Genomic DNA, 118,874 nt, shown 5'->3' on the forward strand with positions numbered 1-118,874 from the left:
TCTCTTGGTCTGCAAGACGTGTTTGAAATTGTAAAACTGGGTGTTAATCTTTTGACTTAAAACTTTTGTGACTGCAGGAATTCATATTCTTTGGTTCTTTCGGTAAAGTCACGTAGATAGAAAAATAAGAATAAAAATAAAGTGAATAAAATAATAATACTGTAGCCTGGTTCTTAATCGGAGTAAGTGTACTGGCAGTCTATAATGTATACTGTAGCAATGGTTATTAAGCTGGGTGAGTGTACTGGCAGTCTATAATGTAGATAACCTCGGTGAGTGTACTAGCAGTCTATAATGTAGACTGTAGCCTGGTTCTTAACCTCGGTGAGTGTGCTGGCAGTCTATAATGTAGACTGTAGCCTGAAAACAAGCCACGACGTTTCGATCGCAACACAAGCGGTCATCAGGAAAAGGGGGGTTAGCCTCTAAAGGCGAACAGTTTATAAAGGTTTGGAGATGGACGTAGCCCAAGTGTGTCAGCAGCACCAGCAGCATGGGCGGGGCAGCTGATTCCAATGCAGGAGACAACAACGGTACCGGCAGTGGGTCTACACCAAAGGGCCACCAGGCAATCACTGTACCCTGCTCCACACACCACGCTGCTGACGGTGGAAGTTTATTGACAAGAAAACACAAGTCATGACCCAAAGTGGTTGATGACATCTTTCAAATGATTGGTGCCAGTGTCGTTGTTTTCTCCTGCATTGGCATCAGCTGCCCCACCCATGCTGCTGGTGCTGCTGAGACACTTGGGCTACGCCCATCTCGAAACCTTTATATAAACAGTTTGCCTTTAGAGGCTAACCCCCCTTTTCCTGATGACGACCGCTTGTGTTATGAGCGAAACGTCGTGGGTTTATTTATTCATTTTTTCAGGCTACAGTCTACATTATAGACTGCTAGTACACTCACTTAATATAATAGCTAGGCTACAGTCTACATTGTCGCAAGGCCGTAGCCATGGAGTGAACATTGGGGGGACCAAATCTTCCAGGGGGTCTGGGGGTACCCCCCCAGAAAAAATCGAAATTTGAAACTAATTTCCTGCCTAAAATATAAAAAAATTCACTAACACATGAGATGGACTTTTTATTTTATTTTTTACAATAATGTCTAATAGTTTATTATATTATGTTGCTCTGTTTTTTTTAACCTTTTCTTGTTTCATTGTATGTAATGGCAGAGATTAGGGATTCATAAAGTACAACCATAACCACAATCATATAAACAGAAATCTATGCATTGTTATATGAAGACAAGTCCAGATATTGTGGCCAAGGTTTAGCATATTGTTTTTATTTACATAGCATCGCAATTATTAGTTTTTAAAATATTTTTTATAGCAATATATTGGGGGGGACATTTTGAGCATATTTGAATATTGGGGGGGATGTGTCCTCCCCAATATATATTATAATTACGGCCTTGCATTGTAGACTGCCAGTACACTCACTCCGATTATGAACTAGGCAACAGTATTTTTTTCATTTTCTCTTTATTATAAATTTTCTAACTACGTGACCTTACCGAAAGAACCAAAGAATATGGGTATTAATCTGTTTTTAAATTAAACCAAATGTTGAAGTAACTACTCTTGCCTTCACTTTAGCTGATTTGTTTTGTGCACGAACTGATTGTCATCATCATCATTGCATGCCACAGGATAGATGCTGCCGTCCGCACGCGATTGTCTGATCTCACGCAAGCGGCACGTCAGCGCGCAGTAAAGGATACATAATTATCCATTCCCCAGAGCTTTTATGAGATCCCTATTCACCACAAAACGCGCCAAGCGACGCTCGCTCAACCACCCTACCACCAAACTTGCTTCTCGCACCATTCGCACGCAACTGCTCCATGGTAGAGAGAGGTACGTGTTCCTGAAACATTTGCGTCTGCTGGCCAGGTGCATCTCACAATAACATGGACAAAATATAAATGTTTATGACCATTGCTACTCTCGAACAAAATGTCAGCATTGTTAAATCAGGAAAGTCATCCAATTGTTTCAACTGCCGCATCGGGAGATGGAATCGAACCGGCGGCCTCCGTGTGGCAAGCCTAGTGTTACTCCATTGGCATCTGCCCTCGTCTCTCGGCTAAAATGGTAGAACTCCCGTTTGTTACTCTACACGTTTATGTCAATGCAGCAAACCGGAACCATATTTTACCATTTATTTTCATGCAGTTACCAGGTATGCAAAAAGCCCCGGTTTTAACTGTCCTAGTTGTATCAATAGAAGTCCTTGAGCGGTGACGCCTTTCGCCAGCGTTGAGTGAACGGCGCCAGGGGTAACGAGGCCGGATCGTGCGCCTCGACGCTTCCGTCCTCCTGCGCTGTGCCGAGCACAGGAGCGGAGACGCGCGAATACCAGGCACAATGGATGCATCATCCCTCTGGAGCCAATTACACGCAAGTAAAATAACTCAAGGTCGGCAGCGACGGAGATGATGTGGCCACGGACGTATGAAGCGCTTTCATAATTCTGCGTAGCAATGCGCCGAACTGCGAGCTTGATTAAAATAAACGGGATGCCGTTTCCAGAGCAGCGCCGTACGAGCTGCGTGCCCTGGGGCGAACCAATAAAATACATTTGCAGAAGCGCTATGTTCAGCCAAACGGTGTTAATTGTCTATTTCCCCCAAAAGAGCCAAATACGTAAACGTGACGACAACATACTGCTCATGAACTGGACTGGACTATAACATCACAGCGAGGAAGGGTGGGGGGATCTGAAAGGTCATCAAAAAATACATCCACAATAAAGCGTGGCATGATCTCGTGGCCATGGTGAGGACGATTCACTGAGCCACGAGGTAGGGAGGCCACGCTGCAGCTGTGCTCCCTCCACGGGCAGAGTGGGGAGGTGAGGGTGGATCAGAGCTGCCACGGCACGGTGCCCAACTACGAGCTTGAGGCTCCTTCGTTTGCACGCCATGCCTGTGTAGTGTTGTAAGGACGAGCAGACTTCTTTAGGAGGCACACTCTGTTTATTGCATTATTTCCTTATACAACGCTTAACACACACAGAGGGATATTCGGTCCCCTCACCCGATACCCTAGGGAGGTACAGCCTCCGGACTTGGCGGGACTCACACGTCTACCGCTAACCTCCTTGATACCTAAGGAGGTACAACCTCCGGACTTGGCGGGACTCACACGTCTACCGCTATCCTAGTCCTCCGGCTAGGACCTAGGGGAGGCTATCTGACCCACCGCTGGCCCGGTGGGTCCTGACCACTGGGTATGCCGAGCCTTAGCCCTTAGAAAGGCTGAAAGGCTGGTCCAGGGTCCTAGCTAGGCTTCAGCCCAGTCTTCTATCTTCGTGCAGGGAGAGAACTCCCCGAGGTCCGTTGGGTCACCCGTCTTATACCCCTTCGTGGCCGGGTAGAACCAATCATACATTCCCACGTGGAATCGTCTGATTGGTTCGCACCAAACCCTGGCCACGATCCGTTTCACCTCGACTGACCCCAACCGTTGTACCCAGGGGTAATGCTGCACTGCCCTGGTGGCAATGCAGGTTACGCAACAGCGCGTAGTTAACACCTCTACACCTGTACCAAGCCGTTTGTAACGTGTTCCGCGAGCTCCTAAAGCTTTTGTCAAAATCACACGACCCATCGTGGTATTGATCAGCAGGAGCTCACGCCTCTTCACAGCCGTCCCACATCGCACAGGGTGCTGATGGAAATTGTGATCGTTTACGATTTGTGCATTTAATTATAGCTCCCTGATATCATTGTCACTATCATGTAAATCACCTCCAGCCCTTCGGCTTTGTGAAACCTGTAGTGTTTAGTTGCTTATTTATCGCGTGTAAATTATACTCAATCTTGATTTTAAGCTTTCGTGACTGCAGGAATTCATACTCTTTGGTTCTTTCGGTAAAGTCACGTAGATAATTTTTTTTACTAATAAATCACGACGTTTTGATAGCAACACAAGCCATCGTCTTCAGGTGAAAAAAAATATATACAGCAGGCGGACTGCTGAGGAGGAAATGTAGCGAGAGAGCTACTACAACCAAGGGTTATACACGTTTGTGGTGGGCACAACCCAAAGGTAAGTGGGCGGGACTAGGGATGGAATTTGCAAGTAAATGTAAAGCCTCTCTGAGTTGCATTACATTTCTAAGTTTGCTAAGTTTGATATTTTTTTATTTTCTCTCTATCACCTTTTTCCCTCTGTAAATGTCACCCCACCCTCCCGCCCGTTGTGACAGCTCCCCCCTCCTCGCATTAGCCGAGGTCACCAAGCCCTACCCTCTCTGCGGTTACATTCACTTGCAAATTCCATCCCTCGTATATTGTGTAAATTTAATGGTAGTGATTCTTGCACGAAACTATGTCATAAAACGCCTGACTTCATGTCATTGTAGCACTGTATATTACTGACTTTCAATTTGTTAAGATTCACTGCTCTGATACTTTATTCTCTTCTGCTTTCGGTCGCTGAGGTTGAGATAAATTGGAATTCGATACAATATCTGGAAAATCATAGAGAAATGTCTATTTCAGTATAATGTAGTGCTGAAAAAATAAATAAAGACACCATATCCACTTTGTTGCTGCGTATAATTTTTATTAGATTCACATTCAATAAAGAAACGTGAAACTTAAAGCGAATTTGCGAAAAAAATATATTTCCGCTCGACCTTCTGCATGAGTGTAAAAATCCACTCGCTCATGAATATTCATGACGGCGGGGGGGGGGGATGTGGAGTGACGTCACGCGCGTTACACACAAACAGACATTATTGGCTCATTATAATTGTAATCAAGTTTATCTAATTGAATTTTGTAAGTGCCCATCACGCGGGTCGTGCGTTGTGTTCAGCACCAGGTATAGAGCTGTGGGGGCTACCGTCCCCCGCCATCACCGAATTGTCAGGGCCGTTGTCCCCCGACTCTCCCGTTAAATTCGTCCCACTGCCCCCCGGCTGTTCTGTGGGGTCCAGGCTACCAACCCCCAATTCTTCGCCCCCTTGTGCCCCCGACTTTGTGGCTGCCCGCGTAGGCATGTTTCAATTGGTGGCTCGTACGCTTTGCGCTTGCGGCGCGCTACGCGAGATCAGCGGCGTGTTGCGGTGAGCGTGCTCGCGAAGCAAGACTCCGTCCCGCACGGACACAGATGGGTATAGCGCGCCGACGCGTGACTCCGCTCCGGTTTGAAGGGCCGTTTAAACCGCCGCGCATATACGCGCACACCCGGCGCTTAGCTCGCTACCTCGCTATAGACAACCACGCAGGTACGCGACCGCAAAACAGTCGCACAGGTACGCAAGCGCTAAGCACTACCGTAAACAGCCGCGTAGGCACGCGAACACAAAGCACGCTCCACCCTCCTCTTCACACTCACAGAGACCACACGACGCAGTTTATCCCCCCGCTAGCTATTTTATTTACCGTGAGTCACCCGTTGAACTACGCGTGATTGTGTGGGTCAGTGGATACCAGCCTATTCCCCTTGGGATCCTAGACTGAATTTACTCTGCCTATCGCCCTGCTTTCTACCCTCGGTAAAATAGCCCAAGCTTACCTCTCCTCTACTTATGCTTATTCCCACCCTGATGCGCTGGAAGCTGTTGAAGGGCGATGCGGTGGGTCGTCTCCGTAGAGGGTTGAGCCTGGCTGCGCTGAAGCTCGTCACACGGACGACTCGACGGCTGACTTCAATGGACCGCGATGACTGGAAGAACTCTGGTCCTCGCTACCCTAAGCCTCCGCTTTTTATCCACCCTATCGCAACATGCATTCCGTGGTCCTCTCTTTCGTCCACCCGTGCCCTTTGTCCAATCGGAGGCCGAGTTATTTTCGTCCCTTTCACATTCGGGTCTATAATCTTACCTATAACAAAAAGGCATTCAGATGCTTCCGTACCCGTGCCACCCTGTCCAATCGGAGGCCGAGTTATTCTCGTCCCTTTCACATTCGGATCCGTAATCTTACCTATAACAAAAGCGTTCTGCTGTTCCCACACCACGTGCTGCCTTGTCCATTCAGATTTCGTAATGCTCCTGTCGCCATTGTTATTGGGGTCCCTAATTCTACCTATAACAAAGGCATACCGCTGTTCCCACGCCCCGTGCCATGTGTGTGTGATTTCATCCGCGGCGGCTTTACCGCCCCTGCCATAACCATGCCATTATAATATCGGGTCACGGCGCCGCGGTGCGGGCCAGCCTCGGTGGTAGGTCGCCCAATTTCCCGGCCGCAGGAAACCATGAAGCTTGATCCCATTAGGGGCTTCTGGATAAAATCCCGTCAGCCAGGTGACCTTCCCTCCCGGCTCTACGTGGGGTGTGTGTGCGTTCGTGCGGGGGGGGGGGGGGGGGGCGGCGAGGGCGCGCCGCGTCGGCGTTGTCACCCACCGGTGGTGGTGTCACGGCGGTGGGTATGGCCCCCGACGAAGCTGCTCCGCTGCGGCGGCACCACAGAGCCGCCTTCACTGCCAAAGACCACTGTCAAGTCTGGAAAACCATTTGGAAACAATGCACGTGGGAAAGACAGATACCAGCAGTCGGGTTCCACACTGACGAGCAACAAAGCATTTCCTTTGTAGGGTTATCGGAAAGATTTCCTCAGTGTCAAGCATATGCGAGAATTGGTGACGACCAGGTACAATGAAACTTCCAACTAAGACTGCTTGCTGCGAGACTCGAGATAAAGGAGAGGTCCGTGGCCAAATCGAGTGCATGGAACAAATTGTCGTTGACATCGTGTCCACAGCATAGCACACCCAGCTGTGTGAGAAGACTGACACAACAGCCTCCACAGTCACACGGCTAAGACAGCACAAGAGCACATCCAAGGCCGCCAGGGCAAATACACGCGCCCATTCTGGGCGGTGACCACTCCCCCAAAGAACCACTCCCTAACAGAACCACTCCCGAACAGAACCACTCCCCAATAGAACCACTCCCCCACAGAACAACTCCCTAACAGTACCACTCACGAACAGAACCAATCCCTCATAGTACCACTCCCTAACAGAACCACTCCCTCATAGTACCACTCCTTAACAGAACCACTCCCCCACAGAACCATTCCCACACAGAACCACTCCCGCACAGTACCACTTCCTAACAGAACCACTCACGAACAGTACTACTTTCACTCCCTCACTGCAACACCCTGCGCTCGCTGCCATTTACACGGGCGACACTGCGCCGTCATCACAGGAGAGCTCATCGAATGAAATGGACTATCGATGTGGCGACTCACAGTCCCACGTCTCTGGACATTTTGCACATTGCGCACGTGGGCCAAAGTGTTCGTCAGAGAACCCCATCTACCATCGCCATGGTAACCACCCCTGGCAGGTTTCCATGGTAACCACTCGCGGGGGGGGAGGGGGGTCGCCATGACAACGCTCTGCTCGGCTCCCCGGCCTCGCGCGCCTCTCAAGAAATCACGTGACACGTCGCCATGGCGATCAACTCCATCTCACACATCCCGGATCCATGTGCGTGCGAGATGCAGGAGCATGAATCAGCACTCACCATTCACGTATTCCTTACTCCTCACACTTCCTCCACTCACACTCACTTCTCGGTCACTCACCCTTCACTAACTTCTCACTCACCCCTCACTCTCCCCTCACACACTCCTCTCACCTCACTCACCCCTCAATCCTTACGCGTCCCTTACTCCCCCCTCATTCATTCCTCACCATTCACCCTTCACTCATTCCTCACTCACACTCCCTTCACTCATCCCTCATTCACTCATGACTCTCCCCACACCACCGACTTACTGCCCACTTGTATGTATGTTAAACTTCTTTCGCACCGTAAGTAGCCAACCGTGCCAATCGGAGATGTGGGGGACAATAAACTAAACACAAAAAGCAGTTGTAAATAAATGCGTTTTCAACTCGATTATTTAAAAGTGTATAAGCTCCCAGTGGTTTCCTCATATCGGAAGCGCGTTCCAGACGGCCGCAGAAGCGCATCTGAAAGCGTGCGATGCAGTGACCGTCTTTGTTTGATGGTCAGCCAAAGGCTGCTGCGAGGATGACCGGGGTCCGCTTACCCTCACGAACCCCTCACCCATTTCTAACCCGCTCCTCATTCGTCTTTCACGCACCCATTCCTCACTCAACACTCACCCACTCCTCAATCGCTCATCACTCACCGCTCACTCATCAACTCACTCCTCCCTCACTCTTGGCCCCTTTCACGCGTGCAATGTGGGATTAATGATCTCACAAGGGCGGGCGGGCGGGACCCTCACGCACCTAACGGCGTGAGAGCGCAACCGCACACGAAACGAAGCGCATAAACCCCACGGTCTCACCACGCCCTCGTGTGGACAGCCTCGCGCATTGCAGATACAAAATAGTAAACAGATCATCCATATTCTTGGTTCTTTTGGTAAAGTCACGTAAGAAGGGAAACAATAAAATAATAAAAATATAAAACAACAAAATTCTCACGACGTTTCGACTGCAACACAAGCAATCATCATCGTGTGAAAACCACAGCAAGAAAATTTGAAAACAGTGGCGTTTTTTTCTTGTCTCGTACGGGTTCGTGAACATAAGGCAGATCTGAAACACGGAAGGACCAATACCTCGGCCGTGGCTGATCATTGTTTTAACGCTGTGGGCTCACACGAAATTGATTTTGCCAGGACGAAGGTACTCTGCAAACCCACTGGCTATCAGCAAAGATTCGTTCATGAAACCATCCAGATATATAAACAAAAACACAATTTCAACCGAGAAGATGGGTACAAACAGCCATCATTGGAAGGACGTTATTAACCAGCTTAGGTCATAACTGGCTGTGATGTTCCCTTCCTACCTGCCTATGTTAGCAGTTATTTTCGACTCTGAGTTAAATTCACTAACATAGCTACCTTTGCTCGTTTTCCTCGATGTGGCGGTGGCTCTTGCCGAGCTCTCTCCGATATTACATTTACATGCAAATTTCATCTATATCCCCACCTGTTTACCCTTAGGCTACACCCATCTCAAACCTTTATAACTCCCTGCCTTAGCAGCTCTCCCGCCATATATTTTTCCTGCCTCAGCAGCTCTCCCGCTATATTTGTTTTCACCTGATGACGATTGCTTGTGTTGCGATCGAAACGTGATATTGTTATTATTTTCATTATTTTTTCTATCTATGTGGCTTTACCGAAAGACCCAAAGAATATGAATTCCTGCAGTCACGAAAGCTTTAATTCAAGATTTTAAAAGTTAAAGTCAAAAATAGAAATGATGACTGCGTACTCGTAGAGGTGGTGGATCTTGCATCCACAAGCAGACGCTGCCTCCTCACCATGGCTCACTCCCAAGATGCAAAAACAAGTGTTGTTTATATGTCCTATTAGCCACACGACCTAACACACACCAGGCCTCTGGATGAAATATCCGCCACCTCTGCGAATACGCAGTAATAATTTATATAGTTTATTTTTTTTATGACATGTTTTTGGGTATTCTTTATCTGTTTTAACTTCTTTTTTTATCTGCAAATTTTTTACCAAAGTTTTACCACCAAGAACGCATCCTAAATTTAAATCATTAAGTGAATGGTAATATAGGTTTGGATTTACGTTATTTCACCGAACGTCGCGTTTTTAAGGGACGTATTGGGAAACTGCAATGTACACTCATTGTCATTTAAATCCCCCCCTCGCACGTGGCTTTACCGAAAGACGTGAAGGGCTCACAAGTGACGTCATCACATATATCCCACTATTTTTCGATTTAAAGCTTTCGTGACTGCAAGGATTCATCTTCTTTGGTTCTTTCGGTAAAGTCACGTAGAATGAGAATAAAATAATAAAATAAAATAACACAATTAAATTGTCACGACGTTTCGGCCACAACACAAGTGGCCTTCTTCAGGTGAAAGGAACAGACCTGTCGGGACGACAGAGCTTCAATGAACCTTGTTAAGATTCGTAGCGTCTTTTTAAGCTGGTTTAGAGAAGTGAGGCACCTTGACAAAGGGGTTTAAATATAAAACAGGAGAATTTAGCACTGAAATAGCTGAGTGATTAGCTTGTGACTGGTCATAGAAATAGTTATGTTAAAGTCAAAGCTTACACATCCACAGAAGCACCTAGTACAAATCAAACAGGATAAATTAGCATTGAAATAGCTGAGTGATTAGCTTGTGACTGGTCACAGAAATGGCTATGTTAAAGTCAAAGCCTGCACATCCACAGAGGCACCTAGTACAAATCAAACAGGAGAATTTAGCATTGAAATAACTGAGTGATTAGCTTATGACTGGTCATAGAAATAGCTATGTTAAAGTCAAAGCCTAGACATCCACAGAGGCACCTAGTACAAATCAAACAGGAGAATTTAGCATTGAAATAGCTGAGTGATTAGCTATTTAAGGAACGAAACAGGATGACGATGCTTATTTGTAATTACTGACGAAATGTCCTACTCAGATTGTAAATGTTGTGGATTTGCTCTCCAACACACCGATTTGCTGTACTAGTAACGAATTGGTATGTTCTGTTTACGTGTTCAAATCTTACTAATTGGCTGTGTCGGGTGGTGGCGGGTTGAACGAACCATTTATATTGACGCGATCTAACCCAAAAAAAACCTGTATTATGGATAGAGGACTTACTGTACTCTCTCCTGTGAAGACCCTTCCGCCAGCAGTGCCTTGAGCGAGTAATTTCAGGGCTGCGCCTTTACATTTTACAGGAATTATATGGCCGCTCATTGCCTGCTCATTGGCGAGCACGCGACAGTCTGAGGTGCACGCCGCGCAGGAACCACGCAGCAGTCGCGACGAACGCGTTGCTCAACCACGGTTTCCCAGGTCCCCGCCGTCATGCAGAAGGTCCCAGTGATGCAGCCTGGTGCTCGATGTTCCAGCGAGGCCAGCAAAGTCCCACTTGTCGGTATTGAGTCCAGAGTCTGCTGGTGGCGAGGGGATGTGCGTAACGAGGTGTGCCCAGGGCTGCATTTCTCACTCAATATTTTCCGGAACGCTTGTTTGTGTGGCCGGCTGGCTGGCCTGGGGTAGGGATTATCGGCATAATGCGCTATCATTAGACCAGAGTACGATGTCACGGGCTGCGTTATTGTTCCCGATATTCTATTTTTCTACCTACGTGACTTTACCGAAAGAACCAAAGAGTATGGATTCCCGCAGTCACGAAAGCTTCAAATCAAGATCCTCTTATCCTATGAACATCTACAGGACAATAAGAATGAGCGCCAATTACGGATTGTTCCGGCTGAAATGAAGCACTGTGTGCGGGGGGAGGTGCGGGGTGAGGTAAGGGGTGGAGTTCGGGTTACTGCGTGAGATGCGGGGCGCTTTGAGCGCCCAGGTGAGTGGGGGGCGGAGCGACGCGGGGGGCTGGGCTGGCTCGGCGCTCTGGTGTCTCTCGTACTCATCAGCACCTGCCGACGCGAGCGACGTTCGGATCTCTGCATAGACGCGCCATGTCTGCTGTAAACGGCGGCCCCGTGTCGCTCAGCTGCCGCCCAGGTGAGTCCGTGTCTCCCTGCGCGCACCTGCCCCACTTAGCTCAGCGTGGCAGCCGGGACTCCGCGGGGCAGTTTTGTTGTTGTTGTCGTCGTCGTGTGTGGGGATGTGACCAACGCAACGCGAGGGCTTCATGGGGCCTTGCGAGAGACGACCGGAGGACATGGAGCAGCAGACGACCTGAGTGGCGACGCTTCGTGTGCTTGGGCTGATATCTGCCAAGCGGCAATATCCGCACGTGTATCAATTTACCCAGGAAAGACACACTGACTTTTATTTACGAGGGTCCTGTCGTGAGCTGTTTGGTCATTAACAGCTACATTTGTGTGTTTTAGCTGTGGGAGGAAAGCCACGCAGAACAGGGGGAGAACACACAAACTCGACACAGAAAGGTGCTCGAGTCCGGAATTGAACGCAGGTCTTTTTTGATGAGGCACGAGCGTTACCACTGCGCTGCCGCTCGTAGAGAGCCAGATATTTTGAGATAATCTCTAGTGGTGGAGCTCTGGATCACGGAGGAGTCACCGTCTCTTGCTTGGTACCAATGGCCTCTCATTTCTCACGGATTGGCTCTGGAGCGATATGGTCCGCATCCTTGATGTCTCCTGTCTTGATGCTGTACCAGGAGAAGGGACCCGGGGGCTCTTCACGGACACGACCGTGCAGTTCTTTTGCTTATTTACCTCGGCATTGTCACGGCTCGCATCGCACACCCTGCAGCAGCCACACGGACCGGTGGAACCGGTCTGGCCAGGGTTGGTGCGGCCACATTCCCGCGCAGACCACCCCTTGCGGAGCCGCAGTGCGTAACAACCACGGGGTTCTTGGCCTGGAATCTGTGATTCATGGTGGTGGTGGTGACGAGACCGCCAGGATTGTTAACCACGTACGGGTGGTGATGCTGGAGGGGTTGGTGTGCGTGACGTGGCTGTTGTGATTGAGAGGAATGTTTGTGGGGGGCGTAGATTGTTGATGCTCTTTGTGTCCGATACCTTTTGATAAACAATGGGCGAGTTTATAACTGGGGGTTGGGTTTGGAGAAATAATTGAATGGTGATCGCCGGTCACCGGATAAACACATTTTGTACCATCTGCACAATGTGATTGAGCTTCACCATCGTCACAATTATAATGAGAGCCACTGAATCACATAGAGACCCATACTCACACAGACCCACAATCACTGAGAACGATAGACTCACACAGACAATCATATAGAGACCCATAGACTTCCACACAGACCTAGTCTCGCAGCACAGAGACCCACATACTCGTATAAAGACCCAAACTCACACCGGAGCTCACAGACTCACGTAGTGGACAATATAAGTCACAAAATAAAATAAGCAGGCAACGTCTCCTTTTATGTGTGTACATAAAAATAAGACTTTCTTGCACATCCAATCAGTCGCACGGATACTAATTAGGCTATTTAGTTCAGCACAGGCACTACTTTAAGCAAGCCTAACTGCCGATGAGACACTGTCAAAACCTGTTATGTGTGCTTGTCTTGAAACGATGCCGCTGAAATCCTACACTTCCAAAAGGCAGTGCGGCTTATGGGTTGTGTAATCTTTTTTACGTGGAGAGACAGATTTGTCGAGGAAATAAATTGTCTGTTTTTCTATACTGCACAACAATGTGGTGAGTGATGGATTGCAAATCAGTCACAATTAAACGGTAAAGGCACAGCCTTTAAATTTCCTGCTCACGCCACTGCTTACGGAAGGGAATCAATCCACCAAGAGGGAGCTCTAGAGAGTCGTTGGTCTACTGTTCCCTGCCTACTCGACGTGTTGGAAGAGGTGGGCACACCCACACTTTACCCCACGACACGTGGCCTGCCGGTCATCGACTGTCGTGAACCTATTGATAATATTGGGTGGACAAAGGCGGCCGGTGGGATTTCCTAATCTTGCGCCATGTTTTCTACTGCCGCGTTGGGAGATGGAATTTAATCAGCAACCTCTGTGTGGCGACCTCTGTGTGGCGACCTCTGTGTGGCGACCTGTGTGGCGACCTCTGTGTGGCGACCTCTGTGTGGCGACCTGTGTGTGGCGACCTGTGTGTGGCGACCTGTGTGTGGCGACCTCAGTGTGGCGACCTCTGTGTAGCGACCTCTGTGTGGCGACCTGTGTGTGGCGACCTGTGTGTGGCGACCTGTGTGTGGCGACCTCTGTGTGGCGACCTTTGTGTGCCAACCATGACACCACTGTGGCGGCAGGTGGCTTAGTTACAATTAGGTGGCTACTTCATTACCACTCTTTAATTGTTTAGCATGCAGCCTCACTTACCACTTGTAACAAAACGCAACACATTTGTCAATAGCACTGTGTCCTGAGAAGGAAAATGGGTGATGTTTCGGATCATGGCCCTTCGTCAGTACACAGACGAGTGAAATCTACTTTGGTCACTGTCTCATTCACCGGCGGACATTCGTCTCCTTGGCACTCCTACTGCTGTTACTCTCATTGTTTACTGTTCCTGTGAACCTGACTCGTTGATTCCTCTATCCGTGTTGAGGATTCGGCCTGTACCAGACACTGACTGTATTCGTCTCATCCGCACTTTTCAGCCACCACCACACTACAGGTTACAACAACACACCCACTCAACCATCACGCTGCAGGTCAACACACTCAATTGCTTGCTTGCTCGCTCACTCGCCACATTGCAGGTCACTTCTTTCTGCTCATTCCCTCGCACTGCTCGCACTTTAGAATTAGCTCCCTTCATCTCTCCCAATTCAACAAGCGTGTCACACTCATTATCACAACTCAGATTTTGTTGCTGGACGATTGACATTTTGGGCCATTGGATCTGTGCTCAGCGACCGTGTTTGTTTATCATCTTGCCACTGGCTGTGGAATGAGATGGTGGTGGGGTCAGTGGACACTGATGGTGGTGGCCGTGCTGTGCGTCCCACAGGTACCGCTGTGATCGTGTCCTGTCCGGCTGTGGGGCGCCTCGACCTCTGCGCCACAGCGAACGCGACCAACGGCACGGCGGCCACGGCGGCTGCGGGAGACAGCCCCTACAACTTTTACATCGGCCTGGCCCTCGCCGTGGCGTCCAGCATCTTCATAGGGGGCAGCTTCATACTCAAGAAGCGCGGCCTCCTGCAGCTGCAGGCCAAGGGGGTCTCCCGAGCTGGTGATTGCCCAATAGGCACCTCGCCTTCTTCTCCTTTGCCTATCAATCAGCAGACCCCAGGACTCCCTCCCTCCTCTGTCTCTACACGTAAAAATAGTTTTTTTACACATCCCATCAGCCACACCATGCAGTGATTTCATCAGCATTGCTTAAATACAAACACTGGACCGGTTTTGACATTCAGTGTCAAATCAGCAGTCAGGCTCGCTTGAACCAATGCTGGTGACCTGCCAGATGTTTCCAGGCGAGGACACTCGCTCTTGGATATGGTGTGTGCAGATTGAAAAGGCTGGATAATTCACGTTTCATCAAATCTCTATAGATGTCAATTACTGACATTCCCCAGAATGCCACTCATCGTGTAACTCGCCAACCCGCCTCTACTGGACATCTGTGAAAAAAAGCTTCATGGGTCATCGGATTCCTCCAGTCTAAATATTCTGATACGGTTCATGTGTGTCGTGTATGATAGATTGTATTGAACGAGTATGCATATCTAACAGGGTTCTTAACTATAAACATCTGGTGGTTCCCCTGCATTGGTCCAGGTAAGTCTGACGATGTGATAAGACTGAATACTGAAACCGGTTCAGAATTTTGCTTGTATTTGAACCAATGCCGGCAGGGTGAAAGGTAGCGTAGTAACACTCGTGCATCGTAGCAAGAAGTACCTGGGTTCGATTCCTGAATCAGGTTCCTTCCTGTGTGGAGTGTGTATGTTTTCCTTTTCTACATGGGTTTCTGCTGGCTTCTCCAGTTTCCTCCCAAATCTAAAAACTATACAATGTGATTGTTAATGGTCAAACATCCCAAAAACTGAAAAATAACCTGCAAATTGCTTAATCGGATCACACACAGCAGCAACATCGCCCCGACTGCAGAAAACTTGGCAGGACCCTCCTAAAGAGACCCCTGAGGCTTTCCTGGGTACACGAGCGTTGTGATAAAACAATGAACGCAATCCCTTTTGTTCACCAGGTGAAGGCAGCCATGCTTATCTCAAAGAGTGGATTTGGTGGGCCGGCCTCATATCAAGTGAGTACTCGCGATTTTACAGATTACATCGGGTCAGAAACATCCATTGTTCTGTTCTTCTGTGCTCCCGCGTGTATGCTAAGATGTTTAACTGGAACCCACCAGTGGAGTGGCAATGCGAGGGCAGTCGCCTCCTTTTTACTCTTCTATCGCTACGATCATCGACTGTTTTGTTACTAATATTCTCCACGACGCTCATGACTGTTTTGCATGATGTATAGTTTTGCGTTGACCTAAGACCCACGTCTAGCAGAGAGGGTCCTTGACGGTAAACATCTGGCAGTTTACCAGCATTGGTTCAAGCGAGCCTAATTCTGTTGATGACACTTCATGTTGAAACCAGTCCAGAGTTTGTTTGTATTGAACCAATGCTGAAAATCACACTCTAGGGACTGGGGAGCCCATTGGGCTAATGGTCGTGTAGAATGTTGAGCTGTAGACGTGTGAGAACGTTCACCTTCATAGCAGCCCCGTCCTGTTCTGCAGTGGCGCTGGGCGAGGGGGCGAACTTTGCGGCCTACGCATTCGCCCCGGCAGCGCTGGTGACCCCACTCGGAGCGCTCAGCGTCATCATCAGGTGAGACGAGGGAGCCACCATTTCCACAGAGCAGACCCGCACAGGTGGCATAACTAGAATGGGTGAATGCGTGGGTGAGTGATTTGTCCAACGAATTCATTAATTAATCCGTGGGTGAATGTGTGAGTGCGTGGGTGGGTGAGCTACTGAGTGACTTGCCAAGTGAACGAGTGAGCATACCAAACCTGGACACTATTTTCATTCGCCCTAGGTATATCAACACTGCAGCAAACTGTAATCAAGTCCAACATGCTACCGGTTCTCGGTGTGCCACTGTGATGCTGCGGAGGGATGACCGCGTGCGTCCGTGTTGACCTTGTGCATCCGTGTTGACCGTGTGTTGCCCAGTTCGACGCTGTCCTCGTGCTTCCTGGGTGAGCGTCTCAATCTCCTGGGGAAGGTGGGCTGTGCCCTCTGCCTCCTGGGCTCCACTATCATGGTCATTCACGCCCCGGAGGCCCAGGAGGTGTCTTCGCTCTATGAGATGGCTCGGCGTGTGCAGGAGCCAGGTTCGTTCATTTGCCAGTTTCTATCTCACTACGCTTGATACAGTTGAATTTAAGTTCAGCTCGATTGAAGATCCAGCACTCACTGGATTCACTCCAGTCACTTACTTGCTCATTGGTAGTCGGTCAACTCCTTATCACTCTTCTATCGCTATTAATATGACTACTACCATGGTTACTGTTCCAGTGAGCTACACTCGTCAATTCCTCCACCCGTGTTGAGGACTCGGTTTACCAGACTGACTGTTTCATCTCATCCATCACTCTTCAACCACCACACTGCAGATCACAACAACACGGTCGCTCACTCATCCACTTGCTCATGTACATATGAAAGGGTTTTGTCGAGTTCAGATCTACCACAGCTCCAAGTAATTCTAATCTACACACAACCTCGTAACAGGAGTGGCACAGCTCAATGGCTGTTGGTGACCAAAATTATTACGCGTGGCTCCAATTATTGTTTAAAAAATATAGGTCTGTTTCTACTCGGACTGCAGGGTTTGTGGCGTTCGCCGTCGTGGCCGTGGCGGCATCGCTGGTGCTCGTTGTGGTGTTTGTGCCGCGCTGGGGCGACTCAAACGTGCTGGTGTACGTGGGCATCTGCTCGGTGGTCGGCGCCCTCACCGTGGCCTGCGTCAAGGGCCTGGGCATCGCGGTGCGCGAGCTGGTGGCGGGCCGCTGGAGGACCGTGCTGACCGACCCCCTGGCGTACGTGCTGCTCTTCGGCATGGTCGGCTGCCTCGTGGTGCAGCTCAACTACCTGAACCGCTCGCTCGACGTGTTCAGCACGGCGCTCGTCACGCCCGTCTACTACGTGTGCTTCACCAGCGCCGTGCTGCTCTGCTCTGCCGTGCTCTTCCACGAGTGGGAGGGCATGAGTGGGCATGACGCCGCGGGGTTGCTCGCCGGCTTCCTCACCGTCATCGTCGCTATCTTCATCCTGCACGCCTTCCACCACCTGCCCGACGAGGCCACGCGCCTCGGGTCACTGCGCCAACCATCCGGCGGCCCAGCCCGCACGGAGACCCCGCTCCCAACGCTAGACGGAAGCCTGGGCTTCACGTATGGGCATCGTGACGACAACGGCCACCGGGAGGAGAGGCCCGTGGAGCCGCCCTGCATGGGATATGTACGTTTCCCCCGCAGCCACAGCTTCCATTGACTCAAGACAGGGTTAGGTGGTTGACACAAATCTGTGTCGTGAGATCCTCCACCACCCAACTTATCTAAACAAATCGTCATGTGTGCAAGAAATTAACGTGCCAATTATTATTGTTTTGCTTGACACTGCCAACCAGCATTTTCCGGGCATGGTCCAGAAAGCCAGACATTTATAAATGATTAGAATTGGCGCATTCAATGTAGAGTGGTACCTCGGTATACGTCGTTAATTCGTTCCAGAAGGTAGGACTTATACCGAAAATGACGTAAATACCAAACGAATTTTGCCCATAAGAAATAAAGGGAAAGGAAATAATCCGTTCCAGAGTATAATAAATGATATTTTATACGGCATATTATACATTAATGGGGTTGTATAACATAATGTAGACACTACTTATTACTAAAATGCATAAATAAATTTAAATAAATGCATACATAAATTAAAATAAAGTGTAACATCACTTTACCTTGCTGAGAGGAGTTGATAGCCTACGAGGATGGTGGTGAGGAAGGGGAGGAGATGTTATTTTTTGGAAGGAGAGAGTCCCTTTCCATTAACTTCAGGAAGCTGAAATTCTGGGGTTTTTTCTCTCTCTTTTCTATCTTTTTTCTTGACTTGGACCTGGTTGAGGCTCACCAGGTTTGAATTTTACTAAAAACCTGTCCATTGAAGTTTGTTTTTGCCTTCTTCTAAGAATGTTCCTGAAGTGTGACATTGTCTGGTCATTCCACACAATACTGTTAGGCTTGTTAGAGCCGTAACAATATTGTGTACTGTACGCGGTGACTCACCCCGACCCATACAAGTTCTAGCAAGCGCGTCGTATCCCAAGCAAGACGTCGTATCCCGAGACATTTTTTTCTCGTCAAAACACGACATATACCAAATTCGACGTATTCCAAAGCGGTAATCCTGACTTACTGCGTTCTGTATGTAGGCTCTGTTGAGCAATATTTGGTGCTGAAGGGTTTCACAACATAAATCTATTCAGATCATTGTGGTCTAACCCAAAAATCTATTACGAATCATATTGCTAAAACCTGCGTGTTAACTTGTTTCACAACATTTGCAATGTTGGAAAAAACTTATATTTGCGTGTGGGCATGCAGGTAATCCTTACATGAGTTAAGAATTACTTACACAGTGCAATGGTTCGAGTACTGTGCTACGAAACCGGCAACTGAAATTTGATTCCCGCTCACGGCCAACATTGGTGATGAATATATGAACCTCCCCTAAATCAACTTGCCCTTACATTAGTATGCGGTGTGGTGTGTAAACAATAACATTGAAGAGACAAAGGCGGTGGGCCGTGGTGCTAGCCACTCAACCCACTGTGCGCCATGTTGTCCTTAATAGGTGCTCGCTAACAGCACTAGCCTCCACAGTCTGTCAAGGTTACAAGTGGGATATTTGTCTTTGTGCAGGTAAATGGCGGCGCGTCAATTCCGTGCGACACTTACCAGCTGTTCGTCAGCCAGTCCGCCGGGGGGTTCCTGGAGACTCAGGCTGCCAGCTCCTACCCCAGCGCCATCGACGACTGCTGGCCCATCCTCATGGAGTTCCACGACGTGGTCGAAACCACACTGCCGCGGCCAGTGCCAGTAGGATCGCTCATGGGTTCACATGAAGGCTACGCCGAGCCCGACGCCCTCGGCATTCCTGTCACGCGAGTGGAAGTTCCGGCGCGGCTTGGCGATCTGCTGGGCCAGCACGGAACCACGCGGGCCGCGCCAGCGAGGCCTCTGGCCGAACAGGCTGTGGCCTCGGTGGCGTGATGACTGGCGGTCCCCGCCAGGAACAGGGCAACGTGGCGCATGTGACTGACGGCAGGCCGTGGATTGGACGGGTTTATCGAGGCGGGAGATGGAGCATTGAAGTCTGCTTGTGCACAGGTGCCGGGTGGATTGTTGCACGGTGGGATCGTGAGAGGTGGTGGCACCTTGGGGAGGCCTCATCCAGCAGTGGATTGATCATGGCTGACAATAATGATGCTGAAGTCAGGATTCTAAACAAGGTGCCCAGGAAATGTTTAAATACTGTTCTTTTTTACTTATTTTTGAAAGAGAACAATAAAGTTTATCTCGACAAATTAGATGTTATTCTTGTTGTGTGTGGCTGCTACCAGTAGTCACCAGTATTGGTGGTCATTTAGTGCTAAATTGTACGTTGGTTCCACTTTAGAGTTAGTTTGCCATTGAAAGCAACTCTTGTGCCTTGTGGACAGTATGGGAGTTCATTACAATTGATTCTATGAGAAGGCAGCTTTTGCATAGAGATATCTCAAAGTTGCATGAGAATCGACGATGCCTCCTGGAGGCCGAATGCTGCACGAGCTTCATCACCGGCTCATCAACAGGACGGCAGCCCTGCCAATATACTGCTGATGAAGGCCCCTCTGCAAGGCACTAAAGTTTGACTCGAGGAAATATTTTTTTAGGATAATCTTTTTTTACGTTATTCAAGTTTTGTATTCTTCAGTTGTAATTATGGCGCTGTGTTTGTGAACAATTACCGAAGTGAGGAATGTCGGGACGCACGTGTGACCTGGTGCATTAGGCACCGCGCGCGACCCCCTCCAACCGCACGGAGCGTGACACTGGAAGAGCGATGCGGCCGTGCGAGCAAGAGTTCTCGAGCAACTCACGGCTTTTTACACAATAAATATTTATTAACTTGGCGTCTGTCATTACGCGTAGATGGCACCGTCACGATGTTCTCACTCATGCGGGAGTAGACTTGTTGAGTTGTTGTTAAAATGTAAATACAAGTTGTTGACCGCTCAATAAAATGCCCAGAGTTATAATCTTGCACATTCGCTATTTTAATATCTTTTGTCAGTAGCACCGACCTCTGTCCCTTATCCCAACCAACGTCAAATACAATTTACTGCTGCTGCTGTACATTCCACCTGCTGCTGGTGTGGTCATGCATGCCACTTGACACAGTGAAACAACTTAAAGTGTCATGCGTACGATTGTTTAACAGGTCAATTTGTATTATTTTGGCGCATGGGTAAGTTGAAACAATGCTTGCAGCCAAATGTAGCAATTCGATTTACGATGTTTTACTTGAAACTACGACAAGCATCTTCAGAACAAGGTCCAGGAAGTAAATAAAATCCAGGATTTTGAGATTCAAATGAAATGTTGCATATCTAATTATAGCTACATCTGGTTTCAAGAATTGTTATCGGACACACCGGTAGGTGAGCTAACACTAACAATTTGCACGTTAAACACTCGTATGTTGCTCATCAATTTTATTTATTTTGCCGTGTCAGGCGGTGGAAGGTCTTATGACACAAATATGGACATTGTTACGTGGCTCACCCTTAATCTATCGTGAATCTACAACCTGCATGTTAAATGTAAAACATCTAAATGTCACAATGTTCTGTGCACGTGTGGCCTATACACCATGGTGCGTGTGGCTGTGGTTGTCATAGTAACAACTGAGCCATGTCATTAGACCTTTGCCAGTACCAAAATGTAATAATAGGGTTTTTCCCCTTTTTCTGGCAACAAAACTGAAACATTTTTACAAGGATTCATGTCTGCATTAACCACAATACCTGCAGTCAAAATGCAAACAAAAAACATACTATGATAATATATGCATTGTCCTTGAAACTGAGTTGAAACTGAGTTTCAAGGACAATGCATATATTATCATAGCATGTTTTTTGCATTTTGACTTTAGGTATTTGTGGTTAATGCAGACATGAATCCTTGTAAAAAGGTTTCAGTTTTGTTGCCAGAAAAAAAGGGAAAAACCCTATTATTATAAACTGAGCCATGGTTACCACGACACCGCCTGCTTGGTGTTGGTACGATGGGGTTGGGGATTGTGGTGGTGGCCGCCACTTGTGGATTCCTTGTGCGGCTAGCAGGGAGGTGGCGACAGCATCAACCACACACAGCCTGAGCCATTGACTCCACTGCACACCACACATACACACACCATCCACTGCAGTAAGTTTCACACCTTGGGAGCTCTCAGCATGGCTGAAAAGTAATAGTGTAGTTATAAAAGGTAAACCCCCAGTCCTGCGATTGCTTACAGATGTAGTGCGAGTATAGTTAATTGAAGATTGCAATTGGTTGGTAGAAATGGTATATTGCAGTGCCTGGGAGATGGTACACGAGGGTGTAGGCATGGGTGTGCGTGCTTGGTTGTCATTTCTCGTGAATTTTTTTGATAAATTCCAATTTTTTGTTCTGTATGAAACCACTCCCCTGTGGAACCTTTGTGGCGTCCTAGCTTCAAAATAAAGGCAACGTTTCACCCTTACTAAGTGTTGTCACAGGTAAGAGCTCTTACCCGCGCCACTCCTTCCCGTTGTACATGCACGAACGACCCAGCCAACTAAATAACAATGCGTCCGAAAGTCAGACGGGCACAAAGATGGATCCTTACGCAGTGGATGCCTCCCCTGGCACACGGCCTGGTTGAGAGTGTTGAGGAACGTGGAACGGCTGCAGTTGAATCCGGACTCCAACTGTAAGACGCAGCCCAGCCTGTGAACGCGGGGACACGTGGAGAGATGTGGAGAGACGTGGAAACGTGGGGAGACACGCATTTCAGCAAAGGCTTGTGGTGCAAATTCCCGCAGGCTGCCCTGGTTAATACCGAGTGTATTATTACTCCACCACCTTACCAAGGTAAACCTCACTGAGTGAGTCTCATGATTCTGTATCAGGAAGGTTCCGGCAAGTTTTTGCAGAAGGAAGCAATGATTGCTAAGCATAGTCCAATTTAGTTAAATTTTGACTTAACTTTCGTGACTGCAGGAATTCATTCGGTAAAGTCACGTAGATAGAATAAATAACTAATAAATACATAAAAATAATACGAATAAAAAACTACCGTTTCGATCGCAACACAAGCGGTCGTCATCAGAAAAAGGGGGTTAGCTTCTAAAGGCAAACTGTTTATGCAGGTTTAAAATGGGCGTAGCCCAAGTGTCAGCAGCATGGGTGGGGCAGCTAATGTTAATGTAAGTGATGGTAGGAGTGGGCAACAACCTCTAGCAGAAACCTCCACCGTCAAACCGTGAGTTTGTAAAGCGAGGTGCAATGATTACCTGGCAGCCCTTTAATTGGTGGAAACCCACCACCAGCACCGTCGTTGCCCATCACTGACATTAACATTAGCTGCCCCGCCCATGCTGCTGACACTTGGGCTACACCCATTTTAAATCATTATAAACAGTTTACCTTTAAAGGCAAAACCCCCTTTTCCTGATGACGACCGCTTGTGTTGTGATCGAAACCTTGTGTTTTTTATTATTATTTGTATTCACTTTATTATTATTTTTCTATCTACGTGACTCTACCGAAAGAACCAAAGAATATGAATTCCAATTGAGTTATTCTTGGTAAGTTTTCATATTTGGATAATGATGCTGGCACAATGGCCTAAGATTGCAAATTACATTACGGGATCTTTTAATGCCCACTGCAGAGTGCAACGTAGCAAAATGTAACAATTTGTTATGATTCATGTATTGGGGAAGTCAAGTCAGTAATTCCTTCTCAAATGAGCATGAGGCATTGGTGCTCGTCTTCTCCTTACAACCCTGAGCAGGTGGTGGAAATTCCACTATCCTATGGAGGGGGCAAGTCTATCCATAGGACAACCACTGTTCCCCTGAACTGATGGTGGGTTGAGGCAACCTACCCAACCAGGATGTGAACTCGCAACTTTGTGATTGTAAGCCGCTCTTTCTACCGCTCGCTGAGCCATCCAGCAGGATCGCCCCACCTGGGAGTGTTGGGGCCCCCCTTCCAGCACGCAGCGAACTGCAGCCCAACATCCAGCACGCGGAACAGCGCCTCCCTCAGCACCTCCAACTGCATACAGCAGCCACACACGGACACGCGAGCAGACACATAGAATTGGCATACGAGCTACATCACCCAACCAACGCAGCCTCGCCTGTTGGAGGTGCTCACCGATTGGACGGTGTCCAGATCTTTCAAGAATATACCAGCTCCTCACACAATTCAGCCTGGTTAAAACCCAGATGGATTGTAGGCAGGCTAGCCTCGATGTTTCAAATTGGCGCAGATGTTCCTTCAGAGAGGTTCACGTTTTGCAAGAATATAAAAGGGAGGGCATAACTGTGGCCAAGAAGATTCGAAGCTTTGTGTGGAGCAACAAGCCAGGTAGCTACCACACAGTATTACATAGCTGATGAAAAGATAATGCCACTTAACTGATTCAGTGAGACCTCTGCCAAACCGGAGCTGGTCATAAGCATACTACCTAGGTACGGAAACTTCTCCACCCTCTCCACAACTGCCCCATCACTCATGGGGAGTTAAGTTGGTGGAGTGTGCAGGTGCATAGTTTTGGTAGGGCCGATGGTAAGGCCCCACTTCTTAGTTGTGCATGAGCAAGAATTACCAGATCACCAGCATACATCACAGCCTTCTGTTTTATCTGTACCAAATGGAAATTCCTACGGTACAGTCATGAAAATGTTTTCTAACTACTTGGTCATAGAAATGTTAAATAATGTAGCAGGCAGAAGGCATTCCTGTCACACCACAAGGTGAACATGGAATGACTCTGACTCCCAGCCATGCAGCTTTACCCAGGCCTGCCCACCATCATTAAGGTCCTTACTGATTGTGAGTAGAGGATTACGAACCTCAAAAGCAGAGAAAATAACCCAGAGCCCTGGCCCATTCATGGTATAATAGGTCCGGTTCAAATTCCCTACACCTCTGCTGTAGCAGGCGGACAGAGATTATGGCATTCGTGCAGGATCGCCCTGGCCTGAAACCCCATTGGGGTTCTGCAAGCCTTTCCTTAGCGTGCCCGGTAAGGCGAAGTTGAATAATCCTTTCCAGGACCTTTCCTAGCACACTGAGGAGGGGAATGCCCTAGTAGTTGTTACAATTCGTGCGTTTCCCCTTCTTAAATGTGTAGTGTTTATAATGACGAATACACTTCTTATGAGGCACACTCTGTTTATTGTAATACTTCTCTTTACACAGTCCTTAACACACAGAGGGGTATACAGTCCCCTCACCCGATACCGGAAGAGGGCACAGCCTCCGGACTTAGCGTGACCTACACACAGGTCTCTTCCTAACCTAAGGAGGTACAGCCTCCTATCTTGGCAGGACTTATTCACACGTCTACCGCTATCCTAGAGTCCTCCGGCTGGGACCTAGGGGAGGCTATCTGACGCACCGCTGGCCCGGCGGGTCTTGACCACTGGATACGCCGAGCCTTAGCCCTCAGAAGGGCTGGAAGGCTGGGTCCAGGGTCCTGACTATCTTCAGCCTGGGCTTCGGTCTTCGTGTAGGGAGAGAACTCCCCGCGCTCTGCGCGGTCACCCTTCTTATACCCGTTTGTGGCCTGGTGTAACCAATACCACATTCCCACGTGGAACTGTCTGATTGGTTCTTACCAAACTGTGGCTACGATACACTTCACCTCGTCTGACCCCAACCGTTATGTACACAAGAGGTAACGCTGCAATTCCCCTTTGATACCTAGTGGCAATGCAGGTTACCAGACAGTGAGTAGTTAACACCTCTACAAATGTATGTATGTTGAACTTCTTTCGCACTGTATATAGGCAACTAATTGGAGGTGGGGGACTACCAGGGCATCATTCGAATTCTGTGCAACCTGTCCTATGGTCCAGATTGTTGTAATGATGTCTTAGAGAGCAGGAGTGCATATGTGGGATGTGTGTTGAGTGGAGCGTCGTGGTGACGTCACCGCCACTTAGTGGCGAATGGCGGTTGCTGTTGCATGTGGAGTATTGGTGGGTGAGCGTGTGGGTGAGCACGCGGGTAAGCACGCAAGTGAGCTCTCGGGTAAGCATGTGGGTGAGCACGCGGGTGAGCCCTCACTCCCTGGGTGAGAAGGCAGCAGCTGGAGAGCGCCGCCAGGTAGCGTGCGTGCACGTGGATCAGCTGGTCCAGGTCAGCGGCGGCGCCCAGCTCGCTCTCAAACTCGCGCCACGTCCCATGCAGTACCTGCGGACCGATACCGCCGCTCTCACTGCCGCTCTCACCGCACCACCAGCAGTGCGCGTGATTTTCCACCGGCATTCTACCGAGCCGAGCCGGAAACATGCTGTGCTGCACTGGCCTCAAAAGGCATTTAAATCTGGCACAGGGCCAAGCAGGGCCAGGTGTAGGGGTAATGACGAGTGCGTTGCATGCGACGTCAGACCTCGTAACTCGCCCGGTGTCACCGCGCCATCTAGCCGGTACGTGTGAAGTTGGCGGCGAGACTCGGTTTGCGCCGTGGAAAAGCAACCTGTGCATCCTGACCCGCGCCGGTTCGGCACGGTCCCAGCACGGTCTCGGATATAGAAGTTGAAAAGAGGCGCTCGGTGCAGACTAGAGACTTGCGCGGTGCGAGGACGCACCTTGTGCAGGAGGTAGCCGTGCAGGGAGTTGACAAAGTGGAGGATGCGGATGCGGAGCAGATACATGCGGTGAGGAGCCAGACTCTGGTCGCGTCCGGAACTCGCAATCCTGGACGGTGACGGCGCCAAACGACACTGCGACCCGGCGTCCCGCGGCCTCCACGTGCCTCCCTGCACCCTCGCTGCCACGATGCCACCACCACAACTGCCGCTACCACTGCCCTTCTCCGTCACCACACGCTCATGAGAAGCCTGCTGCAGCTGTTGCTTACACTTGGTTTCCTGCAGATCTGTTAACGCAGCACAAAATACAATACAAATTGTGTTACGTGGATTTATTGACTTCAACTGGCATAGACCTGGATTCATGGTGAACTTCTTTCGCACCGTGCGTTGCCAACCGTGCTAATCGGAGGTATAACGTGTTCTGATGTTCAAAGCGATACTTTGCTTGCGTTTTTCTCCATGATCATGACTACGCAAGTACAACGCCTTGCAATGGATGTCTGTTCAATGATGGAACATCAGCACATCGGACATATATGCCAAACAAAAAGGGTGAAGCCGCATGTTCGTGTTTAATGTCTTGATACTGAATAAATGGTCCTACAATTAATCGTAATGGTGTTTTATTATGTTACAGTAACATTCAGCAGTGGAATGTTCGCCAATACTTGGTAAATATCACCTGTAAATTACTCAATTTGGATGCCACAACAGTAAAATCGCCCCCTACTGCAAAAACTTGGCAGGACCCTTCTAAAAAAAGTATTGAGACTCGGCGAGGCGTTCCTGGGTAAACGAGCGCAATGACAGTAATAATAATCACTGAGCCATGAAAAGACACGCGTTGGAAATTACTGAGACATAACGGAGAGCACGTGGATCAGAAAGCACACTCCCTGTTCTCTCCTCGCGACGTGCCTTTGAAGCGCAGCTGCTCCAAGCTGCACTTGGCCCACTTGACTTTGAGTAGGAAGAGGAAGATGTCGTTGTAGAGCGCTTGGTCCTCATTGCTAATCACAATGTCCAGAGGCCACGGGACCTGACAGAGCACACGGTCGCTCAGTTGCTTCCCGGCCTCCCTCACCCTCGATAATAACTTCCAATGAAACTCTGCTGTAAACCACTGCAGTCTACGCGTCTTCAACGGGGGAGGAACAGCAAAACTAAATTATTAATTGCACTTATGGCAAATGCTATGTTGGGCAAACAGAACGAATGATCAGCACGAGACTACAATAACACCAAAGAAATATTAAATACTCAGAACACGTGTGCCAACAAGGACAATTAATTGATTTTGATAATGTTGAAGTTCTGTGCAAAACTAGTTACTACTGGCCAATACTAATTAGATAATCTATCGAAACAGAGAGAAATAAAAAATAATTTAAACCCGTCGGATAGCTACAGACTTAGTGCTGCTTGGAAGCGAATCATAAAATAATACATTGTGTAAATTCATGCCTATACAGGCCACCATACTTCAATAGGGATTACTGTTGGTATGGCTATTTTAGTTCACACAATCGGCAGGAAGTACAAGAACAATGGGCTTGCATAATGTGCGTTTAATGATTCATCCCCCCCCCCCCACTTTGCGCAAGAAGAGCGCACAAGTGTTGTCATCACATCTACGCCTCTATTTAAGGAACGAAACAGGTGGACTTCTCCGCAAAGTTGGCTGTCGCCTGATGAAGCTAGTTGTAATTACTGGCAAAGCGTTGTACTCAGATTGTAAATGTTGTGGCTTAGCTCTCAAACACACCAGTGTGCTGTACGAGTGACGAATTGGCATTTTCTGTTAATGTGACAACCCTTACTAGTTGGCTGTGTCGGGTGGTGGCAGGTTTAACGACACACATATATTGTATTATGGAAAACTAATGGAACTCTCTCCTGAAGCCCTATCGTGGCTAGTAGACCTTGACATTGGTATTCAGCTCCTGAACATATTGCCATACACAAATAAACTCAACAATGATAACGTTATCAAGAGTAAAGACACAAACAGGCACATCCTCACGCAAGACATAGAGCTGCTTCAATACAAAATGCTATTTCAGAGACATTAACACCTGGCGCCAGTCTGATCTTAATAAATCTGAATTACAACTCACTCGCACAATATCTGTAGATGTCGCAGCTCGAGTGTGCTCTACATGAGATTACATCTAATGACGCTTTGCCGTTTGTTATGCTGAGAGATGCTGAGAGATGCGAGGAGGAACCACAGACAAACGGGACGGCGGTGAGGAGCCGGCGCTATCAACAATGGCCCAAACTCTGCAACCCTCTATATAGTAAGATGTTTTTATCCAATTAATGAGTGGTTATAAACGTGGGAGGAAACTGAAGCACCCAGAGAAAACCCACGTATGCTGTGGTGCACAACTCTAGTCAGTCCACACTTGCGGGACCACTTTCTGTTGGTGAGCCTGGGTATGGCTCCTCGACACGCTTGAGAAAGGAGTTTCACGATATTTGTACAATCCACTAACCCTTGCTATCTCCACAGGCATGCGTTACCACTGCCCGGCAGATGTAAATTTCACTCCTGGCTTATGACCAGGGTACCACTTAATTCCCAACTGTATTCCATCTGTATGTGGATCGAGCGTTATCCCCCACACACGCGTGGGTTTTATCCAGGTACTTCAGTTTTCCTCCAATGCATATAAACACTCATGAACGGAGTGGGCCCAACATCCCAATGTAGGAACACACAGCACGGGTAATTATTGGCACCGGTTCTGACTGCCTTCCCAAGCGCTTATCTGCAGATTCCAGTGTAGACCACTGTGCAGACTCTGTACGAACTCCATGCAGCATCACAAACTTGGCATGAATGCTGCTAGATACAAAATAACGTTTATCATTTGTGTGCAGCGTGCGGTGCAACACGCAGCGCAGCGTGTGCGCAGCGTGGATGTGAACCTTGTAGTGTAGCCGCAGCCCGTCGAGCGCGTGCACGAGGCTTCGTTTCTGGAAGCGGCTCTGCTTCCTGACGCTCACGCTTAGCCTGCAGGGCCATACCACCACCAGGGTCACAAGGTCACACAGGGTCACACGCACACTCCCAGCTTCCACATGCATGCGACCGAGTTGGGGAGCGGTGGCGCCGTGGCCAGCATTGCGCTACAAACCCGGCAACCCAAGTTAATTTCCCGCTCACGGCCAATACCAGTGATGATTATCTAAACTGGGCCTCCCCTAGGTCGGCTCAGAATCAAATGAGTACCTGGTGCAATGTGTAAACATCGCCACTAGAGAGACAACGGTGGCCAGGCAAGGTGCTGGCCACCCACCCACCCACTCGTATGCTATACCGGTCTTCATAGGTGCTGTTCGCTAACAGTACCGCCCCTCCGAGCTTTACTCCACACAACTCCACACAAAGATCACCCATATAGGCTGCGTGGCATATGCGCATCTCGTGCCTGCTCGCATGGCATGTGCGGTGCGTGGCGAGTGCGTGCTGCAGCTGTGCAACGAGCACGTCAGGCTGTGTCCACGACGTGGCGTCACAGCAGAAGAGCGCCGTGCAGAAAGCATGCATTGTGTCGCCGGCCTCCATGAGGAAGTAGCTGCGCATGGCCTTCACGTGCGACAGCAGCCTGGGGGCACAATCATCACCAATGAGCTTAAACAACAACTGGCGTGTCGTTAAATGCTCGTACGCGACGTTAAACGCTCATATGCATGATACTGGTAGGAACCTCCTGGTAACACCAGCCCACAGGGGATTATTGTGTCCGTCCGTCCGTCGTGCATCCAAAAATGGGAGGGATGGGGCTGGGTGGAGAGGGGAGGGGCTGGGTGGGGAGGGTGGGGCTGGTTGGGGAGGGGAGGGTGGGGAGGGGCTGGGTGGGAAGGGTGGGGCTGGGTGGGGGGTGGGAGGGGTGGGGCTGGGTGGGGAGGGGCTGGTCACCCCGTGGTGCCCTTATAAAACGTTTAACCTGCTCACGTCGGCTTGTGCCCGCCCTCACAGTCGGGCATATTTGCGGAATACACCACGTGGTGCCGCCGTTGACCCTGGCCATTGACCGAGCAACCCAACGTTCCTACCAGCTCCCTCCGCAGGAATGTGTTTAATTTGTTTGGCTGCGTCACGTGGTGAAGGGTCAGGTGGTGGAGGGACAAAATGTGGCCAGATCGCTCCATGACCTAACCCAAATATAAATTACGAAGCACAATTTTTTTTTAAACAATTGTGGTTATTGACCACAGAAACCAAAGGCCCAAAACGTCAAGCGGCCATTAAATACTTTTACCATCTGCTTCACTGACAGTGTATGTTCAAGATCCCATGATACCATTCAAAGAAGAGTAATCCATTGTGTGTGAGCAGCATGGTCCAAATTTGCCAGGGCAGCTTCCCTGTCTATGGCACCGACCACACCCTTGCTTTGTTCACCAAGGAAAGCCTAGCCGAGTCTCAAGACACTTTTGTAGGAGGGCCCTGCCAAGTTTTTTCCAGTAGGGGCGATGTTGCTGCTGTGTAATCACAATTGAGTAATTTACAAGTAATGTTTCAGCATTGGGATGTTTTGGCCACTACCAGTTACATTGCATGGTTTTAGCTATAGGAGGAAACTGTAAAAGTCAGAAGAAATCCATGCAGAACAGGGGAGAACATAAACACTCAGAAAGGTGCCTGAGTCGAGAATCAAACCCAGGCGAAGCACGAGTGTCACCGCCACATTGCCGTGAGCGCACGACCTGCAGTGCGACTTGAGAGTGGCCATGAGTTGCCCACAGCAGGCACGGTAGCGCTGCTCCACGCGGCCGTACAGGCTGCGCTGCAGCGCCTGTAGGAGAGGCCAGCGGAGACGGGGCGGCTCGTCAGCCTCCTCGGCGCCACCGCGCGCTGTGTTCCCGTTGCATTCGTCCCACGCCGCTGAGGAGCTGCGCTCTACCAGGAACATCCTGCGAGAGACACCGCGGTCACGATTGATCACACGGGGGTCTTCGCAGCCCACGTCACGATTCAATTCACCACAGTGAGTTGAAAGAATAACAATCGGTGAGTTAAATGTTTGTACGCGTGATAATTTCATTTGTTTGACTGTGTTCGACTTCAAGTTGATTTTGTTGAACCAGGTGAGAGAACTCACGAGACCAGGAGGAGTCTCATTTGCAAATGTGACCTGGGTAACACAGAGCAACTGCTCAACCGCAGCTCGGGCTCAACACTCACGCATTCGGCTCGGCCACTCACTGGGAATATTTACTGTTTTAAATTTTTAAACAGCTGCTAAGGAAAGGTCCACATGCCAAAACGTTAAGCAGCCAGCACCAAACAGCTCTGTCAGATTTGCGATCGACTCGAGGGAAGATATTGTAGTAAGAGCTTGGGGGGCACCTGGAAAAGTTTATCTCGAGGAGGGGGTCCCGGTGCTCCGCCTGCATGTGCACTCGGAGGGCCCCGGGGACCTCCTCCCCATCCCCCGGCCCCGTGCCACCACACGCCGGCTCCGTGCCGCACGGGGTGCAGCAGCCATGACGCCCGGGGGCACTCAGGTGAGGCTCCAGGCCCTCGCAGAACTGTGTGTAGAGGCTGCCCCTGTCCCAGCCTGAACGCACGCACACACACAGACAGGTCCCCCATGTAGACGCACACACAGGATGAGAATTCAAAAGAGAAGAATAGAGCCTCGTTTGCAAGAGGAACCTGGGTCACCACAATGACAAAAGGAAAAACTTAGAAACAAGCACAGCACATAAAGCAAAAATAAAGCGGGGCATAAACAACCGCGTTACAGAATTTTGTGCATTATTTATCTCATATATAAAAGTCTCCGCGTGTGCGCGCTTGCGTGAGATTTGGCTCTCAAACGGTGGGGTTCAAGTCCGAAAAAAATTTCCGGCTGGCACGCCCCGAGCCCCCTGCTTGGTATAGGCTATTCCGTTTTCCCAGCCGTCAACTTTAAATTAGTTTAATTATCGATTTAGTGCCATTCTTATTTTAATTATTTACTTACTGCACGAGCTGGACCGTACCAACTGACGCCAATTGCGTGGGGGGGGGGCGGACCCTGCCAAGTGGGGGGGGGGGGGGGGGGGACGACCCTGTCACGTGATGCGCGTTCAGTCGCGCTCACGGCCACACCACGGCACTCTGTCACGTGAGTACTTTGTGCTATAGACTCACTAAATATACTGATATACAGTCACTAAATATACTAATATACAGTCAGCATGTACTCCTGTAGAGTCTATAAATACTGCTATAGAGTCAGCATGTACTACTGTAGAGTCCATAAATACTGCTATACAGTAAGCATGTACTGTACAGTCGATATATACTGCTATAGAGTCAGCATGTACTACTCTACTCATAGCAGGTACCACCACTGTCACTTGCCCTGCTGTAATCATAGCTTACACCACAGTATACATGCACTGCTGCAGGGAAAGCAGGTACCACCACTGTATGCACTGTTGTAATCATACCAGCTACCACAACAGTATGTATGCACTGCTGCAGGGAAAGCAGGTACCACCACAATATGCACTGCTGTAATCATACCAGGTACCAGCACATTCAGTATGCACTGCTGTTGTTAAACCATGTACCACCACAGTATGCACTGCTGTTATCATAGCAGCTACCACCACAGTTAGTGGAGTGAAAAAAGCCACGTTCAGATCACGACCTTTAAGCTGTGTCAGAAGAAACAAAGCGCCTTGACAAAGGAATTAGCAGATAATTTAGCATTGAAATGGCCGAGTGATTAGCTTGTGACTGGTCACAGAAATAGCTATGTTAAAGTTAAAGCATACACATCCGCAGAGGCACCCCTTGACAAAGGAATTAGCATAGAATTTAGCATTGAAATAGCTCTCCTACCAGACAGTCTCATCCCTTCACCTGATGAAGGCCGCTTGTGTTGTGGCCGAAACGTCGTGAGAATATTATTGTGTTATGTTATTTTAGTTTTATCAATTTATTACTTTATTCTCATTCTACGTGACTTTACCGAAAGAACCAAAGAAGATGAATCATTGCAGTCACGAAAGCTTTAAATCGAAATTTAAAAATGAAATAGCTAAGTTAAAGCATACACATCCGCAGAGGCACCCCTTGACAAAGGAATTAGCATAGAATTTAGCATTGAAATAGCTGAGTGATTAGCTTGTAACTGGTCACAGAAATAGCTATGTTTAAAGTCAGAGCATACACATTCACCGAGGCACCTAGTACAAATCAAACAGGAGAATTTAGCATTGAAATAACTAGGCGAATTTAGCATTGAAATAACTGAGTGATTAGCTAGTGACTGGTCACAGAAATGGCTATGTTGAAGTCAAGGTCTACACATCTGAGCTATTCACAGTAACTGGGTATACAATACAATGTATAATGAATACTATATAGTGAACCAATAAAAAAACTAAAATATAAATTACCTTAATGTTATCAATAAACTCTATATTCTCCAATCAGCTAAGCTACCAACAATAAGTCGTTATATATCACAATGCTATATGGCGAAAAAAATGGGTGGATTCTTACCCTCAACTTTAGCAACACGGATAGCTACGGGCCCCGTTCAGACGGACGAGTTCATCCAAGGTCGGAACAGAGGAGGGGGAGAGAGACAGCTGCGAGGGGCTATTATACTCCATGTTGTAAACCATACCATTAACTGTGGTGTGAGAGGTATTAAGAGTCAATGCTGGTGAAAGAGCTGCGGTCTGAAGGTCATCGTAAAATACAATTAATTAAGGACGGAAATGGTTTAAAACATCTTTCCAATGGTTACTAAGCCAGAATTCATCTTCTCGGTTGAAATTGTCTCTGTGCTTGTATATGTGAATGGCCTCATGTCCTACCAGACAGTCTCGTCCCTTCACCTGATGAAGGCCGCTTGTGTTGTGGCCGAAACGTCGTGAGAATATTATTGTGTTATTTTATTTTATCAATTTATTATTTTATTCTCATTCTACGTGACTTTACCGAAAGAACCAAAGAAGATACTCTTTTTTTAATTAAGTTACTTCTTTCACAGTAACAATGCCTGCGTCTAAGTCCATGTGTGTGTGTGTGGGTCGATGTGCATGTCTGCGACCGTGTGTGTGAGTCAATGTGTGTGTGTGTGCGTCGCTCCATGTCAGTCAGTGTAAGTAATAATTTTTCTATGTGTGTGTTTTTTGGTCCATGTGTGCGTGTGAGTCCATGTGTGTGTGTCTGTACGTACGTGTGTGTGTGTGTGTATGCGTACGTCCATGTATGTGCATACGTCCATGTGTCTGTCTCACTCCATGTTTGTGTGCCTCTATGTGCGTGTGTCAGTCCATGTATGTTTGTGTGGGAGTCTATGTGTGTCAGTCGATGTGTGTATGGCAATGTGTCAATTTGTGACAGTCCATGTGTGTGTGCGTCGATATTTATGTGTGTGTGTAAGTTCATTCTCTGTGTGTGTGTCTATATATGTGTGAGTCGATGTGTGGCTGTCAGTCGATGTGTGTGCGTGGGTCCATGTGTGTGTGTAAGTCCATATGTGTGTGTGTGTAGGTCTGTTAAGGCTATGTGGGGGATCTTTGTATCTTTGTGTAGGTCAATGTGTCTGTAAGTCTATGCATGTGTGTGTGTCACTCGATGTGTGTGTGTAAGTCAATGTGTGTGTGTGTGACTTGATATGTGTGTGTGTCAGTCCATGTGCATGTGTGTTCATCGCTGTGTGTGCGTGGCTCCATGTTAGTCAGTGTTAGTCCATTTCGTTGCGTGCCTGTAGGTCCATGTGTGCGTGTTAGTCCATATGTGTGCTTTATTCACTTGCTCAGGGCCTATTATACCATCATTAGGCCTGGGCTCTGGGTTTCTCCTCGTACTTTTCGAGTCCCTGACCCTCTGCTCACGATCCTTAAGGACCTTCATGATGGTGAGCGGCCCCACATCAAACTATGTGACTGTGAATCAGAGCCACTCCCTGTACATCTTGGGGTGCGACAGGGATGTCCACTGCCTCCCATATTCTTTTACATATATTTAGACCACGTACTTCGTTAAGCCTTCAATGCCTCTACCGGAAGAATTCACATCTGGTACAGATACAATGGGAGGCTCATCGATGTCCGGGTGCGGTCAATCGATGGCTCCCTATTGGTCAACCACGTTATGTATGCCGATGATCTGGTAATTAATGCTCACTCAGAAGAGGAGTTGGACGCGCTGCTGCTCAACCTGGAGCTTGCCACGAAGAGGTGGGGCCTTACCATCAGCCCCACCAAAACTAAGCACCTGCCTGGGTATTTTGTAGTATCAGACAATCCACCCCCATAACTCACAATTGGTGATGGGCCAGTTGTGGAGAGTGCAAAGTTTCCCATACCTGCCCAGTGTACTCATGACCGGATCCGGTTTAACACCAGAGGTCTCACTCTGAATCAGTTGAGCGGCATTATCTTTTCATCGGCTGTGTAACACTGTGTTGAAGCTACCTGGTCCCTCGCTCCGCACGAAGCTTCACGTCGTCTCGCTTACGGTCATTCCCTCCCTTCTCTACACTTGCGAAACTCGGACCCCCCTAATGCAACATTTTCGCCGGTTACAAACATTTAGGCTGGCCTGCCTACGATCCATCCTGGGTTTAACCAGACTGGATTGTGTGATGAGCTCACAAATACTTGAAAGATCTGGACACAGTCCCATTGGTGACCTCCTACGCCAGGCAAGGCTGCGTTGGCTGGGCCATGTAGCCTGCATGGCCAGGCAAGGCTGCGTTGGCTGGGCCATGTAGCCTGCATGCCCAGCCACCGCATGCCTAAACACCTTTTGTTCCGCCGGATCGAGGTCTCTAAACGGGCGCGGCACAGGCTAGAGAAGAGATGGAGTGATGTGCTACAGGACGATGTGCAGCTGAGTGGACTTATCGATGACTGCTACCAGCGGTGTCAAGGTCGGTATCTGTGGAGGAGCCTCGTGAAGGACGCTACAGGCCAGTTGGAGGCAGTCGGCCTCCAACAACAACGGACGGCGGAGGAGCGACGCTCACAAGAACGAGCGGTGCACCGTGTGGCTAAAGCACAGCAAGTTAGCAGGGTACAGGGCACAGGTGGTGCATCTGCCAGTCATCTCAGTCGACCTGTGCCATCTGGGTCTGCCCCGTGACCTCCTGCCAGCAGGTGTTCGACACTTCACGTGGCCTCAAGGTGCACATAGCCTGCCACGAGCGTTGTGGTGACATCACTGCCACTTAGTGGCGAATGGCACTTGTTGTTCAGTCTATGTATGTGTGAGTCGATATGTGTGTGTAACTCTATGTTTGAGTCGATTTGTGTGTGTAACTACATGTGTCTCTCAAGTCGATGTCTGTGTGTGTGAGTCCATATGTGTTTGCGTGCATGTAAGTCAGTGGGTTTCTATGTGTATGGGTCCATGTCTGTTTGTAAGTCCATGTGTGTGTCTGCCTTTTTCGCCCGGGCAACGCCGGGTACTAACCGCTTGTCTAAAATAATGCACAAACATAAATATTAAATTCAACAAATTTCCAGTCAATAATTGATTTGGACAACTGACATTTAAAAACCAGTAAAATTAAGTGACATTAAGGCCGGCAAGGCACGCAAGGGGGTGGTAGAGCCAGCACCACGCCTGGCCGCCTTTGTCTCACCAGGTACATATTTCAAAATGAGTCAACCTAGAAGTGGCCCAGACCGTGGCCAGAAATCAAAATAACATTTCTGGGTTAGTAGGGCAATGCGCAAAGATCGAAGGGCATCCTGAGAGGCAACTGTCCCTGTGCAGCACAAGATGGCACAAGGTGACTCAGCAACTGGCTGGCATGTGGGCATTAGCCTGCCAGTAGGAGACGATGATTACTGCTATTTGCAATCCAAATTGTGTAATTTGCAAAATAATTTTTCATATTTGGCACATTTGGATCGTGACACCATCACACAACGACCTACTCGTTTCGAATGATATCACGGGATCTTTAACGGCCGTTTGTGAGTAAAGTAGATGGCACGGAATATTTTACAGTTAATACACCCACTTAAGTAGTACCCAGGGCAGCCTGCCGAATTCGAACTGTGAAGCGATGCAAGCAGAAACATGTTGAACTCAAGGGGGGGGACAACAACTGAGAGATGAATGATAAATCAACGTGGACTACGTGCTTGTTTTTACGCTGATTTCGATTTGCTTCATTGCTGTTTTTACATGATTGCTTGTGTCTTTGTGGTAAACCCAGGTTATCACTCTTGCAAGTGAGACTTCTCTCGAGTTCTCAACCTGGTCACACAAACATCACCTCTAAATTTCAAATCGTGTGAGAAGAGAACACCGCCCCAGTGCTGCGACGTGACGGATGTGCAGGACGCGGGGGACGCGGTGGAAAGCACTGTCGTACCATGTGGGGGCTGAGTCGGGCCCCCCAACCCGGGACCGTGCAGAAGCTGCGTTGACTTCCCGGCCAGGATCAGCTGCTTGAGCACGGGTCTCAGAAACGCTGCCATCGTGGGCTCGTCAAGGGCCTCTGGGCCCCCCGTGGGGGTCCTTCGGACACCCCCAGCAGCGCCGTTCCTCTCGCACACGCAGTACAGCGTGTAGGTGGAGAACCAGAAGTCGCGACGGGCAACGCGCTCCGCGTCGTTCCTGCAGCCAGAGGGCGAGCACGGAATCACGGCGCTGCCCAGCACAGCGCTCCCTCCTCGCCTGCCTTTCGTCATCGTCGTCATCAACGTCATCATCGTCATCGTCGCCATCATCATTATCGTGGAGTAGAAGATAGCAGCTTACACGTGGTTATTCAGAAATCTCTGGTTATTCAGAAATCACGACTAATGCAATCAACAAATAGAAAATTAAAAACCTTCTGGCAGTGTGCAGTGACTGTGGTCACCCAGAACAAACAGTGAAGGATAGAACGACTCACTGCCCAGTTCACAAATGCGAAGGAGGCATCACAGCGATGCACTCCACGACTCCTGATGCAATCATCTGTCGCAATAACTTCATTGTAAAATTACAGTTGCTGCTCTACGTGAACATCAGTCATATGAAGGTGATTATTTTGTTTACGTGCGTTTACCCATGAAGCCTTGGTCTCAAGACTCTGTTTCAGGAGGGTCCTGCGAGCTTTTCGCAGCAGGGGCGACAACTGTATTTGTCGTAGTATCATTTTTCAAACACTGCACCTCTGATTAGCACAGTTGGCTATGTATGGTACAAAAGAATACATACATTGCAAATTTGGATGATGCTATCACAAGTTGGTCTGCTATTAAAAATCACGAGAACAATGCTGCATTTTCTACAGCATCAGTCGTTCAAATTGCATCTCGTTTCAATGTTTTTATTCTATGAGATTGTTTTGTGTTGACCTAGGACCCATATCTAACAGTAGGGCCTTACCTATGGGGGGCGGTGTAGCCAGCACCACGCCCGACCACTTTTATCCCCCAAGTGCTGATGTTTACACACCGCACCGGGTACTCATTTAAGGCTGAATCGGACCTAGGGGAGCCCCAGGACAGGTTCAAATGTTTTTCACTGATGTTTGCTATGAGTGGGAATCAAACTCGGGTTGCTGGGTTTGTGGTGCATGCACTAACCACAAGAACAGCTGCCGTTTTCCACTAAGTGGCAGTGATGTCCGAACGGCACTTGTGCCAGGCTAGGTGCACTCGGAGGGCATCACGTGAAGTGTGGAAGGGACAGACCCAGGTGCTATGGATTAACTGCCTGAGATAATTGGCAGGTGCTCCACCCGTGCTGCTCTTTATGCCTTACACACAAGTGACAGAGGCACCTCTGAATGATGAACTCGCGTGACGGATCGTGAAGTCGTCCCAGCGTGATCCAGTCGTCGATGATTTCAATGTACGGACGCACGGTTTGCAACCACAGCCACAGCAGCAACTGCCCCTGCCACACACACGCACACACACAGGGCCTTTCATCCTTTTCCACTGACATATCTAAGCTGTGCTCGGGCTGTGCCAAGCCAGCATAGCAAAGCGTGAGTTTTCCATTGCATGGAGTAGGTGAGTAAGTGGATGAGTGTGTGAATGAGTCAGTAAATGAGTATGTCAGTGAATTCTTGTGACCTGCAGTGTGGTGGTTGAACAATGTGTGGATGAGTTGACAGTTTTTGGTTGACCGAGTACTCAACTTGGAATCAATGAGTGTAGTTCACGGGAACCGTGCCCATGGCAGTAGCAATATAAGGGTGACAAAGGAGTAACTGACCTCTGTTGAGTAAGTGACTATCGTGAATCGGTGAGTTTTCGGCGTTAGAGGCTGTGGCACGGAATAGAGAAGCCGAAAATATTCATTTCCTCCTAAGACAGATGAGTAACGTTCCACAACAGCTGAAATGAACCGGTTGTGCAAAGTAGATGCACAGATTCATTATGGATAAGAAAAGCAGGGTTGCAGCACAGCGATAACAATTGTGCCTCAGCAAAGGGCCTTGGTTCGATTTCTGACTCGGGTGCCTTTTTGTGTACAGTTTGTATGTTCTCCCCCTGCTCATCAATGGGTTTCGTCCAGGTTCTCTAGCTTCCTTCTCGAGCCAAAAAAAACCCAAACAATATAACTGGTATTGGCCAACCAACATTCCAATGCTGCAAAATTACCTGTAAATAACTTAATTTGGATGACGCACTGCAGCAACGTCACCCGCTACTACAAACACTCAGCAGGACCCTCCAGAAAAAGAGTCTTGAGACTCAGTGAAGCCCTTCTGGGTAAGCAAGTGTAGTAATGATAATAGAAGAATAAGCGCTCAGGACGAGAGACTATTGATGGGGGGGAATCCCAAAGTATGGCAGTGCAAAGTGAGGATGCGCAAGGGAGCGGGCGGGCTCACGGAGGAGTCAGCCGCTTCCCCGAGCGCGTCGCCGGCCAGCACGGCGTGCAGCAGCGTGTTGAGGAGGTGCGAGGCCTTGACGACATGCGGTACGTCGGGCGGCACCTCGCGGACGCCGACGGCGAACGCACGTCGCAGCGCGCGCAGCTCGGCGAAGCGTCCGGCGAGTTCAGCCTGAAGCATCGCCAGCGTCACCGCCCGCTCTAAAAAAAATGGCGAGGTGGTCCATCAGAGGGGACCGGCGACAATGCGGCAGCGCAAGGCGATGCGAGGCGACGTCGCCGTTTGTTCAGCATATACGACCTTAGCCTACGTAGGTCCTATTATCTGTCTCTCCACAAAACAAATAAAAATAATTTTTATACATCCCATCAGCTACACGGCATTCTGGGAGAACATCATTTCAGCAGCATTGGTTCAACATGAGCAAAACTCTGGAGCAATTTCGACATTCAGTGTCTCCTCAGCACCAGTCAGGTTTGCCTTAACCGATGCTGGTGAACAAAATTCAACGATTGCTTTGTATTCAAGTTGAATAAAGTAATGAAAGATGCACATTTTAACTAACGAGAGCATGAGAGTGGAAGGATTCACACAGCCACACTGCACAAGCGGTGACGCCATGGGGTCCGTGGACTCGCCTGGAACATCGCTGCAGAGTTGATGTTCACAGCTACTGGGGTAGAGAACAGATGCTCCGCGAAGTGGGGAGATCTTTAAGATATAAATTAATAATAGTAGTTACACAAGACATTTGGTGTCCATGCCATTCCTACAGCACAAGCCTATCATGAAGGCTGTCTCTGTATATCAGCTGCAAGGAGAGGGCGAAGTCACCATGTGTAATTGAAATTGAGTAATTTGGGGGCAAATTCTGAAATTTACCAAATTTGGATACCACCACACACAACGGGTAACCCTTGTGGATGATGTCATCGGATCTTTAACGTCCACCGTGAAGCAGACAGCGCGGAGTATTTCATGGTTAATAGGAGAGCGCAGTAATAACCAGGGTGGCCTGCCAGAATCGAACTACGAACCCCGCGACGAGCGTTCAACGCGCGATCGCTGGGCCGCATCACGGTCCTGCTGATGCAACCGTGACCGGTGCTGGCTGTCGTGGGATAGTCCGAGCGGGGCATGCGCCTCACCCTGACAGATAGCCCTGCGCTCGACGTCGGCCAGCTGCCGCTTGAACCCCTGCAGATATCGAGCCAGGGCCCAGGCCAGGGCCTGGTAGGTACGGCAGGGTGCTGAGTCCTCCGCGGGACGCTCCCAGCCGAGGGGCCCTCCAGGACCGTGGGGGCCCGGGGTGAGGGGGCCTTGGAGGTGAGCGCCCACCCAGGGACCCACCCAGGGGCCCGCCCGTGGGCCCAGCGGGCGGCTCACGCTCTCCACAAACTTCTGCAGCCGCAGGACAAGTTGCCCGAAGGAGGCAAATTGCTCACAGACAGCTCGTAGACAGCTCTGCCGAAACGACAGACAAATCACCCACAGACGTTCACAGTTATTGTTCCGCTTATTTGCCCAGCAAAGCCTCACCGAGTGTCAACTCTTTTTCATGACGGTCCTGCAAAGGTTTTGGCAGGAGCGGCAATGTTTCTGCTCTGTGCCAACCCTATTGAGTAATTCGCAGGTAATTTGTGCGTATTGGGGATGTTTGGCCAATACCAGTTCCATTGTGTGTGGATTTATCTATGGGAGGAAACGCAGAGGTAACACACACGCAGAAAAGGGGCAGCACGTACAAACTCCACGTAGAAAGGCACCCTATTGGGATTCGAACCCAGAAATGTATTGCTGTGTGGCACATAAATATTATTGTAAATATTACGATTCCATAATATTACGAGTCATAATTTATCTTGGGTTAGGCCACGGAGTGATCTGCCCAACATTTTGTTATCAAACCCTCCACCACCTGACATAGCCAAACAAAACAAAAAATGTTGCATGGTGTATAAGTGTTTAACAACACGCCAATTGATATTGGTTCAGCTCACCAATTAGTTGAAGGAAGTAAAAAATAACATCCTAGTTCATCTTCTTTGGTTCTTTCGGTAAAGTCACGTAGAATGAGAATAAATAATAAAATAACAATAAAATTCTCACGACATTTCAGCCACAACGCAAGCGGCCGTCTTCAGGTGAAAGGAACAGACCTGTCGGGACGACAGAGCTTCAATGAACGATGTTAAGATTCGTAGCGACTTTTAAGCTGGTTGGGAGAAGTGAGGCACCTTGACAAAGGGGTTGACATATCAAATAGCTGAGGGATTAGCTTGTGACTGGTCACAGAAATGGCTATGTTAAAGTCAAAACCTACACATCTACAGAGGCAACTAGTAATTTAGCATTGAAATAGCTAAGGGATTAGCTTGTGCAAATAGCTGTGGGATTAGCTTGTGACTGGTCACAGAAATGGCTATGTCAAAGTCAAAACCTACACATCCACAGAGGCAACTAGTAATTTAGCATTGAAATAGCTAAGGGATTAGCTTATGACTGGTCACAGAAATAGATGTTAAAGTAAAGGCCTACACATCCACAGAGCTTCAATGAACGCTGTTAAGATTCGTAGCGACTTTAAGCTGGTTGGGAGAAGTGAGGCACCTTGACAAAGGGGGTTTACATATCAAATAGCTGAGGGATTAGCTTGTGACTGGTCAAGGAAATGGCTATGTTAAAGTCAAAACCTACACATCCACAGAGGCAACTAGTAATTTAGCATTGAAATAGCTAAGGGATTAGCTTGTGACTGGTCACAGAAATAGATGTTAAAGTCAAAGCCTACACATCCACATATATTGATGTAATTTAGAATTAGGTTTTTCACACCGGTTTACTGTATGACAGTTGAGTTGCAGCCCCCTTTGGCGTCCATGTACGAGGTGCCTCTGTGGATGTGTAGGCTTTGACTTTAATATCTATTTCTGTGACCAGTCACAAGCTAATCCCTTAGCTATTTCAATGCTAAATTACTAGTTGCCTCTGTGGATGTGTAGGTTTTGACTTTAACATAGCCATTTCCGTGACCAGTCACAAGCTAATCCCTCAGCTATTTGATATGCAAACCCCCTTTTGTCAAGGACCTCACTTTTCCCAACCAGCTTAAAGTCGCTACGAATCTTAACAGCGTTCATTGAAGCTCTGTGGATGTGTAGGCCTTTACCTTAACATCTATTTCTGTGACCAGTCACAAGTTAATCCCTTAGCTATTTCAATGCTAAATTACTAGTTGCCTCTGTGGATGTGTAGGTTTTGACTTTAACATAGCCATTTCCGTGACCAATCACAAGCTAATCCCTCAGCTATTTGCACAAGCTAATCCCTTAGCTATTTCAATGCTAAATTACTAGTTGCCTCTGTGGATGTGTAGGTTTTGACTTTAACATAGCCATTTCTGTGACCAGTCACAAGCTAATCCCTCAGCTATTTGATATGTAAACCCCTTTGTCAAGGTGCCTCACTTCTCCCAACCAGTTTAAAAGTCGCTACGAATCTTAACATTGTTCATTGAAGCTCTGTCGTCCCGACAGGTCTGTTCCTTTCACCTGAAGATGGCCGCTTGCGTTGTGGCCGAAACGGCGTGAGAATTTTATTGTTATTTTATTATTTTATTCTCATTCTACGTGACTTTACCAAAAGAACCAAAGAAGATGAATCCTTGCAGTCACGAAAGCTTTAAATCGAAACATCCTAGTTGATGATCTGAAGAAGCATATCTAATTGCAGCTAAATTCGGCCGTGAGAATTGCTCTTCGAATTACCAGTGCACGAGCTGGAACAACTAAATGCTTGTACATGTGACAATTTTATTTGTTTGGCTATGTGAGCTGCTGAAGGGTTCACAAAACATTTGGTATTAACACATTCACAGTGATTAGTTGCTCAGGTAAGCACTGAGACATTGGTACTCATCTACTGCTTACAGCCCTAAGACAGTGGTGGAGATTCCACTATCCTATGGAGGGGGCAAGTCTATCATTGACTTGTGACCTTGCAATTGTGAGCCGCTCGTTCCACCACTGAACCACGCGGCCGGCAGGAGGAGCAGGCGATTAGATGCTGATGGCAAAAGATAAATTCTCACCGGGGTGAGATGTGAGACAGTGATTCCTGGTCTCACCAACACCTTCCCCTCGCAGAGCTGATAGACAAAGAGACATCGAACACCCGACAGCAGCCTACACGCACCAACACCCAGACACACCAACAATCACACACCGTAAATACACCCTAACACATACCAACACATGCAGACTTTAAATATATTGTGCAAAGTGACCTAACAGCACCGACCTGCAGTGACAACATTGAGAGGGAATAGGGGTCTACTCTGCTGGAGAAAAAGCCTGTGTGACTCAAGGCAGCTTGAGTCGGTTTCAGCTCAGCCCTGGCCAGAGCTTAACAAAGGCTTGGGTAGAGCACCTCACATTTTAAAGGCAGCTCAGGTGAACAAATTCAGCAGGTAGCAGGCAGCAGGTAGGCAGTAGGAAACAGGTAGCAGGTAGCAGGCAGCAAGCAGCAGGTAGCAAGCAGCAAGTATCAGGAAGCAGGCAGCAGCCGTCATGCAGCAGGTGGCAGGCAGCAGGTGGCAGGATAAATACACCCAATGCCAGTACCCACGCCTGTGCGAGGCCAGGTGCACTTTGAGGCCACATGAAGGGTGGAAAGGTTCACCGACAGGTCTCTGGACAGACCCAGGTGCCATGGGTTGGCTGACTGAGATGACCGGTAGATGCAGCAGCTATACCCCCTACTGTGCCAATTTGCTGTATTTTAGCTGCCCGGCATACCGCTCGTTGTTGTGAGCATCGCTCCTATGCCCTCCGTTGTTGCTGGAGGGCTAATGCCTCCAACTGCCCAGTAGTGTCCTTCACGAGCCTCCTCCATAGAGGCCGATATTGACACCGCTGGTACCAGTCGTCGGCAAGTCCACGCAGCTCCACATCCTCCCGTACCGCATCAGTCCATCCGGTTTAGCCCCTCTACGCTGCTTGGGCATGCTGTGGCTGGGAATGCGGGCTACATGACCCAGCCAATGCAGACTTGCCTGGCGGAGGACCTCCACTGATGGGAATGTGTCCAGATCTTTCAAGGATTTGTGAGCTCTTCACACAATCCAGCCTGGTTAAACCCAGGATGGATGATAGGCATGCCAGCCTGAATGTTTATAACTGGCGCAGATGTTCCATTAGAGGGGTCCACGTTTCACAAGCATAGAGAAGGGAGGGTATGACTGTGGCCGAGAAGACCCGAAGCTTCGTGCGGAGCGACAGACCAGGTAGTTTCCACACAGCATTGCGCAGCCTATTAAAAGCTAACGCTGCCGGACTGATTCGGAGTGAGACCTCTCCTGTCAAACTGGTGCTGGTCATAAGCACACTACCCAGGTATGGGAAACTCTCCACAACTGCTCTATTACCAATACATGCACACAGATGTGCACCATAAACGCACCCAAACAATTGCACACACCGAAACGTTTGTCTTGATTTATTTAGCACCAAAATAAACCAAATACTGTGTTTAATCTTTAGTTTTATAGTTTTACTAATGTTGTTTAAAAGCACTCGAATTGTTAAGTATAGTCTCATTAAATCAACATAACAGAGAAGTAGACACTTTGCCTGCTTCACAAATCTGTTCTTCCACATATAAAATAAGTGTGTTGTACACATCCCATCAGCCCCACGGCCTTCTGGGAGCTCTTCATTCCAGCAACATTGGGTCAACAAAAACTGGGACCCATATCTAACAGAAAGGGCCCTTGCCTATATACATTTAGGAGTTCACCAGCATTGGTTTGAGCAAGCCTGACTGTGCTGATGAGACAGTAAATGTCAAAACCGGTATTGTTAATGAGCAGCCTCTCACCACAGCGTCTCCCGGACAACTTGAGCCTCGGTGAGCACCACGTGGTCACGCGGGGCAGCCAGGGGCTCCGTGGCGAGCACGTGTCGGTTCCTGCATGTCCGACATGTGACAGTCGGTACACGCAGATGACTTTGACAATCACACGTCCACCTCACTGCCAGAGGCCACCCCCACCAGCACAGATGACGTCCAAAGAGACAGGTGCCCTCCACCACACACTCAAGGGCACCCAAGTGAGGACCACCGCCACCACACAGACACAGATGACCCCACACACACACAAGTGACCCTCACCACCACACATACATACAGGTGATCTCACACACACACACAGGTAACCTCACACACAAACACGGGTGACGTCACACACACAACCCCCCGTGCCCATGCGTGTGAGGGTGGCTGCCACCATATGGAGGCCAGGCTGGCGTTGGGGTGACAGCTGTGCTGGGCACTTCTCCTGGGCGCCGTCCAGTACTGCTGCACAACGCTCTTCTCCAGCCACCGCCGGTCCTCGGATAGAGTTGCTACGCAGCGCACACGCAGCGCACACACAGCGCACGGTCACAAAAACCACTGCATCCACCCATCAACTCACCCACCACCCACTCACGAACCAACCACTCACCAATCCACTGCACACTCCGAAGCCTTGGCTGCGAGGGAGCCTCCTCTGAGGGTGTGACATCCACTTGAATGCCTGAGTCCTCTCTGCTGAATGGCTGCAAATGCAACTCCTTTCCTTCATCTGGGCAGAAGTCCTCACTTTCTGAGAAGTCCTGGACGTACATGCACACACACAACACGAATATAAACACCAACGGACCTGGGCTTCAGGGTGGCACTGTTATAGTACTCGTGTCCCACAGCAAGAAGCACCTGGGTTCAATTCTCAACTCAGGTGCCTTTTTGTGTTTGTACATTCTTCCCCTGTTCTGCATGGGTTTTCCCTGGGTTCTCAGGTTTCCTCCCATATCTAAACACACACACACACAAAGCGGAACTGGTATTGACCAGACATCTCAATGCTGAAAGTTGCCTGCAGGTTGCTCAATTGGGATTACACATGACAACTGTTTCCCAGGAATGCCTCACTGAGTCTCAACTCTCTTTTAGAAGGGTCCTGCCAAGTTGTTTGCAGTCGTGTGCAATGACTGCTGCTGTCTGTAATCGAAACTGAGTAAATTGCAGGTAATTTTTCAGCATTGCGGATGTTTGGCCAATACCGGTTACAATTATGTGTAGGATGTTTTACTTAAAAATATATGACTTTTTAGGCAATTGGAGGTAAAGAAGAAACCTGCATAAACTGATCAATTTTAAACAGTGACATTGGCAGTTGGGAGACGTTAAAATAAATATGAGCAATCAAACACGTGTTGTGCCGCAGGGCGAACAATCAAGGTAGGCAGGAGAACAGAAACAAGCTGTGCTGGCTGTAGTGACGTACGGAACCATGGCCGGTCGGGATGGAAGTCGTCTCCTTCGCAGGCCACCGACTCCCCACCCCACAGACTGCGGCATCAGCTTACCAGCCAGCCAGAGAGAGAGTGGAAAGCCAAGTGGCGCCATTGAGAAAGCAAGAGGGAAAGGAGGAGGAGGAAGCAGCGAGACAAAAGTAAGCACGTGCGTGTGGGTGAGATGTCATGCAGCCCCACTCGGGTAGCCTCATGTCAATGTTTGGCTAGGACCCCTGTCTAACAGAGAGGACCCTTGCCTATAAATAAAAACATCTAGCAGCATACCAGCGAGCCTGATTATGCTGATGAGACACTGAATGTCAAAAATGGTCCAAAGTTTGGGTGTGCTGATGGTGCCAATGGTGCTGAAATTATGCACTCCCATAAGGCTGTATGGCTGATGGGATTGATATATATTTTTATCTGGACATTCTGAGAATAAGCATTTGTGTTCCTGCAGTAGGAATTGTTTTTTTAATCAACATCTGCCGTGGCGAGGAGATGTTATCTCCCTCGCCTGGTACGCAGCTCGTGGGCTCGAACCCAGACCCTGATGATGCCAGTTGTATATTTGGAGTCCGCGTGGTCTCTCTCCCCGTGGTGGTCACACGGATTTTCTCCAGGTCCTCCAGTTTTATCCACCTCCACATGAAGAAAACATGCTATTAGATTATTTGGGTACTACTATAAATTCCCATGTGACGGTATCAGCCCATTCAATCAGCTGTCATGTGTGGCCAAGACGCCACTGCAAAAGAGCTCATAGCTCAGTGGGCTTTACCTGCTAAATAAAATAGGTTTAAAAAAGTTTAACATCTAGTGGTATTATGTTGAACTTTAGGACAGTATACTGCAAGTTTTGATAGACCTTGGCTGACTAGAAATGTCTGCTTTGCTATGTGGAATAGGTGGAAACCCTCAGCCTGATTTGCTGCTGAAAGCCAGGAGCTTACACAACCAGATGGTCTCGAAATAACGCAGCATTATAAAGTGATTTCGTGCTGCTCAAATGAGCAGAGGCATTGGTATCCATCTCCTTTTGACAGCCCTGCGGAGCTAGTGGTGTAAATTCCACATTCCGACGTCGGAGGTGAGTCTTTCTCATAGTACTGCTGATTTCTACACATAGTTGTACTTCTTTAATAAACCCGGAGGGAAGAATGATGAGCCAAGTCATCCCCCTAAACAGGATATGAACTAACAACCTTCGGATTGCTAGTTGCTCACTCTGCCGCTGGCCCACCTGGCTGGGTGTATTCATGTTCAATTTACAAATCAAGTTTTCTAGGTAATTCACTGATGTAAGGCTTCATTGGTGCTCATTAGAAGCCAGATAGTTCTACCTTGGGGGATTCCCACCTGCCCTATTAGAATGGCAAGCCAGGGTTTTATGATACCTAGGAGCGAAGTGGAGGCAGGCAGGGCGGATGCAGGCAGGAGGTGACTGGGGCAGCCCGCGGGAGCAGCCAGGGCAACGAGCAGCGACACCATCGCACAGCGCACTTCCACCTGCCGCGAGCAGCACAGGGGAGAGTTGAGTCGAGGGTGTGCGTGTGACAGCTGTGCATGTGTACTGCCTGTGAGGTCCTGCCACTTCTGGTCGACACGCCCACGCGGGCATGACCTCCGGCTCAGAGCCACGTGGGGCGCTGAGCGTTGAGGCATGCTCACGCGGAGCTCCGAGATTCAAATTTCAATCAAAGTGATCCTTCGTCATAACCTGAATTTAGTAAAGTTGAATTAGCATCTATTTGCGAAATTTGTGCCCCTGCTTATGTTAAGGAGCTGAGCGAGGCGTGCCGTCTCTCATCAAATGGGGTCGTAGGCAAAAGGGAGTCACTGCATTTCAACGCCCGGCTCCTGGATCTTTGTGCGCAGTGTGGTGGGCAAGTGGGAGCAGAACACAATGCAGAGTAACAAGCTGCTAAGTTTAATAACCGACCCTGTGGTCCCAGCAAGATCACGGCAACAGGACACGACATGAGAAGCCAGATCAAATGTACCAAGCAGTGACTTAGGCCTGCCTGCTGCCATGCTGTTTGAACGTTTGCACGTACCAATCAGTGCATTTATTACTAAAATCCCTCTGGAATAAATTACCAGTCCCTGGCTTTCATAATCACCAATTGATTCTGAAAATTACTACAGTATCCATGTATTGGTTACTATTTAACTTGAGGACGAAAGACGCAGTTTCAAGCAAAACATCACGTATGTAATTTGTGGCTGTGAGAATTCTGCAACTCAATGCTGAAATAATAACAATTGAGGCATCACTAAACGCTGGTACGCATGACAATTGTTAGGCTCTGCTGAGTGATGGAGGGTTTCGAGATAAAAAAAATTGGCCAGATTACTATCATGTTGCCTCCCCCAAATGTAAATCATGAATCATCATATGGCTGTTCAAACCTACGTGTGAAGTGTGATATTGGGTTTGTGGTGTGTGTGTCCGCGCACGCGTGCTCAGTGGCGTATCTTGCCCTGGGAAACGTGGGGACGGTGTCCTGGCAGATTCTCGCAATCTGGGATCTCCAGGCGGCAGCTTTGTCCGGCTCCGAGAGAGTGACGAATGCCTCGTGCACTCTGCAGGGTAGGGCCAGCGTGATTAGCACTCCGTGAGATCAATCATCGCCCATTCACCCAGGAGAGCCACACCAAGTCTCAAGACTTATCAACAGGGCATCTGGCGTTAGGATGTTTGCCCAACATCAACGACGTATGCTTTTAGCCATGTCAGGAAACTGAAGAACCCGGAGGAAACCCATGCACAAGGGGAGAAAATACAAATTCCACTCATACACTGATACACACACTCCCACAACACTCACTCGACAGAATAGGGGAGCACATACAAATGCCACACAGGTGACAAAGTTGGGAATCGAACCCAGATAATTATTGCTGTGATGCACGAGTGTTACTGCTGCGACACCCTGCTGCACTAACCTCACCGGTGTGGAACATCTGATCTATTACACTTGTTTACCAAGGAAAGCCTCACAATATTTTTTTTCATAAGAGTGCTGCCAAGTTCTAGATCTAAAGCTTTCGTGACTTCTAGGATCTGTCTGGAGGACAGCGCTGTCCTCCAGACAGTCTCGTCCCTTCACCTGATGAAGGCCGCTTGTGTTGTGGTAGAAACGTCGTGATTTTTTGTTATTTTACTTTCACCTACGTGACTTTACCCAATAGAACCAAAGAGTATGCTGCCAAGTTCTTGCAGTAGGGAACGATGTTGCTGTGTTTTCCAATTAGGGGCCATCCATAAATGACGTCCCGCGATTTTGGCCGATTTTTGACCCCCCCCCTGCCCCCCTCGTCACAAAAAGTCAGACCTCCCTGAAATATGACGTCACAAAGCTCTGCCCCGCCCCCCCCCCAAAAAAAACATTTCCATTTTGAAAATAAAACATGCTTCAAATCACTTTAAACTATTGTCATTGTAGTGCGTATTTAATGTGGCGCTGCACTCTGATGTTGTAGGAGAAAACATGTATTAAAAAAGCGTTGGAAAGCTTAAATTTAGCATAAAATTCACTTCTAAATATTCAACGTCTAACTAAAACTGAAGATGTTCAGGATATTATATTGAAATTCTCTTATAACATATTAAAAGTAATTGTAACTATAAAAAAATACTTGAAACTTTGCAGTAGGACGAAGCAAAATGGAGAGTACAGAATGAAAAGCCCTGGTAGAATCATTATAATCAAAATGTTTAATAACAATCATTCAAAAAATGTACAAAATTTATGCTTTTCCATTCTCCCATGGAGAAGCAAAATGCTCCTTCATGGAATAAATAAAAGGTGACATTAGTCAATTAAAAAATCAAATAGTTAATCAAGAAAATTAATAAAAATTAGTGTTGTTATAACAATTCTATTTAATTAATATTTATTTAAAGTTGCGCATTTTTATGTGACGTCACATTTCTAAAACTCTCCCTCCCCACCTCGTCACACATTGTCACAAATGTCTGATCCCCCTCGGTGCGTGACGTCATTTATGGACGGCCCCTGAAGTAATTTGCAGAGTAAGTTTGAGAATTCGGCAAATATGGACCGTGAAGCCAACAAATAATGGACTCTTCTTCGAATGACATCACATGATCTATCGCGTTCACTCTGAAGCACACGTGGAGTTTTATCAGGTTAATATTCCCACATATACACGCACATGATACACCCACCCGCAATCATTCCCAGGGTAGCCCGCCGGATTATAACTGCGAACCTCTGCATCAAGCGGTGAACGTGCCAGCGCTGGGCCGCATCACAACCCCCATCTGTGTGAAAGGGTTGGACTTGCTGGGCCCAGTCGAATGCGGCAGCGCTCACCTGTCCACAGCAGCCTGCAGTCGTCGCTCATCTGGGTCCAGCTCCAGCTCCCCACTGCAAAGCCACACAGCCAGAGCAAGAGACATACTGGTGTGCCAGGTGCGAACACATTTTCAGTGGTGGTTGAACAGTGTCGGTGAAACAAACTAGTCATGCAGTCCAGTAGTCGTCCACATGGGTGAAGGAATGGACATCACAACCTGGCTGAATTAATTGCAGCGGTGGCGATGTGCGACCGTGATGACCTCTTGACCCTGACCCAGGGTCCTTGGTCCCCTTACCCGAGTCGGGCCTGGACTTTGCACAGGAGGCGCGGGAAGGCCGGGCTGGTGTCTGGTAGCCCCGTGGTGAGCCCCACCAGGCGCGCCAGCCCGGCTGTCAGGGCCTCCGACCTCCCCGTCATCACCGGCGCGACCTCCACGTAGAAACACGGGAACTGGGGCTGTTATTGTTACATGCATCGCAAGAACCTTTTACAACTGTAAAAACAGACCGGTTAACTGTTTTCCGCACAAATAAATGTGTAGCAACACACGCATACTTTTCAACTGAGAAAACGAAGGCAAATGTACCAAGCGATGAATTGGGGCGCGGTGCCGTTTGCAGGTCCGCGGGTGCCAATGATTGCATTCATTCCGAATATTCCACTGGAAACGAATACTCCTGGGACCTCACTTTCGAAACCGGTTTAGCGGCTATCGTTTGACAACCATCGCACGCGGGTCACGTGCGGTGAGGGATCGCACAAAGATGCCCCGTGTAGCTCACACACGCCGCTGGGGCAGGTGCTCTTCGCGAACCAAAGATCCCCCCCCCGTACAACCTTAACAGATTGCTATGCCAAGTTCGGTTAGGGAGCACCTATGCAGGCCGGTACGGCAAACGACCGCCTTTCTCTCCCCATTGGCGATGTTTACATTTGAGGCTAAGTCGATGTAGTGGAGGCTCATGACCGTTTCAGATAATCGTCAAAACTCGGGTCGCCGGGGTCAGAGCTCAGTGCGCTAACCATTGCTCCACCGCTCCGCACACACCAAGTCACAACAAGACAAACACAGACAGAAGACATACACACGCACCCTGAAACACCACCCACACACGCACCTCGCTCTGATGAGCTCACATCGTCTCCTCGGCTTTGCAGGGCCGATCCAAGTGATCGGTGAAATGATGGTGGTTGGAGATGATGCTGCGATGATGGTGGCGATTCTGTTATTATTGATGCTGTTTTGATGATGGTGGTGGTGGTGATGCTGTAATCCTGGTCGTGCAGTGATGATGCTGCTGTGTGAATGAATGGTGGTGATGGTTGTGTGAGCTATTGGCGGCGATGCGGTGAATGATGCTCGTGGCAATGCTGGCTATTTTGCTCGCGAGTGATGGCAACGCTGTGACAGTCGCGACGCCTGCTGGTGGCGATGCTGTCCGAGGGGGAGAGTCTCTGTCCGGCTCCGGGCCCCTCCTCTCGCCCGCCACCCTCTACACTCCGTCACGTGACGGGGTCAGGAAGAAGTGGCGTCACGGGGTCAGGAGGAAGTGGCGTCACGGGGTCACGGATAACGCCTGGAGAAGTGCGGCTCCACGTTACTTTCCACCGTCCCTCGTTAATCCTCCACTCTCCCTCATTACTCCATACTTCGCGTAACAAACTCAGCGTTACATACCCCGCGCGATCGCACCCTGCCATCATCTCTCGTCGGGAAGCGTTTCCCGACGTTACCCTGCGCTCGTTACCCCCCCCCCCCGCGCACTGCAGACATCGCTGCCTCTTGGCCTGGGCAGAGGGAGACGCCGGGAGAAGGGCCGCGTGAGGTTGGACCCCGCTTCTTTTTGCCGTGCTCGGTCCTCCCACCACCGCCGCCGTCACCATGGCCGAGTCTCAGCAGGTGAAAATGTTTACAACACGCCTCCGCTGCCATATGTCTCTCCAAATAAGATCGTATTTATAAATTGCCTTCACTCAAGTCGTGTAAGTTTGTGCGAGTCTGTGGGTCGCTTTGTGAGTCTATGAGTTTATGTTTGTCTGTTCGTCTCTTTCCGAGCCTGTGGGCCCCACTATTTCACGGTGCGAGTCTGGTGGTTGCCACTTCGCACAGACCAAACCTGAACAGTTTCTCAGACTAGGTCTATCAAATAGTATGCTCTACTACCAGCAGATATTGACTGCCATAAATAACAGATTGTTCTCACATCAATAAAGTATTAAAGCTTTCGTGACTGCATAAAATTACTCATTGGTTTTTTCGGTGAAGTCACGTATGTAGAAATACAATATCATTTTATTGTCACGAAAGCTTTAATACTTTATTATCAGACTTCTACGGGGAAGTTACCGTTGTAATTATGTGTAAGATGTGCCCTTTTTTGAGCTGCCGTTTTGTATTTACAAGAGGTGGTCCTTTTTTGAGCTGCCGTTTTGTATGTGTAAGATGTGCGTGTTTGAGCTGCCGCTCTCGCTCTGGCCCCTCCCCCCCCTCCAACCGTATTTCCTATTTAAGCTTCTGTTCATCCCCCCCCCCCTCTCTGCCTCCCTGTCCGTCTTTCCTCCCTCCTTACCTCTTGGTGGACTTGTATATGTATTTCTACTGACCGTGTACCTCGTATTATTCATTCTATCTTTGCTGGTATGTGCAATCCAAAGGTTGAACACGAAATTTAACACTTCTGAAATTCGTGGTCCGCCAGGAAGTGTCTGTGTTGTTGGCCTGACTGGATGTGCTTCACATAATGTTTTTTCAGGTGTTGAATTCTAGTCTTTCATCTTTTTGTTGTATTTACCTCCATGATTTGTTCTTGACACCTGATGAAGATCGCTTGCGTTGTGATCGAAACGTCGTGATTGTTCTCACATCCCCACGGCAGGTGAGCTCGCTGCCTCTGCCGCCGATGCACTACGCCAAGGAGTACACGGACGAGGCGGTGCGGCGCGGCGTTGCCCCACGGCCCCCTCCGCCCCTACGCGACCACTACCTCATGTTCGGAAACCCCTTCCACTGCGACGACGTAATCATCCGCCCGCTGGAGAGCCAGGGCATCGCCCGCCTCTACCCACCAGACGTGGACCACAAGCGCGAGCTCAAGAAACTTAACGTGTCCATCCTCGTCAACTTCCTGGACCTCCTGGACGTGCTGGTGCGCGGGCCAAGCAGCGTGCGGCGCGACGAGAAACTGGAGGACCTGAAGCTGCTCTTCGTGCACATGCACCACCTCATCAACGAGTTCCGGCCGCATCAGGCGCGCGAGACGCTGCGGGTCCTGCTTGAGGTGCAGCGCCGCACGCGGCTCGACACAGCGCAACGATTCTCACGCCAGCTTGACGCCGTGCACGACCTGCTCTCCGGTTGCCTAGCAGCGTTGGGCGGTGGTGGAGAGGGGACCGGCAGCGCTGGGGAGATGGCAGCAACGGCGGGGACAGGGGGAGGAGAGGCTACGTGTACGACGAGCGTGAAGGTGGAGCCGAGCGAGGAACCAATGGAGGTGACGCCCTGCTCACCGAGCCACCCCGGGCCAGGCCAGCTGGGCCAGACAGGGCCCACGCCGAATGCAGGCAAAGAGGCAAATGGTGCCATGAGCGACAAGGATGCGCTAATGTGTCGCTTAGTGGATGAGCTCACTTGAGCAGGAGACCGTGGTTGCGTCTCACGGTGTTTTTGTTCACGGTGTGAAAAGGGGACGGACTTAAATTAATCAGAAAAAAAGTAATGCCCATAGACTATAATAGGGACATTGGAAAAGCTATACCCATTGTTTTCCCGTTATAGCCTTGGGCATTTCATTTCCATTGCAGTGTACACTTGTACCTCATTCATGAAGGACCCGAGTTCGATTACCGACTCGGGCCTCTCTGTGTTTAGTTTGTATATTCTAATCCTTTCTTGATTTGAAGCTTTCGTGACTGCAGGAATCCATACTCTTTGGTTCTTTCGGTAAAGACACGTAGGTATAAAATAAAATAAATCACGTTTCGGGCGCAACACAAGCGTCCGTCATCAGGTGGGAAAGCATGGTCTGCTGTTGAGATACTGTTTTAAAAGGTTTGAAATGGGTGTAGCCCAAGGGTCATAAAGTGGCCGGGGCTAGTGATATTAATGTGAGAAATTAGCATGTAACTAAGATAGGAGAGCAGCCTCCTCGACGAGGGAGTGCAACTCAATGGGTGCAATCCAAAGGACGTGAGCATGAGACATCTAAGAGAGAGGCATAGAGAGACAGTCGGAAATAACAGCTGACATTAAAATATTAATTGGGTAAAGTCTTAACTGACTGATGTTTCCATCCTACCTGCCTATGTCAGCTGTTATTTCCGACTCTCTGGGTCTCTCTCTATGCCTCTCATCCTCACATGTCCTTTGCAATGCACTCTCATGCTCACATGTCCTTTGGATTGCACCCGTTGGGTTGCACTCCCTCGTCGAGGAGGCCGCTATCCTCCTATCTTACAGTTACATGCTAATTTCTCACATTAACATCACGAGCCCTGGCCACTTCTTTGACCCTTGGGCTACACCCATTTCAAACCTTTTAAAACAGTCTGCCTAAACAGCAGACCATGCTTTCCCACCTGATGACAGATGCTTGTTTTGCACCCGAAACGTCGTGATTTATTTTATTCCTATGTGACTTTACCGAAAGAACCAAAGAGTACATATTATAATCCTGTTGCGTGGATTTCCACCCATTGCTAAACAGTGTCATTCGTGTTGGCCAAACTTCCCAATATAACAGGACCCATCTGAAGAAGTATTCAGCCTCTGACTTTTTTGGGTAAATAAGTAATTATTAAAATTCTGGACATTACAGGTTTCTGTCTTTGATTTGTCTGTCCCAGTGGAAAGCTTTGTATTTTTTTAAAACTGTGCACACGTATCTATTGACCTGTAGCCTCTAGTTTTTGATAAGTTTGTGGTGGATAACTTTTGTAAAGCCAAGGTGACCGACTGTTTTCGACAAATGTAAAATAAAACTTTTTGGCAGTCATCTTTTATTCAGGCAGTTTTTTTCCCATTTTAACATTATGTACAAAAATGCATGCCATTCTCACAGCATAAGCACATCTTTAATAAAACATTGGGAAAGGAAAAGTATAAAAATATAAATATGAAATAGAAAGATTTAAGTATTCAAAAAATACGAGGTTAGCTTTACAAACTGAATGAGTAGCCACATTGTAGCTGATTTAAAGCACCAGAGTTAATGCCCCTTTATTTAAAACCAGTACTGCACCTAAATAGATGACAACATTCCATCAGCAAATTCCAGGAGATGCCAAATGCAAGCAGCGGTTGCGCCTCTCCCGTGCACCCTCATGCATCGCCACATGCACGCACTGGCACAAGAGGCTTTGCAAGACCGAATGATTTTTGGCCTCACGTACGACTTATTTTCAGCCAGGTTTGAAATATACTTCCACACATGGTCCACCACATTCAGTACACCTTTCTCCATGGCTACTAGTCATGTGTATACCCTTATCCACCAGTGACCAGACATTTTCAGCAGTGAGAAATGTAAGCCTTGGGCACACCACAACGACGGCTCAGAGCCTATGTCCACCACATCGCCCGCGTGTCCTCCCTGTCGCTCTCGAGCCTGGCAGGATGCCTGACCCAGCGTTTCCTGTGGTGTCATGAGTGGAGGTGGCGCCGGCTCCCAGCCCCGACGTCGCCAGCAACTCCACAACTCTCGGCAAGATCTGCAGCCGGTCCTTGAGCTGCTCAGGGAGTTGATCCTTCTGGGAGAACCTGTATTGCACACGCATTGCCAGAGGCACATCAGCATCCACTCAGGGCCAATTTACCCCGGGGCTCACAAAAAAGGGAACCGCACAACAGGGCCTGTGGATCGTGGAAGAAAGGGGTCCCCACTCCCACCACCGCCCCACCCCCCATTCTGCACGTGACATTCTGCCCCAGGCCTCCAGAAACTTCAAGGTGGCCCTGTGTCCACTCAACCACCACCCTGTGGCGGTCTGCATGCAGAAAAATCCGAGCTGGGCAGGGGGAGGGCCACTGAAACGTTCAAGCACTGGGATGCTTGGAAGCAATTAATACAATTCCCATTGCTGAAGCACATTAATCAGAAGTGTTAGGGTGAAAGCTGGGCAGGGGGAGGGCCACTGAAACGTTCAAGCACTGGGATGCTTGGAAGCAATTAATACAATTCCCATTGCTGAAGCACATTAATCAGAAGTGTTAGGGTGAAAGCCTGAGAATGAGTGAACTACGTAGCTATCTGCCAGGTGGCTCTGGTAGAAAGAGCGGCAAGCAATTGAAAGGCTGCGAGTTCAAATCCTGGTTTGGAGGGATTGACTTAGTCGATCATTCTTCCAGAGATGATATGAGCTCCACTTTGTGATGAAGTCTACAGTGGATGACTTATGGACAGTCACCCACCACAGGAATGTAAAAAAAAATCACCACTGGCTCTATAGGGCAGTACAAAGAGATGAGCAACCACCTCGATGTTCATTCAAGAAGGAAATCACTTTGACTTGGCCAACCATCAACCACCAATCTACTGCTCGATGAAACCCTCCCCAAGCCAGTGTCACCCTCTCACAATTCTGCACTCCATCTCATCGGTGCACGTTCTCTTGGGCGCGTTCCATCCTTGGATGCCACTCAATGGCTATCCAGCTTCCCTTAAAGTGAAGACACCATCCCCTGCTCAGGTTGTGACACGTTTAGTGCGTGTTGCAGGAGTTGTTGGGAACGTGGCTGACCTGCTGGTGACTCCGAGGGAGTCGGTGAATGCGATGGAAGCGGCGGTGGGATGCACCTGCATCCGGCAGCCCTCGTTAAAGTGCACCCACACTTCGCCTGATGCCAACTGACCACCGCAACAACACCGGAAAAGAAAGTGTCAGTACTTGCTACGACATGTTATATAGCAAACAACCACACATGTGCGTGATTTCACTCTCCATTTCTCCACCAGCATGGCCTGTCGTTTCTCAGGGCAGTCTGGCTGATGATGAAGATCGAGACATCCACCACACCTCTTTACTGCCACCTCTCTACTCTACGCCAGATCCCACAGTGGTTGTGCTGTAAATACAGTGACTTCTGCCCTCACAAAATCCCATTATCTTGTCTTAGCTCTCCCCTTGATTGCTGGACTACTCCAATGACGGTTTGTTTACAAACAGACCATTTTAGAGGGGGCAATTTGTAAATACATAGCCCTCCACAAAAAAACCTTCACAGGGGGCACAACCATTGGGTTGAGAAGAACGGGTCTATGACATACAACAGCTGTCAAAGGGAGGGAGGGGGGGGTGTGGAAGCAACTGTCCTTGTTTGCACCCTCCCCCCCTTCATCCATGAGCACAGCTGAGCATGGATATGCAACGCTGTGTCTACACAGGGAGTGGAGTGTTCACCTGTGAGGCCCAGCCGACGAGCGGCACGAACACGGAGCGGACAACTTCCACACGGCCACACGCCGACGAATCGCCCAGCGACACGGGACTCGAGGCCTCCGACATGGCCTTCCCGTCAAACAACAGCATCTGCAGAAACAACAAGCGAGACCGGAAGTCGTGCTCAACTCTACTTGGTTACATATGTATATATGTCTTTTGAACTTATTTCACACTGTACCGGAAGCCAATGCAGCTCAACAAGCACTAGATGGATCCGACTATGTCCAGTGCTTGCTGAGCTGCTTTGGCTTCTGGTTGCCGAAATAATACATTGTAAGGTTGCACTCATTACACACAACCTGCTTGCCACAATACCTTGCTGAGCTCGTCAAGGAGCATAAACCATCACACAAACTCCAGTAATGTGCAAAAGAAGTTCAACAAACATAAGTAGCCAATCATGCTCATTGGAGGTGCGGGGGATAGATAGCAAACTAAACACAAAACGCAGTTATAAAGAAATTAGTTTTCAATTTAGATTTAAAAGTGGCTTCCTAATATTGGAAGAGCGTTCCAGACAGCCACAGAAGTGCATCTGAAAGCGTGAGATGCAATGACAATAGCGAGATAGTCCTACAACAATGATAACAGATGGAGCTGTATGCAATACAACCTGCATTGACGGAACTGCGCTTGATTTCAACAAAGCAGTCGGGTTGAATAATGTTCCAGAATTCACTAATTTACTCACTCACTGGCGATCAGTCGCCTTCCTTATCACTTTTCGATTACTACTACCATGGATACAGTTCCTATGGGCTTAACATGTTTCCTCCACCATAATGAGGACTCCGTCTACCAGACTGACTGTTTTGTCTCATCCACACTCTTCAACTGCCATAATGCAGATCACAACAACACACTTTAATCACCCACCCATTCACCCACACACTCATTCACCCACCCACCACACTGCAGGTCAAAACATTTCTCTTTTTGCTCCTTCCCTCGCACTGCCCCACTTTGTAATTGTCCTTTCGTCTCATTTCTTAAGCTCTTATAATAACCTTGCACAAATAAGGAAACGTGTTACACTCTTCTCTATTATAACTTTAATAATGCTGCTTGTTGCTGACCACTTGACAATTTGGGCCTTTGGCCCTGTGCTCAGCTGTCTAGCATTTGTACACGTCGGTGTTGTACAGGGTGTGGCAGAAGCAAGGAACCACACGCCGTGGGGCTCACGTACAGAGGGGGTGAGGGTCGGCGCTTGGCTGGGAGAGGGGGGCTGGACCATCCTTGTGACCCCCTCTTGGGTAGCAGGGGACGCTGACTCTGCTGGTAGGTGATTCACAATGTATAAGGGGCGCCTGGCAGGGGGGTTAATGGGTGGAAGAACAAAAGGAAATTATCCTGTGTTACATAGAGCAAACACACCAGAGTATACAATTGATTTGAAGCTTTCGTGACTGCAGGAATTACTCATTACCGAAAGAACCAAAGAGTAACACCACAGTATATCAGCACAGCTGTAGAATCACATCAGTCAAGTGCCGCAACCACCTGGATACCAGGCGAGGTAACAAAATAGGAGAACATGGAATAAACCCATGCAATAAACCATACAAACTCCACACAGAAATGCACCTGAGTCAGGAATAGACCCAGGCCCTTCTTGCTGTCAGGCACAAGTGTTACCATTGCACCACGCTGCTGCCCTTAGATGACAGTGCGAGGGCCCACCTGGAGACTGTGATTGGGAAGAGGGAGATGCTGGGGTGACACTTGTCTTCTTGTGCCAAGATCAGTGCCTCCAGTGCCACACACTGCCTGTACACCTGGCTCAGCCATACACACGAAATTTATTAAATAAAAACGTTATTTGTAGATAATGATTTGTCAGTGGTGCACAAGTAAAAATAACAAGTAATAATAATAATAATCAGTGTAATAATAACCAATGTGGCCTTAAAAAGAAAAACATTAAATAGGTGACATTCAAATGTACCGTGATAATCCAAGCCACTGTTTAATCAAGTGGCCAATATGTCGACGAGATTTTAAATTAGATTGGTCATATGCTATGTTGAACATCCAAGATAAATAACAATTACTTTGCCACAATTAATGACAATGAATGAGAGCATTTGTCCAGCGTGGGTTCCCAGTTTCCTGGAGGCCCTGAGCAAAATGCCACGTGTGGGGGCCCTTTAATCATTATCAACAAAAATCAGGCCCATAGTGGGGCCCTCCTTTGTGCGAGGCCCTGGGCAAATCACTCTCCCTCTGGGCAGGCCTGCGTCCAGCATTCCACAGCCAAGCTATGCTATTGTAATGACAGGAGAGTCTACGTGCGGTGTGAGTAGACTAGTGGCCACGGGAGGTAATGACAGGGGAGTCAGCCTACAGTGCAAAGGGACTGGTGGCTACGGGAATGATCGAGAAGGGAGCGCGGTCAGGTGACGGAAGAGGACGGTAGAATCTGCTGGTGGAGCGAGCGTCCAGAGTCAGCGAGAAGGTTCGGAAGGGGGGCGTGGCCTCGGTCCGTATATAAGGGAGATGCGTGGGAGATTCAGGGCAGTTACAGTGGGGTCTCCGCCTGTATCAAGTGAACGTGTCTTCAATAAAGTGCCATCTCCAGAGAAGTGTGTCAAGTCGTCTTTACACTATCAAACACAAACATCTGTGGGTGATGGTGGAGGTGCTCACTTGCTCTGCGTGACACAAGTACGTCCTCACTCCCTCGGCCGCCCCCACTCCATCCATGGCCACAGAGCCATCGAGCACGCTGAGCCTGCCGGAGGGCTCAATCACACGCATGCTTGCTTCACCACCCCGGTGAACCTTGGCTCCTGACGAGAATCGAGAAAACTCTTGTAAGCTCACGTGAGCGGGTCTCATACCAAAGTGACACTACAACTGCTCCTGCGCAGCTCATTGTTTCTATACAGCAATCATACTTTTTTCAACAGCCAGTTCGCTCAGTGGTAGAGCGATGGGCTCACAATCGTAAGGTTGCAAGTTCAAACCCTGATTGTGGGTTCGGACCATAATCCCTTCAGGGTCCATAAAACTATTACTGCTTTGCATGAAATTCGACACTGGTTGTCCAATGGAGGGACTCTCCCCTGTCATAGGAATACATTTCCACCACTGGCTCAATGCTGTAAACTGGCAATGAACACCACCTCAATAACCATTTGAGCAGGAAATTATTAACTATACTTTTAAAGAACTTGAGAAATCCCCACCCACAATTTCCTTGAGCCATTTCAATACAAAAACTGATTTTGAACAAGGAAGAAAAATCTTGCAAGTGCATGGATTTTATTTCACTTTCAAACATGCGTTTTGTCCTGGGAAGTTTATAATTAGCGATAACTGTACTGTTTGCGCTAGGCATGCATGAGGCAGTACGGCTATAGAACGTGATGACACAACAGGGCACGGATAGTGGCTCTGCCAAGGGAAGCCATGGGTTAACCCTTCGATCAATTTGTCCAGGTTTAATAAAGTATACATTCTTGTTAGCAACACAACTTTATAATGACAATATATTTTTTTTGGATCATTACGAGAGTTACTGTGCCCCTGCATTACAGAAACATATAAATAACTATTTAACCTCAGTTAGATAGTGTAAACAAAAACACCACCTCCTACCATCGTAGAAGCAAGCTTCGAAGTCCGGTTGAGGAGAATTTTCCATGAGCGTGCACTTGGCATGCTGGGTGTAGAGCGTCACCTTGGGCGTCTTGGAGCGCACCAGCTGCACAAACCTAGCAGCGTACTTGTACTTCTTCCAGTAGGGCTCTAGCGGCAAGACGGGACACAGCGCACGCACAATTCGACATGGGCATCAGTTACAACTGTACAGCCACGTGTGGCCAGGGCAGTGCCACTCACATTTCTACTCAGATACTGGAGTTGCTGTGGTATAATGGTTAGGGCACTGGACTCGCAATCCAAAAGTTACGGATTCAATGCCACTCTGTGTGGTAGATTAAACAATGGTGCACATTTTTCATATCCCTCTGCGTAGCTGGGTGGATTTGGTTGGGTGGTTTTCTGGCTGGGTGGCTGGGTAACTGTGCAGGTGGGCGAGTCAACGAGGTCGGCTGATACTCGGACCCATGAGTGAGGTGTGTGTGTGTCGTTTTACCTGGAAGTGTGTGATAGGAGTAGATAACGACCTCCTCTGGGGGTGATGAAGGCCGGTCGTCCAGGGGAAAGCCTCGACCTTCGTTGGGCTGATAGAGGCGGATCTGACGAAGACATTTCTCCAAGTTATGTAAACACACACCTCTCCCCAGAGTTCATGATGATGTCTCTACTTGTGAATGGCTCATCTTGCCTCAGAACCTGGACTACTCTTACAGGACTGCACAGATCACCATTAACTTATTAGAGCAATTAACAAGTTGCAGGTAACATGAAATGCTTGCTATGGCTCAGGGGAATTCTTATATGGTCTTTACCAAACCTCTAAATAAGGGTTATCAGGTAAATGGACCATTACATAAAGACACATGACCATAACAATGACACAAAATAATGATTAAGCCTTTAAACATTACACAGTTATCCAGCAATGATTCAAACCTGACTGCTGATGAGACTGAATGTTAAAACAGGTCCCGAGCTTGCTTGTATTGAAGCAATAAAGCTGATAAGATGTCGATGGGATACGTAGGCATTACCTATTTCATAACAAATTAACAATTCCAGGAAATTCTTCATAATCCAGAAACATTATTAACTCCTGGTTTATATTCAACTCAGTGTGTACGCGTTTGCACTCCACACACACACACCTGCTGCCCATCACTGGAGATACGCAGAACTTCCCGCACTCGCTCCCGCCCACTCCGCCCCTTCAGGAACTCCAGACACACCTCTCCATCTTCCAGCACGCTCACCTAACCAAAACACAATTCGTTACCAGACAAAATTAACTTGATGCAGCTGTATGCATTACATTTAACAACTTGTAAAGCTGTGCTGCTTACAAACAGCAGGAAGGTACAACTCGCATCCATATGTCATGCAGGCATGTCTTGTGACCACCACATTGCATGTACAATTCTGTCAGCCTTGTCGAATCCACCAGCTCAGAAGAGCTAAACATCTGGCCATATTATTGTTTACATGACATGCATGCAAGGCATATGGATGGGAGTTGTACCTTTCTTCCTACTGTTTCTGAGCACCTCCGATTAGCATTGTTGGCTACCTAGTGTGAAGTTCAAAATACATACATATATCCAACTTGTATTTATAAATTGTCTCCCACCTGCAAGCATTATATTATTATGATGAGGAATTTTCGTATCACTCTCAGAAAGGGTTTAGTTTTATGACTTGCATGCCATGTGACTACCACCCTGTATATATAATGCTCTCAGCTATGTCGAGACCACCAACTCACCACCGCGTTCTTCGTGAGCTGCCGAATTGGCCGCAGGCGGATGCTGTTGAGAGGCGACGTGACGTGGCTAATAACGTTACGCCCTGCACTGCCATCTTTCGGCATGACATCGTCCGAGGGCCAGTGTGCCTGTGTCTCCTGCGTGTCCGCTCGTCTCTCAACCCCTTGTCCACGCCGAGCGTCTGCTTGCTTCTGAATGAGTCCCCTTGCCGGAGGGTAGTGCCGGGGATCTGTGGCTCCATGGCAGTGTGGCTGGGAGGCCACACCACAACCACCTCTACCACCAGCAGTGCCACTCGATGGGGTAGCAGCGCAGCCCACGAACACAGACGAGCGATTCGTTCCTTGCAAAGCGTCACCTCCATCACTGGTCCCACCGCCACTACCGCATGGTGCCACTGTGAACGGCCTGCCGCTGTGGCTGGGTAGCGCAGGTGCCACCCCCTCCCACCGTGCTTCCCTGCCATCCTCCCCGTGGTCCCGGGAGGCCGCCGTGGTTTGGCATCCCCCCCAGGGCCCATGGGCCTCTCCCGCCACGTTGCGGCCTTGGCAGCCAGACTGTGAGCTGTGCTGCTCACACAGCGCCGTGTCTGCTATCCGGCCTGAAAAGCCACGTGAACGGTTAGCGGGTACCCACACAAAACTAACACTACAATGTGATTAATTAATCATCTAATACATTAATTCATAATTGATCTCTGCGTTAGAACATGATCTGGCCAAAATTGTCTAATGAGACCCACCAACTATCCAACACTACCAAACAAATTAAATTTCCACCTAAACAAGATTTGAATGTGCCAATTACACTGTTCTACAATTTTTTAGACGTCATCTGCTTCAAAGATGAAATGTGCTGTTTATTATGGATTTTGATGTGTTGAATTCAAATATGACAATTAAAACAACCGATTGGCTGTTCAAGATATTTCAGTTAACATTTTACATCATATTGTATAGATAGTAGAGTTTTACTCATAAATTGTAAACCTAGGTCTTTTCATGTGTTTATGGTTGCTTTACATGATAACGTCACTTGTCCTGTTCATGTAACACAAAAAAATCAGCAAAAGGGTTAAATAAAAAAAAATTACTATGAAACAAAAGACAAAAAACTATTATAAGTACATAGTTTAGTCCTTATTCAGTGTTTACTCGGCGCTTGTTGGCTTTTCTTTTGTATTCATTAAATGGAGTCCAGCAATAGTCTGCAAGCATTGATGGGCTCCATTTGCCCTGATAGTTTTTCCATTGTTGCAATGTCCTGGTGAAATGGCTCGCCATGCTCGTCGCTCACTGCTCCACAGTTCGGTGGGAAAAAATCTAGATGAGATTGCAAAAAATATATCTTTAATGATGTGTTGCAACCAAGGCTTTTGTATGCCTTAAGGAGGTTTTCCAGCAACTCCCTGTAGTTGTCTGCCTTGTTTCCGAGAAAATTTGTTGCAAATGAAAGGCTTTCCATGCCGTCTTTTCCTTGCCACGCAGTGTACTGTCAAATGGATCCTCTCGAAGGAGTTCAAGAATCTGACTACCAACAAAGACACCTTCTTTTGTCTTAGCTTCACTAAACATTGGAAATTTTCCACGGAGGTACTGGAAAGTTGCTTGTGTTTTGTCCATGGCTTTGACAAAGTTCTTCATCACACCCAGCTTGATGTGTAAGGGTGGTAACAAAATCTTCCTTGATTCAACAAGTGGTGGATGCTGAACACTTTTCCTCCCAGGCTCCAATGACTATCCGAGTGGCCAATCTATCTTGATGTAGTTGTAAGCTCTCGCACGACTATCCCATTCGAAGAGAAAACAGCAGTACTTTGTGTATCCAGTCTGCAGACGAAGCAAGAGAGCAACAACCTTCAAATCGCCACAAAGCTGCCATTGATGTTGGCCATAGTTTATGCACCTCAAAAGTTGTTTCATGTTGTCATAGGTTTTCTTCATAGGGACTGCATGACCAACTGGAATTGATGGCAATACATTGCCATTATGCAGCAACACAGCTTTAAGACTCATTTTCGATTAATCAATGAACAGTCTCCATTCATCTGGATCATGAACGATGTTGAGGGCTGCCATCACACCATCGATGTTGTTGCAGGCTAAGAAGAATGGGACAAGATTCTTTTGACGATCACAGAACATGGAAACCCTAACATCACCTGCCAGGAGATTCCACTGCTGCAGTTTGGAGCCCAACAGCTCTGCCTTACTCTTAGGTAGTTCCAAATTCCTGACAAGGTCTTCAAGTTCACCTTGTGGTTCAGAGGAAGAGGATGGGGGGAAATCTGGGTCATGTGACCTTGATGGTGCAGGACCAGAAGTTTCATCCTCTTCCTCATTTGACTGAAGTGAGATTGATTCTGGTGCATCAGGAACCAGCAGTCCTTTTCCGTGGGGTACTGGGCACATAGCTGATGGAATGTTTGGATAATGCACAGTTCACTTTTTCTTCTTTGACACACCTTTCCCAAATGGAGGCACCATGCAGAAGCAACAATTGCTGATATGATCTGTTGGCTCTCTCCAAATCATTGGCACTGTAAAAGGCATAGATTTCCCTTTCCTGTTCAACCACTGGCGAAGATTTGTTGCACAAGTGTTGCAGCATATGTGCGGGGCCCACATCTTGTCTTGATCTCCAATTTTGCAGCCAAAATAAAGGTGATAGGATTTCTTAACCATAGTGGTTATACTGTGCTTTTGTGATGCAAAAGTCACTTCACCACAAACATAGCAGAAGTTATCTGCTTTGTTCACACAAGTACGAGACATCTTTGCTCACTTTGGCGAAACAGAAATGTGTCCCTTTGCAAAATCAAACACTGTCAAATAAGAGAGCACGACACTGTATGATTTCTAGAGCTGATATAGGGAAATTTGTTCAGCAGAGGGATGTAAGCCTAGTTATGACTGCATCATCCGTGACTTCTAGGAATAACATGTTGCAATTCATATCATGTATGATGCAATACCAGGTTCAAATTGCATCATTCATTGTTTTGCTCAAAAAGCAAGTACAGTCCAAACCCAGTCGTAGATTTATTCACAGATCCAGTCCAAGATATATTTGAGTAATTTCTGGTTTAAATTGAGATCCCTTCCCTTTATAACTCACTTATCCTCCGCAATTCTCAAGTCAAGGGTCGTATATACTGACCCAGTAGCATATCTTGAAAACTAGAACCAATCAACAATTTTAAGCATCATTTTCATTCTCAGTGACCCAGAGTTAGTAAAGTTGGGCTACATTTATTTCAGAAGCATTTTGGCTGTAGACCAGTGTTATTATTGTGTTATCACGCTGGGAAGTTCAAGAAAAATGCTTACATTGCTAAATTTGGTTTGTGAGAATTGTTCTTGAAATTACTGATGAGCTGAAACAGTAACAACTAGCGCATTAAATGCTTGTACACGTGACAATTTTAATTGTTTGGCCATGTCGGGTCTTCTAACATAATTTAATAAAATCACTGTGGCCAAACTCAAAAATCTATGGTGAATAAAGGCTGCAAAATCCCATATCAATTAATCAATTATCAATTAATGAAATAATTCAAGCAAGCCTGACTGCTGATGAGACCAAGAAGGTTCAAACTGGTTGAGTTTGCTTGTGCTGAAAATATGCCATTGGAATTATACACTCCTAGAAGGCTGTGTGGCTGATGAAATGTGTAAAATATTATTTTATATTTATATTCTCCACAATGATGTAAATAATAATTCTATGTAATCGTTTTTACTTTAAAAAACCAGAACGTGTCCCATCTCATCAAATCCTGGAAGCCAAGCAAGGTTTGAGCCTGGAGAGTGCTTGGATGGGTGACCAACACATATGCAACAGGTGTTATAAGCTGCAGCAGAATTATGTCACCAGAGGGAAGTGCTGTAAAATCAATTGTTGTCCTGTACTAAGCTCCAATGTCTATTCTCAACACCTTCACCAACCCGCACTGATGAGTGCTCTGAAGTATGTTAAAAAAAAACCCAACAACTTGCAGGGTTTGGGGAAGCCCTCATCCAGCAGTGGAGTGCCAAAAGGGGCTGTTGATTTACTTTTCATTTTTTGTAATTAAAGGTAAAGTAATTTCCTGCTCAAATGAGCATTCAGGTGGTGCTCATCCCATGCTTACAACCCTTAGTCTATCCATAAAACAACCACGGTGGTCTTCCCCATAAAGTGGTACTAATTGTATCAACTCTGGAGAGTCGATGGACCAAGTAACACCCCAAACCAGGATATTAACACACATCAGTTCTGACTGTGTGCCGCTCGCTCTACTGTTTGAGCCTCTTGGCTGGATTAAAAAATATTTTTGAAGATTTCACAAGATAAACAATGTGACTCTACGACTTCTGATGAGACTTAGAACATGTGAAACCACAACTCACCTAGATCCAAGCAGGCGTTGTTGCTCCACAGCCGATCCCCATCCACTCTGTCTGACATGAGTGACTGGTGACATTCCCTGTCAAAGACATTGCACCAGCCGTGCATCCTTATAAACACTTAGTAAATATGCATAAACATACACATTTAAGCACAAAAAGCTTTACTTATTGATCCTTCCACCCATGAGGACTGTCTACCAGACATTTTTTCATCTAATACAAGTTGTTCAACCACCACACTGCAGGTCATAACAACACACTCACTCGCACCGACCCACCTCACCACACTGCAGATCACAACATTTTTCTTTATTCTTCTTCCCTCGCACTGGTTTACTTTCCTTCCCATTATTCCTCTGGTCATCTCTTTTCCCAAGCTCTTATAATAGCCTCGCTCAAATAAAAAAACGTTATCTCTCTAGCCATCACAACTTTGATCGTACTGTTAACTGCTGGCAGCTTGACGTTTTTTCAAGCTAGTCACATGACGCATGCGAGTTTGTGTGTTTATTGCACATGTGTTATCACGTGTCTGCTGTCAATATCTGCCCTGGACATCCTTGTAATAAGATGTTCCATCTCTAAAGATTTTCCAGGTGAAATATTTTAATTAATAAAAATAAAACGTTTAATTATGAATCTTGACTTAAAGCTTTCGTGACTGCAGGAATTCATAATCTTTGGGTCTTTCGGTAAAGTCACTGGCCCGATTTCTGTCTGAGACCTTAAAACCATTCACTGGTAAGACCACCTCAGCCGTACTTAACTCAGCTCACTTGGTATCGTTAATTAAGGACATCTCACTATCTCCAGGTGATTTGCTCGTTAGTTTCGATGTAGCATCTTTTTTACCAAAGTTCCTGTGCCTGACACCATTGCAATCATTGAAAATTTGGTCCAACAAAGACTGAATGCTGATGTACCAGCCCTGGTTAGACACTGCCTCACCAACACTTACTTCACCAAGAGTGGAACATTCTACAAACAAGTTGAAAGTACCCCAATGGGTTATCCCTTATCTCCAGTTGTAGCCAATGTTTTCATGGAAAAATTTGAGACAGATGCCATTCAGGCATCCACTTTACGTCCGTCCTTGTGGAAGAGGTATGTTTGTCATCTGGCCACATGGCCCTACCAGCTCTGAACCAATTCCTCAACCACATAAATTCCATACACCCAGCCATCAAATTCACCATGGAGGTGCAAAAGGATGGCAAGTTACCATTCTTGGATGTTTTAATCGAAAAGAAACCAGATGCCTACCTAAAACCTGACTCCCACTACCATCCATCCCAGAAGAATTCCCTCATCAAAACTCTACACCAGAGCTCGTATTTCCGACCATCACCACCTAGCCAGTGAACTGGAACATACACCAAGCCCTCAAGATGAATGGATATTCAGACTACACAATCCGTAAAGCTATCACCCCAACCATTGGGAAAGAAGCATCTGAGGACCCAATCAAAACCATCACCTTGCCATACATAGCAGGGGTCACCAAAAAGATTTCCAAAATCATGAGCAAACACAAGATCCAGGTTAGATTTAACACAGTGCATAAAATTCGTGATCTGATCCCATCTGTGAAGGATGTGATCCATGACATGCAATACCCCGGCGTCTACAAACTAAGCTGTGCCTGCGGCAGTAGTTACATTGGGGAAACTAAGAAACATGTCTCGGACCGTATTCGTGAACATAAGGCAGATCTGAAAAACGGTAGGACCAATACTTCAGCCGTCGCTGATCATTGTTTTAATGCGGTGGGCTCACACGAAATTGATTTCTCCAAGACGAAGGTACTCTGCAAACCCACTGGCTATCAACAAAGATTTGTTCATGAAGCCATCCAGATATCTAGACACAGACACAATTTCAGCCGAGAAAATGGGTACAAACTGAGCAATCATTGGAAGGACGTTATTAACCAGTTTAAGTCATAACTGGCTGTGATGTTTCCATCCTACCTTCCGATGTTGGCAGTTATTTTCGACTCTCTGATTTCATATTAACAGGTTCACACTAACACAGCCGCCGTTTAGATCGACATAGCCCCGCCCACTTCGTTTATGACCCTTGGGTTACACCCATTTCAAACCTTTAAAACAGCCTACCTCAGCTTCTCTCCCCCTTCTTTTTTTCTCCTGATGATGATTGCTTGTGTTGCGATCGAAACGTCGTGATTTTTTGTATTCACTTTTTGTTTTCATTTTTATTTTATTGTTCTATTTATGTGACTTTACCGAAAGACCCATAATACGTGTGATTATGGTTTGAAACAATATCTGGCCGGGTGGCAAAGCAGTTGAGTGACTCGCCATGGTCAAAATGTGCAAGTTTTTAAAACTACACCGCAAATTACTGAATTGGAAAAGACATAGCAATCATTGCCTCCTGCGCCAAAAACCTCGCAGGACCCTCCTGCAAAAGAGTCTTGAGACTCAGCGAGGCTTTCCTGGCTGAAACAGCTTCACAGCTCATCAGATTCCTCAAGTCTAAATACAGATTCTGATTACAAAGTCCCCTCCGTACATCCATGCCGATGCCCGTGCTCAATGCGTGTGTGTGTCAGGAAGTCCTCAGGGTACCTGGTGCAGAGGGCGGAGTGAGAAGAGGATGTGTTCCGCCCCACCAAACTCCCACACACGTTACCGCGCTCTTCGTGCCGCGAGCCACTGGGCTGTTCAGTCTCCGCTCGGGGTGCGGTGCCGGCGCGCGTCGAGCCCAGGCCATGCTGCACAAACTTCTGAGCGTAACGCTGGCTCTCTGTGCTGGCTGTGATGACGGGTTCGCGGGCTCCAGTGTGGCTTGGGCACCTTACATCTGTCTTTGCTTGGCGGTCATCGGTTCCCCTCCGCATATTCGTGCTGATGCCGCTGCCAGTACTCCGTGCGTTGGTATGTCCCGGTCGACTGCCAGTGCGAGTGCTGTGGTCGCCGTTACGGTCTCTCTCGCTCCGGCAAGACGTCTCCGAGCGACACACGCTGCCCTCCACTCCACCCAACCCACTGGTGCAGGTACTGCGGAACGCGTCATCGAATCCGAAGCTGGTCGCAGACTGTGATGCCTGGGCAGACGTTTCCCTGTTACTACTCACCAAACGTGCGCCGGACCGGGATCTCTCCACGGTTACTGCTGCAGTGGACATGGTGGTGTTGCCACTGTCCATCGACACCTCCACTCCTTGGGACTAAACACAGCACAACATTAATGTGATAATCTGGTAACACAAGACATTCCAAGATTCGTATTTATGGTTTTAAACAATATCCAGGCAGGTGGCTCAGCAGTTGACTAGACATGGTCCATATTTGCACAAATTGAAACATTACCCAAGCATTCCATAATTGGGAAACGCATAACAATCATCAAGCCCTCTTGCAAAATGCTAGCCGGACCCTCCGGAAAAAGTATTAAAGCTCAGTGAGGCTTTCCTGGGTAAACAAGTATCAAAATAAAATGTGTAAAATGATCTAATATTGAGCCTGAATTTCTGAAAAGGCAATCACAGGAGCAACGAGAGGCTTTCCTGAGTAAACAAGGAGTGAAGGTGAATAATAACGTGTGACACGCACAAAAGCCTCTGTATGACACAGCAGTGGAGGAAATACTGCTCACCGTCATTGGATGTGAGCGGATCACTCCGCGTTCTGTGGTCATTCTACTACTGGCACCACGTAAAGCCATGAAGGGGTGGTCAAGCACGCAGGCCAAACCAAGCCGGTCCACTGGGTTCTTCTGGAGCAGCTGGTGGATGAGGGAGCGCGCCGGCTTGGAGAGGTGCATCGGCTCACTGTACTCTCCCAGTACCACGCGGTTTAGCGTTGTTCCAATCGCGTCCGTGTCAAACGGCGGCCGCCCCACCTGTACAAACAAACAAAAACCCAACCATCCACATCACATGGTTATTTTGACTTCCTTATAATAATTTTTACTTCTTGGATCTTGTCTTGATGTTTGATGTAGTTTCAAACAAAACCTACAATTTGGTATTTTTTTTGTTCCAATTTACCAGTGAGATGAAACAAAAATTGGCACATGTCGGGTGGCGGAGTGTCTTAATGACATTCAGCTCGATCATTGTGGCCAAACCAGATGTATTAAATGTTAAGTTATCCATATTTGCATTTTTTGGGGTTGTTAAACGATAGCCGGTAAACCAGTAACCATTTTAATAACAATCACCAGTTCTGAAAGTCAGAAATAGCTTACATTGGAAATCGAGTAATGAGGGCATCAATTGGCACTTGCAAAGTACAAACGGCACAGCAGCCAAAGTCAGTGTGGTACATAATTTGCCTTTCTTTCTCAGTTAAAAGATAAAGGTACAGCACTGCAGTTGCTTGCTTGCTCACGTCACGGCTACCAGAAGGGCCTACAGAGAGCCCTGGAGAGAATTTCAGTGCCCTTGCAATGGCACGATACAAGTTGTCACTATTAATTGGTCGCTTATTCCATGCTGACCAGACATCATCAAGAGGTGGGCATAGCCACACTTTAACCCACCACAAGTTGCCTGGCGAGCAACTTAGGGTGGTGTAACCACGTATACTTCTCAGTGGAGAGAGATTGGGGAATTTAAGAAACTTGCCTCCTGGTTGCAACTGCCTAGCCCCAAGACTGAATCAAACGGGCGACCTCTGGATGGCAAGTCCAGTGTGCCGACCATTATTCCACTGTGGCAGGTCCCTTATATTCCTCCTTAAAAACGTGAAAATGTTATGTTTACTGATAGATTGTGTGGCAAGATATTTTTACCAGTTTTATTCATGCAATTGCAGGAATGCAAAAGAAACTGGTTCTAACAACCAGATTTTTAACATGTCTGTAGTCATACACGCACACATACCAGCATCGTGTACAGCATACACCCGAGCGACCAGACATCTGACTCCAACCCATGTGCCCCGCGGGTGGCAATCTCTGGGGAGATGTAATTGGGTGTGCCGCACATGGTGAAGTGCTTTTCCTCCGGGAGCCGAAGCTGAGCAGCGAGACCAAAGTCGGCAATCTTGATGTTCATGTCGGCCGTGAGTAGGAGGTTTGAAAGCGTGAGGTCCCGGTGGAGGATTCCGTGGGAGTGCAGGTACAGCATCCCATGCACCGTCTGCTTCATGAAGTGGCGCACTAAGCAGATGGGATAACTCGATTAAGACAACTAATAATTGACAACTCAAAGCCTACTTTATTGAAGGCGATTTTAGCACATAAAGTAAAGATTGATTTAAGTGTCCACAAACTTGCCAGTCAACCACTGATTCATATCGTTAAAAGTTCACACTACTGCAGAAGGACCTCCACTACAGTGAACTCGAGAGAATTTGGTTTACTCTTTCATACTGACCAGACACATAGGAAGAGGCGAATGTACCCATATGTTAATCTACCAACCACGACCTGTCGACCAACTGTAAATTAGCACGTCTGGTAAAAGTGAAAAAAATAAGACCAGATACCCCAATATCTCCCTCTCATAGAGGCCCTTCCGCCAGCATGAGCAAGCAAGCAAACTTTTGCAGTCTAAGTCACGGTACAACCGTTTTGTCAATCAATTGCTGGATAACAGCATCTCCACGTCTAGAGGGGGCATGCTGGTTATTTGTCCGTACTTCACTAGGCTGGTCAGTATGCGGGTTGGTGAAGGCAGTGAGGTCAAGTTAAACATGTGGATGAGTCTCACCTTGCTCTTCAGAGAAAGGCGTTCCCTTGGCCTTGAGATAGCGTCCTACTTCCCCATTGTTGCACATCTCCAGCACCAGATACACATAGTTTTGGTCCTCAAAGCACGTGTATAACTGGACAAAGCGGAAACACACACGTCCTTGTTAAGGCCACATGAACAGTCACGAACTAAATCATTGATTTAAAAATGACATATCATGAATGTTCTCATGAAGAATTAACCCTGTAAAGTGCTTCCAAGCTTTGACACGGACACATGAAGCATGTGTGAGCTTGTATTATGGCAACTCTGTCCCTCCAGCAATGTGCTTTTGACTCCCCTCCCTTCTGCCTAGGACTGTCTCATCTCTAGAATTTACTATCTAGTGTACATGATGTGCATGTTACACTGTTTCAATAACATTATTATTCTTTACCCAGGAAATCCTGAGTCTCAAGACTCGTTTTTAGGAGAGTCCTGTCTACATTTCCACAGGACAGGGTAATGCTGCTATGTTTCCCAAGCAAGTCATTTGCGAGTATTTTTTTTAAACCTATGACCCCACAGCACACAATGGCCTACTCGTTTTTGAATGACGCTCACTTTGAATCCGAGTTAATACGTCTACAGTTTGATAGACTGGAACCGCGAACCTCTGCATCAAGCGGCGAACGTGCTACCGATGGGCCATGTCAATGCTCCATCTTCTTGAGATGCAGTTATATTCAGATGATATGTAGATCCACATTGTATTATGAGAGGTATGGGCACCTCAAGAACTGAAGGGTGCTTGAGCTGACAGTGGATCTCCACCTCATTCCGGACCCTCTTCAGCATGCCGGCCTTCTTCATCGCCTTTTTGTCAATCTGAGAACACAAAGTAGCATAATCTGTCTTAGCTGGAAAACAGACTGCAACAGCAGGGAGCATGTCTGTGCGTCTTCTTGTGTCACGATAGGACCATGTGTCTCAACATGTGGAAGTGGAGCTACTCTAACGACCCTGACACATGTGACTGGTGAAACAAAGACCATCGAGCATCTATCGGCCTGTTGACTCGTAGAGGAGCCGCATAATGTGGAGAACCTCGCCAGGGCCAGAGAACGGGCCATAGCATATGCAATATGAGATAAACACACAAGAAGACGACCGTGTGTCTGTGTGTTTCCATGTGTCACCCTGTTTCCATGCATCTCTGGTGTCTCTGTATGTTTCCATGCGTCTCCGTGTGTCTCTGTGTCTTAGTGTATCTGTCTCCCTGTGTCTCACCATCTTGATGGCGACCTCGATGAGGGAGCCCACGGAGCGCGCCCGGTACACGCAGGCAAAGGCTCCCTTCCCCAGCAGCTGCAGGACCTGGTAATCCTGCAGACACAGGAACACACACACAGAGAAATAAACAGATATACATACACGGCTACATACACACGAATATAATATACACATTGAAACATACACCAAGACATTCAGTTGTTCATGCACAGATATAGACACTCCCACAGGTACATATACACTTACACACTCAGACAGAAAAAAACCACCGCAGATATACACACACATCCACATAAACATACTGAATTATTGTACACCAGTAAAGACACTCACACACATATATATACAAAACACACACGTAAACACCAGCTATACCCAGAGAAACATGCACATACAGAAACTCAGAGGTATACTGTATACGTTATTCCACCACACATATATAGGCACTCCAATACATCCCAGAAGCACACACAGGTCCACATCCACAGAGATCACGCGAAGATCCCCCGCGTAGCCCACGCACTACTTTTGGGGCAAGTGTTGTTGTTAGCCAGCACCGGTGAAGGTCGGCACGGCGATCACAGAGCGGCAACACAATAACACATCTCCCTCTCGCCTCCTCACCCCTCACGCCCACTTATCGTCTCCTCCTCGTCCCGTTTTCCTGTCCTCTAGCCTCTTCCCCCATCTCCCTCCTCGTCTTCCCTCACAGCCCTCGTCACCTCGATTCTGTCTCCCATGGCCGGAGTCCCCATCCTCGTTATCGACGGCGAAGAGCTCCGTGATAAGGTAGTTAATTATCAAGTTGGCCAATTCATGATCGAATTAGTGGGTTCACTGTTGAGTGAAGGGGTTAATTGGTGACTTTTCGCGAGAGTGAGCGCTGCTTAACGAGGCGAGGTGTTCGCGGTTGGCGACGCCGCAACACAACCCCGCCCGGCCATTTTGAATAAGGCGCCCGTTACAGGGTCAGGGGTCACGCGACATCCCAACATCTAAAATGTATAGCAAAACCGGCGATTAAAGTTAATTACGGCCACGACAAAAACCCGAGACCCTCGTTTCCCTGAAAATTTGCTACCACAATAAATTAAGGCCGGATTTGTTTAAAACCTTGGCGGATGTTGACGTCACCTCGCAGCGCGGATCCGCGACCCCGGGGCCGGGATCGCGGCCCCCACGGCGGGAGCGGCGCCCCCCAGCGGCCGCGAGGTCCGCTCGAGATCACCGCGAGCCTCGGCGTTGTCGAGACAATGAACAGCAGCAGCAACAACACCGACACAGCGGACGATGTACGCCTGCTTCACAATTCTTGGGACCCCTGAACCTTCACGGCCCAGCGCCTGGACGAATGGCCATGCACCGCTAGGGTTCGACTCACCGTTTCAGATTGAAAACTTAATTTCTGTAGAACTGCTCTTTTGTGTGTACAGTAGTTTGTTGTCCGTCCCCCGCACCGCCGATGAGCACGGTTCGCTAACGTACGGTGCATACACAGACGGAGACGGGGTTATGGTCAACTCCACTGGTTTCACCGAGCGCGTTGAATAGTCAGTGATCAGTATCGTAAATAAATAAATCGGATTCTCCGTCACATATATGTCCTTCCACATGAAAAAAACTATTTTATCTTACGCATCCCATCAGTCACACATGGCCTCCTTCTGGTCGTGTGTCATATCAGCAGCACTGGTTCAATGCAATCAACACTCTGGACCGGGTTTGACATTTAGTGTCTCATCAGCAGAGCCAGGCTTACTTGAATCAATGTTGGTGGACTGCCAAATGTTACAGGCAAGGGCCCTGTCTGTGAGATGTATGGGTCCTGGTTCGACGCAAGACTGATGATGCACAACACAGAATGTGCGTCGAGACCCCAAAATATCGAAACCGGTCCACTTTTGCTCGTGGCTTAACCAATGCTGCCGAAACGATGTACTCACAAAAGGCCGTGTAGCTGATGAGATGTGTAAAAATGCTTTAATATTTTTCATGTGGAGGGATATATTATACGTGGAGGAGGCAGACGGCATGCTTGTATACTGTGCAGTATTCTGTTACAACTGACACGGGACCAAAACATCGACAATACAAACGAGTGGGCAGCAGGGCCCACTGTGGCTCTGTTCAGGGCAGCTCGTTATTGTTCAACTGATGGTGCAAGCGTGGAGGAGCCGTTGTGGCAACGTCAGAGATCTGACCACAACTGATTATTTATTGTTTATTTAGATTCACAACGACACCGATTTTAACGCGCGTGAAGTATATTTTATAGTTTAGTGCCGAACTAGGGATCCATATCTAATGGAAGGGTTTTGCCTGTAAACATCTGACAGTTCACCAGCGAGACAAACTCTGCTAATGAAGGGCTGTCTGTCTAAGCCGGTCCAGTTTGCTTGCATTGAACCAATTTTGCTGACATTATGTAATCAATACCATTAGGCCATACGACTGATGGGAAGTGTAAAATTAAACGTTTACTTGAAGCAACATATATGTGAATGAGATTTTTTTACGAAAATGATCACTGACTTTCCAATGCACTACATGAAACCATTGGAGTGACCTTAACACTAACTCCGTCATGCCCCCGTCTGTGTGTCGAATCCTAGCTCTGCCTGGTCAGTGGTCCACGCGCTGGGCTGCGAAGGCCAGTCGTCCCATGAGACTGAAAGCTTCTAAGGGATACATGGACTTCCGCGTGGCGTACACAATTAGTACACACAGGCGTGTGCACACGCGGTACGCAGGCAGTACACGCACGACGTGAGCACAGACGGTACACACGTGTCATGTGCACACGTCGTGCACACATGCAGTGCACAGGCAGTACACACAGGACGTGTGTACAGGTAGTACACGCAGGACGTATTCACAGGTAGTACACGCAGGACGTATTCACAGGCAGCCCAGGATGCGTGCCAACGTTGAACCTACGTTGGCATGTGGTTGGCCCAACGTTCCATGTTTGTTTACTCGGAGTGCATTACCAGCACACGTGAAGTACATACATAACGTATACACACGCAGTGCGCAACATGTACATATGCAATACACGCAGGACGTGTGCGCGTGCGGTACACACAGGATGTGTACATGCCCACATACATTACACAGGAATTGAGTACAGAGACTATAAGGGACGTGTACACATGCAGTACACATGCAGTACACATGCAGTGTGCACAAAGGACACACAGGTCGTGTACACATTACACATTGGCCGTAATCGTGCGATAGTAATACACGATGCAGGTATCGGCTGCAAGATAGCCAGTAGATGGCAGTGCAGCAATGAATTATTGAATCGCTCTGTGAGAGGTTGTGTCACCTCTCAAATCGGCAGTATAGGCTCTCTCTGGGTTCTCTCGTTTCCTCCCATGAGAAGCCACTCTCCCATAAACATTGGAATTTTTGGCCAAATATCCCAATGCAGGACCCTCTTCAAAATGAGTCCTGAGACTTAGTGAGGCATTAAGTATTGAAGAGCATGTATCATTGTTATGTTTGTACAATGAGACCACAGGGGAGTGATTATGATTACTGTATTTACCTGCGCTGTCAGATAGGAAGCAATTAAGTCGTTAGCTAAGCGTTAATAAGCCTGACACACGCAATCACTGGCTCGATGAGCTACAGATTCTCATTTTCACACTCGAATAGCAAGTAGCACACATGCAGTACACGCCCTGCATGCGCACGCAGTACAGTTACGCACCCAGCACACGCCCTTCATGCACACGCAGTACACAGTATATTTTTCACACACACGCAGTACACACGCAGCACGAGCCCTGTATGTACACACAGTACACACCGTTCACAAATTGCATGCAACCCCAGCACGCACGCAGTACACACACATTCCACAGAGTACAAAAATGCACATAGTACACACAATGCATACACATAATACACACATTACACACACGCACAGAGTACACACAGAGACATACCGTACACACAGTATAGTACACATACAATACTCACACAGCACATCTGACACAAAGATACCCCTTTAGCATTTAACAGACTGTAGGAGCAAGTGCTGTTAGCGAGCAGCTATGAAGGAGCATATATGAAGGCCATCTGACACAGTATAGACACACACCACACACATTAAACGAGACAGAGATTATCCGTGATACAGGTGTTTTGGGTTAGATTGCGTAAATATATAAATGTGTCGTTAGACCCGCCACCACCCAACAGCCAATTATTAAAGTTTGTCACGTAAACAGAACGTGCCAATTCGTTACAAGTACAGCACACAGGCGTGCTGGAGAGCAAAGCCACAATATTTACAATATCTGTACTCAATTGGTCGCGGAAGCCTACGCGTTAAAGATCATCCGTATAGCATTGAACAGATTTTTGGGGAAAGTGCTGTTAGCGAGCACATATGAAGGCTGACACGGCACACGAGGGGGTGGTGTGACTAGAACCACGCCCGGCCGTCTTTGTCTCCCGAGTGGCGATGTCACACCAGGTACTCACATCGCACCAGGTATTCATTTGAGGCTGAGTTAACCAAGGGGAGGCTCTGGGCCGGTTAAGATATTCGTCACTGGTGTTGATGGCCGTGAGCAGAAATCGAACTGGGGTCGCCGGGTTCGTAACGCAGTGCACTCACCGCTACACTCCCGATCCCCATATCACAGACATGCAGTACGCACATGCAGTACGCACACGCAGTACACACACGCAGTCGAGCAGCAGCACGCGGCGTGCGCGAGAGGAGGAGGAGGCGCCGCCGCCGCCTCCGCCGCTCCTCCTCGTGTCGTCACGCGCCTCTCTCTCATCTCCGCGTCACGCGCCGCCGCTCCCTGCCGCGCCTCCATCGCCGCGCATCGCCGCCACCCCGCACGGATTCTGCCTGCGCTCTCCCTGCACCCCGCGGCGGCAGCGCCCCGCATAACCCCATTGCCCTGCAATCCAAGACCGCCCTGCTGCATCTGGGAGCGCCCAGGAATTCCCGGCATAATCATCGCCTCGCATCATTATCCTCATCATTCCGCATTTTGCCTGCGCCCTCCCAGCAGCGCCCTGCAACCACGTCTTCTTGCATCCTCCGGAGCGCCCTGCAAATCCCGGAGCGCCCTGCATCGCCAGATTGCTCTGCGCTACCCCGTCTATAGCGTCCATGCAGACGTCACCCCGGCTGGCGGTGCGGGTCTCTCTGGGAGCCGTGCGCCCTGCACTCTCGAGCTGACAGAGCCCAGGAGGAACGAGGAGGCGGAGGAGCAGACGGCTGCACCGTTCAGGGAGCGGGGAGGCGGTGGCAATGGCGCTTCTGGATGGCCTAACCGGCTCCCAGCCGCAAACGAACGGCGGGGAGCCGCTCTACACCGAGGTGGTGGAACTCAACGTGGGCGGACAGATCTACGTGACCCGGCGCAGCACCCTCACCAGCGTGCCCCACTCCGTGCTGTGGCGGAGCTTCTCAGCTGCGGGGGCCACCACAGGAGCGGCCGCGGGACCGACAGTGGCGGCCACGTCGGGGGCTACCGCGGATGTGGTGCGCGACGCGCGCGGCCGCTATTTCATCGACCGGGACGGGTTCCTCTTCCGATACGTGCTGGACTTCCTGCGCGACCAGCAGCTGGTGCTGCCCGATCACTTCCCCGAGCGGGCCCGCCTGCGCCGCGAGGCTGAGTTCTTCCAGCTGCCCGAGTTGGTGAAGGCCCTCACCCCTCGCCCGGCCAAGGCCAGCTCCCTGAACAGCGAAGGCAGCGAGGTGTCCGAGGCGCCCGGCCGCGAAACCGCCAGCCCCGGTTACATCACCCTGGCCTGCAGGGGCCATTATAGCTTCCCGGGCAGGGAGGGTGGAGGTGGTGGTGGAGGTGTCGATGGGAGATTTCGCAGGGCGGCGCGCATCTCAGCGTGCGGTCGCAGCGCCCTGGTTCGCGCCGTGTTTGGGGACGCCCTGCTGGAGCGCAGCCGGGAGGTGGAGAGAGGGCCCCCCGGGAGGTACTCGTCGCGGCTCACGCTGGCCCACGCGTCACCGGAGCAGGCCTTCGACGCCCTGGCAGAGGCCGGGTTCTCGCTCGTAGCGTCGCATGGCAGCGGTGTGAGCGGCCAGCCGAGCGGCCACAATGAGGACAAGGTGTGGAGCAGCTACACCGAGTTCGTGTTCTTCCGTGAGTAGCGGCCATTCACCCGCAGTCCACTCATCCAAAGCACACTGACCCATAGTACACTCGCCTACAGTGTGCTCATCCACAGTACATTGCCAACATCGCGCGTATCCACATACACTCACCCACAGCACTCACCTAGAGCACACTTAGCCACAACGCGCTCACCCACAGTACTCGCATACAGCACACTTCCCTATAGCACTGATCTTGAGTCAACTCGTCCAGAACGCGATCAACCACATCCTAATCACCCGTCGCAAGCTCGCCCACAAAAAAACACAAAGATTTCCCGTATAGCCTTAAATACACTTGAATAAAGGTGTCAGTTTTTGTGCCAGTTAAAAGGGTAAAACCTATTCCTATATCTAAAACACACTGTTGCGGCAAGTGCTGTTAGCGAGCACCTATGAAGGTCGCACGGCACACGAGGGATGGGTGGCTAATACCACGCCCAGCCGCCTTTGTCTCCCCAGTGCTGCACGGAGTACTATTTAAAGGCCGAGTCGACCTAGGGGATGCCCATAACACGGTTCACATAATCAGCACTGTTATTGGTCTTGAGCGGGAATCGACCTCGGGTCGCTGAGTTCATAGCGAAGCGCGCTTAACCGCTTACACTACCTCCACACACACGCGTGATTCCCGTGCCTTGACTGTTATCGCTGAGCGCTGACCACGGGGGTCGTGACCCCTACCCCGTACCCCCCGCGGGTAGAGGCGGAGGAAGGGGGGGTACGAGGGGATACAAATTTAGAGGAGTGCTGGTGATGGTCGGCATGGTGATGGTGGTGATGGTAATGATGCCTGTATTGGTGGAAGTGGTGTTTATTGCGATGGTGGTGATTTTGATGACTGTGATCATGACGGTGGTGCTGGCAGTGATGGTGGTCATGGCTGTCATAGTGATGGATGTATGGTGGTGATGGCGGTGATGGTGATAGCGGTGATTTTGATGGCTGTCATCATGATGCTTGGTTGTAATGGAAGTGATGGTAGTGATTACAGTGATGGCAGTAATTGTAAGAATTGCGGTGATGGGAGTTATAGTGGTGATGATGCCTGTGATGGCTGTAATGGTGGTGATGGCTGTGATGATGGCGATGGCTGTAATGGTGGTGATGGCGGTGATGGTTAGTGGTGATGGCTTTGATGGCGCTGGTGATGGTTGTGAAGGGGAGCGGTCGCAAGGCGCTTATTCTGGCTACCGTTGCGGAGCGGTGGATAAGGGGGAGAGAGGGATGCGGTGGGGGGGGCAAGGGTAGGGGCGGATACGGGGTGGGTGGGGGGTGGGGGTTGGGGGCGTCGTGATTGGCAGGGGCTATGGGGGGCAAGCGGGGGATACGGAGTGGGGGGGGGGGCTCGTGATTGGCAGGGGCCGTGTGAGGAGGAACAGCGGCCGCCGCTGATAATGGTAATTGAGGTGGTGCACTTAAGGCAATGAATAGTCAGCAATTATCTAGCAACGCCAGCGGCGGGGATGGGAGCCGCCAATCGCGCCCAGATGGGCCAGGGGACGCACGGAGATGTCATGGGACGCGCGGGGCCCCCCACGGAGATTACCTGGGACCCCCGGGAGCAACCCCCCCCACCCCACGCAGTCATAGCCCGCACAGTGACCTCCTCGGGTTCTTTGCAGGGTTGTCAGAATCCATTTCCAGCTCCAAAAGTCAGTTACATTTTAGTCATGCACTGATTAGGACGCACGAACGTACGGCACGGCGCCTCAGTCACCGCGTGTTACATAATTTGCCCTCGTTTCTCAGTTACAAGGTAACGGCGCAGCCCGGCAATTGCTCGCCCACATCACTGCTGGCCAAAGGGAAGTCTTGAAGGTATTTAGTCTCCTCTTCCATGCTGACCAGCTGCCTTGAATAAAGTGGGCGTACCCACACTTTATGTTTGTATGTTGAACTTCTTTCGCACCGTACGTAACCAACCATGGTAATCAGAGGTGCGATGGAAGGACAGCAAACTAAACACAACATGCGACTTGTTGATCGACTGTAGTGAACCCATTTATTGTGCTGGGTGGACAGAAGTGAGGGATATTTAAGAAACTCTTCCCATAACTTCCCCTGCCGTGCCAAGAGATGGAATTGAACTGACACCCTCTGACTGGAGAGCCCCGTGCGCTGCTGACCACTCTACCACCACCTGCCTCCGTCCCGCAGTTACAGAGATTAGCACACTAAGTTTGTCAGAAGGAATGTATATACAGTATATGCGGAAAACCGCATATACCGGGTCTTTTTCTTGAACGAGCCCTCATTGTAGCCACCCCAGTTTGTTGTGGGCACCGCTTTCCCACGGCAGAGCCCCGGGCCGCCACAACTCCCTCCCGGCGACAGCCATAACTCTCCCGCCCGGCACGGCACAAACGTTAACAATAACCTCCGTTACGAATATTCACACCGCACGAATCACTCCAACTCACAAGCGATACGCCCACAGCCAGTACGAGGTGCAAGCTCCCGTGTCCCTGTCCCGTGTCTATATCCCCGTGTCGCCATCTTCGCATCCCCCCCACTCTCTAGGTGGTTCGTCCTCGGCACCGGCCGCGAGGCGGCGGGATGCTCCGCTCGCCCCACGGCGCCGCGTGGAGGTGGAGCGCGACGCGGACGGCGCTGAGGAGAAGGACTCGGACAGTGGCTCCACCGAGGAGGGCTCCACCTCCAGCTGCGACAGCCAGTCTGAGGGTCACGCGTCCCCGCTGCCCGCGCCGCCCCACGCGGCTAACCCGAGCCGCCCGGAGACCCTCACCCTGCAGCGGCCCGCGCGACGGGAGGGTGGCCGAGAGGGCAAGGGCCTGGGCGGAGGGGCTGGAGGACCCGGCTGCGGCGGTGCCGGCGGCGGAGGAGGAGGAGGGGGAGGAGGCAAGAAACGTCGGAACAGCGACCGCCCCGAGACCCTGACGGACGCGCTGGGCGTCGACGGCTCCGCCGGGATTGGGGCCAACGAGATGGATGCACTGGCCGAGCAGCTGCACAAGTGCGTGGCTGACGTGCGCAGGCTGCGCATCCCCAAGCGCTTCTCTGTGAAGACGCGCGCCTGGCAAGCTGATCTGCTGCACAAACACGGGGTGTAACGGCGGTGGCAACCCCCACGAGCCTGCCAATCCTCATCCTGGACCCCACCCCCTTCAACACTCCCTCCTCCTCTCCACCGTCCCTGCCCCCCAGACGCCCCCGTCACCACCACCACCACCACCATGGTGAATAGTCTTGTCTGGTCTCACCCACCCCCCATAACCCCCTCCCGGTACGAAATCCGTTCCGAGTCGAGGTCGGAAAAGAGGGAATGGTGCCGCCCCTCACTGTGTTGCACCGTCATCTCTTTGTCACTTACATCCTCATCCACGGCATCTTAAGCACAAGGGCAACTCTGCCCCTCACCACCACCAACGCCTCTGTCTCACCACGACTGGAACAATAATTCAGGTGGACTCAGGCAGGCTCCACGCGTGCAGTTCATGGGATGTGTGCACCTTGTGCAGCCACCCAGACCCTCAGCGCACGGGGACACGTGGCTCTAAAACACGTGGAGCTGGAACAGGAGGGGAGCCGGGCTGCGAACCCCAGGGGGAGAGGAGACCACGGAGGCGCCATCTGATTCACCTGCCGGGTGCCCCCGCTTCCCTGCCATGAGCGACACGCCCCCCCACCTCCCGACCACCCGATGAGCAACACAGCCCACCCCAGCTGGGGGGTTAGCACTGCACAAAGAACCCTGAGGACATGGCTCCTCCGCGTGAATTAAGCACACGAATAGCAGCACAATAGCTCGGGATGACACCTTCTCCATTCAGCAAGCCCAGACCATGTCTGTGAGTCAGCCAAGGCCTTCCAGAACTGCACAGTATCCTGAAATAAAGTTTAACCACTGGATCTCGGTACACATCAATTCCTGCCACTCGACCACAGACGCCAGTTCCTGGAAAGGTGGCAACTCTAAGCACAACCCAGCCGCTAGGCAGGGCATGATGACGACCTCGTAATGACGCCCTCTTTAATCTAGCCACGTGTACTCTGCGTGACATCGTGTCTCCCACACCTAGCATTCCCTCTGCTTACAGTGTGGACAATCACGATCCTCTACCTGCCCATCCTGCAGGAAGCCTCTTGCAAACACCTTGGGATTCCCCTCTCCCTGAAAGCTGGAGAATCCTGGCCGTCTTTACCTGCAGGGTGAACATCCCTGGTCCACTCTTGAGCCATCATAAGACCTGGGATTGCGCGCACTCCCCAGCCAGTGCTGCAGGGTTTGTGAGCGTGTTTCCCCCTCGCACGTGTGGGGTTTCTCCGTTCACTCTGGCTTCTCACACACGTGAAATGATGTCCTCACGGACCAGGGGATCACATCTCGAAGCCAGGAAAGCCCGGCAAGAAGCGGGGGTGGCGGGGGTTCAATAAGACTCAGTGAGACCCTCCCGGATTCAGGGCATTCCTGCTGCTGTTGTTACCAGACTGGGGTGGCACAGTGGGCAGTATCTGCCAGCCCATAACAGCTGGGTCTGTTTCCGTAACCTGCAAGTAGCGAGCCTTCCACACTTCACGTGATGGCGTCAAAGTTCACCTCGCCCGTTAGACTGGGTTCGCACAGCGTGGCTTAACTCATGACGAGGAGTAACGTGAGGGCATATTGAGCCTCAAGTACAGTATTGGACTTATATGGAAGCCCATAGATTTACATGGAGATGGACTGGCATAGAGACCCACAGACTCAACATAGATAACTATATATGGAGACCAATATACGACTTTAGGCCCAGTGACATGGCTGTAGAGGGTGCAGTGGTGCAAATGCATCAGGGCCCACAAGCCGGGGGTGGGGGTATTGAACAGCCCAACCCCTACCATTTCACCCCCCCCCAACACTCTGCATACCCGTCACACCGAGTTTGAGAACGCATCAAGCAGAGTTCACTCGGCAGTTGTGAACGTACTTGTTTACCCAGGAGAGCCTCGCTGAGTCTCATGACTCTTTTTCAAGAGTGTCTTGCCATGTTTTCGCAGTAGGGGGTGATGGTCGCTGCTGTGTGTGATCCCGACTGAGTAAGGAATCCCGTGTGAACCCAGCACTGGACTCGCCACTGCGAGGGCTTAAGTGAAGCAAAGTGTCCCGCACATACTCGCACCACACACGTCACAAACAGCCCACTTCACACAACGTGCCTCACTCACACCTCAATCTCAACTCACTCACCACCACGCACCTCGCATCTCACCACCACACTCTGCGTGTGACAAGAGAAAGGGGAACGTCGGTGAAGAGACCCAGACTCATTTATGCCTCGCCACCCTCTTTATTACACACCACTCTTCACCACTCCTAAACACTTCTCATCACTCCAACAACAACAACAAAAACAGCTGCCATTCGATACTGAGTGGTGGTGATGTCATAATAGCGCTTGTGCCAAGCTAGGTGCACTTTGAGGCCACGTGAAGTGTTGAATACTCGCTGGCAGGAGGTCACGGGACAATTCCAGGTGCCATGGATTGACTGACTTAGGCGACTAACAGATGCACCATCTGTGCTCCCTACTGAACCACCTCGCTGCGTTTTGGCCACTTGGCATTCCACTCTTTAAGAACGTCGCTCCTCTGCCCACCGCTGTTGTTGGAAGGCAACTGCCTCCAACTACCCAGTCGTGTCGTTCACGAGCCTCCTCCATTGAGGCTTTGGCACATCCGATCAGCTCCAAATCCTCCTGTACCACATCAGGCTACTTCTTCTCTAGCCCATCCCGTGCCCGTTTAGCCACCTCTATCTGGCCAAACAGAAACTGCTTGGGCATGCAGTATCTGGGCATGTGGGCTATATGACCCAACCAAGGCAGCCTCACATGCCAAAAAAGCTCAACGATTAAACTTTGTCTAGATCTTTCAAGGATCTATGAGGTCCTCACACAATCCTGTCTGGTTAAACACAACATGGATCATAGGCAGGCCACCCTGAATGCTTCATGCCGGTGTAGATGTTTCTTCAGAGGGGGTCAAGGTTTCGTAAGCATAGAAAAAAATACCTTAAGCTTCGTATGGAGAGACAGGTCTGGTAGCATCCACACAACGTTACAGAGCCGATGAAAATATAATTATGTTCGACTGATTTGGAGTGAGACCTTTGCTACTAATACACAACTCGTCATAAGCACACTGCCCAGGTATGGGAACTCATTCACTGTCTACAACTGCGCCATCGTTCATGGGGCGTTGAAGGGGTGGAGTGTTTGATGACACAAAATACCGAGGCAGGTGCTTTGTTTCTGTGGGGCTGATGGTAAGGCCCCACCTCTTTTTGTCACGTTACAGGTTCAGCAGTAGTTCTGCAACGACATTGGGGCTTCACAAGGCTTTGCTCAGTTTGCCTGGCAAGGCAATGTTGAATAATCCTTGACAAGACCTTTCTACACACACTGAGGAGGGAGATGCCCCAGTAGTTACAATCAATGCGGGGACTAGCAGGTCATCCTTCAATCTCGCAGAATCCGTCCTATGGTCCAGACAGTTATAACAATATCATATAGGGCAGCCTGCACACAATTTCCATCCTCCCTCAACAGTTCGCTTGGGAGATCATCTTTGGCGCTTTTCCTGGTCTCAGACTGCATCACTCTTTGTACTTCCTCAACAGATGGTACATCAGGCAGCCACTCACAGGGAGTGGCTACTTCCACTTTATGAGGTATGGCAGCCCCAGCAGGGTCATCCTCACCTTGCCCCATGATAATGTCGGGTTGAGGGATTTTCCCTCCCCCAAGACCTTAGAAATGCCCAGCAAATCTGCAAACTGGGGGTCGGAGATCGGATCACCATTCTATCCCTTAAGGATGATAATAATAGGTGTGGTGCTGCAAGTTACTTTATTGATGGATTTTTAAAAAGTTAATTCTAATCGCGAGCTACTGAGGCATTTTCAATTTCCTCAGCAACCTGCAACCATCACTTGTAGTGATGCACAGCTCTCTGAAGCTCCAAGTGAAGGCTGTGCTAAGCCACATCATTTTCTGACATGGGTTACAGATGGGGGGAGTAGGCCTATCACTATCAACTAGCCAGAACACCTCCTCTGTCAGCCAGGCTCTCTGGGGAGGTCTGGAAAGGGTACCCAATGCAGCCATATCAGCTGCATGAGCCACAGTCCTGAACATCACCCATTTCACCTTGGCATCAGGATGGGGGTCAACCTGAGCTGTAAGTAATTATACAATTCTTACAGCTTTCATCAGCAGTGAGTCAAGACCAGGCGATTGTAGGTTTAAATGGGGTACTAGGTGGACGCCTACCACCACAGTAGATGAATGACAGGCGCATCTTACACATGCCAAGCCGATAGTCAATGGGCAGATCAGCTCAACGGTAGGGCCAGGTGTCAAGAACATGGGCCCACATCCGCTGTTCCATCACTATATGGTCCAGCAAATGTTCTTTGGATCTGGAGTGAATCGATGTTTGGAAACACCGATTCTGGAACAGTATGTTGGTGCTCTTTGGTTCTATTCGGTAAAGTCACGTAGGTAAAAAATAAAACAAAAAAATCACGACGTTTCGGCCACAACACAAGTGGCCTTCATAAGGTGAAGGGACCGGACTGTCCAGAGGACAGCGTTGGAGTGAAAACAGCCAAGCCCAGGTCGCGTCCTTTAAGCTGTGTGGGAGGAAACAGAAGCGCCTTGACAAAGGAATTAGCATAAAGAAGATGATGTATAGGACCGGCGCAGGGATGGGGGGGAGGGGAGTTTACATAATGTTGGTGTGAAGGGAAATAAGCTGCTGTGAAAATTTGGGATACCACTACTTGAAAAAATATACTGTTACATTGAAAATTAGTTTAATGTTTGGTTTGATTTAGAACATCTTTCCAATGATTGCTTAATTTGAAACCATCCTCGGTTGAAATTGTGTCTGTGTTTGTAAATCTGAATTGCATCGTGGACAAATCTCTGATAAAAACCCGTGGGTCTGCAGAGAACCTTGGTATAGGAGAAAACTATATCGTGATCACCCACAGCGTTGTAACAGTGACCAGCCACGGCAGAAGAATTCGTTCTGCCGTGTTTCAAATCTGATTTGTGCTCGCGAATTCGGTCAGAGACATGTCGCTTCGTCTCCCCGATATAGCAGTCACCACAGGTGCAGCTCAATTTGTAAACCCCGGGGTACTGTAAGTCAGGAATGATATCCTTCACCGATGGGATCAGGTCACGGATTTTGTGTACTGTATTGAACCGGACCAGGATCTTGTGTTTGTTTAGAATTTTGGAGATCTTTTTAGTAATGCCTGCTATATATGGTAGTGTGATGGTTTTGATCGGAGTATCAAGTGGTTGTTTCTGTATGGAGGGAGAAACAGCTTGGCGGATGGTACGGTCGGAGTATCCGTTCCTCATGAGGGCCAGATGTACATGTTTTAATTCACTGGTCAGGTGGTGTTGGTCCGAAATGCAATGAGCCCTGTGGTATAACGTTTTGATGAGATAATTATTTTGAGTTGGGTGGTGGTGGGAATCAGGTTTCAAGTATGAATCTGTGTGGGTGGGTTTGCTGTAGACAGAATGACCCAATGAGCCATCAGGTCTCCTCTCAAATAGAACATCCAAGAATGGCAGCTTGCCATCTTTCTCCACTTCCATGGTGAATTTGATGGCAGGGTGTCTGGAATTGATGTGGTCCAGGAAAAGGTTCAAAGCTGGGAGGCCATGTGGCCAAATGACGAAAGTGTCGTCTACATATCTCTTCCACAGGGAAGGTCTAAGGGTGGAAGTCTGGATGGCGTCTGATTCAAATTTCTCCATGAAAACATTGACTATCACTGGTGACAAGGGGGAACCCATGGGGGTACCCTCATTTTGTTTGTAGAAGGTGCCATTCCAAGTAAAGTAGGTATTGGTGAGGCAGTGCCTAACCAGCGCAGGTGTATCGGGGTCTAGTCCATGTTGGACCAGATTTTCAATTATTTAATGGTATCAGGTACTGGGACCTTGGTGAACAGAGAGACCACATCGAAGCTGACAAGGATATCGTCAGGGGACAGTACAACGTCTTTGACCATAGAGACCAATTGGGCTGAGTTAAGTACTGCTGAGGTGGTCTTGCCAGTGAAAGGCAGCAAGGTACCTGACAGAAAACGGGCTAGCCTGTAGGTAGGGGAGTTGATCGTGGATACGATGGGTCGTAGTGGGGTGCCTTCTTTATTAATCTTGGGAAGACCATAGAATCTAGGGGGTCTTGCAGCAGAAGGTTTTAGGGAGGGACGTTTTGTTGGTTCGATTAGGGAGGTCGAACTTGTGATGATTTTGTTGGTTTTTATCGTTAGGCTAATAGTAGGGTCATTTTTAATTTTTGAGTAACTTCCATCGTTGAGCAGATTCTGGATTTTGTTGTATGAATCTTTATCCATAATTACAATAGCGTTGCCTTTGTCGGCTGAGAGGATGACTATATCATTTCTGTTTTTTAAATTCGCGAGTTCAGACCGTTCCTTTTTGCTGATGTTGCTAATGGGTTTCTTAGCATTCTTAAGAATAGTGGCTATTTCAGCTCTCGCAACGTCTGCTTGGATGTGTCCTACGCCTTTGAGGGCTACATCGACCTGAGAGATGATGTCATCTACTGGTATATGTTTTGGGGTGATAGCAAAATTTAGCCCTCTAGCCAGTACTGTTTTCAGATTGTCCGAAATCAGGGTGCTACTCTGATTAATGACGATTTTGTTGATGTCCAGTTTTGTTATATGTGGAACTGGGTTCTTCTTTGATAGGTGGTTGAATTTAGAAATCAGGTTAGCTTTGCATTTGACTGACAGTGAATCAGTCGAAGAAGCAGTCATGTTGTCTACGTGGTTCCAATCAGAAGGTGACATTTTTTGTGTTAACATTAAATGAGCTTGTAGGAGAGTCCTGTCTAAAATCGGATTTGAGTTAAAATCGGATTTGAACTCGAAACCCACCCACACAGATTCATACTTGAAACCTGATTCCCACCACCACCCAACTCAAAATAATTCTCTCATCAAAACGTTATACCACAGGGATCATTGCATTTCGGACCAACACCACCTGACCAGTGAATTAAAACATGTACATCTGGCCCTCAAGAGGAACGGATACTCTGACCGTACCATCCGCCAAGCTGTTTCTCCCTCCATACAGAAACAACCACTTGATACTCCGATCAAAACCATCACACTACCATATATAGCAGGCGTTACTAAAAAGATCTCCAAAATTCTAAACAAACACAAGATCCTGGTCCGGTTCAATACAGTACACAAAATCCGTGACCTGATCCCATCCGTGAAGGATGTCATTCCTGACTTACAGTACCCCGGGGTTTACAAATTGAGCTGCACCTGTGGCGACTGCTATATCAGGGAGACGAAGCGACATGTCTCTGACCGAATTCGCGAGCACAAATCAGATTTGAAACACGGCAGACCGAATTCTTCTGCCGTGGCTGATCACTGTTACAACGCTGTGGGTGATCACGATATAGTTTTCTCCGATACCAAGGTTCTCTGCAAACCCACGGGTTTTTATCAAAGATTTGTCCACGAGGCAATTCAGATTTACAAACACAGACACAATTTCAACCGAGAGGATGGTTTCAAATTAAGCAATCATTGGAAAGATGTTCTAAATCAAACCAAACATGAAACAAATTTTCAATGGTACAGTATATTTTTTCAAGTAGTGGTATCCCAAACTTTCACAGTAGTTTATTTCCCTTCACACCAACATTATGTAAACTCCCCCCCCCCTGCGCCGGTCCTATACATCATCTTTTTTATGCGAATTTCTTTGTCAAGGCGCTTCTGTTTCCTCCCACACAGCTTAAAGGACGCGACCTTGGCTTGGCTGTTTTCACTCCAACGCTGTCCTCTGGACAGTCCGGTCCCTTCACCTGATGAAGGCCACTTGTGTTGTGGCCGAAACGTCGTGATTTTTTTGTTTTATTTTTTACCTACGTGACTTTACCGAATAGAACCAAAGAGTATGGATCCTTGCAGTCACGAAAGCTTCAAATCTAGAAGAGTATGTTGGTGATTATAAGTCCATGGGCTGCACAAAAGTCTAAACAGCCTCTTACTGTTGTTATTGAACTGATCTGGTCAATGCCTTCCAATCACTCCAGCCCAGGTGCCTGCGTCAACACATTTGGGCATTAAAGTCACCAAACAGTATGACTATGCCAAGGGGCCACGAAAGCCAGCACCTGGGACAGATGGTCAGAAGGCAAATTACTCGGTAGCGTTGCCTGTATCCCTCCACTAATATTCATCTTCAGTGGGAGTGTAAGCAACTACCAACATTCCTCACTTCCCGTTTAAGGGGAGGCGAGCTGACAGTAGCCTGGGACTCCGCTTTCTACACCTCACTGCCACACTTCCACACCCCCTGTTTGCCAGTTTCCTGCCCCGAGTGGAGGACTGTCTATCCCACATCGTCACTGAAGCCAGAACCAACCCACTGGACTTCCTGTATTTCAGTGATCCAGGCGGTACCGATCCAGCTCCTGATAGAGTGGCAGCCTCTCAGTGGTGGGCGTTCGAACATTCCAAGTGGCCACCCGCAGTGGTTAACGGTCACTACTCACCAATCCTCACTCAACACTCTTTCACCACTCACCCACTCCGGCGTCCTAATGCACGCGAGTGTGTACGTGTGTGTAAACACCTGTGTGTGCATACGTGTGCACGTGTTTGGGGAGCGGTGGCGCAGTGCTATGAACACGACATCCGAAGTTCGACTTTCGCTCACGCCCAAAATTAGTGGCAGCGAATATTTGAACCAGTCTTAGCCTCCCCTAGGCCAACTCAGCCTTAAATGAGTACCCGGAGTGACGTGTATACATTACCAATGGGGCGACAAAGGCGGCCGTGCGTGGCCCTGCCTCGCCGGCCATTTTTAGGTGCTCGCTAACAGCACTTGCCCTAGCCGCCCGTTATAGATTATAGGGGGACCTTTGTCTTTTTTGTGGGCGTGTACACGTGTGTGTGTACACGTGTGTGTGTGTACACGTGTGTTGATCACCGTCCACGGATCCGTTGTCAATGAGTGAAGCACTTTAACGCGCATTCCACGCGGCCCGGACCTGGCCCGCGACTCTTGAGTTTGGGACAAATAAACGTGGCTCTGTGTCTGTGAGGCGCAGTCTGGGCTCGCGGTCATGGTGAGGGTGTGAGTTCGATTTTTGTAAAAACAGCTGCTGGGCACAACGGCCAAAAACGCCAAGCGGCCAGCAACAAGCAGCACTATCAAAACTGTGATTGGCAAGAGTGTAACGCGTTTACCTTGATATGAGCAGGGTTATTTGTGAGAGCTTCGGGGGAAGAGGCGATGGGAGAGTGAATTTCGGAGTGGACCAGTACGACGGAAGAAGCACAAAGAGTAGTGAGGTGACCTGCAGTGTGGTGAGTGGGCGAGCGGGTGAGTGTTGTGACCTGGAGTGTGGTTTTGGTTGAACGCAGTGTGATGGATGAGAGGACACAGCGTCTGGATGACCGAGTCCCCAACATGGCTGGAGGAATCAACGAGTGTAGTTCACCGCGACAGTAATCATGGTAGTAGCAGTAGAGATAGATTGACAAGGAGGCGACTGACTGCCAGTGAGTAGGCGGTGGTCGGAGTGATGGATCATCAACTTCATTGTTGGTGCGAGTTGTGATCGTCGTGTGACTGCTGGTGTCTGGGTGCGAGTGTGCAGATGGTGATGGTATTTTCTCTATGGCTATATGAGCCCCGCTGTGTACCACGTGGTGTAATATCCGACAGTTTTTACTAAAGCCACACCCCAGACTCTGTGTTGGTTCGTGTTCATTTCTGGCCAAGTTTTTGAACTCGCATCAATTCTCACCGGCAGATCGACGGGGCGGTGGATTTCCGCTCTTTGCCAAGAGGTGAACATGGCTCAAAACATTTCCCAATTCCACATTGCCATGGCGAGGTGCACGATTAATGCGATTAGGACTGATAATTAAATGTAATGTATAACTATTGTTAATGGTCTCAGATTAATGATCTAGAACTCACCGATTCAGAGACCCTATTAAGGAGGACGAGTTTGTCAGGATGCACAGGTTCGTGACAAAGCCAGTCCCATGAGTTTTGGATAAAATAACTGCGTTTATTCGTCATGTTTAAAAGACCACTTCATTACTCATCCCCCGCAATGAAGACAACTCGCGCAACGCTGAGAAGTCGCTACCCACACACAAGGTGCACAGCGGCAGTGCTGCGCACTTCACAGCAACACGCGGCGTCGGCGCTCCTCACAGCCGCCTCCACACAGCACCGGGATTCCTGTGTGCACGCGTGTGTGTACATATCTGTATGTGTGTGCGCACGTCTTTGTTTGCCCCATACTGATGTTTACACAACCCGTGGTACTCCTTTGAGGCCGAGTAGGATTTGTTCAGATAATTGTCACCGATGTTGGCTGTGAGTGGGATTAAAACTCGGGTGGCCGTGTACGTAGCGCAGTATGCTGCTTGTGTGGGTGGTGTGTGTGTGTACCTGTGTGTGTGCTCATGTATGTGATGGGACCAATAGTGTAGTGGTTACCGCACTCCGCTACAAACTCAGCCATCCGAGTACGACTCCTGCTCACTGTCGATAACAGCGAAAATTTGAACAGGGCTTGGGCCTCCCCTAGGTCGACTCATCGTTAAACGAGTACCTGGTGCACGGTGTGGAAACATTAACACTGGGGAGACAAAGGCGGCCAGGAGTGACGCTGATCACACCAGCCCCCCGAGGTGATGTCCAGAGGAGGACATCATGAATGGTGGCGACGCTGAAATGATGACGACACTCAAACGGATATCGACGAGACCGCGGTAGCTTGGTGTGAACCTCCCCGGTGGCTCCCGCGGCATGGAGGCTGACGACAAGTCCGTGTCCCTGCTGATTTGTAAGCGCATCTCACACAGGGAACTGTGTGGCTGCAGCCTCCACTGAAATATCCTGCAAGCTCCACGTAGCTCCATGCAGCAGCTCCACCTGGTTCCACCTGGCACCACGTGGCTCCACCTGGCTCCACCTGGCACTACCTGGCACTACGTGGCACCACGTGGCATCACATGGCACCACGCGGCTACACCTAGCACCACGTCAAACCACGCGGCTCCTCCTGGCACCACGTCACACTACGTGGCTCCACCTGGCTCCACCTGGTTCCACCTGGCACCACGCGGCTCCACCTGGCTCCACCTGGTACCACGTGGCTCCACGTGCGCCGCACAGTGGTGTCAAGGTGCAGGGCAGCCGTAGCGCTCCTCCAGCAAGCCGTCCATGATGCGTACACTCTGCACACGTGCACAGCAATGAGAGCACCTTAAGAGGGGCGGCACTGTGCTCAAAAGCGTGAGTTAGCTAGTGCAGTGCCCGGCCACCTTTGTCTCCCAGTGCTGGTGTTCATTACACACCACACCAAGAACCCAGGACCGGTTCAGATATTCGTTACCGGTGCTGGAATCGAACTCGGGTTACCAACCTCTGCGCCACTGCTTCCAAGGCTATCGCACGGCCAGGCACATGCACAACAACCAGCATTCGCCATGAGAAGTGATGGTGGACATCACCGTAGTGCTTGTGCCAGGCTAGGTACGCTTTGAGGCCATCACGTTAATTGTGGAAGGCTCACTAGAGGCAGGTCACAGGTCAGACCCAGGTGCTGTGGGTCGCCTGTGATGACGCACAGAGGCACACACCGACTCGCACGCTCGCCCACGGAACACGGCACGACGCGTTGCGGATCTCTGCCTCGACGCAGCCGACACGACGCCCAGGACAAGGCCGTGCCAGGCGCAGTGCACGCATCGCACCCCGACGAGCGAGCCGTGTCGCGACCCATTACTTCTGGGACGCGGTTGCTTTTATGTGGGCGCCCGCTCGTCTGCTCGCTCTCTCTTTCTCACAGGATGGACCCGACGGCCTGGCGATCGCTTCCACTCCCAAGCCCACGGTGGCCGCCGCACACGCGCAGCGGCACCGCCCACACGGGAAACGCAACCCTCGAGGGGGCCTCAAGGGACCCCCTTTCCCCCAGCCAGTGGCGCCCCCTCCCGTGGGACAGAGGTCTCTTAAGGTGACAGAAAAACTGCAACTACAAGCGTGACGCCAATTTGTGAATGACGGTAAATTGGCGCCGAAGGTCTCTCAGTGTCCGTCCAGCACTCGCCGGCCCAATTAGTGCCGTTCTCCTGCACGCTCAGCCGTAGCCTCAGTCACCCACAGCCTCATGAAGCCGAGTGAAATTAATTTGTGGTCGCTTCTGAGCCACAGGTTTCCCCGCCGTGCCATTGCGCGGCCGTGATCTGCTACCGCTGCCGGGCACGTGTGTCAATGTGGGCGGTGACAATCGCGGTAACAATTGTGGTGGCGGTGGCAGTGACTGTGATGGTGATGATGGCGGTGATAGTGTTGGTGGCAGTAGCGACGGTGGTGGTGGCAGTGGTGGTGGTGTTGGGTCCACGGGTAACGAAGCAAACACTACCACGACGAGCGGACCCCCGTATCGGTAGCGGAGCCCCGGGGGAGTCAAGGGAAGAGTCGCTTCAATTAGTGCTCATGGAAATTCGCGTAAAGAATTCACACAGGGTGTGGATACACGCACATTCGTACATGAGCGTAGGTGCTGTACACATGCTTGCGAGTGTGCGCGTGCAGAAAAGCAAAAAAATGGCTACATCGCTCTTCACAGGCCACACGAGAGAGAAGCCAGCCGCGTGTGCTCACACCACGCTAGTCTCGACTGTCGGCTGCCTCCCTGCAACCACGTGGCCTCGCTCAAGCGCGCTAATGGCGAGCATCTGTCAGCTGTTTAAACGCCCCCCACCCCCTACCCTGACCCCCACGCCCACCCACCTGCCGCCATTTCAAGTGGCGCCCCCACACAGCGCGCTGATGAAGCCGTGCGGTGAAAGGCCCCCGTGGGGGAGCAAAATACACGAGCAGGCGCCGCCCCTCCACAAGAACAATACCCTACCGCCATCACATCAGCCACACGGCTTTCCTTCTGGGAGTGCCTCTTGTCAGCAGCATTGGTTCAACACAAGCAAAATAAATTTTGATTTAAAGCTTTCGTGACTGCAGTGATTCATATTCTTGGTTCTTTCAGTAAAGTCACGTTGAAGGGAAACAATAAAATAATAATATATATAAAACAATAAAATTCTCACGACGTTTCGACTGTAACGCAAACAGTCATCATCAGGTGTGAAAAACCAACGGCAAGAAACAAAACCGCCACTTCTTTCAAATGTTTTATTGTTTTATATATATTATTATTTTATTGTTTCCCTTCAACGCGACTTTACCGAAAGAACCAAGAATACAAGCAAAATATTCAAACATCAGCTTATCATCAGCAGTGAGGGGTGCTGGAACCATTGCTGGTGAACGGGAAGATGTTTATGGGAATCTGTTAGACGTGGGTCCTAGTTCGATGCACAACTCTGTAATTTAATACTCGTGCTGGATCGTGAGAAGCAACACAGCCGTACGTGTCAACGCACCAGCACGCGGCTCCGCCGTACATGGCCACAGTGGGGGCAGGCCGGGGGTGTGGCACATCGGTGCTGCCCCCCACTCTGCTTGTGCCATGGCCGGGTAACGGCGCTCGCTCGTCCATTAACGCCCCCCCCCTCACTCTCCAACACTCATTGTTTCACACTGGGGGCCAGGGCAGGGCTCTGGGGAGGCCGCACACCGGCGACTGCGTCTCTGGATGCCGCCCTGGCTCCGATTTGCCGCGCCGCCACTCACTCGGCGCGTGTCTGTGCGTGTCGGTGCATGTTTGCGTGTCCGTGTGTGCATATGTCGATGTGTCTGTATGTGCGCGTGTGCATATGGTCATGCGTGTGTGTCCTTGTGTATGTCCGTGCGTTTTTGTGTGTGTCTGTCTGTGTGCACGTGTGTATGTGTATCTATCCGCGTGTGTGTGTACCCATGCCACCAATTTGAACGGCCTGCCGGCTTTCATAGGCGCTCGCTAACGAGATTTGTCCCAAAAGCCTGTCTGGGTTACACGAGGGACCTTTGTCTTTGTCCTTCCACAGTCGACCCCATTCATCCAGAAACAATGGGAAGTGTCGCCGAAGCGCACGTTCCACGTTAGCGTCCCCCCCCTCTCCGCATCCCCCTTTCTCTCTGCAGCGAGGATAACAGCGAAGGCGATTTAACGCGGCAGAGCCGAACGGAGCGTCATGCATAAGCGGTGATAACCGCGAGTGTGTGGTGCTGTCACCACCACGACCACCACCGCCACCACCAACAACAACCGCTATTCACCACTACATGGTGGGGACGTCACCACCGCCACCACCACTACCGTCAAATCTTTAGAACGTCCACACAGACTCACACTTACACACACACATGCGCTCACTGACCCGCTTGGCGCCCTGGCTCAGGAATGTGTGAGCGAACATCTCCACAAGTCGCCCCAGTGAGCCCAGGCCGGTCACCGCCACCGTGCCGTGCTGTACAAACTCCGTCCTGCACACACAAACAAGACAAAGGTGCCCCCCACTGTAGCCACCGCACAGTGATGAGGAAGTGATGCGAGCGAGCACCAATAAAGACCGGCACGGCTCACATGAAAGTAGCGTGGTCAACACCATGCCCGGGGCCTTTGTCTCAGCAGTGCTGATGTGCATACACCCCAACCAGCCAAACACTAATTTGAGGCTGAGTCGACATAGGGGAGGCCCATTCGGTTCAGATATTCGTCATGGATGTTGGCCATGAGCGGGAATTTAACTTGGGTTGTCTGCGTTCGTAGTGCAGTGCGCTAACCAGTTCGCCACATGCGCACACACCCTTAAGAGTTGTGCAGAAAAAATAATCACTCAAGGTACGTCGAGAGGAGGGGCGTGAGGCGAGGGAGCCTCGCTCTTCCAGCCGCCTCCGATGATGATGACGACGATGACGATGATAATGACGCAGTCTTTGCCGGGGCAGCTGCTCCCGGTCCAGGCCCCGTGGGGGAAGCCTGCACTTGCTGAACACGGCTCTAACAATCTGCGCTTAACGACGTCCTAACGAGCTACGCAGACTACGCCACTTGCTGCTGCCCCAGGCCATCGTCCCACTGCTCATAGCGGGCAGCTGCATAACCCTCAGATGTTATCGGGCAGCAGGGCACAGCAGCGGCAGCACTCGTGCCCCACAACGAGAAAGGCTTGGTCATGATTCCTGACTCTGGTACCTCTGTGTATGCAGTTAGTATGTTCTCCCCAGTCCCCGCACGGCTAAACCCAGCCAAACCAAATGTGCGCGCTATCAGAGCGCAGAGAGGACGTCCGTTACGGCCGGGCCAAAGGCGCGGTGGTTGGGTGCCACTCAACGCGAAACGAGACGAGTACCTTTCTTCCTGACACAGACTCCTTGCTCTTTCGTCCCAATCACGTCCCAGGTGCACGATCGCGAGACGCAGTCATCGTGCCATGGATTCATCGTGCAATCAAGAGAGTCACACGCGGAGACCTGCCGCTAGCAGTGCATCACCCTGTATCGCGCTGTAGCGGGGAATGGCCCTAACATAACCCCAACATGCACAGAGTCACCTAACCGTAAAGAAGCCGAATTTTAGTCAATAGGACAGAACACGGCCCAGCGGTGGTGCGTTCGCCACTACGTGCCATCTTTTTCACAGTCATTTGAGAAAATGAGGCCGTTACTCAATTGGGACTGCACACAGCAGCAATCATCACTCACAACCGGCAGACTCATGCCCACTCGCAGGCCAGGTGCTGAGCCACCTTTTGCGCCGCACAGAGACAGCTGACACAGGGGGTGCCCCGTTAAATGCATTGAGAGGAGATGCGACGCAGGTAACTTATCGCGTGCCGAGCACTCCGAGATGCCCGGCGCAAAGGAGGGCGGCCCGATCACACAGCTCACTCTCATTACAGCGGCTCATGCAGGGCGTGTCTGTATAGGAGCTGCCTCCCTCCCTCCTGGGTGTAAGACCTCCCATCTGCGCACGGCTCATTGAAACCCCCATTGCCTTGAGCAGCACTTTCAAGAGAAAACTAATTCTGCTTCCTGAGGAGCGTGGGATGCATTATACATATGGCTCCTTCAGCTCAGTCACACGGAGCCCCACATTAAAACTGCAGCAGTTTCCATTATTCAACATCAAATGAACAGTCCCTGGGCTCCCAGGCCACTGGGCTTCCCGCTCACCCACCAGCCCACTCACCCACCAGCCCACTCACCCACCAGCCCACTCACCCACCAGCCCACTCACCCACCAGCCCACTCACCCACCAGCCCACTCACCCACCAGCCCACTCACCCACCAGCCCACTCACCCACCAGCCCACTCACTCACCAGCCCACTCACACAACAGCTCACTCACCAACTCAACAGCCTTACTCTCCAACTCAGCAGCCCATGAATCAGGCCACTCACCCAACAGCTCACTCACACACCTGCCCACTCAAGGATTTGTGAGATCCTCACAATCCAATCTGGTTAAAGCTAAGATGGATAGTAGGCTGGCCAACCTAAATGTTTCTAACCGGAGAAGATGTTAGTTTGGAGGGCTCTACTTTTGCAAGCAAAGAGAAGGGAGATCATAACTGTGGCCAAGATGTAGAGCTTCATATGAAGCGATAGACCAGGTAGCTTCCACATAGAGGTATTCAGCTGATGAAAAGAGAAGGCTGCTCGACTGATTCGGAGCTGTTCATAAGCACACTCTTTCCACAACTGCCTTATCACTAATGGGGAGTGGGAGAGGAGCATTCGATGATATAAAATCACCAAATCATCCACATACAGTACATAACATGGTTGACCATCCCTTGACCGCACCTGAGCATTGATCAGCCTCCCATTGTATCTGTACCAGATGGAAATTACACCAGTACAGCCACCGGTACAGCCATGAAAAGCTTCTCGAGCTACGTGGTCGAAGAAGATGTTAGTGTAGTGCGAGAGGACATCCCTGTCGCACCCTGAAGTGAACAGGTAATGGCTCTGACTCCCGGCCAGGCAGCTTAATATCCAGGCCTGCCCACCATCATGAAGGCCCCTACTAATTGTAAGCATAGGGTCTGGAACTCCGAAATCATGAAAAATAACCCAGGACCCTGGCCTGTTGATGGTATCATAGGCCTTGACCAGGGCAATAAAGTAGAGATGTAGGTCTTTTTGAAATTTCCTACACCTCTGCTCTTGTGGACGTACAGGGAAAATGGCATACGTGCAGAACCGCCCTGATCTGAAATCTGATTGGGCAATGGCGCAGCCAGGATTTTCAGGTAGGGGTGGCAACCCCTCCAGCAATGAAAAATGATAGGAGTTGTTAGTAAGTAAGGACTTGTCCCTTGCTTTTTATTTGAAGCGTGTGCGGCGATTGCGCAGCCATCGATCGAGGGTAAAATTCGAACCGTGTGTAATCGGCATCGCGCTCGCTGAAGGTGAATGCCTTCAGGGAAGTTGTGTACTGTATACGCAACTGCGCATAATTCTCTGAGTCACTTATAACTGCTTTGCCGTTACTTATTGCCAATTATGGACTCAGACTATTGTCCTATCATCTCAGAGTCCCTGGCACACAGTGGCAGTGGGGGTCACAAAATGCCGATTTATTACTAATAAACCCCAATGATCCAATCACACTGGCTGCCAGTGTGATTGGGGCTCTGCAAGCCTCTCCCTCAGCATTGTTGAATAAACCCTGCCAGGACTTTTCCCAGAATCACACAAGAGCAGGTGTTGCAATCAGTGTGATCCCCATTTTTTTTTTGTAATTGGGACCACCAGGGCATCCTTCCAATCCTGCGGAACCCGTCCTGTGTAATGATATCACAAAGGGCAGTCTGCACACAAATGTCAAACCTCCATAAGCAGTTTGCTTGAGAGGTATTCTCTCCCCGGCGCTTTACCTGGTCTCAAGCTCCGGATCGCCGTTCGCACTTCCTTAACAGATGGCACATTCGCCAACCACGTGCAGGGGGTGGCAACTTCCTCCATAGTTGAGGCACAACAGCACCAGCAAGGTCAACCCGACCTTGCCCCATGATGTTGTTTCAGCCGAGGGTTTTCCCTCCCTCAAGTCCAAGGAGACATGCTCAGCAAACCTGCAAATTATTTTCTTGGGGGACAGAAATCGGATCTATGAGGTTGGTGATAGGTGTGGTGCTGCAAGTTACTTTTTTACGGAGTAAAACAGTAATTTGTGATCACTTGCAGGGACACCACAACTAGCCCACTCATCCACCACCCTATACACCCACCTCTCTTCTTACCCATCACCTCTCTCACCCAACACCTCAGCCACCCACAATCTCACCAGCCCTCTGACTCACCACGCCTCTCACCCACTTTGCGTGCCACAGTTGTGCCACGTCACCACACAATTGCGTAACCTCGCAATGTGCCCAGTTTAATCAATTTCCATTTTAATCAACGCGAGTTAATTAAGGCGTGCGTCGCAGAGCAGCCCCGCGGGGCCATCGCGCGCTCCCGTCTCTCGCCGATGGCGGCGGTGTCGCGGGGTGATGAAGTGCGCGCGTGTGCGGTTATTGTGCGCGTTCAGCTGAGATTCATGGTGCGTCCGCGGAGCAGTAAATCTGAGCAGCAACTGGGGTGGCTGCTGCCCATTGATGGCCCCACGACGCAGCAGGGACGCCACGTTCCTTAATCGCTGTTATTTATTATTTATTATCACTACGCTCGTTAAACCAGGAAAGCCTCGCAGAGTCTCGAGCCTCTTTTTAAGGAGGGTCCTGCCAAGTTTTCATAGCGGGGGCCGATATTGCCATGCGCTTCTCATTCGAGTAATGTGCAGGTAATGTTTTCAGAATTGGGAATGTTTGGCCACTACCAGTTACACTGTGTCTGTGAGTGTGGGTTTAGCTATAGGAGGAAACTTGAGAACCTGAAGGAGGTCCGTGCAAAACAGAGGGAGGATATACAGATTCCACACAGAGTTGGGAAACGAACCCTGGTTCTTCTTGTTGTGAGGCACAAGTGTCACCACCGCACAACCACCCTGCACCCCCCACGTGTTCGATCACCCATGTGGGTATAACGCCATGAGCGTCATCATCGACCGAGGCCTAAGCGGCTACACGCCTAAGCGGCCACACGTCCTGCGGCATGGATACCGTGCAGGATAAATTTATGTGGGATCGTGGTGCGACCATGGTGGGACCGTGGTGCGACCATGGTGGGGGCGTGGTGCGGGCGTGGTGTGGGCGTGGTGGGGGCGTGGTGTGGGCGTGGTGGGGGCGTGGTGGGGGCGTGGTGGGGGCGTGGTGGGGGCGTGGTGGGATTGTCTTGGAGGACTCATGGGTGCGTTGTCGGCTTACATCACGCGCGGCTCGGCATCCCTCGACGGCAAGTGGTGTAAACGTGACCCGGACTAGTAGCCCGGAGTTGGTGACTACCAGGAGCAGCCACAGCCTTAGCAAGAGGCATATTGAATGTGGGGTGCTTGGTGTGGAATCATTTGCAGGACAGACGCGGCTGAATTTAAATTCCGATTCTAGCGCAGTGACTATGGATTTCTCATGGGGAGTGGTAACACAGCGGTTAATGCACTGCACTACGAACCCAGTGACCCGGGTTCGATATCCGCCCACGGCCAACACCAGTGACGATTATTTGAATCGGTCCTGGGTCTCTCCTAGGTCGACTCAGCCTCAAATGAGTACCTGGTGCGATATGTACGCATCGCCACTGGGGAGACAAAGGTGGCCGGGCATGGTGCTGGACACCCACCCTTAATGTGCCATGCCAACCTTCATAGGTGCTCGCTAACAGCACTTGCCTTAACAGTCTGTTAAGGATATATGGGGGATCTGTCTTTGTTGGCGGTGGTGGTGGCATCTTGACTGAACTGGGCCAATTCCCACGGGACACAAGGCTATATTTAGGAGCTTGCGCAATTGCTTGCAGGTAAGGAGACCGTGGGGAGGGGGGCCAACGGGGAGGGGGGCCAACGGGGAGGGGGGCTAACGGGGAGGGGGGTCGAGAGGGGCTGGCCCCCCGTGGAGATTCAGCTCACAGACATCACGAGTGCTCACATGCACTGCCCTGCACACAGCTGTCCTTCACATGGGTTTCCTCTGGTTCCTCCCACAGTTAAACACACACACACAACGTCATTGATGTTGGAAAAATATCACAATGTAGCAGGATCCTCCTGAAAACATTTCTTGAGACTCGGTGTGGATTTCCTGGTTAAATGATATCTAAAAAAATCCTGCGTCACAGCCATGTCCACGGTCACCCCCACGAACACCCACCCCTCCCCATCCCATGCTCGCCCCCGACTCCGACCCCCCTTTTCATGCCCGGCAGGTTGGGAGACGTCAGCTCGGATCACTCAGGAGCTGCGTCTGCGCTGGCCCGTCATGCCGCGGTGCATCTCCGCGCGTCGAGCGGCCTCGCTCTGTTCATTTTGATGCCCCAATACATTTATTAACGCTGCATACATATTTTAAATTGTTATTCATTTGGTCCAAAGTGGTGCACATTTACACATCCCTCTCATCCCTCCCATCCCTCTCTCAGGTCTGAATTGACTTCCCGTGAGCGGAGACAAGAAAACCCACGGCATCCACCGCCACCTACTCCCCTCCCCGAGGGTGCTGGGTGTTGCTGCTGTGCGCTGGGTAATGGTGGTCGGTGTCGGTGTTGGGTTCTGCTGTATGGTGCAGGGTGCAGGTACAGGGTCCGGGGTCCGGGTGCAGGATGCCGTACCAGGTGGGGTTGCGTGGGCTCGGGTGCAGCGTCGCTTGCTCGTGCATGGTGGCCAGGTGTGTCCAGGTGAGGCAGCGGCTTTGCACGTCCAGCACTCTCCTCTGCACGTCCAGCCATGACTCCTCCTCCAGACGCACGTTGTCCACTTGCAGCGCACCCAGCTGCACATGCGTACACAAAGATCACCCATGTAGCTAGACAGACTGGTGGGGCAAGTCTTGCTAGCGAGCGCTGGTACGGCGCACGAGAGGGTGGTGCGGTTACCACCATGTCCCGCCCGCCTTTGTCTCCTCAGTGCAGATGTTTTGTACACCGCAGCAGGTACTCATTTAAGGCTGAACCAACCTATGGGAGACCCAGGATCGGTTCAGATAATCTCCACCGATCTTGACTGGGAGCGGAAATCAAACTCGGTTCACTGGGTTAGTAGTGCAGTGCGTTAACTACTGCACTACCGCACTCCACACAGACACACAGAGCCACACAGGATCACACAACATGCGCATATCCCATCATGTAGCCGACACGGGCAGCTGATGCAGGAGCTGGTAGCGAGCACCGATGCATTCACACATAACAGCCGTCACTCGCCACAAATTGACAGGAATTAAATTCAGGTCGCCGGGTTCCTAACGCAGTGACTAACCGCCACAGTGCTTTGTGCCAGGCTAGGTGCACTTTTAGTAAATCGGGTGAAGTGTGGAAAGCTCACTGCTGGCAGGAGATCATGGGACAGAGCAAGGTGTTATGAGTTAACCGACCAATGTGTGTGGCGGAAGGCACCGATAGAAATGCTGAATATTTAATGCTGCTGCCGCGTGCATAATAGGGGCGCGTCCCACTTCGGCCTGCGAGGCGCGCGCTATGCGAGCGGCTAACGCAGCTACCACGCACCGCCCACACGTCCTACCAGTGGCCACCGTGGGCCACCGCCTGTGTATGTACGTATGTTGAACTTCTTTGGCACCGTACGTAGCAAAGTGAGCTAATCGGAGGTGCGGGGGGATGAACAAACGAAACACAAAAACAGTTTTAACGTGGGCCACCGCGAGCCGTCGTGGGCACACCACGAGATAATGTGTAGCCGTGTCTGGTTGTGGAGGGTTCCTCGTGGTACAGATTTGGTCAGGTCACTATGTGGCAGAACCCAAACGGCAATCATGAATCAGGAACTAGTGTTCTTAACCAGTAACCGGTATTGTAACGAGTTACCGGTTCCGAAAGTTAATAACCAGGAAAAGATTCCAGTGGCATGTGAATGACGAACGCATGAATTTGCTCGCGAGAAAGTACAAACCTCACAACGTTGGCCTCAGTCACCGCGTGGTTAATGTGCCCTCGTTTTTCATTTACAAGGTAAAGGCGAAGTGCAGCAAATGCTCACTCACGCCCCTGCTGGTGAAAGGGCCTCCACTATTGGGAGCTCCACAGGGTATTTTATCTCGGCTTCGATACTGACCAGATGTTTTTGAAGAGGTGGGTGTACCCATACTTTATCCCACCACATGCGACCTGCCGATCAACTAAACAATGATACAGCCATGTTCATCTTCTTGAGTTGGTGGTCTCGACAAGGCTAAGAGCATTGTACATGCAATGTGCTGGTCACATCCAAGACATGAAGGGAGTAGTGCCCACCTACCGTTTGTGAGTGGCATAGCTTTGCATTATGTTATATCCACTCACGTACCCATCCACTCACTCACTAGCCCACTCACCAACTCACCCACCCGCTCTTTCACTCAGTCACTCACCCACTCAATCACCAACACCTTCAATTAGCACGGTTGGCTACGTACGGTGCGAAAGAAGTTCAACATACATATATACATACAAACACACTCACCCACCTACACCCTCATCCATTCAATCACTCACCAAAACCTCGTCACATCTGTGTGTTCGCAGCTTGCATCGCGCAATCCTACTGGTGTGCTGGGGTTAGCATAATTTACACAAACTGCTGAATTTGATTCTGGCACGCGTGCGTGCATGTGCATCACTAAGGGCTGGGGCAGATTGGAAGTGTGTTACTGCTCGTGTGTGTATGTATGTGTGTATGTATGTGTGTGGAGCGGTGGTGTAGCGGTTAGCGCGCTGCGCTATGAACCTGGCGACCCAGGTTCGATTCCCGCTCACGGCCAACACCAGTGACGATTATCTGAACCGGTCCCGGGCCTCCCCTAGGTCGACTCAGCCTCAAATGAGTACCTGGCGCGGTGTGTAAACATCGCCACTAGGGAGACAAAGGCGGTCGGGCGTGGTGTTGGCCACCCACCCCCTCGTGTACCGTTCCGGCCTTCATAGGTGCTCGCTAACAGCACTTGCCCCTACAGTCTGTTAAGGCTATATGGGGGATCTTTATCTTTGTCTTTGTATGTATGTGTGTCAGTGTGTCGGTGTGGGGAGCGGTAGTGTAGCAGTTAACATGTTGCACTACGAACCCGGCGACCCGAGATCGATTCCCGGTCACAGCCAACAACGGTGGTGATTATATTATCTGAACCCGTCCTGGGCCTCCCCGAAGTCGACTCGGCCTCAAATGAGTACCTGGTGCAATGTGTAAACATATTTACTGGGGAGATAAAGCCAGCCAGGCATGGTGCGGGCCACCCACCCCCTCGTGTGCCGTGCCAGCCTGGATAGGTGCTCGCTAACAGCAGTGGCTCCAACAGGCCGTTAAGGCGATAGCGAGGAGCTGTCTTTGTGCAAGTCATTAAGGGTTGGGCCGTGTGGGTGTGTCCGTATTTATATTGCATGCGTGCATCGGTATGTTTGAGTGCAGGTCAGTGCAGTGCTAGTGTGTACATGTGCATATGTATGCACACACAGCGCACACACGCATCTCTCCTTCCAGGGGGGAGGAGGAGTCATCCCCTCCTGCAGCCTGAGACGAGGGGGAAGTGGAGAAGTGGGTGAACCCAGAGCTCCCCCCACCCCCACAATCCACAGGTCGATACAGACGGAGGCTTTAAAGAAATCGATGTGCGTGATGGCGGGGTAATGATCGGGGCCTTAAGTCTGTTGCAACCATTGTCTGCATGTGTACTGTGTGTGCGTGTGTGCAACCGTCGCTGGCGCCATTCTCCAGACGCATGTCAAAGCGCGACGCCAAACACACAAACACTGTGGAGGCCGCGAGGGTTGGTGGACAATGTAGAGATCTGAGAAACTCCGAATCCACACTGGGCTGCGAGGTGGCCAGGAGATGGCAGTACAAAAAATGGGTTCGTGAACCCATTCATGCAAAACTTTGAATGCACAGGTGGTGGGGGTGGCAGTCTGGTGTAGGTGGCATCTCACTAGTAGCCACAGAGATAGCAAGAGGTATCCTGGATGTGGTGGGGAAACACATTCTGGGTGTGAATAGTATTAAGCCAGGGTGGGGGATAGTTTTCTCCGGGCACGCCAGTTTCCTCCCACAAGCCCACCGCTCTCTCTGTGTGGGACCCCCTGGGACACCGCAATGTTCTGTCCCAAGGGTATATCCAGGTGAATTATCCTGCAAGTTAAACTTTTTTAAAACTAAGTTTGTTATATCCTGGCGCAAGAGCCTCCAGGTTGGGCGCGCGCCCCCTCTCTCGGGTTTCATCGCCATGCACCGAGCGCCCACGGCCACTGCCCACCAACAGCACTCGGAGAGCGGCGCGCGAACGGCAGCACCGTCACCGCCGCCAGTGCTAGCTTGGACGGTGCCGTTTGTCGCTGGCCGCTTGACGTTTTGGGCATTTGGTCCTACTGCGTGCTCAACGACCGAGTAAAAAACACCGCAGCGCTGACAGCCCCAGGAAGCCTCTTTCCCTCCACGCACAAGGGGTCAAGACCCCAGCCGAAGAATCGCCGCGGGCATCGATCGCTGATGTTTGCGCTTCTGGGAAAGTCAAACGGTTTGCGTTTTTTTTATCACAGTGGTAGAGCAGTCGGCTCAAAGGCCCGAAACGTCAAGTGGCCAGCAACAAAGAGCACCAGCATCACACAGGATAATGATAAGTGGAGCGCATTGTTTGAATTTGGATAGGGTGTTATCTTTGTAAGAGCTTGGGGGGAAAAAGAGACATTGATGGGTGAGGGAAATCCAAAGTGGAGCAGTGCCAGGGAAAAAGCAGAGCGAGAAGTGAGGTGACCTACAGTGTGGTGAGTGGGTGTGTTGTTATGACCTGCAGTGTGGTGATTCGACAGCGTGGTGGATGAGACGAATCAGTGAGTGAAGGCACGACACACGTGTAAAGACGTTGTGATGAGCCGTGAAGCAGTGTTGAGCTCGCACGAAACCCTCACCTGCCGCAGAAACCGGGGCAGCACGTTGGCACAGGTGGCGATCTTGCGCCGGTAAATGACCCCGGTCAAGCCATCTGCTGGGAAACGTACGGCAAATCAGAACACTGCCCGGGTACGTGTGTGTGTGAGTGTGTAGGTCAACTCAGCTTTAAGTACCTAGTGCGGTATGTAAATATCGCCACTAGGGAGACAAAGGCCGCCAGGCGTGGTGCTGGTCATTCCGGCCTTCATAGGTGCTCACTTACAGCAATTGTCCCTACAGTCTGTTAAGGCTATACGAGGTATCTTTGTCTTTGATATCCACTGCGCAAACTCTATGGTGATTACATGTAAATTGTGTGTCCCTGTGTCGTCGTCACGCGTGTGCTGTGTGTCTAATAGTTTGTTTTGCTGAACCAACTGAGAACTCGAGAGAGCAGGGCGAGGATCACTCGCAGGAGGGACCTGGCTCACCACAACGACTCAAGCAATGGCGGAGGAACAACGACAGAAATGAAGCAATGAGAAACCACAGCGAAAGCAACCTTGTTATGAAAGAAATCAAAACCAGTGCACAAACAGAACGAAACTATGAAAGAGAACCATCTTCGTTGTCGCTCAACACCAAACGCTCGCGTGCGTCGCTGTGAAGAACAAATACAGTGGAACGCTTGTCACCTCGTCCCATATCTATCACTCCACATGCACCTTTCTGCTCGGCCCAGCGGTGCCAGTTAAACACAAACGATGGACCGGTTTCGACATTCAGCGTCTCATCGACAGGGCCACGACATTGCTTCGTCCGCTCCACATGAGCGTCGCACGAGGAACATCACTCGACGTCGCGGCCTCCTCGGTGAGCAAGCAGGGTCTCTCCATGCACCGTGACTCGTTGTTACTACCCGAGGTGTCGCGATCCCCATTCATGTGTGGCCACACATATGAATGAGTTGAGTGATAGCCGTTTGTCATGAGCGAGTTATCGGATAATTCACTCCCACTGGCCGTACAGATAGTTCAGGTACTACTGTGTTGTAGTGACCCGCAGTGTGGTGGTGGTGTTTGAACAAAGCGTGGTGGGTGAGACGCCAGTCAACACGGCCGGCGTGCAGCACTCATGCCACGCAGATCACCAGCGCCGGCTGGGCGCTGGTGGCGAACCCCGCATCTAGGGAGGGCCTCATCAGCACGACGCGTGGGATCAATAAGCGCAGCATTCACGCTTGTCGGCACCGGCGCTGCCGAGCAACGCGGCGCGCGGTCGATCACACGCGGCTCCAGGGCCCTCGCGAGCTCACGAGGCCTAAAAATACCGCAGCAGCACAGGGGCCCACAGGGACCGGGGAGTGGGGGACGGGGGAGCCCGGAAGTGGGGAGCGGTGAGCAAGGAGCGGGAGGGAACCTGGCAGTGAGGAACGGGGATTGAGGGAGCGGGTGCATTCAGGGGAATCCTGCCTGGACGATGAGAAGGCACACGGTACGTGGCGCCGTCACAGCTGCCACTGATCTGATGAGCGGCAGCACAGTCGTAACACTCGTGGCCTCAAGCAAGAAGCCCCTGAGTTTGATTCCCGGCTTGGTCTCCTTTCTGTGGAGATTTTGTATGTTTGCTCCTTTGGTGTAGTGCGAGAGTGTGTATGTGAGCGGAGTTTGAATGTTTTCCCACTGTTCTGCATGGGATTCATCTGGGATCCCTTGTTTCCTCCCATAGCTAAACAACCACACACACCGTAGAAATGGTATTGGCCACACATAGCAGTAACATCACTCCCTTGGCAAAGCCCTCCTGCAAAATAATCTTGAGCAATTGTCACAAGGAGGCGCCGCTGTCTCACAGGCACAGCCTGCGGTGGTGTCACAGCAGGGGGGCGGTGTTGCTGCTGCTGTCTGTGATCTTAATTGTGTCACTCGTAATTTAAACAATTTGGATCATGATGCCGGCTCATAACGGCCGATTTTTTTAGAAAACCGTCCCGAAATCTTGAAGCATCCACCACTGTGAGCGGAGCAGACGGCATGGTAGTAGTGTTTCAGTTAATACACTCACCGCAGTATTAACCAGGGCGGCCTGCCCCATTAAAACCGTGAACCTCTGCAATGCATGGGAAGCGTGCGACCGCTGGGTGGCATCACCGCCCCGGTGAAAAGTTGCAGCGTGAAGTTCACGGGAACAGTAACCATGGTAGTATTAGCGATAGAAGAGAGATAAGGAGGTGAGTGACAACTCGTGAGGGAGTGAACGTAATTAGGAGTGCTGGATCATAACTCGCCCTGACTGCTTATTCACTACCAGGTGCATGAGGTGGCAAATGGGTGCTGCACCCTAGATGTGCCAGGAGCAGGGTTCCAGCTTCAGTCAACAGTGTTCTCTGTGCAGCAGCAGTAGCAGTGATCGGTGCTATGGCCGGGGCTCACCGGTGGTGCAAGCGGCTCGCAATCGAAAGGTTACCACTTAAAATCCTGGCGGGGGGTTGACTCGGCCCATTGTTCCTCTGGGTTCGATAAAATTGGGACCCAGTTGTGGAGAAATTAACAGCGGTTGTTCTATGGATAGATTCGCCCCCATTACAGGAATGCGTACTTTTCACCACTGACTCTGCAGTGATGTCAGCAGGAGATGAGCACCGATGCAACAATATGACTCAGGTGAGCAGCGGAACTCGCTGACTCATTGAGCCATTGCTCGACATTGAAGACGGCAAAATTCAGGACAATCGAGTCACGGATGTTGTGATTACGGAGACTAGGGTGCGGGCCACAGGTGCGGCCGCGCCGCTCACAGCTGCTCGTCTGGCACGGACGTTGGCAGTGCCCGCAGGAGCCATCTGTCAGGCACGGATTAACACCTGACAAAGGCACACGTGGCTCTCAATCACTCCCAGGCAGCGGGGACCGTGGCACTGCCAGGTGCCACCCTGCCACCCACGGCCATGCCCCTCGCCTCAACCTGGCGAGGACCCTGCCCAATTGGCCGCATGGGCCACCTGACGGGAGTGAATTTCTTCAGCAGCATTTGGTTCAATAGGAGCAAAACCCTGGACCGGTTTCATCAACAGAGTCAGGCTCGCGTGAATGAATGCTGGTGAGCTGCAAGATGTGTTATAGGCAAGACCCCCTCTATTAGAGGGGGGCCCAAGTTTGATGCAAAATTATACAAGACACAGAATAATCACGAGCGGCGTTGGGGGGGGGGGGGAATGCAAATAACAAAACAGATCAGCAAATGATGCGCTCCTCTTCCCACAGCGACATGATGGGGTCACTGGGTCGCTTGCATTACACACAGAGATACACTCACATACACACAAAGATCGCCCGGAAAGCCTTAACATATTTTTGGGGCAAGTGCTGTAAGCGAACACCTATGAAGGCCAGTACGGCACACGGGGGGGTGGGTGGCCAGCACTAAGCCCGGCCACCTTTGTCTCCCGAATGGCGATGTTTACACATCGCATCAGGTACTCATTTGAGGCTGGGTCGACTTAGGGGGGGCCCAGGACCGTTTCAGAAAATCGTCAGTGATATTAGCCGTGAGCAGGAATCGAACTCGGGTCGCCGGGTTCGTAGCGCAGTACACTAACCGCTCCACTTCTGCTCCCCTAACACACACAGACACTCTTTCATACACAGTGTGCGTATGCATTCAGCCATGCCATTCGCAACGAAATTAAAATGTTTATCCGTGGATTCATCACGGTCATTACCACTTCAAATCTTTTCTGACGGTCGCCTAGCAACCAGCCGAGGGACGGCAAGCCAGGGGGGGGGTGGGGCGGTGGGGCCCTCGTGCGAGCCGGGCTCGCATTGAGGGCCTGCGAGAGTCAGGCCCTCTGGTGGCTAGCCGGCCGGTCCACGTGTTGCCAAATCCTCGCCTCCCAGTCCACCAGTCCCACCAGCCTCCCCAGACATCTGGCTCACAGTAGCCTACTCATCTTCAAATTGCATCACGTGATACCCAACGGGAACCGTGAGTGAAACCGACCGCGTGTAGCGGAGTATTTTACGACTAACACGCACAGTAGCGTTAACCTGGGTGGCCGCGCGGATTGAAACAGTGAAACATCGTGCCCCTCGCAGCAGCAGCAGGCCAATCACCACCCCCAACGCTGCGTTAAGCGCGGCTGACAGGCGTCAGGGCCCCCCTGCGTGGCAGTGCCGGTGCTGCCCAACAGGGGCGAGAAGGCCGGCGGAGCATGTCCACTCGCATCAGGCGCACGCGGAGCTCGCCGGCGGCGGCGGCGGAGACGGAGAGAGGGCGGGGCGGGGTTGACTCTCGCGGTGCCGCCGCTGCATCCCGCAGTGCGCTGTGAATCTGCGCCATTCTCTCGCGATGGGGCGCCCTCGCCGTTCACGCGAGCGAGCTCATGGGCCCCATAGGGTGGACTTGGGCACTCCGCACAACACGGTTCCCAAAGACACACCTTGCAGCACCGAGCGTTGGTGACTATAGCGTGCCGATGACAAATCCGGTCCACCGTTTGTCTAACTCTGCATCACTGATGCTACACAGGGCATCTTTCTTTTCCACGTGGCAGGAGCTCGGCTCACCTTGGCGCTCCTCCACCGTCTTGATGCCGATGACCATCTTCTCCTTGGGGGTCGGGTACTGTGAACAAGAGCACGGGGAAGTCAGGGCCATCAGAGGGGACATGCTAGACGTTCATGGGACGCGTGTCGATGCTGTCATTTCACCAGCATCGGTTTAAGGTCAATACCGGTGTTGCACGCCTGTAAACCCGTGAGTGACGAGGAGCCATATACCCTGGCTCGCCAGAAGGCAGTACAGAAAGTGGACCAATTGCCACGTTTCCATGGAACTGTGCATGCAGCTCTCACGGACTCGCAGCCAGCGAGAGCAATACAGGAGGATGTGGTGTGCTGGACGTGGGAAGGAAATGGCCACTGGCCTCCCCTGCGTTCTTGCAAGGCCCTTACAGCCTAGGCACGGACATTATGAATCGCCACCGCTTTCTTGGCAACACGTATCAAGTACGGAGACACAATGTCACTGTCGTACACCAGTCTCAGTCGAAAGCAGGATTGATGGCTGCCAATAGCAGATGTTGCGGCCTTGTGCTGCGTGGCAGCAGTGCAGCAGTATTTGGTTTTAATCCATTTCCATCTGTGTGGAGCTCTTGAGTGTTCCACCCTCCTCCCATGCATGTGCCTGCTGTGGGTTCGTGAAGCAACCTGCAGAGAGCGGCGTGGGGGGGAATGGTCACACACGTGACCTCGTCTCCCCGCGTCTCCCACTTCCTCATTCTTCACCATTCCTCCTCCCATGCCTCCCCGTGTTTGCTCTCTCCCATTGTCTAAATACCCCCTCTTCTCCTCTCCGTCTCCCCTCTTCTCCCACCCCGTTCCCCGCGCCGTCTCACTGCGCCCTCTGCCGAGCTCCGCGTCTCTGCCCGGCGCGGCCAAGGATGGCCCCGGCGCCCAGAGGCGCGGAGTCTTTCTCGGCCGAGGGTCTCCGCAGCCGCGTCTCGGCGGGGAGACGCGGGGAGTCTCTCTGCGAGGAGCACGAGTAGAGAGTGTCGTTCCTCCGAAAGTTTAGAGATGGAGGCAGCACAGGCCGCGATCCCCCCCTGCGGTCCCGGGCCCAAGGGGAACCCAAAGTCCCGGGACCCTGCTGCAGGGACCCCGGAACCCGTCGGGGATAGCACGAGGGGCCAGGGCCTCCCATTCACTCCCCCCCCACCCCACGCACCTTGTTGAGATAAACATCCACGACCTTTTCGAAGGGGTACTTGTAGGTTCGCCTAATGTCCACCGTGACCACCATGGTCCTGCGTCACGCTTCCTCCTCCTCTGCTCTCTTTTCTCTCTCGCCGGCCTCCTCTCCCTCTCTCCCAGGGCCCTCTCGCGACACAAAGTCGGCGCGAAGCGTGGCCCTCCAGCACGGCCGCTAGAGGCGCTCTACAGCTGCAGTCGGGGGAGGGGGTTACTGGGCCGAGAGACAGAAGCGTGCAAGGTCCACGTGCGATTGTTGCCAACATATCACATCCCCTTAGGGGCGATCCATAAATAACGTCACGCGATTTTGGACGATTTTTGACCCCCCCCCTCGTCACACGGCGTCACAAAAAGTCAGACCCCCCTCAAATATGACGTCACAAAGCTCTGCCCCCCCCCCCAAACCATATTTCCATTTTGAAAATAAAACATGCTTCGAATCGCTTTAAACTATCATCATTGTAGTGCGTATTTAATGTGGCCCTGCGCTCTGATGTTGTAGGCGAAAACACGTATTAAAAAGACGTTGGAAAGCTGAAATTTAGCATAAAAGTAACTTGAAAATATTCATCATCTAACTAAAACTGCAGATGTTCAGAATATTATATTGAAATTATTTAATAGTTATATATTAAAAGTAATTATAACTATAAAACAATACTTGAAACTTTGTAGTAGAATAAAGCAAAATGTAGAGTACAATTATAACAATCACGTATTCATTCCACAGAATGGAAAGCCCTGGTAGAATCATTAAAATCTAAATGTTGAATAACTAAATTTATGCTTCTCCATTCTCCGATGGAGAACCAAAATGCTCCTTCATGGAAAAAAGAAAACGTGACCTTAGTAAATTTAAATAATCAAATAGTTAATAATGAAAATTTATCAAAATTAGTGTTATAGCAATTCTATTTAATTAAGTAGAACGTGTTGTTTATATTTAAAGTTGCTCATTTTGATGTGACGTCACATTTCTCACCCCCCCCCCCACGTGCGTGACGTCATTTATGGACGGCCCCTTACACCTCACCTCCCTTTTCCAGGAAAGCATCGGGGCCCAGGTGAGGAGGTGGAGTCAGGTGAGGAGGTGCTTCCAAGTGTGATCAGGTGGGGGGGGGGGGATGACCATGCTTCATCACACCGGTCAGCACAGTTTGGCGGCACGTCAACTGGGGAAATGGAGTGGCGATGACATCGGTTGGTGCAGGTGCTGGGCGGATTGTTGCATCGCAAGATTTTGAGAGGTGGAAATGGCTCGGAGGCCTCCATCCAGTAGTGGATTGACCAAGGCGGTTGATGGCATTCTCACGTATAACTGTAATAACACACTCGGGACAATGTCTCTAGTGGAGGTGTATGAGTGACTACGGGTGACTCAAGTGAGTGCCGATATTGGTAATTTAATTACCCCAAATATATTTAGTCATTATGCTCTAACCCAGGAAAGCCTCACGAAGTCTGAACTATTTTTCAGGAGGGTCTTTCCTTGTTTATAATCAGATGTTTTCATGCAATGAACTAGTGTTTATAAGTGTAAAGGAATGTAAGCATCTGTACTGAACTAAACTTATCACTGGAATGTTATTTAAAATTGACCTGTGCACTGCTTTTGATTTTCTTCTGTAGCGTGATTGTTTTTTCTTTGATTTATATATGCTTCATTGTACAGTACTTAAGTTTCTGATTACTGCTGGCCGCTCTCCGGATGACGTGATTGCTAAGCTCCAGGGTGATTTCAACAAACTACAACATCAGCTAGTTTATCTTAAACTAGTCCTGAATACCTCCAAAACCAAGGTGCTATGCTTCTCACCGGGACTAAAGCGGGAAGATATTTTTCCCCAATTACATTCCTTGAATAATTATCAAATAGAGCAAGTCAAGATCTATAAGTATCTTGGGGTCATCCTGGATTCAAAACTTCACATTGATTATATTGGTAAAAAGACAAAAATAAAAATTGTTTTTCTGTATCGACACAAGCACTGCTTCCCCCCAATGTTCCGTTTGGATTTGATAAAAGCTACCATACTGCCTCTACTTGACTACTGTGACATCGTGTATAAATCAGCCCCAAGTACTGTACTGAAGAAGCTTGATTCCATCTATCGGCCTTAACATTTGCATTGAACTGCCCATATAGGACTCACCACTGTGATCTCTACATTGGGTCAAACTTAACATCTCTTAATGTTCGACGGCTTGTGCACCAGATCTTATTTATTCACGATGTACTTACAAAAAAATGCGCAGACTACCTACTGGATCTCCTCTCTGTTTCAAAGAACAAATTTGACCTCAGGTCTTCGCTCATTTACCAGCTTCACATTCCCTATTGCCATACAAAAACCGGAGCAAGGGCCTTTGCTATTGATGCCCCCACGGTCTGGAATGCTATTGCTAATAAACTGCAACTTGAATCACTACCTATGAGATCTTCACTCAAAACTGCTCTAGAGGAGTTGTACACCCCTAGCTGCCACTGCTATTCACTGGCCTAAAATATGGCTCTAGATTTTGGTGTTATAATTTATTTATGTAGTTTATTGTAAAAAAAATTCAGTCACAGCCCCTATGATCACTGTTACATTGCATTTATGGCTTTTATTTTGGTGATTTCGGAAACGTTTTTTTTGTTTTGGCCATGTTTTTGTTTATTGTAGTACGGAGTTAGACTGATGGCCTTAATCTTATTTGTCTTGTGGTTGTTGTTATTTGACTTGCATCCCACTGGGATTTTTGCACACAGCGTTGGTGTACGGTGTTATTTCAGGAATATTTTGATGTTTTTTTCCTGGATTTTCTGTTTGCACAGTCACAATCACTTAAAGATGGTTTCTTGTTCATGTTTTTGTTTGTTGCGGTTGCACCCGATTCAAGAGCCGAATGGCTCACAGGGCTATACCAAATAAGTGAACTATGGAACTAATCTATATGATTGCCTTTGTCAAGATTGCAAATGACTCATACTTCCTATTGAGTTCTACCCTGATTAAATTAATCAACTTAAAACGACAGTACTTTTGAGATGCAGTTCAGATAAATTCCCATTGAGCACGGCTTCATAATCTA

General features: G+C 49.7%; 6 protein-coding genes across 21 annotated transcripts; 3 read left to right on the forward strand and 3 right to left on the reverse strand.

Annotated features, from left to right (window-relative positions):
- The first annotated feature begins 11,270 nt into the window (after nucleotides 1-11,270).
- On the forward strand, nucleotides 11,271-20,727 carry LOC116943051 (magnesium transporter NIPA2-like). The gene is made up of 7 exons (XM_032955683.2): nucleotides 11,271-11,480; nucleotides 14,406-14,630; nucleotides 15,609-15,665; nucleotides 16,152-16,242; nucleotides 16,591-16,751; nucleotides 17,249-17,880; nucleotides 19,344-20,727. Exons 1-7 carry the CDS (start codon nucleotides 11,435-11,437, stop codon nucleotides 19,692-19,694), a joined length of 1,563 nt encoding a protein of 520 aa, XP_032811574.1. The 5' UTR covers nucleotides 11,271-11,434; the 3' UTR covers nucleotides 19,695-20,727.
- LOC116943049 (gamma-tubulin complex component 5-like) lies at nucleotides 20,564-53,084 on the reverse strand. 8 transcript variants are annotated; one of them, XM_076067378.1, is made up of 25 exons: nucleotides 52,108-52,241; nucleotides 51,827-51,880; nucleotides 49,944-50,069; nucleotides 48,881-48,992; nucleotides 48,001-48,125; nucleotides 47,474-47,550; nucleotides 46,652-46,802; nucleotides 46,433-46,550; nucleotides 46,024-46,113; nucleotides 44,237-44,330; nucleotides 41,295-41,610; nucleotides 40,144-40,346; nucleotides 39,082-39,197; nucleotides 37,681-37,925; nucleotides 31,686-31,896; nucleotides 31,043-31,249; nucleotides 29,761-29,937; nucleotides 29,258-29,342; nucleotides 27,242-27,362; nucleotides 26,590-26,607; nucleotides 26,318-26,499; nucleotides 25,794-25,919; nucleotides 23,683-23,771; nucleotides 22,336-22,436; nucleotides 20,564-21,856 (listed from the first exon to the last, which is right to left on the reverse strand). In XM_076067378.1, the coding sequence occupies exons 2-25, from the start codon at nucleotides 51,855-51,857 to the stop codon at nucleotides 21,825-21,827; spliced, it is 3,153 nt and encodes a 1,050-aa protein (XP_075923493.1). In that variant the 5' UTR covers nucleotides 51,858-51,880; nucleotides 52,108-52,241; the 3' UTR covers nucleotides 20,564-21,824. The 8 variants fall into 8 exon arrangements, with proteins under 8 accessions (XP_075923493.1, XP_032811570.2, XP_032811568.2 ...); XM_032955679.2 differs by lacking the exon at nucleotides 48,001-48,125 and adding an exon at nucleotides 52,950-53,084 and having other exon boundaries at nucleotides 26,318-26,607; nucleotides 49,967-50,069; XM_032955677.2 differs by lacking the exon at nucleotides 48,001-48,125 and adding an exon at nucleotides 52,931-53,069 and having other exon boundaries at nucleotides 26,318-26,607; nucleotides 49,967-50,069.
- Nucleotides 53,085-53,307: 223 nt separating this feature from the next.
- On the forward strand, nucleotides 53,308-56,803 carry MED7 (mediator complex subunit 7). The gene is made up of 3 exons (XM_032955685.2): nucleotides 53,308-53,397; nucleotides 53,583-53,712; nucleotides 54,689-56,803. Exons 2-3 carry the CDS (start codon nucleotides 53,695-53,697, stop codon nucleotides 55,442-55,444), a joined length of 774 nt encoding a protein of 257 aa, XP_032811576.1. The 5' UTR covers nucleotides 53,308-53,397; nucleotides 53,583-53,694; the 3' UTR covers nucleotides 55,445-56,803.
- Nucleotides 56,791-80,669, reverse strand: LOC116943047 (serine/threonine-protein kinase PLK4-like). Of its 4 annotated transcripts, none has more exons than XM_076067375.1 (18): nucleotides 80,649-80,669; nucleotides 75,944-76,039; nucleotides 75,446-75,541; nucleotides 74,693-74,807; nucleotides 73,862-74,139; nucleotides 72,631-72,876; nucleotides 71,601-72,202; nucleotides 69,010-69,086; nucleotides 64,618-65,219; nucleotides 64,004-64,108; nucleotides 63,352-63,454; nucleotides 62,853-63,002; nucleotides 61,899-62,041; nucleotides 60,933-61,027; nucleotides 60,439-60,559; nucleotides 59,208-59,336; nucleotides 58,548-58,654; nucleotides 56,791-57,567 (listed from the first exon to the last, which is right to left on the reverse strand). In XM_076067375.1, exons 2-18 carry the CDS (start codon nucleotides 75,944-75,946, stop codon nucleotides 57,363-57,365), a joined length of 3,177 nt encoding a protein of 1,058 aa, XP_075923490.1. In that variant the 5' UTR covers nucleotides 75,947-76,039; nucleotides 80,649-80,669; the 3' UTR covers nucleotides 56,791-57,362. The 4 variants fall into 4 exon arrangements, with proteins under 4 accessions (XP_075923490.1, XP_032811563.1, XP_032811564.1 ...); XM_032955672.2 differs by having other exon boundaries at nucleotides 80,580-80,660; XM_032955673.2 differs by lacking the exon at nucleotides 80,649-80,669 and adding an exon at nucleotides 76,669-77,239.
- Nucleotides 80,670-80,688: 19 nt separating this feature from the next.
- LOC116943048 (BTB/POZ domain-containing protein KCTD12) lies at nucleotides 80,689-94,882 on the forward strand. The gene is made up of 2 exons (XM_032955676.2): nucleotides 80,689-82,086; nucleotides 84,621-94,882. Exons 1-2 carry the CDS (start codon nucleotides 81,231-81,233, stop codon nucleotides 85,169-85,171), a joined length of 1,407 nt encoding a protein of 468 aa, XP_032811567.1. The 5' UTR covers nucleotides 80,689-81,230; the 3' UTR covers nucleotides 85,172-94,882.
- A 307-nt stretch (nucleotides 94,883-95,189) lies between these two features.
- Nucleotides 95,190-116,070, reverse strand: PRELID2 (PRELI domain containing 2). 6 transcript variants are annotated; one of them, XM_032955663.2, is made up of 6 exons: nucleotides 115,774-116,070; nucleotides 114,615-114,672; nucleotides 110,088-110,161; nucleotides 105,810-105,970; nucleotides 99,478-99,583; nucleotides 95,190-96,390 (listed from the first exon to the last, which is right to left on the reverse strand). In XM_032955663.2, the coding sequence occupies exons 1-6, from the start codon at nucleotides 115,846-115,848 to the stop codon at nucleotides 96,334-96,336; spliced, it is 531 nt and encodes a 176-aa protein (XP_032811554.1). In that variant the 5' UTR covers nucleotides 115,849-116,070; the 3' UTR covers nucleotides 95,190-96,333. The 6 variants fall into 6 exon arrangements, with proteins under 6 accessions (XP_032811554.1, XP_032811553.1, XP_032811560.2 ...); XM_032955662.2 differs by having other exon boundaries at nucleotides 110,088-110,164; nucleotides 115,774-116,069; XM_032955669.2 differs by lacking the exon at nucleotides 115,774-116,070 and adding an exon at nucleotides 115,257-115,391.
- Between the last annotated feature and the right edge of the window lie 2,804 nt (nucleotides 116,071-118,874).

Source organism: Petromyzon marinus, chromosome 16 (genome assembly GCF_048934315.1).
Source record: "Petromyzon marinus isolate PM22_M1 ecotype Great Lakes invasive population chromosome 16, UKy_Petmar_22M1.pri1.0, whole genome shotgun sequence".
NCBI classification, from domain to species: domain Eukaryota; kingdom Metazoa; phylum Chordata; class Hyperoartia; order Petromyzontiformes; family Petromyzontidae; genus Petromyzon; species Petromyzon marinus.

What these genes read in the sequence shown, in the direction of transcription:
- LOC116943051 (XM_032955683.2), top strand. Translation starts at nt 11,435, where the DNA reads ATGTCTGCTGTAAACGGCGGCCCCGTGTCGCTCAGCTGCCGCCCAG. An exon ending in GCGCTCAGCGTCATCATCAG is followed by an intron (nt 16,243 to 16,590) that starts GTGAGACGAGGG and finishes TGTGTTGCCCAG; the next exon opens with TTCGACGCTGTCCTCGTGCT. An exon ending in AGCCGCCCTGCATGGGATAT is followed by an intron (nt 17,881 to 19,343) that starts GTACGTTTCCCC and finishes GTCTTTGTGCAG; the next exon opens with GTAAATGGCGGCGCGTCAAT.
- LOC116943049 (XM_076067376.1), bottom strand. Translation starts at nt 51,857, where the DNA reads ATGAGCGACGACTGCAGGCTGCTGTGGACAG. An exon ending in ACTCTCAAGTCGCACTGCAG is followed by an intron (nt 29,938 to 31,042) that starts GTCGTGCGCTCA and finishes TTGTGCCCCCAG; the next exon opens with GCTGCTGTCGCACGTGAAGG. An exon ending in GCTGCCTTCTCACCCAGGGA is followed by an intron (nt 23,772 to 25,793) that starts GTGAGGGCTCAC and finishes TGCTGTATGCAG; the next exon opens with TTGGAGGTGCTGAGGGAGGC.
- LOC116943047 (XM_032955672.2), bottom strand. Translation starts at nt 80,624, where the DNA reads ATGTGCGTACTGCATGTCTGTGATATGGGGATCGGGAGTGTAGCG. An exon ending in TCGAGGTCGCCATCAAGATG is followed by an intron (nt 75,542 to 75,943) that starts GTGAGACACAGG and finishes TTGTGTTCTCAG; the next exon opens with ATTGACAAAAAGGCGATGAA. An exon ending in TTCCCAATCACAGTCTCCAG is followed by an intron (nt 60,560 to 60,932) that starts GTGGGCCCTCGC and finishes CCCCCCTGCCAG; the next exon opens with GCGCCCCTTATACATTGTGA.
- LOC116943048 (XM_032955676.2), top strand. Translation starts at nt 81,231, where the DNA reads ATGGCGCTTCTGGATGGCCTAACCGGCTCCCAGCCGCAAACGAACGGC. An exon ending in CACCGAGTTCGTGTTCTTCC is followed by an intron (nt 82,087 to 84,620) that starts GTGAGTAGCGGC and finishes CCCACTCTCTAG; the next exon opens with GTGGTTCGTCCTCGGCACCG.
- PRELID2 (XM_032955666.2), bottom strand. Translation starts at nt 115,349, where the DNA reads ATGGGAGGAGGAATGGTGAAGAATGAGGAAGTGGGAGACGCGGGGAGA. An exon ending in CCCCACGCCGCTCTCTGCAG is followed by an intron (nt 114,673 to 115,256) that starts GTTGCTTCACGA and finishes TCTTGTTCACAG; the next exon opens with TACCCGACCCCCAAGGAGAA. An exon ending in GACGGTGGAGGAGCGCCAAG is followed by an intron (nt 110,165 to 114,614) that starts GTGAGCCGAGCT and finishes TACGTTTCCCAG; the next exon opens with CAGATGGCTTGACCGGGGTC.